A 106,396-nucleotide genomic window follows, 5' to 3' on the forward strand; every position below is an offset into this window, starting at 1 on the left:
TCCGATTATGAGATTATTAACGAACAATCAAAACGGGGGCGTTTTACCCTGGCCCGCGAGTACTTTTTTATAAAACGATTACAACATACGATCAATGAAAACTTGTACCACAATGACGCAAATGCATTCATTGGACTATTCACTGCCGTTGAAATAATACGAAAAAAACTCGGACGTGTTTATGAACTACGCCGGGAGATTTCTAGTAAGATCAAAAACATTAGAAGGATTATAGACGGAGCCTCCGATGACACACTGGGCGGGAAATTAGAAATTGCTTCGCAATTGCAATAATGGTAGGCGAATCACTTACTACTCGGCTAGCCAGAGAGCGGCTAGCAGCGCTTAAAAAGTTCATACCGTTACGAGACAGGGTCCGAGAACAACTTCAAACGCGGCAGCAACTACAAACCGATTTTACTGTTGGAAGCGAACAACTCTTTGCCCCGGTAACTAAAGCGACCAAAGATGTTACGGCGGCAACTGTGCCCGTCCTCGATGCGCTTGAAAAGATAGCGGCAGAGACAAAACAAACAAAAAGGTCTTTAGAAACACTCCCTGCAAAAATAGCGGCTGCTACAACACGGAGGCCACCACCACTCGCTATAACCGAACCACAAGAACCCTATGTTACAATGGCCGATGAAGAAGAACTAGGTGCTACTGCGAAAGAACCAGAAGAAGAAATACCGGAAGAAATACCAGAAAAAGAAACACCGGAAGAAAAAAAGAAAGAGGGGAATATACCCCGTAATGTTCTTAAAAAGTCCGCAATAGATCAAATTAGAGACATCGACGACGATGAAGAATTAGTTAATTTTGTTGCTACAACATCAACTAAAAGCATTCGAGATGAGTATATCAATGAAGGTTACAAGAAAAAAATAACCTCGACGGAGAACTGGGCAAGAATAGTGTATTTAGCGAGTAAACATAAAGATGCATTACCACATCGTGGTGATCCCGATTACGATAAATTCCTCGAGAAAGTTAAGAGTAGAACACCAAAAAAAGGAAAAGGATACTCTGTTGGTAAAGAATCCTACGGCGTTACCTGTCCTGGTAGTGTTCTCAGCGATATATCACGGCTAGAGGTACTAATCGGAGGAAAACGAGCCGGAAATAACTCTCCGGAAATAATCAATGAGGCCGCTGATATTTGCAAGCGGTTATTTGCAGGCGGTATCATGGACATTAATGCATATCGAACGCTCATAGACGAGTTAGTGGATGATTAAAAAAATTATAAAATTATAAAATTATAAAATTATCGTTTTTGTTAATTTTTGACCGTTTTTTGACTGTTTTTGGCCATTTTTTGACTGTTTTTGGCCATTTTTTGACTGTTTTTGGCCATTTTTTGAGGGCAAAAACCCAAGGAAATCATTTAGAGAAAATCGATGTTTTTCTGAAAAATCGAGAAAAAAACGACTATAGGCAACAAAAAACGACCAAAAATGACTAAAAATCAAGAAAAAACCAGAAAAAAACCAGATTTTTATCGAGGGCAAAAACCCAAGGAAATTTTGATAAAATTTATTCCGGTTTTCCACACGGCGGTGGGGGGGGGGGGGTAATCAATCACTGGTGATCACAATCACTGGTGATCACAATCACTGGTGATCACAATCACTAATTGGAAAACTGGTGTTTTTATAATAAGGATGATCATACACTACAACCACGATAAACCAGTACTCGTCTACGTGGTAAACTCGCGATTGCCTGTTTACCGCGCGTACTATGGAGATGGTCTCGGTAGCACCATTGTGGGGTTATTTACAAGAATGGCTCCAAAAGTAGCGCCGTTAGCCAAACAATTAGGAATGAAGGCTATTGATGTTATTCGTGATAAGGGTATTAGTGCCATTGGAGATGTTGCCGGAAAGGCGCTTTCAGCCGCGCGGGACAAACTAATGTCGTTGGTGAAATCTAGGGGATTTTCAAGAAAAAAACAGATGCCATCAACGACAGTGATGCCTGCGAATGTCAGTAAAGTAATAAATAACGCCGTGGAAGAAAAACTAGGGTCGTTGGCGACTTCGCCATCAGCCGATGCGGCAACCAACGCGCTCATGAACGCGATAGCGGGGAGTGGTCTACGACGAAAACGACGTTGATGGATTTCAATTGAAAACACCGACATGAATAATAATAAAATGTTTGCGCGAACCGCTGACCCCGCGTTTGATATGGACGCCCCAGTGCGCAGGGATGATTCTGTCCGTGATTATCAATATTATTCTTATTATGCAGCGCAACCTGACCTACGATCGCGAATTGAACTTCAAGTCCAAGATACCAGTAAATATTTTTTGCCGTGTGAAGCGTTTATCGAAATTGAGGGAGAACTCGTGACAAATGCCGCCGATAATGCACCATACGCAGATGACCATCGTGTTCGAGTTGGCTTCGTCAACAACGGTATCATGGCGTTATTTGAGAGCGCTAGATATCTTATTGACGGGCGAGAAATTGAATCAATAGAACGCGAGGTTGATGTTGCAACGACGATAATTGGGTTGGCGAGATACTCGGATGATTATACAAGATCGGCGGGCCCATCTATGATGTTTGCGAAGGACACCACCAATAACGCTGACCATATTCAGTACATCAACGTGCTGGCGGAAAGAGATACCGCAGTTGACCCACAGGCTGAAGCAGCCAATCCAGACCGCAGAGCAAGACCAGGCGCTAATTTCAATATTATAAAAAGCACCAACAATGATTACAATCTAGGATTCGCAGCACGAGTAGGAATGTTGCAAGGACCACGCCGACAGTTTTCATGCGCGATTCCACTCCATCACATATTTGGATTCTGCAGAAATGTCAGAAAAGTTGTCTATGGGGCTAAGCATACAATCGCGCTGACGCGAAGGGGCGATGATAACAATGCAATATGGCGTGCTGCTGGCGTCGCTGCCGGTAAAGTCATTTTAACTAAAATGGCATTGTGGATGCCGGTGCTGACTCCATCAGTTACCACGGAAGCACGATTGTTAGCATTTATGGAACAGGGAGGGAAATCGCTGTTGAGTTGGCTAGCGGTAACAACTGATGCTAAAGAGGATAACGTCGCCGATACGTTTACATGGCACCTGGCATCAAAACAGGGTGTTTCAGCCCCGCGTCATATATTCATAGCGCTACAGAATAGGGAACGATTGGGTAGTCAAGAACGCAGCCATATGATATTTGATCAATTAGGAGTCAGGGATGTTTCGCTGAGAATAAACGGACAACAGGAACCATCCGAGGATATACAGCTTAATTACGGCGACAACCATATCGCACGTGTGTACCATCGATTGCTGTCGTATATGGGTCGTGATCAAAACGTCGACACTGGTTTGCAAATATCACAACTTGATTTTAAAAACCTGTATCCGATTTATTATTTTTCGCTGGAACATCTTGATTTAACGAGACAATCCGTCGTTGATATACACTTCCGAGCTCATATAGCCCCGGGTAGTGTTAATTATAGAGCGGTTGCTGTCATTCTCAGCGATAAATCAATGCTGCTAGAAGGTGTTGGTGGACGAATGAGAATCGTTGATGCGCCAGTGGAAAACATGTAATTGAAAACACAAACGCGTTTACAATAAAATGTCGTATAGTGTCGTCAGTGTAGAGTTGACTGATGGTCAAGTCAAGAAATTACGATCAAAGTCGGCTAAACAATGCGGGACCACAATAACGCTGAAGCCGTCGCAGATGGCGGGTGGTAATCATAAGATATCGTTGACGGCGCGTCAAATAAAACATTTCAATGATGCGATGAAGAATAAAAAGGGTGTTCAAATAGATTTCTCGGCCGCAGCAATTAAAAACATGGAAAAGACCGGTGGGATATTTCCGCTGTTAGCTGCGATTCCGGCATTGATTGCCGCGGCCGCACCAGCAGTGGCTAAGGCGGCGGCGTTAGGAGCCGTTGGTACCGCGGCGGGAATGGCATTGAAGAAGGCAACCGGGAAAGGCTACAAAAAAAAACGACCCGTGGCCGGAAAGGGTCTAAGACTACCGGGAACCCCGTATTCATGGTACTCGGGGAAGGGTCTAAGACTACCGGGAACCGTTTAATGACTCCAATGTCTAATTTTGATTTAATAGACGCCGCAAACGCGCTAGGGATAAAAAACTTCAGAGGTGTTTTTATGAGGAACCAATTACCGGCGGCACCAAGGAATATTGAAACCGGTATAATTAACCTCGATGGATCCTCCGGAGCGGGAACTCATTGGGTTGCGTACGCGATTGATCCGCGTGCGATCGTCTATTTTGATTCATACGGGTTAGCCCCGCCGAAAGAGTTCATGCGGTATGTCCGGGCGTGTTCAGCCCGGGTTTTTTATTCCACGCTGCCAACACAACGATTAAGTGACCCACCGATATGTGGCCGCGAGGTATTAAACGTACTTGCGGCGATTTCATCATCGCGAAAACCACCTCATGTGGTTGTAAACGAATACACTAGTGGGGTCGTAGAAGCTCAACGGATTTTAGAGAATAACATTTACAATAATAATGATTGATATCTGGGGACGACCGGTTTCGGCGCTGAAAAAGCCCACGGAAACGCCCGCCACCGATGACATAAAAAACTAATTGAGGATGAAATCGCTGATACGTTGAACTTAACCAGTGTTGACCCAGATGAAATAGTTGTATTTCAAGACCGCCAGGGTAAATTGAAATCCAGTAATGTGTCGCTGGATGACGTTTTAATACGACAGCGTGATACCGCCGAGGACACTATCGCGCTGTATACCAGCGACGGACGACTCAAACCGGGTGAATCCATCTTGACGATAAATGGAAAAATAAGTACACTTGGCGACAATTATATAACCATGTCAAATTCGTTAAAGGGTTTACGTAGTGAAATTAAATTATATGAAGAACGGATCGTGTTGACGCTAACGCATTTCGACGATGTGCGACACATTGTCGATAGTTTTTTTCGGGGACCCCCGACGGCAGACGAACCAAATCTTGTAATAATAAAAAATGCTATTTCGGAACTTACGGCGATGTCGGCCAATTTACCCCCGTTGCGAAAAAATGTTAACAGGATCGATGACAACTTTGATAAATTCTTTGGTAAAAAAAATACCAAGCCGGATGAGATTACAATAACTATGAATGATATCACTGCGTATGGACAGGAAATAAAAACAATCAAAACTGATGTTGCAACAAACAAAAGGAGTGTAGACGCGCATGAACGGGAAATAGAAATAATCGGCGCTAATGTTGCAACGATCATAAATAATGTAGACTCGCATGGACGGAAAATAGAAACAATCAAAACTGATGTTACGACGATCATAAATAATATGGACGCGCATACACAGGAAATAGGAATAATCAAAACTGATATTGAAGCGAACAAAAAGAGTGCGGACGCGCATACACAGGAAATAGGAACAATCAAAACTGATATTGAAGCGAACAAAAAAAATGTAGACGCGTATTGGCGGGGAATAGGATTAATTAAAACTGATGTTGCAGCGAACAAAAAAGGCATAGACGTGCATACATATGAAATAGAAACAATCAAACTTGATGTTGCAGCGAACAAAAAAAGTATAACCGAGAATACACGGGAAATAGAAACAATCAAAACTAATGTTGCAGCGAACAAGAATAATATAGACGCGCATTGGCGGGAAGTAGGAATAATCAGAACTGATGTTGAAGCGATTAAAGACGGGCTACCGAGAGTAGCAGAGCAACTCGAAAAAATAAAAACCCCTCATGAGAACATCATCAACACAGTATACACAATTCGGCATGGATCATTCGATTGGACTCCTACACAGAATACAGTAAATATCACCGCAACTGTTAAGGGTATTTATCGACTGACACTGGTTTCAATGATGCAGTTTAATATATTATCGTCGAGTTCATCCGGGTTTAACAATACAATATCAACAATTATAGACAAGAACGCAACTGAACTGTTTACAATTTATGCCGTTGATAGAAATCTAGCCGGGGCAAACATCACATGGTATGTGGAATTTGTAGCGAATCTAAGTAATTAAAAACACTAGCTCTTTTAAAATAAAAATGACCACCAAGGAAATTGAATCAGAGGTATCACCGACGTCACATCAATATCGATTCGATACCGCAAAAGAATTTTCCGCGAACTTGAAAACGCTTTCCGAACAATACCGTGCAAAAATAAAAAAATACCGCAGAAAAATAACCGCCATCGACGCGGTCGTGTACTCGGTGTCGGGTATAGTGGCCGGTACCGGCGTCGTTTTATCCACGGTGACCACGATAGCCCCGATCGCTGTTCCAATCGCCGTCTCCTCGATGACAACAATTGCTGGAGTCGCCAACGCAATCACTAGGAAGATATCATCGTGTTTTCAGAAAAAACTCAACGAGTATACAGTAAAACATCAAATAGTATCCGACGCGTACTCGAAATTATCCGGGTTGATCTCGTTGTCAATTGATAATTTGTTCGTATCCGATGTTGAATTCTCCACGATGGTCCAGTTGTATAGCTCCGCGATGTCAAAAATCGAGGATTTTCAACTGGAAGCCGGAACCACCTGGTTGTTGAAATTAGACACTAAAGACAACAAATAATAATAATGTCGCTGAACCCCGAAGGGTTTCAATTACTTCAGCGGATCGCGGAGAACACCACTCCGGTACAAACAAATATGATATCAATAACGTCAACGAAACCCGAATTCAGTGTGAACTTCCCATCGCCGGTTCCAGTAAAGGAAATAGCACTGGCAAAATTGCGAGTATATCACAGTTGGCCTAATATCCGAGCGAACGCATTTAACGGACAACAACCTAATAACTCGCTGGTTTTTGCATGGACAAATAAACCCGATGGGACCCCAGACTGGAATGAGGTTACAATACCAACTGGGTCATACCAAATAGAACAAATCAATAAAGAATTTCAACGCAGGATAAAATCGATCACAGGAAAAGAATCAAAAATCGCTATTACGGTTCATGAACCGACGTTATCGTCGACGATTGAAATAAGCACACCGGGGTATATGGTTGATATTTATAACAGTTCAATAAGAACCATACTAGGATGGCCTAAGGAAAACCCCGCGGACTTGCACACGAATGAGAAATCGTATCATGAAATTATTACCAGTTATCGAGATAAATTATTTATTATAAAAAGCACGTTATTACCCAGTTGGTTTATATTTCAAGAAGGAAATGCCATGAAGTGGGAGTTTCATCATGACAAAACCCCTGAATCGGTCGTCACATTAACAGTTAATTTAAATGATATCACTGATATTTTTAGCGAGATTAATCGTATTTACCAATCACAACTAGAACAGCTACGGGAGACAAAAGCACGAAAACACGTTGAGGTGTTAAATCAACTTATATCAGACATGGAATATATCAATGAACGATTAGTTAAAATGATATCCGATAGAAGCGATAATGATAAACAAAAATTCCTAACCGAGTATAATATCACAGAAGCCGATTTACCCGATTTCAAGTTTCCAGGATACAACGCGCCAGAACTAAGAAAGTCTCTTAATGATTTTCTCGGTCCATCAACTTATATCCTCAAACACGATAACGGAGATGGTGGTAGGCATATTGCTCCATACAACGTAAATATTGCATTGGTGATAGCGATTAATCTAGTGTGTGATGCTATCGAAGGGAGTTACCAGGTGGATACCAAGCAATCAAATCAAGCTCAACAGGGGTATATCCTTTATTCATTTTCACCAACAGCCCCTCCGGGATTTTTAATCGTTGAGAGTCCGATTAATCCGGTCTATATGCGATGCCATGATCGGTTTTTAACGAGAATTAATTTTAGACTTACCGATCAGTCAAATAACCTAATTGATCTACAAGAGGAGGAGTTAGTGATCACTCTGTTTGTAAGATCATTGTAAATAACCACTTAGCAGCAGAGGGGGCGACGACATCGACGCGGTCGTCGATGTGCTTACCGGACGCTGACGACGCTGGGGATCGACGCGCAGAAGGTGTTAATTAAACCAAATGACGATTGGACGATCCCCCAACGACGTCGTCGTTTTTTTTTTACCAGGCGCTGACGACACTAGATCGTTGAGTTGCAGAAAGTATTAATTAAGCCAAATAACGATTGGACAAAATGTCCGATTCGCCCCCTCTGCTGCTTGGGCAACTCTAGCGACAATGGAAATTTAACATGGAGAAAAATCGTGGGCAAATCTAGCGACAAGGGGAATTTAACATAGAGTTTGGGTGTGTCTAGGGACAAGGGAAATTAACATGGGGAATTGAGTTTGGGCTTGTCTAGGGACAAGGGGAATTGAACATGGGATTTTTTTTTTTTTTTTTAAAGTTTTTTTTAAATTTAAATTTAAATTTAAATTTAAAAAAAGGGGTAGGGAATTGAAAGGCTATCTCTTTTCGAGAAATATGGCTGGCCCTGAAAAGGGCCTTTGGGTTTATATTAATGTATTCATTAACATAAAGGGCACCGCATTGGTCTTCTTCTTGTTCTTAGGCTGCGTCTCACTGTTGGTCCGTAAATCAGCACTCTTTTCAGGCATCCTTGTCTTTCAACGTAGATCCTACGTATCCACAGACTTGTGTTTGTCCTGTGGACAACGGTCCACTTGGATCGGACATACATGAGCAAGTCTGTCCGAAACATCATGGAAGACACACGGGTGGATGACTCAACTGTGGTCCACATCTTGAAGCGACGAGAACAGGTGAATCAATGAAGTGAACTGCGCTTATTTATAGGCAGAGGTAGGATTGAAACGGATTGAGTTCATTCACCAATCCGAACACGCGTTACAAAATTCAGTCAGCTCGCATCCAATCGGAAGAGAGCAGTTTGTGACGTCACGTAGTCTATATAGATTCGCTAGCGCTTGTGTGCAGTCAATCTATGCGATAGTGATTCAACATGACGGAAACTCAGAAAACGATCCATTGCGGTACACCAGCAGGGGAGACTGCCCAAGGGAACCCGGACTTACTTTCAGAAGAGGTACATTGGGATTTTGTGGATTTTCTTACCTCGCAAGAATTTGTTCCGGAACCTTCGTTACCTTCTTCATTACCGCAAGTGGAGAATTTTAGACAGAGACAGAAAGAAGAATTGGAGAAATTTATACAACGACAAAAGGAAGCGGAACAAGCTTTTCTCCTACAGCAGCAGCAGCAGCAAGAAGAAGAAGAGGTAAGAAAAAAACAACAGCAACAACAGCAAGAAGAAGTAGCAGCAAAGAAACAAGAGGGTGAAAATCAAACGGTCACGGTACTGTTGGACATTTTAGCGGAGTTAAGAAGTCTGAAACAAATGTATCAGACTTCTTTATCACGACCGAAGAGAATACGACCTTCCCGAGCTAAACACGTCAACCCTGTGACTAAGCCTGCCGTACCACCCTTAGTGATTTCAACCCAATCATCATCATCATCAACATTACGCAGTTCAGAAGTAGGCCTTGGCCGTGGCAAAGGCTTAAGGCAGTTAAAGTTGATTGCTTAAACTCACCCCTACACCAAAAAAAGGCCCTTTTCAGGGCCACCCACATTTCTCGAAAAGAAATACAATTTCAATTGCCAATAACTCAAAAATGAACCCCACCCATTTTACCCTTATAGTACGTGTCTGTGTATGAGTGCGTGAGTGTAGCTTCTTATTTTAAAATCAAAACTCAAAGACACTTACCTTATATCATTAATTTATTCTTTTCTCCATTTTTTTACAATCCAATTCACAATTCACAACACAACACTTTAATAAAAAGTTCATTGACTTCTTCTTTCTCCTTGTTTAGTCTCTCTGTTTTTTGAATTTCTTCACCGTTTTTTCCTCATTTTCTTCCCTTCTTCTTTTCTTCTCCTGTTTCTTTGCCTCTTGTTAATAGAATTGTCTTCTTTCTTCCTCTTCTTCCTCTGAAGAATCCCTCTCTTCTTCCTCTGAAGAATCCCTCTCTTCTTCTGAAGAATCCTTCTTTTCTTCTGACTCCTCTTGTTTCTTTTTTGGGCAATCTGGAGACCAATGTCCTTTTTCTTTACAATAATAACAGGTATCTTGACTTTTGTCTTTTTTAGCCCCTGTTTTTTTTCTTTTTGACGGTCTGGACACTCTGAAGACCAATGCCCTTTCTTCTGACAGATATAGCAAGTATCCTGACTTTTATCTCGAAAGGAAGGAGAATAGTCCGTCGGCTGGACTGAAGAGAATTTTCTAATGACCCCTCGCAAAGCTCTTACGAAACGTTCGATTTGGTTAGTCTCTTCCATCGTTGTGCTCGGCTTGAGAGTGAAATGAATAGTGAAAGGACAAGACACACACCCTTTTATATACGCTGGTCTGCCATGACTATAAATTAGTTTATGGTGTTTACACTTGAGTCATTTGACGTTTTGCACTCAAGATGAAACGATCCAGTTCATTCGAGAAGAGAGAAGAAGAAAGTAAGAGGCAGAAACGTGATCTATCGCCTCGTACCAGAGCTGAAATCTTGGCACAAATTCATGCCAGTGATTTTGAAGAGGACATGAGTGAACCAGAATTTGAAACCTCTAAACCAAGTTCGTCACCCTTAGTCAACCCTGAAAAATACTATTCCATTCGAGAGACGGAAAAGCGCTCCTCTAGAAAATTTAGAACCACGGCTTACACCTACAAGGTGAAGTTTAAAGATTTCAAGGCCGACGTACCCTTGGAGAAAGCAGAAGGGTTTATCACCGAGATGTGGGATTCTTTGCTCACCGCACTCAAGCGGCAATGTCAACCCAAAGAAGACGATCGCTTGACACTATCCATAGACCACGACGGTTTGAAATCCCCTGTTTGGATCGAGTTTAGCAGACCCGCAGAACTAACCCCTTCCAAAATCATGGACAAGATTCAACACGTACAACAATCTAATGACCAGTTTGACATCACCGATGGTAAAGCCACACTGAAAATGGCCCACGTCTCTCCTCCTCAAGGGACTGGACGCAAAAAGATGTTATTGGTGGACGACCTTCGCAACACCAAAACAAGTCTCGTCCGAATTAACAACCCTCAAGACCAGATGTGTTTAGCCCGTGCCATCGTGGTGGGACGAACCTATGCCAACAAGAACGACACGGTAGAATGGAAAAGAACCTGGAAAACTATTCAACGATCCGATCGAGCCAAACAACGAAATGAAGCAGAACTCCTGTTACAACAAGCCGGACTGTCCAAAGACACACCCTGTGGCATTCCTGAGATGCAAAAATTGCAAGATGCCCTAGCTCCACGCTACACCTTGAAAGTGCACCCTCAAGAAATGCGCGGGCCTCTGTTGTTTCGAGGCCAACATTTTAAGGACGGAAAATACATTCATGTCTATTATCACGATGAACATTTCGATACCATTACCAGTATCACCGGATTCCTGGGATACAGTTATCATTGTGAGAAATGTGACTATGGTTATAATAATCGAGAGCAACACAAACATTGTGGATGGAAATGCTCAGGATGTTTGGCCTCTCAACCCTGTCTGAGCGAAGAACCAGTGCCTTGTTCAACTTGTCTGCGCACGTTTGTCAGCCCTACCTGTTACCAACAACATTTGAAGACGCAAGGTTCACAGAAGAAATGCGCTTGTCAACTGCTGAGATTGTGCCCCGCGTGTGGACAAGGCATACGTACCAATAGTGTCAAGGCACACGTATGTTCAGGAAAGAAAAAATGTCACATTTGTCACCACATCGTGGACTTGGAACACCAATGTTACGTGCAAAAATACCAACCCCCACCAGAGAAAGAGGACGGTCACAAGAAGAAAGGCAATTTCATCTTTTTCGATTTCGAATGCATGCAAGAGACTGGCATTCACATTCCTAATTTCTGCGTGGCTCATCGAGCGTGCGAGAAGTGTATTCAAGAACCTATCTTCAGTTATTGCCCTCACTGCAGCAAAATTCCTGGAGGGTGTGAAAAAATCTTTCGAGGACCAAAGACGCTAGACGATTTTGCCAAATGGGTCTTAGACCCCATCGACAAGACGTGGAGCAAAGAGGACATCGAACGTTACCGAGATTGTCATCGCCATGCCACAGTGATGGCTCACAATTTCTCCGGATACGATGGACAGTTTCTTTTGAGGTACTATACGGAACATGGCACCGAACGTCCTAAAGTGACTTTGAACGGAGCCAAAATCATTTTCATGCAAGTGGGACAAGTGCAGTTTAAAGATTCGATGAGTTACTTGGCCATGCCTTTGAGTCGAATGCCTAAAACGTTTGGAATGACAGAAATGGCTAAAGGGTACTTTCCACACTTTTTCAATACGGAAGCCAATCAACATGCCGTTCTACCCCATTTGCCTGAGGCTCACTATTACGACCCCGACAACATGCGTACCGAACAACGAGAAGATTTCTACGCTTGGTACCAGGCTCATGCCTCTGACCCCTTCGACTTTCAGGAAGAAATGTTAAAGTAGTGTCGTTCCGACGTGGACATTTTACGACGTTGCTGTGGAAAATTTCGAGAACTGTTCATGGAACACGGAGGGGTCGATCCTTTGAAAGAAGCTTGCACCATTGCCAAAGCGTGTTCCTTAGTGTACCGCCAACGATTCATGCCTCAAAAGACCGTGGCTGCCATCAGTCCTCAAACGACCAACTATGTCAAGCGTCAATACTCGGTCAAAGCCCTACGCTGGTTACATTACTTGTGCAACAAGGAAGGCAAATGGATTCAGCATGCCTGCAACGGAGGAGGCGAAAGGACCATCGGAACGTATTCGGTCGATGGCTGGGACTTAAAAAACCCCAAGATCGTGTATGAGTTTAACGGTTGCTTATTTCACGGATGTCCCGTCTGCTACCCTGACCGTGACACTAAAAATCAGTTTTTACAACGGACCATGGAAGACCTGTACCAAGACACTTGTCAGCGACGCTTGAAGTTAGAACAGCAAGGATACCAAGTGGTGGAAATGTGGGAACACGAATACGATCACCGTTTGAAAATCGATCCCGAGTTTAAACGTGTCGTGGAAAGTTACAAGCTGATGGAGCCCCTGAACCCGAGGGATAGTTTGTACGGAGGAAGGACCAATGCCACCTGTTTGCTGTACCAAGCCGACGAAGGGAAAGGAGAAGAAATCAAATACTTGGATGTGTGTTCGCTGTATCCCTATGTGTGCAAATATTGTCACTTTCCTACAGGGCACCTGCGATTGCTGACGGAACACATCGACCTGGTCAACATTCGACAATACGAAGGCTTGATCAAGTGCAAAGTTTTGCCTCCCACGAACCTATACCATCCCGTCTTACCTCACCATTGTCAAGGCAAACTGATGTTTCCCTTGTGCCGTACTTGTGCCGAAACGTGCAACCAAGATCAGCCTTGTCAGCACACCCAGGAAGAACGGGACTTGACGGGAACCTGGGTCAGCGTAGAATTGTTCAAAGCTATGGACATTGGATACCAACTGTTAGAAGTGTACGAAATTTGCCACTTTCCCAAGACACAACAATACCACAAGGGTAACCCTACTCAGAAAGGCATTTTCGCAGACTACGTGGATGCCTTTTTTAAACTGAAGCAAGAAGCCAGCGGCTATCCTTCCTGGTGTCACACTCCCGAAGACCAAATAAAAATCAAAGAGAAATACCGGGAACAAGAAGGCATCACTTTAGACCACATCGAGAAAAACGAAGGCAGGCGATCGTTTGCCAAAGTGATCTTAAATTGCTTGTGGGGTAAAATGGCACAACGACCGTGTTTACCCAAGACGGAATATTTGACAGAACCTTCCCGCTACTTCCAGATGATTCACGACAAAACCAAATACATGAAACACGTGGACGTCGTTCGAGAGAATTTAATCTTGGTCAATTACGAAGAAGATCTGGACTTTGTACAAGACGACCCTTTTGGAAACGTCATCATTGCGGCTTACGTGACAGCTCATGCTCGCTTAAAATTGTACGAAGCTTTAGAACTGTTAGGGGATCGCGTCCTGTACTTTGACACGGACAGTTGCATCTACATCGATCGACCGGGTCAGCAACACCCTAACATCGAAGGAGACCGTTTAGGAGCCTGGACAGACGAACATCCTGACGACAAGATTCTAAGTTTCGCGAGTGGCGGTCCTAAAAATTACGGCTACGAATACCGGGACCCACAAGGAGAAGTGCACACAGAGTGTAAAGTGAAAGGATTGACTCTGAATTATCGTACCAGTCGTGTGGTCAACTTTGGCGTATTGAAAGAAGCATTGCAGTCTGGAGAGGATGCAAACTTTAAAGTGACCACCTACCAGCCGAACAAGATTGTACGTTTACCCACTCACCACATCGTCAGTCGACCCTTGGAAAAAGTCTATCAAATCGTGTACCAGAAGCGAGTGCGACTTCCCAACCACTTTACTTTGCCGTACGGTCACATCAATATTGGTCAGCATATAAAAAAGGACAACGTCCAAGACCAACAGTTCATTGTCACTACTAAGACCAATTGAGAAAAAATGAATCCCTTCAAACAGCAAGTATAGAGCGTAAGACTCAAGTCCAACGAGAAACTCGGGTGTGATTCTTTGCCTCACTATCACATCACCAATGCAGTAACACATCTTAGTTATGTATGTACTAACGCCATGACAAACTACGTGCAGCTAGTGAAACTTCCAGACCACAAAACTTTACCTTATGGACATACTGATATCACCCAGTATAAAAAGGGACGACTTCCAAGAACGACATTTCATTGCGAGGACAAGCAACGAGAAAGATGAATCACTCTACGCAGATGAAAAAAGAGAAGGAACAAACATCACTGACCTCTTTCACTACCATACCGTCACAGCAAAGTGCGTCCAAGAAGGGAAAGGATTCAGTAGACCTACAGGAGTATTTTAGCATCCAAATGACTCAGACAGCGACCTCAAGAAAATTTAGAACGACAACTTACACCTACACGGTGAAATTTAGAGACTTCGCGTCTGACATTTCAGCCGAGGAAGTAGCAGGTTTCATTACGGACCTACTTGACTCACTGTTAGAGGAACTCAAATGTCATTGCCAAGTCAAAGATCGAGGTCGTTTGAGCCTATCTATATATCGCGACAGTTTGAACTCACCTGTATGTCTTGGATTTAGCACACCTGCAGAAATAACTTCGTCCAAACTTTTTAGGGCTATTGAAGACGTGCAGTCGATGAGAGGAAAATTTGACATCAACGAAGGAAAAGTAACCATTCATATGGTATACATTGTACCTCCATGGGAAGAAGACGATGACTGCACTTGATCTGCTTACTGATAAGTGTACCTAGCACGATGGATATAACAGCCGATTTATAAATGAAACGGATTAAGTGATGGGAAATATCTACGCTGGGACACAAGTGCTAGCTGACCAGATTTTTAACAACGTGTGAGACGAATAGAGAGAGAGAAACATGAACTTTGTCCTATTTGATTGCATGTTACTTGTTTTGTGTTAGCTTTGTCTTATAAATGAACATTAAATGTAAACAGGTTTACTAGAGCCAAGAACTAAATAACTAGTAAATAGGTTTGTTTGATGTAGAAATGTTTATGTATTAAATGGATAGTGCTTAGACCAAAGCACAGGCCAGAGAGCCCATGTTTATACTTGAATAAATGTTTTGAACCCATACAATAGACTTTTCTTTTTTGAGCCATTATTCTCTCTGTGAGGTTTGTTTTAGAACATTTCTGTCGTCTTTTCTGTGTGTTTAAATGTGTATTTGTATGTTTGTCTCTATCTACCCTTTGTTCTTATAAATACATTAAAATCCCTATAAAATGTTTTGACCATATAAACCTCATGACGTCACCCAAAGTTCAATTCCCATTGACATCCAGGTGACATTCCCATGTTCAATTTCCATTTACGACAAAGTGCAAACCCCATATTTTAACGTTAAAGTCCCATTGACGTTAAAGTACCGGTCCTGTTCAATTTCCATGTTCAATTCCCCTTGACGCTCTACAGTTCCATCCATGTTAAAATTTCCCATGTTAAATTCCCCTTGACGCCAGAGTGAATCGACTGTTTTTGCATGGTAAGTCCACTTCACGCTAGGGTGACCCCATATACTACTTGTATCTTTCATCTAATAACGTCATATCTAAATGATGATATTCAGATTAAATAATATCAAAGAAAGTAGAAATTGAACAATTTGTTACATTGTTTCGATGAGATAATATATCACATTAATCAGTCGAGTAATATTGCCTTTCAACACCAATTACTACATAGTCGTTGAAACACCTATATTCTTCAATGAGTGTTCCCAAAACTTAACAGAAATTTCAACAATCTGGAACACACAAAAACAATTGGATGCAGATCTTTCTGTTTCTCTTATGGCGCTAAATAAGTTGTAGTAGATTTTGTTGTTATCGAATAACGGTTTTCAGACATCGTAGCGATATGCCTGAAAAATTCATAACATTGAAGTAATGTATCATTGACCAGTATCCACCATAACTAAATATCACTTCGCATTAAATTGCAAAGACTATTTGTTGCTGTAAGCCGAAGGATGGAAACAAAATACAAAGAATGCGTGACATAATTCTGCTCATCGTGAAATATAGTATACATGTAATGCATTGAATATGTAAAGATTTATCATTTGATTTATATATTCTGTTTATCAATGTTTCAAAAGTCTGTTTCAGTATTTTGATGCAATTTAATCTTTAAGTACTATTACAAAATGTCCTTTATCATACATCTGATCGTCACTGATAAGTTCAGTTTTAGCACATTTCACAAGCGTTATCTTGTCAGTCGTCATTACCCAACGTCATTTATGGATTTTGCAACGCTGTATCATAAAACATGAAAGTAACTTGGTGCAGGTATACATCAATGATAAAAAGATGGAGATATGCTGCATTATACTATACAACTTACATCATTAAATTTCACATACTCTTTTTCGACACGGCTCGTTGGTCTAGGGGTATGATTCTCGCTTAGGATGCGAGAGGTCCCGGGTTCAAATCCCGGACGAGCCCAACGTTTTTAATCATGTTTCTACTTCGTCCACTTTGTCTCGATGTTTGCAAATATTCTTCAAGAGACATTAAACAATATATATGAGATTGATGGATATTTCAATCGTATTTGACTTTACATATGACATGAATGTGACCAACATAAAGAGTACACAATGTGATAACTGATAGAGCATTACAAAACGAGAACGAGTTCATATCTAATGTATCCACGATGCATGATTTTATCCATTGTATGATGCTATAAACAAGAGAATATAACAAGGGATGATCAGTCCTAATATACACTTAACGAATATATATATATATATATATATATATATATATATATATATATATATATATATATATATATATATATATATATATATATATATATATATATATATATAATTGTGAGTGTGATTTGAATTTTTAACGTACCTTTAACAATCTTTCAGTCATATCGCTACGATGTCCGGGGCATCATGACACAGACATGTAGCATGATGTCCCACCCAGTCACATTATCCTGAAACAAGGCCAACCAGTCCTATATCTAACCTCTTAATGCTGAGAGACTAGCGAGGTATGCCGATAAATCAGTCTTTCACCCGTGATTATGCTGATTTTCTGATGAGGGGCTGTTACCACAACATCATCCATCAGTATCAACACAGATTTGTGGTATTGATTTATCGGACTATTTGCGAGGCAGCTGTTAATACCATTTTTATGTTGTTTGTACGACTCGCCCGTGAATTGAAACTCCCATCTCCCGCATCCGAGGCGGACGCTCAAACCACTAGCCCACCGGAGCGGTCCAACACGATAAAGAAACTTATTGCAATAACAAAATGTGTACTGCTTTTAGGGATTCTATTATGACCTGTCGAAATCAAAACATTAAAGAAACTTCGATTAAAACCTTCAACTTAATTGATCTCTTATTCGATGTTTTTTTATAATTTGTAGACTGTTAAACAAAATTAAAAGAACTACATTTTGAAAACAAATAATTCAAGGTATTAGTATACGGCTTGATTGTGTTCACTTTCGAAAGAACACAATATTGAAGCAAGTAAAACTGAACAGTACACTTTATAGTCAAATTTCTTTTCACATTAGATTGCGAAGACAATGTGTAGCTGTAAGCCGGTGGATAGAAAGTTACGTCATAGTATAGATGCGTGAAAATTCTACAGACTTTAAAGTACAATATACAGGTAAGGCATTGAAACAATACGCAATAACCATTTGACTTGTTTATTCTCTTTATCAATTCTTTTACAATTATTTTTGTCCAGCGATTGCGCGCGCATTTTAATTTTACCTTAATTGCAAGAAATAATCTTAAATCTCTGAACGTCACTAAGTTTATTTTGGGCACTTTTCATAAGTGAGTTGTCATTTATAATCAGTCAATGTTATGTATAGATTTGGCCAGGAAGTATCATAAATCATGAATGTAACCAAGTAAACACATACATCATTGATAAATCAATCGAGTTATGCTGCATTAAAATGTCCACCTTACAAAATTAAACTTGATACGCATGTTATTATCGGAAAAATCTTATTTTCAACACGGCTTGTTGATATAGGGGTGTTATTCTTGCATAGGGAGCGAGAAGTCCCGAACGAGCGCAACAGTTTATCATGTGTTATGCTGCCCAATTTGTGGTGATCGATACAATAATGTTGAATTTTTCTTCACTTTAAATTTCTAAACTCACTATCTGTTTAATTGCTTCAAGGAGCACAAACGTCTAACAGCTAGGCTAGTCTCTGCATGAATTAAATATATGTAATGAAATCTACATTTACACACTAAGCTCGATCAACACCTGTGTACAATGACAGATTGATGATAAATGTATAATCATTACATACATGTCCTTTCCTAATTGACTATGAAACGGCATCGTAAATTATGTGACAACGTATGCGATTTTGCTTCACACTTTTAAGTACAAAGAATCATGTGACTGAGTTGGTGTTATTCCACTTATTTATAAGAACAAGGTTGACAACATACGCTTGAAAACTTAGCTTCCTCAGTGTAGATACAGAAGATAGCTTAAACAATCCTACAAGCAAAAAGATCTTTAAAACTATATTCACTTTATAGATGAAATGACCATGGTCAACATCAAAAGTACATAGACAAGATGATAACTGATTTAATGTATACAAAACGAGTTCATTCCTAATCTAAATACGATGAACAATTTTATGTCATGCATGATAATGTAAACAACTTTAAAAAGGGACAATGAATGCTAATAGATAATTAAATAGATAATCTCTTCTTTTCCAAATGAAACCAAACCTCTAGGACGTTGTATCGACAGGAAGTAATGAACATGCTTCAGTCACCTAAATTACAGTTTAATAAGTAATCTTTTTGCAACTACTGGAAGGATAATTCTAGCCAAAATATTTTTTATCTACTCTGCCCGAGAGAGTGACTCACGTTTCCATAAAGGTTACATTCGTTTGCTTTCATTACAAGATGAGCTGAGCTTTTCTTGCGAGTCATCTATCGAAATTCCATGCGGTAATCCAAACAAAATAGCATTGTATTTCAAAGTCCAAGAGGAAACACATCGAGTCTTTTCAATTAGCTTCTTTATTTTCAGAGAGATCGTAGCAAAATACAAACGCTGGCAATCTTGTCTTTGAAAAGTGCGTTCCGATTTCCCACCGTTCTGAGTCCAAACTAATGGCCCGACACGCCCATTCTGTCTAGAATCCATCAAAAACCTCCTTAGACACTGCAGAGCCGTTGGTCTTGAAGTTTTGGTCCTTTACCACGGGAGACTATATTGATCGGAGGCATGTTCACCACTGACAGCGGCACACAGGTTATACAAAATCGCACATTGAATCCCAGATTATGCATCCCAGATATCAACTTCAGTCAAAATCAGAGCTCAAAATCCAGGCCCATTGTGAAACCTCCAAATTCACACTTCCAGAATCAGACCTTCAGATTCAGACCACTCTACGGCTTAAGATAACTCCTGCAAAGTGGAATGCTCCAAAATAAAATGTGTTGCTTAATGATATTACTGTGTGACTTGACTTTAAAAATACCCTGATCATGGTGCAATCCACGGCTAGAGAATTCAAGGTAATTTATCTTCCCACTTGAAGCACTTTGCTCGTGCAGCATTGGGTGAACCGAACAGCGTATTTGGATATACCTTAAAACGTCAATAAACGACTCTCGGGGGTAACGCTGTACGGGGAAAAGAAATTTGAGGACATTTTACTTAAGGTATAATGCGTAATCATTAATTACACATACAAATTACTTGACAGTCGACTTTAAGAAAACAAATGAATCAAAGGACCTAATATGAACTAACCAAAGGCTATATATGATGAAAACAATATGGTCATTATGATTTACATATAGGAGATCCATGATATAGTTATATCAGAAAGCCTATAAACAATATAACATTAAACAGATTCATTTCATTGGAGTGAGAAACAGGCGAGCATTCCATAAACACGTGGTGAGGTCTGCAAAGACACATTAGCATGCAAAATGTTTTGTTATATAAGATAAAAGCTATGCAACATTCAACGGAAAGTTCTCTCTTCTGTTGGAACTTACACCATGTCTCTGGGAATATCACTTGACAGAAAGCAATACAAAAGCTTCAACCACCTCAATTCTAGTTGTAAAGGTAATGTTTTTGCAACTACAAGATGGTAATTCCAGCTGAAATAATGTTATACTCACTCTGAATACCTGATTGAATGACTCAATGTTTCACGCTTCCATGAAGGTAACACTCTTTTGCTTTCATTGCTAGACGAGCGGGTTTTTCCATTCGAGTCATCAATCGAAATTTCATGCGCTAAACACAACGAAATGTTATTGTATTTATAAGTCCAAAAGTAACTACACCAAATCTTTTCTATTAGTATCTTTAGTTTACGTGAGATTACAAAGTATACACGATGACAACATTGCCTTTTACAAGCGCGATTCAGTGTTTAATGGACTAATTATATGATACTGTCCATTTATATGTACATTTCCTAGTTCTGTGGAATTCCAACTTTAAAACACAAATACAGCTACTTTAATAATAACTAAAACATGACAAAAACAGAGGCTTCCGGTTATGACATCAGAAGGAAAACACGTTTGATGATCACTCCGTGAATTTTCAAGTTTTTTTTCCTTTAATAGACATTTTTGCTGTTTTAATTTGTTACAGGTACGTTGATAAGATTTGTTTGATCGCATTCATATATAAGTGAGATATATTTTGAGTGTGTGGATAACTTTATCCACCACACAAAATATTATTTTCTGTGACAATGAATACAAAGCCTGGTCGTGCTGCACGTGCAGCACAAGGAGCTGACTCACACTCTAATGACACCAGTGGAATAGCTAACAATAAGAATGGCATGTCGAGTAACATCGATAGACAGACAGGAGCTTCTCGTCGTTTTGGGAAAGAATGTACCGTGGTGATTGATGTAAAGGATGTGAAGAAAATAAAGGCAAGTGATATTGTTAGAAGTGTAGAAGAATTAACCGGAGATATGTCGGTCTATGCAGTTGTGCCCAAAGGTGCAAATTTGTATGAGGTCACACTACCGAGTAAGGAAGTAGCATATAATACCTTGTGTGGAATTGATATTGGAAGTGAACACTTTGATTGTACTCTTTTATATTCAGACACTATTATTGTGTCAATTCTTCATTTACCAGCATACATCACAGATGATGATATAAGTATGAAGCTCGGTGAATACGGAGTAGAACTTCTTTCTCCCATTCAACGCAGATATTATCCTGGAACTAGTGTAGCTGATGGGACTCGTTATGTCAAATGTAAATTTCCACAGCAGGTAAAATCTTTGCCTTACAGTCTGAAATTTCAGACTGTCAATGGTCAACAATACTTTAGAGTATTACACAATAATCAAGTTAAGGTATGTTCTAGATGTCTTGATCCGGGACATGTTATAAAAGACTGCCCTGATTTTGTATGCTACAAGTGTGGGGAGCAAGGCCATGTAGCAAAAAATTGCACAAGGCAAAGATGTGAAAGTTGTGGAAGTTTTCCTCTTATGTGTACATGCAGGATATGCGACAAATGCCACAAAGAGGCGCAAACATGTATGTGTTACAGAGAGGCCATTGCAGGCATTCATTCGCAAGTTGATGATGATATGAGGGAAGACATATTGGAGTTACAGAGTGACGAAGATGATAAAGAAGAAATTGAGAATGCAAAAAAAGATAATGAGAGTGGAGAAAGTGGGGAAGAAAAAGAAAGAATTGGAGTTGATGTGACCAATGTAGAAATAGAATCTGAGGAAGTAAACAACAATCATACAATTGGAGATGGATCGGGGACAGATTCAGATGATGACAGGAAGATGGCTGCAGACGTTGTTGAAAGATCAAACGAATCACGTACATGTCAAGAAAACGGTACTAATATCGAAAATTTCAAAGTAGTACAAAGGAGAAGGAGAAGGTTTAATCCAGTACCTAATATGAAGATGAATAGCATGCGACGAACACCTATGAAGAAATGATCAAACACTCAACATTTTTTAATACTTTCAATACACTCATCATAATCATGGCTTTAAATATTGTATCTCTAAATGTAAATGGCTTGCGTAATTTGAATAAACTAAAGTCTGTTTTAGAAATATTTAAAGAGAAAAGAGGCCATATTTTATTATTGCAAGAAACCTTTTGGGATGATGAGTTTGTTGAAAGTATTAGAGAAAATGAGATTTGGAATGGTGACATATTTTATAGTAATGCTGACAATAGGAGGGCAGGTGTTGCTGTTTTAGTAGTGAGAGAATTGAGAAATCAGGTGACACAAGAAATGATTGAAAAGGGTAGGATTTTACATCTTAAAATAGCTATTGATGATAAAGTGATTGATTTAATCAATATTTATGCTCCAAATGTTGTGAAGGAAAGGTTTAACTTTTTCATGAAGCTAAATACATATTTACATAACAGTACTAGTGATAGCACTATCCTGGCTGGTGATTTTAATACAACTTTAGCAGGTATTGATCGACATAACAAAGCCTTACATATTGATGATGTAGCAGTGCGTGAACTTTATAAAATTATTCATGATAGGAATATTACCGATTTATGGAGATCACGAAATCCTAGTACTCGTAGTTTCTCCAGAAAACAAGTTGTAATAGGCGAAATGAAGCAGAGTAGAATAGATTATTTTTTGATTTCCTCAAAATTGCACTCCAATGTGCAAAATATTTATTATGCAGATACATCCTTTAGTGATCATTCTTTTGTATACCTTAAACTAAATACCTGCAAAGTGGAAACAGGGCCCGGATTATGGATATTAAATAACAATGTTCTTTTTGAGGAAAAATATGTACAAAGAGTGAAATCAGTTCTTACCGAGGGAAAAACTGACGAAATGTATTTCAGTGAACCACTCATTTGGTGGGATAATGTAAAATACAAAATTAAAAAATTTTCCCAAGTATACTGTACAAGAAGAAATAAGGAAAGATTACACGAATACTTTACATTGCAAAATAAATTAAAATCATTTTCAGAAAAAGTCGCAAATAAAGAACCATATGACATTAACAAATATGAAGAACTAAAACATCAGCTAAGCGACTATGAAACTGATTTTTGTCGGGGTGCTATATTGAGATCTAAGGCCAAATGGGCAATTGAAAGCGATAGAAATACTAAATATTTTCTAAATCTTGAGAAATATCGACACAACAAAAATGTAATCAATGAATTGATTGATGATGATGGTGTAATTATTTCAAATACAAGCGGAATCTTAGATGAAATACATCAGTTTTATAGTCATTTATATTCTTCGGTAACTGTTGATGATAATTGTACTGATTCACTTTTAAATTTTGTAAACTGTTCTGTATCTGATGAGGATAAAGATATGTGTGATGCCATAATAACAGTTGATGAAATACATACAGCTATAAAAGGGATGGCTAAAAATAAAAGCCCCGGCCCGGACGGATTGACAGTAGAGTGGTATTGTAAATTTTATGATTGTATATATGATATTCTGTTGCACATCTTTCAGAGTGTTAAGAATGACAATATTATGTCGAGATCAATGAGATTTGGGGTTATATCACTTATTTATAAAAATAAGGGGGATAATAGAAGATTGCAAAATTGGCGTCCTATCAGTTTACTTAATGTAGATTATAAAATTTTGGCAAGGATTTTGTCTACACGTTTAAAAATGGTATTACCCAAAATTATTTCTCAAACTCAGACATGTTGTATAGTTGGGAGAGATATTGCTGATACTATAGTCACTGTAAGAGATATTATAGATATGGTTGAGAGAGACAATCTTGAGGGATATATCTTAAAAATTGATCAAGAAAAAGCGTTTGACAGAGTTTGCCACTCATATTTGATTTCTGTTTTACGAAAGTTCGGTTTTGGTGACAATTTTATTCAGTGGATAAAGATATTTTATAATGAAATTAAAAGTAGTGTTAAATGCAATGGTCATCTAACGAAACCCTTTTTAATTAAAAATTCAGTCAGACAAGGTTGTCCTATATCAGCAATGTTATATGTATTAGCAGCAGAACCCTTAGGACTCGCTATCAAAGCAAATCCCACTATCAAAGGTATTCCACTCCCACTGTCTAGTAATACAAGTAAAGTCTTTCAACATGCAGATGATACAACCTTGACATTAGCGGACACACAATCCATTAATCAATCTTTTAATGTACTTGACTTGTATTGTAAAGGATCTGGTGCAAAGGTGAACAAGGAAAAGACAGAACTTCTGTGTATTGGATCTGGTAAACTTACTGATGATTATTGCAAACAATTACAAATTCAAATGTGTGATCAAGTCATCTTAATTTTGGGAGCTTATGTTGGAAAATGTGCAAAGTTATGTGAGCAACTGAACTGGAATGATAGATTGTCTAAAATTAAAAACTTATTGCAACTGTGGTCACAGAGATATTTGACAATACAAGGAAAAGTAACAGTTGTTAATAACTTATTAGTTTCTAGAGTGTTGTACATAGTGTCAGTTCAGCCTCTTCCTGATATGATTGCTGATGAATTGAAGCAATTATTTCTCAGATTTATCTGGTCAGGAAAGTCCCATTTGGTTCACTATTATACAATAATTGGTGATAAGCGAAATGGCGGACTACAGTTAACTGATATAAAGATGAAAATGTATGCATTCAGACTTAAATTTTTAAAAAGATACTTTGATGTGAATTGCCATGCTATGTGGAAAAATACCTTTGATCACTTTTTATCTACTGTTCTGAACATGAGGTTGACCAAAGAGTTGTTTCTCATGTCTTTAAATAAGCAACAATTGAATACGCTACCTATATTTTACAGAGAAATGTTTCATGCATGGGAAAAACTTAGAAATAATATCGATACAAATATTGATGTGAGGAATGTTTTTGAACAACCTCTCTTTTTAAATCCTAATATTACATGTGCTGGTAAAACGTTGTTTTTCGCAGAATTTATAGAAGCAGGAATTGTTCGTGTTCAGGATATTACATATGAATTTGTACCTGGAATACTACCTTATAGAGCTATTCAAGAAATGATATACAAATCAAATTCTGAGATCAAAACAGATAAGATAAAAAAAGACTATAATTGCATAATAGAAAGTATACCATTAGGCTGGAGAAATATTGTTGCAACAGAGTCAAAACCCACTGTAACCAATGGGAGAAATAATATGTTTCTCAGAGTTGATACAAAATTATATGACCTCTGTTTATGTACAACACAACTATTTTACAAGCTTTTATGTACGTTGATTTTTCAAGAACCAGCTTCTGTTTCCTTTTGGAGTAAGATATTTAGTTTGGAAAAGCATAAATACTGGAAATTGATACACCTACCTTTCAAGACCCCAGATTGTATAGATTTGGATTACAGAATAATGCACAATCGAATATTTACAAAAGAGAGACTAAAATACTATGGCAAAATTGATAATGACTTATGTCCAGTGTGCCAGTTGGAAACAGAGGATTTATTTCACATGTTTTTGAAATGTCCTGAATTAAGCTCTTTTAAGAATTATATTGTATATATATTTGAGATTCTTTTTAAAAATTGTAGAGTTGGTGTTCTCAATAGCACTTCTTTTGAACAAATGCTCATGATAGGATATAACAAAGAAACAAAATCAGTAAATAGTTATTTTTTGAACTACATTCTGAGCATTGCTCGATTGTGCATTTACAAAATAAGAAACATTATGTCTTTATTAGGGAAACAAATAGACATCGAAAGATTGTTCCAATATTTGACTAGAAAATATATATTATATGCGTATCAACATTACAAAGACAAAAATCAGACTTTGATTACGAAGTATTTTGTAAAAGATAATCCTTTAATGAGAATAGAAGAGGATAAAGTGTTTATTACATTGTAGAATCATTGTTTTGTACTATAGCATAACAAAAAATTTTTAGAATCATTGTTCTGTAATATAGCTTAACAAAATACTATTGTAGAATCATTGTTTTGTAATATAGCATTACAAACTACTATGTACATACTGACTGTATATTTTTAACTTATATACTGTACAAAGCTTTTTTTAAATAAAGAAAAAAAAAAAAAAAAAAAAAAAAAAGATTCTCGCTTAGGGTGCGAGAGGTCCCGGGTTCAAATCCCGGACGAGCCCAACATTTTATCATGTTTTAATTTGCCCACTTTGTCGCCATCGATAATATCCTACTTTACTAAAACTTATTAAGCCCACATTTTGTTTTAATTCCTTTAAAGAGCAAAAGCGTCTAACAGCCAAGCCAGATAAGCAATGAAATATACATTTCTTCACTAAGCTCTGAATAACACCTGTACACAATGACAATCTGATATTGATAACAAAGACTTGTCAATGTGGTGTCATCGTAAATTATCTGACTACATATATGGTATATTATTGCACATTTTTCAGTGGAAAGTAATTATGTGAATACGAGTTGTTGGTATGCCAATTTTGTTTTATATAAAATCAAGGGTGCCAAAATACGCTTGAGAAATCAGCGTCCTCAATGTAGCTATAGCGGTTCTTATAATCATGTCTGCAAGCTAATATTCGTCAAAAGACATTTACAATTTCATACAGGAGATATATAGACATTTCAATTTATCATGCTTTACAAATGGTATGACCATGGCCAACAACAAGAGTAAACAGATACATTTCTAATCTATCTACGGTGCACAATTGTATCCCATGTATAACGATATAAGCATGGAAATGTAAAAAAGGATTATCAGTGCTAATACTAAACGAATTAAATATATGAAGACCTATCCGAGATGATGCTACACGTCTCTTCTTCCAAATATCTACAGCAATCATAGCCAAAATCACGCCTACAAATCTAGACCAAGAGTGTTTAATAAAAGTCGTTAGGCACGTGGTAAAGATTATTTACACACATTGTCATGCGAAACCTTTTGGTGCATATAACAGCAGTGCACCATTCAAAGCATCGATTATCTCTTCTGTTCCATTTGATACCATGCCTCTGGGACGTTGAATCGACAGCAATGAAAATGCGTCAGCCGCCATAATTCTAGTTGGAGAGTTCATTCTTTGACACTACTCGAAGGTTAATTCCAGCTTAGATATTTTTTTATACTCCAAATACCGGAAGGAATGACTCAAGGTTTTACATTTCCATGAAGGCAACACTCAGTTTCACTGATTGCAAGAGAAGCTGGCTTTTTCTTCCGAGTTATCTATAGGAATTCCATGCGCTAAACAACAGTGATGTGATGCGATTTTGATTTTGAACGTAGCTTTAACAGTTTTTCAGTCATATCGCTTCGATACCTGCAATGTGCCACTTTATAGTGATGTCTAGCACTGGGGCATCATGCCGCAGACATGTATTATGATATCCCACCCAGTCACATTATCCTAACACCAGGCCGACCAGTCCTAACACTAACCTCTTAATGCTGAGCGCCAAAAGAGGCATCTGGTAGTACCATTTGTGTAAGTACTCCATGTACTATTTGAATACAGTAGTTAAAGAACCCCAAAGCTGAATTAGAAGTATTAACATATATTGTTATGCATCTCTTTATTGAATTGGGATAAAGGGATGGTATTATTATTGTGTTGAAAAAATATGCTAAAGATAATAATTCATTTCTTAATTGTTATGACGAAAATATATTTATTTGTTCAAGTGTATAGTTGGTCCTAATAATTTATATGAATCGGTAATGATGAAAGCATTTCCTGTTTGTCGAATTAAACGGATATATTCATACGTCTTAAAATGGCTATATTTTGGTAGCTGACCCTGATGAAACAGAAAATCTACACAATGCTCACAATGGTTACTGACTAGTTCCTGAACGTTAACTGCTAAGAAGGAATGTCTAAGCAACTTTTAAAAAGAACAGTAAACGAACTAGTGTTTTAACAGTATAAAGCTGGGATGGTGTTGTATTTAGCGAAGACACATTTTGTGGACTTTACGTAAGTGGTTTTTTGACACTTATCATATGTCAATGTCATTTATATATTCTGCCACGCTGTATCATAAAACTTGACCGTAAGCTAGCAAAACCATACAGTAATGACAAAATCCACTGAGGTATGCTGCATTAAATGTTTAGCCAACACTATTAAACTTGTCATACAGGCAATTATCGGAACAGATATAATTTTTAACTGCGGCTCGTTGGTCTAGGGGTATGATTCTCGCTTCGGGTGCGAGAGGTCCCGGGTTCAAATCCCGGACGAGCCCAAAATTTTATTATGTTTCACGTCGCCCACTTTGTCTCTATCGTTACTATAATGCCGAATCTTTCTTCACTTTTTTCTAAACTATTCATTTTAATTGTTTCAAATAGCACAAAACATCTCACCGCTAAACCTGGTCACATGCACTAATAAATATATGTAACTAAAAGTATATATCTACACAAAGGTCTGATTAACATTTGTGTACAATGACATATTGACAAAAATATTAGTGCAAGACAAATGTGTGCCTAAAGAGTGACAGGTGTATTCGACAGCATAAATCGTTGGTCAAAGGAACTAGTTATATCTTTGGGTATCATAACTCTCGTTCAGCATGTAATTCAGTAACAGGAAGGTCTAAACATTAGACACCTGGCCTGCACTAATGACAACGAAATAGCATCGTAAATATTGTGACTGAATGTGTGATATTTGGTCACACATTTTCAATACAAAGAATTATGTGAATGTGACTTGGTGCTATATCAGTTATTTATAAAAGAAAACGAGGCGATATTCGCATGAAAAATTAGCGTCCTCTTTGTATTTCTATACGATAGTACAACCAAACCTGTAAACAAATATTCTACAAAAATGACACTAAGAACTATATACACAAGGTATATTGAAAATTAAATCTCATCGAACTTTGCTGATGACATGATCAAGGCCATCATCAAGAGCACACATAGAAATGATGATTGGTATAACAGCTATAAAACGAGAAGGTACTCATTTCTTATCTCTGTGCGACGCACGATTTTATCCCATGTATGATGGTTTTAGTTCTAAAGATGTCCATTTTCTATAGCTGTCAGAATTGTAATATAGATAAGCAGATTAGCTTGCGCATGTCACGTGTAAGTCTAGACAAGTGAAAACAGCAATGACCAATTCGATAATCAATAGTATGTATCTTTCATCTAATAACGTCATATCTACATGATGATATTCAGATTAAATAATATCAAAGAAAGTAGAAATTGAACAATTTGTTACATTGTTTCGATGAGATAATACATCACATTAATCAGTCGAGTAATATTGCCTTTCAACACCAATTACTACATAGTCGTTGAAACACCTATATTCTTCAATGAGTGTTCCCAAAACTTAACAGAAATTTCAACAATCTGGAACACACAAAAACAATTGGATGCAGATCTTTCTGTTTCTCTTATGGCGCTAAATAAGTTGTAGTAGATTTTGTTGTTATCGAATAATGGTTTTCAGACATCGTAGCGATATGCCTGAAAAATTCATAACATTGAAGTAATGTATTATTGACCAGTATCCACCATAACTAAATATCACTTCGCATTAAATTGCAAAGACTATTCGTTGCTGTAAGCCGAAGGATGGAAACAAAATGCAAAGAATGCGTGACATAATTCTGCTCATCGTGAAATATAGTATACATGTAATGCATTGAACATGTAAAGCTTTATCATTTGATTTATATATTCTGTTTATCAATGTTTCAAAAGTCTGTTTCAGTATTTTGATGCAATTTAATCTTTAAATACTATTACAAAATGTCCTTTATCATACATCTGATCGTCACTGATAAGTTCAGTTTTAGCACATTTCACAAGCGTTATCTTGTCAGTCGTCATTACCCAACGTCATCTATGGATTTTGCAACGCTGTATCATAAAACATGAAAGTAACTTGGTGCAGGTATACATCAATGATAAAAAGATGGAGATATGCTGCATTATACTATACAACTTCCATCATTAATCTTCACATTCTCTTTTTCGACACGGCTCGTTGGTCTAGGGGTATGATTCTCGCTTAGGATGCGAGAGGTCCCGGGTTCAAATCCCGGACGAGCCCAACGTTTTTAATCATGTTTCTACTTCGTCCACTTTGTCTCGATGTTTGCAAATATTCTTCAAGAGACATTAAACAATATATATGAGATTGATGGATATTTCAATCGTATTTGACTTTACATATGACATGAATGTGACCAACATAAAGAGTACACAATGTGATAACTGATAGAGCATTACAAAACGAGAACGAGTTCATATCTAATGTATCCACGATGCATGATTTTATCCATTGTATGATGCTATAAACAAGAAAATATAACAAGGGATCATCAGTCCTAATATATACTTAAGGAATTATATATATATATATATATATATATATATATATATATATATAGATATAGATATAGATATAGATAAAGATATAGATATATAATTGTTTGTGTGAGTGTGATTTGAATTTTTAACGTAGCTTTAACAATCTTTTGAGTCATATCGCTACGATGTCCGCAGTGATGTCTTGCACCGGGGCATCATGACACAGACATGTAGCATGATGTCCCACTCAGTCACATTATCCTGAAACAAGGTCAACCAGTCCTATATCTAACCTCTTAATGCTGAGCGACTAGCGATTTATGCCGATAAATCAGTCTTTCACCCGTGATGATGCTGATTCTCTGATGAGGGGCTGATACCACAACATCGTCCATCAGTATCAACACAGATTTGTGGTGTTGATTTATCGGACTATTTGCGAGGCAGCTGTTAATACCATTTTTATGTCCTTTGTACGACTCGCCCGTGAATTGAAACTCCAACCTCCCGCATCCGAGGCGGACGCTCAAACCACTAGCCCACCGGAGCGGTCCAACACGGTAAAGAAACTTATTGCAATAGCAAAATGTGTACTGCTTTTAGGGATTCTATTATAAGCCGTCGAAATCAAAACATTAAAGAAACTTCGATTAAAGCCTTCAACTTAATTGATCTCTTATTCGTTGTTTTTTGATAATTTGTAGACTGTTAAACAAAATTAAAAGAACTACATTTTGAAAACAAATAATTCAAGGTATTAGTATACGGCTTGATTGTGTTCACTTTCGAAAGAACACAATATTGAAGCAAGTAAAACTGAACAGTACACTTTATAGTCAAATTTCTTTTCACATTAGATTGCGAAGACAATGTGTAGCTGTAAGCCGGTGGATAGGAAATTACGTCATAGTATAGATGCGTGAAAATTGTGCAGACTTTAAAGTACAATATACAGGTAAGGCATTGAAACAATACGCAATAACCATTTGACTTGTTTATTCTCTTTATCAATTCTTTTACAATTATTTTTGTCCAGCCATTGCGCGCGCATTTTAATTTTACCTTAATTGTAAGAAATATTCTTAAATCTCTGAATGTCACTAAGTTTATTTTGGGCACTTTTCATAAGTGAGTTGTTGTCATTTATAATCAGTCAATGTTATGTATAGATTTGGCCACGAAGTATCATAAATCATGAATGTAACCAAGTAAACACATACATCATTGATAAATCAATCGAGTTATGCTGCATTAAAATGTACACCTTACAAAATTAAACTTGATACGCATGTTATTATCGGAAAAATCTTATTTTCAACACGGCTTGTTGATATAGGGGTGTTATTCTTGCATAGGGAGCGAGAAGTCCCGAACGAGCGCAACAGTTTAGCATGTGTTATGCTGCCCAATTTGTGGTGATCGATACAATAATGTTGAATTTTTCTTCACTTTAAATTTCTAAACTCACTATCTGTTTAATTGCTTCAAGGAGCACAAACGTCTAACAGCTAGGCTAGTCTCTGCATGAATTAAATATATGTAATGAAATATATATTTATACACTAAGTTCGATCAACACCTGTGTACAATGGCAGATTGATGATAAATGTATAATCATTACATACATGTCCTTCCCTAATTGACTATGAAACGGCATCGTAAATTATGTGACAACGTATGCGATTTTGCTTCACACTTTTAAGTACAAAGAATCATGTGACTGAGTTGGTGTTATTCCACTTATTTATAAGAACAAGGTTGACAACATACGCTTGAAAACTTAGCGTCCTCAGTGTAGATACAGAAGATAGCTTAAACAATCCTACAAGCAAAAAGATCTTTAAAACTATATTCACTTTACAGATGAAATGACCATGGTCAACATCAAAAGTACACAGACAAGATGATAACTGATTTAATGTATACAAAACGAGTTCATTCCTAATCTAAATACGATGAACAATTTTATGTCATGCATGATAATATAAACAACTTTAAAAAGGGACTATGAATGCTAATAGATAATTAAATAGATAATCTCTTCTTTTCCAAATGAAACCAAACCTCTAGGACGTTGTATCGACAGGAAGTAATGAACATGCTTCAGTCACCTAAATTACAGTTTAATAAGTAATCTTTTTGCAACTACTGGAAGGATAATTCTAGCCAAAATATTTTTTATCTACTCTGTCCGAGAGAGTGACTCACGTTTCCATAAAGGTTACATTCTTTTGCTTTCATTACAAGATGAGCTGAGCTTTTCTTGCGAGTCATCTATCGAAATTCCATGCGGTAATCCAAACAAAATAGCATTGTATTTCAAAGTCCAAGAGGAAACACATCGAGTCTTTTCAATTAGCTTCTTTATTTTCAGAGAGATCGTAGCAAAATACAAACGCTGGCAATCTTGTCTTTGAAAAGTGCGTTCCGATTTCCCACCGTTCTGAGTCCAAACTAATGGCCCGACACGCCCATTCTGTCTAGAATCCATCAAAAACCTCCTTAGACACTGCAGAGCCGTTGGTCTTGAAGTTTTGGTCCTTTACCACGGGAGACTATATTGATCGGAGGCATGTTCACCACTGACAGCGGCACACAGGTTATACAAAATCGCACATTGAATCCCAGATTATGCATCCCAGATATCAACTTCAGTCAAAATCAGAGCTCAAAATCCAGGCCCATTGTGAAACCTCCAAATTCACACTTCCAGAATCAGACCTTCAGATTCAGACCACTCTACAGCTTAAGATAACTCCTGCAAAGTGGAATGCTCCAAAATAAAATGTGTTGCTTAATGATATTACTGTGTGACTTGACTTTAAAAATACCCTGATCATGGTGCAATCCACGGCTAGAGAATTCAAGGTAATTTATCTTCCCACTTGAAGCACTTTGCTCGTGCAGCATTGGGTGAACCGAACAGCGTATTTGGATATACCTTAAAACGTCAATAAACGACACTCGGGGGTAACGCTGTACGGGGAAAAGAAATTTGAGGACATTTTACTTAAGGTATAATGCGTAATCATTAATTACACATACCAATTACTTGACAGTCGACTTTAAGAAAACAAATGAATCAAAGGACCTAATATGAACTAACCAAAGGCTATATATGATGAAAACAATATGGTCATTATGATTTACATATAGGAGATCCATGATATATTTATATCAGAAAGCCTATAAATAATATAACATTAAACTGATTCATTTCATTAGAGTGAGAAACAGGCGAGCATTCCACAAACACGTGGTGAGGTCTGCAGAGACACATTAGCATGCAAAATGTTTTGTTATATAAGATAAAAGCTATGCAACATTCAACGGAAAGTTCTCTCTTCTGTTGGAACTTACACCATGTCTCTGGGAATATCACTTGACAGAAAGCAATACAAAAGCTTCAACCACCTCAATTCTGGTTGTTAAGGTAATGTTTTTGCAACTACAAGATGGTAATTCCAGCTGAAATAATGTTATACTCACTCTGAATACCTGATTGAATGACTCAATGTTTCAGGCTTCCATGAAGGTAACACTCTTTTGCCTTCATTGCTAGACGAGCGGGTTTTTCCATTCGAGTCATCAATCGAAATTTCATGCGCTAAACACAACGAAATGTTATTGTATTTATAAGTCCAAAAGTAACTACACCAAATCTTTTCTATTAGTATCTTTAGTTTACGTGAGATTACAAAGTATACACGATGACAACATTGCCTTTTACAAGCGCGATTCAGTGTTTAATGGACTAATTATATGATACTGTCCATTTATATGTACATTTCCTAGTTCTGTGGAATTCCAACTTTAAAACACAAATACAGCTACTTTGATAATAACTAAAACATGACAAAAACAAAAATACCAAAGAAACCTGGAAACAAATTTTGTTGCAATAACAACAAATGGCTATTGCTATCAGGGAATTCTATTTTAGAAGCGGTTACAATGAAAACATTAAAGAAAATCTAATATGGGCATGTACCATTCAAATGTAACTTCGATGATCACCGATAAATTCAGTTTGAGCTCTTTTATAAACGTTATCTTGTCAATCGTCATTTACTCAATGTCATTCATAGATTTTGCGACGCTGGATCATACACATGAACGTAACCTGGTGAAGGCATACAGCAATAATAAATAAAGCGAGGTATGCATCATTACAACGTACAACATCCATCTTTAAACTTGACATTCATACAATTATCGGAACAGACATTTCATCATCACGGCTCGTTGGTCTAGGGGTATGATTCTCGCTTAGGGTGCGAGAGGTCCCGGGTTCAAATCCCGGACGAGCCCAACATTTTATCATGTTTTAATTTGCCCACTTTGTCGCCATCGATAATATCCTACTTTACTAAAACTTATTAAGCCCACATTTTGTTTAAATTCCTTTAAAGAGCAAAAGCGTCTAACAGCCAAGCCAGATAAGCAATGAAATATACATTTCTTCACTAAGCTCTGAGTAACACCTGTACACAATGACAATCTGATATTGATAACAAAGACTTGTCAATGTAGTGTCATCGTAAATTATCTGACTACATATATGGTATATTATTGCACATTTTTCAGTGGAAAGTAATTATGTGAATACGAGTTGTTGGTATACCAATTTTGTTTTATATAAAATCAAGGGTGCCAAAATACGCTTGAAAAATCAGCGTCCTCAATGTAGCTATAGCGGTTCTTACAATCATGTCTGCAAGCTAATATTCGTCAAAAGACATTGAAAATTTCATACAGGAGATATATAGACATTTCAATTTATCATGCTTTACAAATGGTATGACCATGGCCAACAACAAGAGTAAACAGATACATTTCTAATCTATCTACGGTGCACAATTGTATCCCATGTATAACGATATAAGCATGGAAATGTAAAAAAGGATTATCAGTGCTAATACTAAACGAATTAAATATATGAAGACCTATCCGAGATGATGCTACACGTCTCTTCTTCCAAATATCTACAGCAATCATAGCCAAAATCACGCCTACAAATCTAGACCAAGAGTGTTTAATAAAAGTCGTTAGGCACGTGGTAAAGATTATTTACACACATTGTCATGCGAAACCTTTTGGTGCATATAACAGCAGTGCACCATTCAAAGCATCGATTATCTCTTCTGTTCCATTTGATACCATGCCTCTGGGACGTTGAATCGACAGCAATGAAAATGCGTCAGCCGCCATAATTTCTAGTTGGAGAGTTCATTCTTTGACACTACTCGAAGGTTAATTCCAGCTTAGATATTTTTTTATACTCCAAATACCGGAAGGAATGACTCAAGGTTTTACATTTCCATGAAGGCAACACTCAGTTTCATTGATTGCAAGAGAAGCTGGCTTTTTCTTCCGAGTTATCTATAGGAATTCCATGCGCTAAACAACAGTGATGTGATGCGATTTTGATTTTGAACGTAGCTTTAACAGTTTTTCAGTCATATCGCTTCGATGCCTGCAATGTGCCACTTTATAGTGATGTCTAGCAGTGGGGCATCATGCCGCAGACATGTATTATGATATCCCACCCAGTCACATTATCCTAACACCAGGCCGACCATTCCAAACACTAACCTCTTAATGCTGAGCGCCAAAAGAGGCATCTGGTAGTACCATTTGTGTAAGTACTCCATGTATTATTTGAATACAGTAGTTAAAGAACCCCAAAGCTGAATTAGAAGTATTAACATATATTGTTATGCATCTCTTTATTGAATTGGGATAAAGGGATGGTATTATTATTGTGTTGAAAAAATATGCTAAAGATAATAATTCATTTCTTAATTGTTATGACGAAAATATATTTATTTGTTCAAGTGTATAGTTGGTCCTAATAATTTATATGAATCGGCTATGATGAAAGCATTTCCTGTTGGTCGAATTAAACGGATATATTCATACGTCTTAAAATGGCTATATTTTGGTAGCTGACCCTGATGAAACAGAAAATCTACACAATACTCACAATGGTTACTGACTAGTTCCTGAACGTTAACTGCTAAGAAGGAATGTCTAAGCAACTTTTAAAAAAGAACAGTAAACGAACTAGTGTTTTAACAGTATGAAGCTGGGATGGTGTTGTATTTAGCGAAGACACATTTTGTGGACTTTTCGTAAGTGGTTTTTTGACACTTATCATATGTCAATGTCATTTATATATTCTGCCACGCTGTATCATAAAACTTGACCGTAAGCTAGCAAAACCATACAGTAATGACAAAATCCACTGAGGTATGCTGCATTAAATGTTTAGCCAACACTATTAAACTTGTCATACAGGCAATTATCGGAATAGATATAATTTTTAACTACGGCTCGTTGGTCTAGGGGTATGATTCTCGCTTCGAGTGCGAGAGGTCCCGGGTTCGAATCCCGGACGAGCCCAATATTTTATTATGTTTCACGTCGCCCACTTTGTCTCTATCGTTACTATAATGCCGAATCTTTCTTCACTTTTTTCTTAACTATTCATTTTAATTGTTTCAAATAGCACAAAACATCTCACCGCTAAACCTGGTCACATGCACTAATAAATATATGTAACTAAAAGTATATATCTACACAAAGGTCTGATTAACATTTGTGTACAATGACATATTGACAAAAACATCAGTGCAAGACAAATGTGTGCCTAAAGAGTGACAGGTGTATTCGACAGCATAAATCGTTGGTCAAAGGAACTAGTTATATCTTTGGGTATCATAACTCTCGTTCAGCATGTAATTCAGTAACAGGAAGGTCTAAACATTAGACACCTGGCCTGCACTAATGACAACGAAATAGAATCGTAAATATTGTGACTGAATGTGTGATATTTGGTCACACATTTTCAATACAAAGAATTATGTGAATGTGACTTGGTGCTATATCAGTTATTTATAAAAGAAAACGAGACGATATTCGCATGAAAAATTAGCGTCCTCTTTGTATTTATATACGATAGTACAACCAAACCTGTAAACAAATATTCTACAAAAATGACATTAAGAACTATATACACAAGGTATATTGAAAATTAAATCTCATCGAACTTTGCTGATGACATGATCAAGGCCATCATCAAGAGCACACATAGAAATGATGATTGGTATAACAGCTATAAAACGAGAAGGTACTCATTTCTTATCTCTGTGCGACGCACGATTTTATCCCATGTATGATGGTTTTAGTTCTAAAGATGTCCATTTTCTATAGCTGTCAGAATTGTAATATAGATAAGCAGATTAGCTTGCGCATGTCACGTGTAAGTCTAGACAAGTGAAAACAGCAATGACCAATTCGATAATCAATAGTATGTATCTTTCATCTAATAACGTCATATCTACATGATGATATTCAGATTAAATAATATCAAAGAAAGTAGAAATTGAACAATTTGTTACATTGTTTCGATGAGATAATACATCACATTAATCAGTCGAGTAATATTGCCTTTCAACACCAATTACTACATAGTCGTTGAAACACCTATATTCTTCAATGAGTGTTCCCAAAACTTAACAGAAAGTTCAACAATCTGGAACACACAAAAACAATTGGATGCAGATCTTTCTGTTTCTCTTATGGCGCTAAATAAGTTGTAGTAGATTTTGTTGTTATCGAATAATGGTTTTCAGACATCGTAGCGATATGCCTGAAAAATTCATAACATTGAAGTAATGTATTATTGACCAGTATCCACCATAACTAAATATCACTTCGCATTAAATTGCAAAGACTATTCGTTGCTGTAAGCCGAAGGATGGAAACAAAATACAAAGAATGCGTGACATAATTCTGCTCATCGTGAAATATAGTATACATGTAATGCATTGAACATGTAAAGCTTTATCATTTGATTTATATATTCTGTTTATCAATGTTTCAAAAGTCTGTTTCAGTATTTTGATGCAATTTAATCTTTAAATACTATTACAAAATGTCCTTTATCATACATCTGATCGTCACTGATAAGTTCAGTTTTAGCACATTTCACAAGCGTTATCTTGTCAGTCGTCATTACCCAACGTCATCTATGGATTTTGCAACGCTGTATCATAAAACATGAAAGTAACTTGGTGCAGGTATACATCAATGATAAAAAGATGGAGATATGCTGCATTATACTATACAACTTCCATCATTAATCTTCACATTCTCTTTTTCGACACGGCTCGTTGGTCTAGGGGTATGATTCTCGCTTAGGATGCGAGAGGTCCCGGGTTCAAATCCCGGACGAGCCCAACGTTTTTAATCATGTTTCTACTTCGTCCACTTTGTCTCGATGTTTGCAAATATTCTTCAAGAGACATTAAACAATATATATGAGATTGATGGATATTTCAATCGTATTTGACTTTACATATGACATGAATGTGACCAACATAAAGAGTACACAATGTGATAACTGATAGAGCATTACAAAACGAGAACGAGTTCATATCTAATGTATCCACGATGCATGATTTTATCCATTGTATGATGCTATAAACAAGAGAATATAACAAGGGATCATCAGTCCTAATCTATACTTAATTAATTATATATATATATATATATAGATATATATATATATATATATATATATATATATATATATATATATATATATATAGATATATAGATATATATATATATATATATATATATATATATATATATATATATATATATATATATATAGATATATATATAGATATATATATAGATATATATATATAATTGTGAGTGTGATTTGAATTTTTAACGTAGCTTTAACAATCTTTTGAGTCATATCGCTACGATGTCCGCAGTGATGTCTAGCACCGGGGCATCATGACACAGACATGTAGCATGATGTCCCACTCAGTCACATTATCCTGAAACAAGGTCAACCAGTCCTATATCTAACCTCTTAATGCTGAGCGACTAGCGATTTATGCCGATAAATCAGTCTTTCACCCGTGATGATGCTGATTCTCTGATGAGGGGCTGATACCACAACATCGTCCATCAGTATCAACACAGATTTGTGGTGTTGATTTATCGGACTATTTGCGAGGCAGCTGTTAATACCATTTTTATGTCCTTTGTACGACTCGCCCGTGAATTGAAACTCCAACCTCCCGCATCCGAGGCGGACGCTCAAACCACTAGCCCACCGGAGCGGTCCAACACGGTAAAGAAACTTATTGCAATAGCAAAATGTGTACTGCTTTTAGGGATTCTATTATAAGCCGTCGAAATCAAAACATTAAAGAAACTTCGATTAAAGCCTTCAACTTAATTGATCTCTTATTCGTTGTTTTTTGATAATTTGTAGACTGTTAAACAAAATTAAAAGAACTACATTTTGAAAACAAATAATTCAAGGTATTAGTATACGGCTTGATTGTGTTCACTTTCGAAAGAACACAATATTGAAGCAAGTAAAACTGAACAGTACACTTTATAGTCAAATTTCTTTTCACATTAGATTGCGAAGACAATGTGTAGCTGTAAGCCGGTGGATAGGAAATTACGTCATAGTATAGATGCGTGAAAATTCTGCAGACTTTAAAGTACAATATACAGGTAAGGCATTGAAACAATACGCAATAACCATTTGACTTATTTATTCTCTTTATCAATTCTTTTACAATTATTTTTGTCCAGCCATTGCGCGCGCATTTTAATTTTACCTTAATTGTAAGTAACAGTCTTAAATCTCTGAACGTCACTAAGTTTATTTTGGGCACTTTTCATAAGTGAGTTGTTGTCATTTATAATCAGTCAATGTTATGTATAGATTTGGCCACGAAGTATCATAAATCATGAATGTAACCAAGTAAACACATACATCATTGATAAATCAATCGAGTTATGCTGCATTAAAATGTACACCTTACAAAATTAAACTTGATACGCATGTTATTATCGGAAAAATCTTATTTTCAACACGGCTTGTTGATATAGGGGTGTTATTCTTGCATAGGGAGCGAGAAGTCCCGAACGAGCGCAACAGTTTAGCATGTGTTATGCTGCCCAATTTGTGGTGATCGATACAATAATGTTGAATTTTTCTTCACTTTAAATTTCTAAACTCACTATCTGTTTAATTGCTTCAAGGAGCACAAACGTCTAACAGCTAGGCTAGTCTCTGCATGAATTAAATATATGTAATGAAATATATATTTATACACTAAGCTCGATCAACACCTGTGTACAATGACAGATTGATGATAAATGTATAATCATTACATACATGTCCTTCCCTAATTGACTATGAAACGGCATCGTAAATTATGTGACAACGTATGCGATTTTGCTTCACACTTTTAAGTACAAAGAATCATGTGACTGAGTTGGTGTTATTCCACTTATTTATAAGAACAAGGTTGACAACATACGCTTGAAAACTTAGCGTCCTCAGTGTAGATACAGAAGATAGCTTAAACAATCCTACAAGCAAAAGGATCTTTAAAACTATATTCACTTTACAGATGAAATGACCATGGTCAACATCAAAAGTACATAGACAAGATGATAACTGATTTAATGTATACAAAACGAGTTCATTCCTAATCTAAATACGATGAACAATTTTATGTCATGCATGATAATATAAACAACTTTAAAAAGGGACTATGAATGCTAATAGATAATTAAATAGATAATCTCTTCTTTTCCAAATGAAACCAAACCTCTAGGACGTTGTATCGACAGGAAGTAATGAACATGCTTCAGTCACCTAAATTACAGTTTAATAAGTAATCTTTTTGCAACTACTGGAAGGATAATTCTAGCCAAAATATTTTTTATCTACTCTGTCCGAGAGAGTGACTCACGTTTTCATAAAGGTTACATTCTTTTGCTTTCATTACAAGATGAGCTGAGCTTTTCTTGCGAGTCATCTATCGAAATTCCATGCGGTAATCCAAACAAAATAGCATTGTATTTCAAAGTCCAAGAGGAAACACATCGAGTCTTTTCAATTAGCTTCTTTATTTTCAGAGAGATCGTAGCAAAATACAAACGCTGGCAATCTTGTCTTTGAAAAGTGCGTTCCGATTTCCCACCGTTCTGAGTCCAAACTAATGGCCCGACACGCCCATTCTGTCTAGAATCCATCAAAAACCTCCTTAGACACTGCAGAGCCGTTGGTCTTGAAGTTTTGGTCCTTTACCACGGGAGACTATATTGATCGGAGGCATGTTCACCACTGACAGCGGCACACAGGTTATACAAAATCGCACATTGAATCCCAGATTATGCATCCCAGATATCAACTTCAGTCAAAATCAGAGCTCAAAATCCAGGCCCATTGTGAAACCTCCAAATTCACACTTCCAGAATCAGACCTTCAGATTCAGACCACTCTACAACTTAAGATAACTCCTGCAAAGTGGAATGCTCCAAAATAAAATGTGTTGCTTAATGATATTACTGTGTGACTTGACTTTAAAAATACCCTGATCATGGTGCAATCCACGGCTAGAGAATTCAAGGTAATTTATCTTCCCACTTGAAGCACTTTGCTCGTGCAGCATTGGGTGAACCGAACAGCGTATTTTGGATATACCTTAAAACGTCAATAAACGACTCTCGGGGGTAACGCTGTACGGGGAAAAGAAATTTGAGGACATTTTACTTAAGGTATAATGCGTAATCATTAATTACACATACCAATTACTTGACAGTCGACTTTAAGAAAACAAATGAATCAAAGGACCTAATATGAACTAACCAAAGGCTATATATGATGAAAACAATATGGTCATTATGATTTACATATAGGAGATCCATGATATATTTATATCAGAAAGCCTATAAATAATATAACATTAAACTGATTCATTTCATTAGAGTGAGAAACAGGCGAGCATTCCACAAACACGTGGTGAGGTCTGCAGAGACACATTAGCATGCAAAATGTTTTGTTATATAAGATAAAAGCTATGCAACATTCAACGGAAAGTTCTCTCTTCTGTTGGAACTTACACCATGTCTCTGGGAATATCACTTGACAGAAAGCAATACAAAAGCTTCAACCACCTCAATTCTGGTTGTAAAGGTAATGTTTTTGCAACTACAAGATGGTAATTCCAGCTGAAATAATGTTATACTCACTCTGAATACCTGATTGAATGACTCAATGTTTCACGCTTCCATGAAGGTAACACTCTTTTGCCTTCATTGCTAGACGAGCGGGTTTTTCCATTCGAGTCATCAATCGAAATTTCATGCGCTAAACACAACGAAATGTTATTGTATTTATAAGTCCAAAAGTAACTACACCAAATCTTTTCTATTAGTATCTTTAGTTTACGTGAGATTACAAAGTATACACGATGACAACATTGCCTTTTACAAGCGCGATTCAGTGTTTAATGGACTAATTATATGATACTGTCCATTTATATGTACATTTCCTAGTTCTGTGGAATTCCAACTTTAAAACACAAATACAGCTACTTTGATAATAACTAAAACATGACAAAAACAAAAATACCAAAGAAACCTGGAAACAAATTTTGTTGCAATAACAACAAATGGCTATTGCTATCAGGGAATTCTATTTTAGAAGCGGTTACAATGAAAACATTAAAGAAAATCTAATATGGGCATGTACCATTCAAATGTAACTTCGATGATCACCGATAAATTCAGTTTGAGCTCTTTTATAAACGTTATCTTGTCAATCGTCATTTACTCAATGTCATTCATAGATTTTGCGACGCTGGATCATACACATGAACGTAACCTGGTGAAGGCATACAGCAATAATAAATAAAGCGAGGTATGCATCATTACAACGTACAACATCCATCTTTAAACTTGACATTCATACAATTATCGGAACAGACATTTCATCATCACGGCTCGTTGGTCTAGGGGTATGATTCTCGCTTAGGGTGCGAGAGGTCCCGGGTTCAAATCCCGGACGAGCCCAACATTTTATCATGTTTTAATTTGCCCACTTTGTCGCCATCGATAATATCCTACTTTACTAAAACTTATTAAGCCCACATTTTGTTTAAATTCCTTTAAAGAGCAAAAGCGTCTAACAGCCAAGCCAGATAAGCAATGAAATATACATTTCTTCACTAAGCTCTGAGTAACACCTGTACACAATGACAATCTGATATTGATAACAAAGACTTGTCAATGTAGTGTCATCGTAAATTATCTGACTACATATATGGTATATTATTGCACATTTTTCAGTGGAAAGTAATTATGTGAATACGAGTTGTTGGTATACCAATTTTGTTTTATATAAAATCAAGGGTGCCAAAATACGCTTGAAAAATCAGCGTCCTCAATGTAGCTATAGCGGTTCTTACAATCATGTCTGCAAGCTAATATTCGTCAAAAGACATTGAAAATTTCATACAGGAGATATATAGACATTTCAATTTATCATGCTTTACAAATGGTATGACCATGGCCAACAACAAGAGTAAACAGATACATTTCTAATCTATCTACGGTGCACAATTGTATCCCATGTATAACGATATAAGCATGGAAATGTAAAAAAGGATTATCAGTGCTAATACTAAACGAATTAAATATATGAAGACCTATCCGAGATGATGCTACACGTCTCTTCTTCCAAATATCTACAGCAATCATAGCCAAAATCACGCCTACAAATCTAGACCAAGAGTGTTTAATAAAAGTCGTTAGGCACGTGGTAAAGATTATTTACACACATTGTCATGCGAAACCTTTTGGTGCATATAACAGCAGTGCACCATTCAAAGCATCGATTATCTCTTCTGTTCCATTTGATACCATGCCTCTGGGACGTTGAATCGACAGCAATGAAAATGCGTCAGCCGCCATAATTTCTAGTTGGAGAGTTCATTCTTTGACACTACTCGAAGGTTAATTCCAGCTTAGATATTTTTTTATACTCCAAATACCGGAAGGAATGACTCAAGGTTTTACATTTCCATGAAGGCAACACTCAGTTTCATTGATTGCAAGAGAAGCTGGCTTTTTCTTCCGAGTTATCTATAGGAATTCCATGCGCTAAACAACAGTGATGTGATGCGATTTTGATTTTGAACGTAGCTTTAACAGTTTTTCAGTCATATCGCTTCGATGCCTGCAATGTGCCACTTTATAGTGATGTCTAGCAGTGGGGCATCATGCCGCAGACATGTATTATGATATCCCACCCAGTCACATTATCCTAACACCAGGCCGACCATTCCAAACACTAACCTCTTAATGCTGAGCGCCAAAAGAGGCATCTGGTAGTACCATTTGTGTAAGTACTCCATGTATTATTTGAATACAGTAGTTAAAGAACCCCAAAGCTGAATTAGAAGTATTAACATATATTGTTATGCATCTCTTTATTGAATTGGGATAAAGGGATGGTATTATTATTGTGTTGAAAAAATATGCTAAAGATAATAATTCATTTCTTAATTGTTATGACGAAAATATATTTATTTGTTCAAGTGTATAGTTGGTCCTAATAATTTATATGAATCGGCTATGATGAAAGCATTTCCTGTTGGTCGAATTAAACGGATATATTCATACGTCTTAAAATGGCTATATTTTGGTAGCTGACCCTGATGAAACAGAAAATCTACACAATACTCACAATGGTTACTGACTAGTTCCTGAACGTTAACTGCTAAGAAGGAATGTCTAAGCAACTTTTAAAAAAGAACAGTAAACGAACTAGTGTTTTAACAGTATGAAGATGGGATGGTGTTGTATTTAGCGAAGACACATTTTGTGGACTTTTCGTAAGTGGTTTTTTGACACTTATCATATGTCAATGTCATTTATATATTCTGCCACGCTGTATCATAAAACTTGACCGTAAGCTAGCAAAACCATACAGTAATGACAAAATCCACTGAGGTATGCTGCATTAAATGTTTAGCCAACACTATTAAACTTGTCATACAGGCAATTATCGGAATAGATATAATTTTTAACTACGGCTCGTTGGTCTAGGGGTATGATTCTCGCTTCGAGTGCGAGAGGTCCCGGGTTCGAATCCCGGACGAGCCCAATATTTTATTATGTTTCACGTCGCCCACTTTGTCTCTATCGTTACTATAATGCCGAATCTTTCTTCACTTTTTTCTTAACTATTCATTTTAATTGTTTCAAATAGCACAAAACATCTCACCGCTAAACCTGGTCACATGCACTAATAAATATATGTAACTAAAAGTATATATCTACACAAAGGTCTGATTAACATTTGTGTACAATGACATATTGACAAAAACATCAGTGCAAGACAAATGTGTGCCTAAAGAGTGACAGGTGTATTCGACAGCATAAATCGTTGGTCAAAGGAACTAGTTATATCTTTGGGTATCATAACTCTCGTTCAGCATGTAATTCAGTAACAGGAAGGTCTAAACATTAGACACCTGGCCTGCACTAATGACAACGAAATAGAATCGTAAATATTGTGACTGAATGTGTGATATTTGGTCACACATTTTCAATACAAAGAATTATGTGAATGTGACTTGGTGCTATATCAGTTATTTATAAAAGAAAACGAGACGATATTCGCATGAAAAATTAGCGTCCTCTTTGTATTTATATACGATAGTACAACCAAACCTGTAAACAAATATTCTACAAAAATGACATTAAGAACTATATACACAAGGTATATTGAAAATTAAATCTCATCGAACTTTGCTGATGACATGATCAAGGCCATCATCAAGAGCACACATAGAAATGATGATTGGTATAACAGCTATAAAACGAGAAGGTACTCATTTCTTATCTCTGTGCGACGCACGATTTTATCCCATGTATGATGGTTTTAGTTCTAAAGATGTCCATTTTCTATAGCTGTCAGAATTGTAATATAGATAAGCAGATTAGCTTGCGCATGTCACGTGTAAGTCTAGACAAGTGAAAACAGCAATGACCAATTCGATAATCAATAGTATGTATCTTTCATCTAATAACGTCATATCTACATGATGATATTCAGATTAAATAATATCAAAGAAAGTAGAAATTGAACAATTTGTTACATTGTTTCGATGAGATAATACATCACATTAATCAGTCGAGTAATATTGCCTTTCAACACCAATTACTACATAGTCGTTGAAACACCTATATTCTTCAATGAGTGTTCCCAAAACTTAACAGAAAGTTCAACAATCTGGAACACACAAAAACAATTGGATGCAGATCTTTCTGTTTCTCTTATGGCGCTAAATAAGTTGTAGTAGATTTTGTTGTTATCGAATAATGGTTTTCAGACATCGTAGCGATATGCCTGAAAAATTCATAACATTGAAGTAATGTATTATTGACCAGTATCCACCATAACTAAATATCACTTCGCATTAAATTGCAAAGACTATTCGTTGCTGTAAGCCGAAGGATGGAAACAAAATACAAAGAATGCGTGACATAATTCTGCTCATCGTGAAATATAGTATACATGTAATGCATTGAACATGTAAAGCTTTATCATTTGATTTATATATTCTGTTTATCAATGTTTCAAAAGTCTGTTTCAGTATTTTGATGCAATTTAATCTTTAAATACTATTACAAAATGTCCTTTATCATACATCTGATCGTCACTGATAAGTTCAGTTTTAGCACATTTCACAAGCGTTATCTTGTCAGTCGTCATTACCCAACGTCATCTATGGATTTTGCAACGCTGTATCATAAAACATGAAAGTAACTTGGTGCAGGTATACATCAATGATAAAAAGATGGAGATATGCTGCATTATACTATACAACTTCCATCATTAATCTTCACATTCTCTTTTTCGACACGGCTCGTTGGTCTAGGGGTATGATTCTCGCTTAGGATGCGAGAGGTCCCGGGTTCAAATCCCGGACGAGCCCAACGTTTTTAATCATGTTTCTACTTCGTCCACTTTGTCTCGATGTTTGCAAATATTCTTCAAGAGACATTAAACAATATATATGAGATTGATGGATATTTCAATCGTATTTGACTTTACATATGACATGAATGTGACCAACATAAAGAGTACACAATGTGATAACTGATAGAGCATTACAAAACGAGAACGAGTTCATATCTAATGTATCCACGATGCATGATTTTATCCATTGTATGATGCTATAAACAAGAGAATATAACAAGGGATCATCAGTCCTAATCTATACTTAATTAATTATATATATATATATATAGATATATATATATATATATATATATATATATATATATATATATATATATATATATATATATATATATAGATATAGATATAGATATAGATATATATATATATATATATATATATATATATATATATATAGATATAGATATAGATATAGATATAGATATATATATAGATATATATATATAATTGTGAGTGTGATTTGAATTTTTAACGTAGCTTTAACAATCTTTTGAGTCATATCGCTACGATGTCCGCAGTGATGTCTAGCACCGGGGCATCATGACACAGACATGTAGCATGATGTCCCACTCAGTCACATTATCCTGAAACAAGGTCAACCAGTCCTATATCTAACCTCTTAATGCTGAGCGACTAGCGATTTATGCCGATAAATCAGTCTTTCACCCGTGATGATGCTGATTCTCTGATGAGGGGCTGATACCACAACATCGTCCATCAGTATCAACACAGATTTGTGGTGTTGATTTATCGGACTATTTGCGAGGCAGCTGTTAATACCATTTTTATGTCCTTTGTACGACTCGCCCGTGAATTGAAACTCCAACCTCCCGCATCCGAGGCGGACGCTCAAACCACTAGCCCACCGGAGCGGTCCAACACGGTAAAGAAACTTATTGCAATAGCAAAATGTGTACTGCTTTTAGGGATTCTATTATAAGCCGTCGAAATCAAAACATTAAAGAAACTTCGATTAAAGCCTTCAACTTAATTGATCTCTTATTCGTTGTTTTTTGATAATTTGTAGACTGTTAAACAAAATTAAAAGAACTACATTTTGAAAACAAATAATTCAAGGTATTAGTATACGGCTTGATTGTGTTCACTTTCGAAAGAACACAATATTGAAGCAAGTAAAACTGAACAGTACACTTTATAGTCAAATTTCTTTTCACATTAGATTGCGAAGACAATGTGTAGCTGTAAGCCGGTGGATAGGAAATTACGTCATAGTATAGATGCGTGAAAATTCTGCAGACTTTAAAGTACAATATAGAGGTAAGGCATTGAAACAATACGCAATAACCATTTGACTTATTTATTCTCTTTATCAATTCTTTTACAATTATTTTTGTCCAGCCATTGCGCGCGCATTTTAATTTTACCTTAATTGTAAGTAACAGTCTTAAATCTCTGAACGTCACTAAGTTTATTTTGGGCACTTTTCATAAGTGAGTTGTTGTCATTTATAATCAGTCAATGTTATGTATAGATTTGGCCACGAAGTATCATAAATCATGAATGTAACCAAGTAAACACATACATCATTGATAAATCAATCGAGTTATGCTGCATTAAAATGTACACCTTACAAAATTAAACTTGATACGCATGTTATTATCGGAAAAATCTTATTTTCAACACGGCTTGTTGATATAGGGGTGTTATTCTTGCATAGGGAGCGAGAAGTCCCGAACGAGCGCAACAGTTTAGCATGTGTTATGCTGCCCAATTTGTGGTGATCGATACAATAATGTTGAATTTTTCTTCACTTTAAATTTCTAAACTCACTATCTGTTTAATTGCTTCAAGGAGCACAAACGTCTAACAGCTAGGCTAGTCTCTGCATGAATTAAATATATGTAATGAAATATATATTTATACACTAAGCTCGATCAACACCTGTGTACAATGACAGATTGATGATAAATGTATAATCATTACATACATGTCCTTCCCTAATTGACTATGAAACGGCATCGTAAATTATGTGACAACGTATGCGATTTTGCTTCACACTTTTAAGTACAAAGAATCATGTGACTGAGTTGGTGTTATTCCACTTATTTATAAGAACAAGGTTGACAACATACGCTTGAAAACTTAGCGTCCTCAGTGTAGATACAGAAGATAGCTTAAACAATCCTACAAGCAAAAGGATCTTTAAAACTATATTCACTTTACAGATGAAATGACCATGGTCAACATCAAAAGTACATAGACAAGATGATAACTGATTTAATGTATACAAAACGAGTTCATTCCTAATCTAAATACGATGAACAATTTTATGTCATGCATGATAATATAAACAACTTTAAAAAGGGACTATGAATGCTAATAGATAATTAAATAGATAATCTCTTCTTTTCCAAATGAAACCAAACCTCTAGGACGTTGTATCGACAGGAAGTAATGAACATGCTTCAGTCACCTAAATTACAGTTTAATAAGTAATCTTTTTGCAACTACTGGAAGGATAATTCTAGCCAAAATATTTTTTATCTACTCTGTCCGAGAGAGTGACTCACGTTTTCATAAAGGTTACATTCTTTTGCTTTCATTACAAGATGAGCTGAGCTTTTCTTGCGAGTCATCTATCGAAATTCCATGCGGTAATCCAAACAAAATAGCATTGTATTTCAAAGTCCAAGAGGAAACACATCGAGTCTTTTCAATTAGCTTCTTTATTTTCAGAGAGATCGTAGCAAAATACAAACGCTGGCAATCTTGTCTTTGAAAAGTGCGTTCCGATTTCCCACCGTTCTGAGTCCAAACTAATGGCCCGACACGCCCATTCTGTCTAGAATCCATCAAAAACCTCCTTAGACACTGCAGAGCCGTTGGTCTTGAAGTTTTGGTCCTTTACCACGGGAGACTATATTGATCGGAGGCATGTTCACCACTGACAGCGGCACACAGGTTATACAAAATCGCACATTGAATCCCAGATTATGCATCCCAGATATCAACTTCAGTCAAAATCAGAGCTCAAAATCCAGGCCCATTGTGAAACCTCCAAATTCACACTTCCAGAATCAGACCTTCAGATTCAGACCACTCTACAACTTAAGATAACTCCTGCAAAGTGGAATGCTCCAAAATAAAATGTGTTGCTTAATGATATTACTGTGTGACTTGACTTTAAAAATACCCTGATCATGGTGCAATCCACGGCTAGAGAATTCAAGGTAATTTATCTTCCCACTTGAAGCACTTTGCTCGTGCAGCATTGGGTGAACCGAACAGCGTATTTTGGATATACCTTAAAACGTCAATAAACGACTCTCGGGGGTAACGCTGTACGGGGAAAAGAAATTTGAGGACATTTTACTTAAGGTATAATGCGTAATCATTAATTACACATACCAATTACTTGACAGTCGACTTTAAGAAAACAAATGAATCAAAGGACCTAATATGAACTAACCAAAGGCTATATATGATGAAAACAATATGGTCATTATGATTTACATATAGGAGATCCATGATATATTTATATCAGAAAGCCTATATATAATATAACATTAAACAGATTCATTTCATTAGAGTGAGAAACAGGCGAACATTCCATAAACACGTGGTGAGGTCTGCAGAGACACATTAGCATGCAAAATGTTTTGTTATATAAGATGAAAGCTATGCAACATTCAACGGAAAGTTCTCTGTTCTGTTTGAACTTACACAATTTCTCTGGGAATATCACTTGACAGAAAGCAATACAAAAGCTTCAACCACCTCAATTCTAGTTGTAAAGGTAATGTTTTTGCAACTACAAGATGGTAATTCCAGCTGAAATAATGTTATACTCACTCTGAATACCTGATTGAATGACTCAATGTTTCACGCTTCCATGAAGGTAACACTCTTTTGCCTTCATTGCTAGACGAGCGGGTTTTTCCATTCGAGTCATCAATCGAAATTTCATGCGCTAAACACAACGAAATGTTATTGTATTTATAAGTCCAAAAGTAACTACACCAAATCTTTTCTATTAGTATCTTTAGTTTACGTGAGATTACAAAGTATACACGATGACAACATTGCCTTTTACAAGCGCGATTCAGTGTTTAATGGACTAATTATATGATACTGTCCATTTATATGTACATTTCCTAGTTCTGTGGAATTCCAACTTTAAAACACAAATACAGCTACTTTGATAATAACTAAAACATGACAAAAACAAAAATACCAAAGAAACCTGGAAACAAATTTTGTTGCAATAACAACAAATGGCTATTGCTATCAGGGAATTTTAGAAGCGGTTACAATGAAAACATTAAAGAAAATCTAATATGGGCATGTACCATTCAAATGTAACTTCGATGATCACCGATAAATTCAGTTTGAGCTCTTTTATAAACGTTATCTTGTCAATCGTCATTTACTCAATGTCATTCATAGATTTTGCGACGCTGGATCATACACATGAACGTAACCTGGTGAAGGCATACAGCAATAATAAATAAAGCGAGGTATGCATCATTACAACGTACAACATCCATCTTTAAACTTGACATTCATACAATTATCGGAACAGACATTTCATCATCACGGCTCGTTGGTCTAGGGGTATGATTCTCGCTTAGGGTGCGAGAGGTCCCGGGTTCAAATCCCGGACGAGCCCAACATTTTATCATGTTTTAATTTGCCCACTTTGTCGCCATCGATAATATCCTACTTTACTAAAACTTATTAAGCCCACATTTTGTTTAAATTCCTTTAAAGAGCAAAAGCGTCTAACAGCCAAGCCAGATAAGCAATGAAATATACATTTCTTCACTAAGCTCTGAGTAACACCTGTACACAATGACAATCTGATATTGATAACAAAGACTTGTCAATGTAGTGTCATCGTAAATTATCTGACTACATATATGGTATATTATTGCACATTTTTCAGTGGAAAGTAATTATGTGAATACGAGTTGTTGGTATACCAATTTTGTTTTATATAAAATCAAGGGTGCCAAAATACGCTTGAAAAATCAGCGTCCTCAATGTAGCTATAGCGGTTCTTATAATCATGTCTGCAAGCTAATATTCGTCAAAAGACATTGAAAATTTCATACAGGAGATATATAGACATTTCAATTTATCATGCTTTACAAATGGTATGACCATGGCCAACAACAAGAGTAAACAGATACATTTCTAATCTATCTACGGTGCACAATTGTATCCCATGTATAACGATATAAGCATGGAAATGTAAAAAAGGATTATCAGTGCTAATACTTAACGAATTAAATATATGAAGACCTATCCGAGATGATGCTACACGTCTCTTTTTCCAAATATCTACAGCAATCATAGCCAAAATCACGCCTACAAATCTAGACCAAGAGTGTTTAATAAAAGTCGTTAGGCACGTGGTAAAGATTATTTACACACATTGTCATGCGAAACCTTTTGGTGCATATAACAGCAGTGCACCATTCAAAGCATCGATTATCTCTTCTGTTCCATTTGATACCATGCCTCTGGGACGTTGAATCGACAGCAATGAAAATGCGTCAGCCGCCATAATTTCTAGTTGGAGAGTTCATTCTTTGACACTACTCGAAGGTTAATTCCAGCTTAGATATTTTTTTATACTCCAAATACCGGAAGGAATGACTCAAGGTTTTACATTTCCATGAAGGCAACACTCAGTTTCATTGATTGCAAGAGAAGCTGGCTTTTTCTTCCGAGTTATCTATAGGAATTCCATGCGCTAAACAACAGTGACGTGATTCGATTTTGATTTTGAACGTAGCTTTAACAGTTTTTCAGTCATATCGCTTCGATGCCTGCAATGTGCCACTTTATAGTGATGTCTAGCAGTGGGGCATCATGCCGCAGACATGTATTATGATATCCCACCCAGTCACATTATCCTAACACCAGGCCGACCAGTCCTAACACTAACCTCTTAATGCTGAGCGCCAAAAGAGGCATCTGGTAGTACCATTTGTGTAAGTACTCCATGTACTATTTGAATACAGTAGTTAAAGAACCCCAAAGCTGAATTAGAAGTATTAACATATATTGTTATGCATCTCTTTATTGAATTGGGATAAAGGGATGGTATTATTATTGTGTTGAAAAAATATGCTAAAGATAATAATTCATTTCTTAATTGTTATGACGAAAATATATTTATTTGTTCAAGTGTATAGTTGGTCCTAATAATTTATATGATCGGCTATGATGAAAGCATTTCCTGTTGGTCGAATTAAACGGATATATTCATACGTCTTAAAATGGCTATATTTTGGTAGCTGACCCTGATGAAACAGAAAATCTACACAATGCTCACAATGGTTACTGACTAGTTCCTGAACGTTAACTGCTAAGAAGGAATGTCTAAGCAACTTTTAAAAAAGAACAGTAAACGAACTAGTGTTTTAACAGTATGAAGCTGGGATGGTGTTGTATTTAGCGAAGACACATTTTGTGGACTTTTCGTAAGTGGTTTTTTGACACTTATCATATGTCAATGTCATTTATATATTCTGCCACGCTGTATCATAAAACTTGACCGTAAGCTAGCAAAACCATACAGTAATGACAAAATCCACTGAGGTATGCTGCATTAAATGTTTAGCCAACACTATTAAACTTGTCATACAGGCAATTATCGGAATAGATATAATTTTTAACTACGGCTCGTTGGTCTAGGGGTATGATTCTCGCTTCGAGTGCGAGAGGTCCCGGGTTCGAATCCCGGACGAGCCCAATATTTTATTATGTTTCACGTCGCCCACTTTGTCTCTATCGTTACTATAATGCCGAATCTTTCTTCACTTTTTTCTTAACTATTCATTTTAATTGTTTCAAATAGCACAAAACATCTCACCGCTAAACCTGGTCACATGCACTAATAAATATATGTAACTAAAAGTATATATCTACACAAAGGTCTGATTAACATTTGTGTACAATGACATATTGACAAAAACATCAGTGCAAGACAAATGTGTGCCTAAAGAGTGACAGGTGTATTCGACAGCATAAATCGTTGGTCAAAGGAACTAGTTATATCTTTGGGTATCATAACTCTCGTTCAGCATGTAATTCAGTAACAGGAAGGTCTAAACATTAGACACCTGGCCTGCACTAATGACAACGAAATAGAATCGTAAATATTGTGACTGAATGTGTGATATTTGGTCACACATTTTCAATACAAAGAATTATGTGAATGTGACTTGGTGCTATATCAGTTATTTATAAAAGAAAACGAGACGATATTCGCATGAAAAATTAGCGTCCTCTTTGTATTTATATACGATAGTACAACCAAACCTGTAAACAAATATTCTACAAAAATGACATTAAGAACTATATACACAAGGTATATTGAAAATTAAATCTCATCGAACTTTGCTGATGACATGATCAAGGCCATCATCAAGAGCACACATAGAAATGATGATTGGTATAACAGCTATAAAACGAGAAGGTACTCATTTCTTATCTCTGTGCGACGCACGATTTTATCCCATGTATGATGGTTTTAGTTCTAAAGATGTCCATTTTCTATAGCTGTCAGAATTGTAATATAGATAAGCAGATTAGCTTGCGCATGTCACGTGTAAGTCTAGACAAGTGAAAACAGCAATGACCAATTCGATAATCAATAGTATGTATCTTTCATCTAATAACGTCATATCTACATGATGATATTCAGATTAAATAATATCAAAGAAAGTAGAAATTGAACAATTTGTTACATTGTTTCGATGAGATAATACATCACATTAATCAGTCGAGTAATATTGCCTTTCAACACCAATTACTACATAGTCGTTGAAACACCTATATTCTTCAATGAGTGTTCCCAAAACTTAACAGAAAGTTCAACAATCTGGAACACACAAAAACAATTGGATGCAGATCTTTCTGTTTCTCTTATGGCGCTAAATAAGTTGTAGTAGATTTTGTTGTTATCGAATAATGGTTTTCAGACATCGTAGCGATATGCCTGAAAAATTCATAACATTGAAGTAATGTATTATTGACCAGTATCCACCATAACTAAATATCACTTCGCATTAAATTGCAAAGACTATTCGTTGCTGTAAGCCGAAGGATGGAAACAAAATACAAAGAATGCGTGACATAATTCTGCTCATCGTGAAATATAGTATACATGTAATGCATTGAACATGTAAAGCTTTATCATTTGATTTATATATTCTGTTTATCAATGTTTCAAAAGTCTGTTTCAGTATTTTGATGCAATTTAATCTTTAAATACTATTACAAAATGTCCTTTATCATACATCTGATCGTCACTGATAAGTTCAGTTTTAGCACATTTCACAAGCGTTATCTTGTCAGTCGTCATTACCCAACGTCATCTATGGATTTTGCAACGCTGTATCATAAAACATGAAAGTAACTTGGTGCAGGTATACATCAATGATAAAAAGATGGAGATATGCTGCATTATACTATACAACTTCCATCATTAATCTTCACATTCTCTTTTTCGACACGGCTCGTTGGTCTAGGGGTATGATTCTCGCTTAGGATGCGAGAGGTCCCGGGTTCAAATCCCGGACGAGCCCAACGTTTTTAATCATGTTTCTACTTCGTCCACTTTGTCTCGATGTTTGCAAATATTCTTCAAGAGACATTAAACAATATATATGAGATTGATGGATATTTCAATCGTATTTGACTTTACATATGACATGAATGTGACCAACATAAAGAGTACACAATGTGATAACTGATAGAGCATTACAAAACGAGAACGAGTTCATATCTAATGTATCCACGATGCATGATTTTATCCATTGTATGATGCTATAAACAAGAGAATATAACAAGGGATCATCAGTCCTAATCTATACTTAATTAATTATATATATATATATATAGATATATATATATATATATATATATATATATATATATATATATATATATATATATATAGATATAGATATATATATATAGATATATATATATAATTGTGAGTGTGATTTGAATTTTTAACGTAGCTTTAACAATCTTTTGAGTCATATCGCTACGATGTCCGCAGTGATGTCTAGCACCGGGGCATCATGACACAGACATGTAGCATGATGTCCCACTCAGTCACATTATCCTGAAACAAGGTCAACCAGTCCTATATCTAACCTCTTAATGCTGAGCGACTAGCGATTTATGCCGATAAATCAGTCTTTCACCCGTGATGATGCTGATTCTCTGATGAGGGGCTGATACCACAACATCGTCCATCAGTATCAACACAGATTTGTGGTGTTGATTTATCGGACTATTTGCGAGGCAGCTGTTAATACCATTTTTATGTCCTTTGTACGACTCGCCCGTGAATTGAAACTCCAACCTCCCGCATCCGAGGCGGACGCTCAAACCACTAGCCCACCGGAGCGGTCCAACACGGTAAAGAAACTTATTGCAATAGCAAAATGTGTACTGCTTTTAGGGATTCTATTATAAGCCGTCGAAATCAAAACATTAAAGAAACTTCGATTAAAGCCTTCAACTTAATTGATCTCTTATTCGTTGTTTTTTGATAATTTGTAGACTGTTAAACAAAATTAAAAGAACTACATTTTGAAAACAAATAATTCAAGGTATTAGTATACGGCTTGATTGTGTTCACTTTCGAAAGAACACAATATTGAAGCAAGTAAAACTGAACAGTACACTTTATAGTCAAATTTCTTTTCACATTAGATTGCGAAGACAATGTGTAGCTGTAAGCCGGTGGATAGGAAATTACGTCATAGTATAGATGCGTGAAAATTCTGCAGACTTTAAAGTACAATATACAGGTAAGGCATTGAAACAATACGCAATAACCATTTGACTTATTTATTCTCTTTATCAATTCTTTTACAATTATTTTTGTCCAGCCATTGCGCGCGCATTTTAATTTTACCTTAATTGTAAGTAACAGTCTTAAATCTCTGAACGTCACTAAGTTTATTTTGGGCACTTTTCATAAGTGAGTTGTTGTCATTTATAATCAGTCAATGTTATGTATAGATTTGGCCACGAAGTATCATAAATCATGAATGTAACCAAGTAAACACATACATCATTGATAAATCAATCGAGTTATGCTGCATTAAAATGTACACCTTACAAAATTAAACTTGATACGCATGTTATTATCGGAAAAATCTTATTTTCAACACGGCTTGTTGATATAGGGGTGTTATTCTTGCATAGGGAGCGAGAAGTCCCGAACGAGCGCAACAGTTTAGCATGTGTTATGCTGCCCAATTTGTGGTGATCGATACAATAATGTTGAATTTTTCTTCACTTTAAATTTCTAAACTCACTATCTGTTTAATTGCTTCAAGGAGCACAAACGTCTAACAGCTAGGCTAGTCTCTGCATGAATTAAATATATGTAATGAAATATATATTTATACACTAAGCTCGATCAACACCTGTGTACAATGACAGATTGATGATAAATGTATAATCATTACATACATGTCCTTCCCTAATTGACTATGAAACGGCATCGTAAATTATGTGACAACGTATGCGATTTTGCTTCACACTTTTAAGTACAAAGAATCATGTGACTGAGTTGGTGTTATTCCACTTATTTATAAGAACAAGGTTGACAACATACGCTTGAAAACTTAGCGTCCTCAGTGTAGATACAGAAGATAGCTTAAACAATCCTACAAGCAAAAGGATCTTTAAAACTATATTCACTTTACAGATGAAATGACCATGGTCAACATCAAAAGTACATAGACAAGATGATAACTGATTTAATGTATACAAAACGAGTTCATTCCTAATCTAAATACGATGAACAATTTTATGTCATGCATGATAATATAAACAACTTTAAAAAGGGACTATGAATGCTAATAGATAATTAAATAGATAATCTCTTCTTTTCCAAATGAAACCAAACCTCTAGGACGTTGTATCGACAGGAAGTAATGAACATGCTTCAGTCACCTAAATTACAGTTTAATAAGTAATCTTTTTGCAACTACTGGAAGGATAATTCTAGCCAAAATATTTTTTATCTACTCTGTCCGAGAGAGTGACTCACGTTTTCATAAAGGTTACATTCTTTTGCTTTCATTACAAGATGAGCTGAGCTTTTCTTTCGAGTCATCTATCGAAATTCCATGCGGTAATCCAAACAAAATAGCATTGTATTTCAAAGTCCAAGAGGAAACACATCGAGTCTTTTCAATTAGCTTCTTTATTTTCAGAGAGATCGTAGCAAAATACAAACGCTGGCAATCTTGTCTTTGAAAAGTGCGTTCCGATTTCCCACCGTTCTGAGTCCAAACTAATGGCCCGACACGCCCATTCTGTCTAGAATCCATCAAAAACCTCCTTAGACACTGCAGAGCCGTTGGTCTTGAAGTTTTGGTCCTTTACCACGGGAGACTATATTGATCGGAGGCATGTTCACCACTGACAGCGGCACACAGGTTATACAAAATCGCACATTGAATCCCAGATTATGCATCCCAGATATCAACTTCAGTCAAAATCAGAGCTCAAAATCCAGGCCCATTGTGAAACCTCCAAATTCACACTTCCAGAATCAGACCTTCAGATTCAGACCACTCTACAACTTAAGATAACTCCTGCAAAGTGGAATGCTCCAAAATAAAATGTGTTGCTTAATGATATTACTGTGTGACTTGACTTTAAAAATACCCTGATCATGGTGCAATCCACGGCTAGAGAATTCAAGGTAATTTATCTTCCCACTTGAAGCACTTTGCTCGTGCAGCATTGGGTGAACCGAACAGCGTATTTTGGATATACCTTAAAACGTCAATAAACGACTCTCGGGGGTAACGCTGTACGGGGAAAAGAAATTTGAGGACATTTTACTTAAGGTATAATGCGTAATCATTAATTACACATACCAATTACTTGACAGTCGACTTTAAGAAAACAAATGAATCAAAGGACCTAATATGAACTAACCAAAGGCTATATATGATGAAAACAATATGGTCATTATGATTTACATATAGGAGATCCATGATATATTTATATCAGAAAGCCTATATATAATATAACATTAAACAGATTCATTTCATTAGAGTGAGAAACAGGCGAACATTCCATAAACACGTGGTGAGGTCTGCAGAGACACATTAGCATGCAAAATGTTTTGTTATATAAGATGAAAGCTATGCAACATTCAACGGAAAGTTCTCTGTTCTGTTTGAACTTACACAATTTCTCTGGGAATATCACTTGACAGAAAGCAATACAAAAGCTTCAACCACCTCAATTCTAGTTGTAAAGGTAATGTTTTTGCAACTACAAGATGGTAATTCCAGCTGAAATAATGTTATACTCACTCTGAATACCTGATTGAATGACTCAATGTTTCACGCTTCCATGAAGGTAACACTCTTTTGCCTTCATTGCTAGACGAGCGGGTTTTTCCATTCGAGTCATCAATCGAAATTTCATGCGCTAAACACAACGAAATGTTATTGTATTTATAAGTCCAAAAGTAACTACACCAAATCTTTTCTATTAGTATCTTTAGTTTACGTGAGATTACAAAGTATACACGATGACAACATTGCCTTTTACAAGCGCGATTCAGTGTTTAATGGACTAATTATATGATACTGTCCATTTATATGTACATTTCCTAGTTCTGTGGAATTCCAACTTTAAAACACAAATACAGCTACTTTGATAATAACTAAAACATGACAAAAACAAAAATACCAAAGAAACCTGGAAACAAATTTTGTTGCAATAACAACAAATGGCTATTGCTATCAGGGAATTCTATTTTAGAAGCGGTTACAATGAAAACATTAAAGAAAATCTAATATGGGCATGTACCATTCAAATGTAACTTCGATGATCACCGATAAATTCAGTTTGAGCTCTTTTATAAACGTTATCTTGTCAATCGTCATTTACTCAATGTCATTCATAGATTTTGCGACGCTGGATCATACACATGAACGTAACCTGGTGAAGGCATACAGCAATAATAAATAAAGCGAGGTATGCATCATTACAACGTACAACATCCATCTTTAAACTTGACATTCATACAATTATCGGAACAGACATTTCATCATCACGGCTCGTTGGTCTAGGGGTATGATTCTCGCTTAGGGTGCGAGAGGTCCCGGGTTCAAATCCCGGACGAGCCCAACATTTTATCATGTTTTAATTTGCCCACTTTGTCGCCATCGATAATATCCTACTTTACTAAAACTTATTAAGCCCACATTTTGTTTAAATTCCTTTAAAGAGCAAAAGCGTCTAACAGCCAAGCCAGATAAGCAATGAAATATACATTTCTTCACTAAGCTCTGAGTAACACCTGTACACAATGACAATCTGATATTGATAACAAAGACTTGTCAATGTAGTGTCATCGTAAATTATCTGACTACATATATGGTATATTATTGCACATTTTTCAGTGGAAAGTAATTATGTGAATACGAGTTGTTGGTATACCAATTTTGTTTTATATAAAATCAAGGGTGCCAAAATACGCTTGAAAAATCAGCGTCCTCAATGTAGCTATAGCGGTTCTTATAATCATGTCTGCAAGCTAATATTCGTCAAAAGACATTGAAAATTTCATACAGGAGATATATAGACATTTCAATTTATCATGCTTTACAAATGGTATGACCATGGCCAACAACAAGAGTAAACAGATACATTTCTAATCTATCTACGGTGCACAATTGTATCCCATGTATAACGATATAAGCATGGAAATGTAAAAAAGGATTATCAGTGCTAATACTTAACGAATTAAATATATGAAGACCTATCCGAGATGATGCTACACGTCTCTTTTTCCAAATATCTACAGCAATCATAGCCAAAATCACGCCTACAAATCTAGACCAAGAGTGTTTAATAAAAGTCGTTAGGCACGTGGTAAAGATTATTTACACACATTGTCATGCGAAACCTTTTGGTGCATATAACAGCAGTGCACCATTCAAAGCATCGATTATCTCTTCTGTTCCATTTGATACCATGCCTCTGGGACGTTGAATCGACAGCAATGAAAATGCGTCAGCCGCCATAATTTCTAGTTGGAGAGTTCATTCTTTGACACTACTCGAAGGTTAATTCCAGCTTAGATATTTTTTTATACTCCAAATACCGGAAGGAATGACTCAAGGTTTTACATTTCCATGAAGGCAACACTCAGTTTCATTGATTGCAAGAGAAGCTGGCTTTTTCTTCCGAGTTATCTATAGGAATTCCATGCGCTAAACAACAGTGACGTGATTCGATTTTGATTTTGAACGTAGCTTTAACAGTTTTTCAGTCATATCGCTTCGATGCCTGCAATGTGCCACTTTATAGTGATGTCTAGCAGTGGGGCATCATGCCGCAGACATGTATTATGATATCCCACCCAGTCACATTATCCTAACACCAGGCCGACCAGTCCTAACACTAACCTCTTAATGCTGAGCGCCAAAAGAGGCATCTGGTAGTACCATTTGTGTAAGTACTCCATGTACTATTTGAATACAGTAGTTAAAGAACCCCAAAGCTGAATTAGAAGTATTAACATATATTGTTATGCATCTCTTTATTGAATTGGGATAAAGGGATGGTATTATTATTGTGTTGAAAAAATATGCTAAAGATAATAATTCATTTCTTAATTGTTATGACGAAAATATATTTATTTGTTCAAGTGTATAGTTGGTCCTAATAATTTATATGATCGGCTATGATGAAAGCATTTCCTGTTGGTCGAATTAAACGGATATATTCATACGTCTTAAAATGGCTATATTTTGGTAGCTGACCCTGATGAAACAGAAAATCTACACAATGCTCACAATGGTTACTGACTAGTTCCTGAACGTTAACTGCTAAGAAGGAATGTCTAAGCAACTTTTAAAAAAGAACAGTAAACGAACTAGTGTTTTAACAGTATGAAGCTGGGATGGTGTTGTATTTAGCGAAGACACATTTTGTGGACTTTTCGTAAGTGGTTTTTTGACACTTATCATATGTCAATGTCATTTATATATTCTGCCACGCTGTATCATAAAACTTGACCGTAAGCTAGCAAAACCATACAGTAATGACAAAATCCACTGAGGTATGCTGCATTAAATGTTTAGCCAACACTATTAAACTTGTCATACAGGCAATTATCGGAACAGATATAATTTTTAACTACGGCTCGTTGGTCTAGGGGTATGATTCTCGCTTCGGGTGCGAGAGGTCCCGGGTTCGAATCCCGGACGAGCCCAATATTTTATTATGTTTCACGTCGCCCACTTTGTCTCTATCGTTACTATAATGCCGAATCTTTCTTCACTTTTTTCTAAACTATTCATTTTAATTGTTTCAAATAGCACAAAACATCTCACCGCTAAACCTGGTCACATGCACTAATAAATATATGTAACTAAAAGTATATATCTACACAAAGGTCTGATTAACATTTGTGTACAATGACATATTGACAAAAACATCAGTGCAAGACAAATGTGTGCCTAAAGAGTGACAGGTGTATTCGACAGCATAAATCGTTGGTCAAAGGAACTAGTTATATCTTTGGGTATCATAACTCTCGTTCAGCATGTAATTCAGTAACAGGAAGGTCTAAACATTAGACACCTGGCCTGCACTAATGACAACGAAATAGAATCGTAAATATTGTGACTGAATGTGTGATATTTGGTCACACATTTTCAATACAAAGAATTATGTGAATGTGACTTGGTACTATATCAGTTATTTATAAAAGAAAACGAGACGATATTCGCATGAAAAATTAGCGTCCTCTTTGTATTTATATACGATAGTACAACCAAACCTGTAAACAAATATTCTACAAAAATGACATTAAGAACTATATACACAAGGTATATTGAAAATTAAATCTCATCGAACTTTGCTGATGACATGATCAAGGCCATCATCAAGAGCACACATAGAAATGATGATTGGTATAACAGCTATAAAACGAGAAGGTACTCATTTCTTATCTCTGTGCGACGCACGATTTTATCCCATGTATGATGGTTTTAGTTCTAAAGATGTCCATTTTCTATAGCTGTCAGAATTGTAATATAGATAAGCAGATTAGCTTGCGCATGTCACGTGTAAGTCTAGACAAGTGAAAACAGCAATGACCAATTCGATAATCAATAGTATGTATCTTTCATCTAATAACGTCTTATCTACATGATGATATTCAGATTAAATAATATCAAAGAAAGTAGAAATTGAACAATTTGTTACATTGTTTCGATGAGATAATACATCACATTAATCAGTCGAGTAATATTGCCTTTCAACACCAATTACTACATAGTCGTTGAAACACCTATATTCTTCAATGAGTGTTCCCAAAACTTAACAGAAAGTTCAACAATCTGGAACACACAAAAACAATTGGATGCAGATCTTTCTGTTTCTCTTATGGCGCTAAATAAGTTGTAGTAGATTTTGTTGTTATCGAATAATGGTTTTCAGACATCGTAGCGATATGCCTGAAAAATTCATAACATTGAAGTAATGTATCATTGACCAGTATCCACCATAACTAAATATCACTTCGCATTAAATTGCAAAGACTATTCGTTGCTGTAAGCCGAAGGATGGAAACAAAATACAAAGAATGCGTGACATAATTCTGCTCATCGTGAAATATAGTATACATGTAATGCATTGAACATGTAAAGCTTTATCATTTGATTTATATATTCTGTTTATCAATGTTTCAAAAGTCTGTTTCAGTATTTTGATGCAATTTAATCTTTAAATACTATTACAAAATGTCCTTTATCATACATCTGATCGTCACTGATAAGTTCAGTTTTAGCACATTTCACAAGCGTTATCTTGTCAGTCGTCATTACCCAACGTCATCTATGGATTTTGCAACGCTGTATCATAAAGCATGAAAGTAACTTGGTGCAGGTATACATCAATGATAAAAAGATGGAGATATGCTGCATTATACTATACAACTTCCATCATTAATCTTCACATTCTCTTTTTCGACACGGCTCGTTGGTCTAGGGGTATGATTCTCGCTTAGGATGCGAGAGGTCCCGGGTTCAAATCCCGGACGAGCCCAACGTTTTTAATCATGTTTCTACTTCGTCCACTTTGTCTCGATGTTTGCAAATATTCTTCAAGAGACATTAAACAATATATATGAGATTGATGGATATTTCAATCGTATTTGACTTTACATATGACATGAATGTGACCAACATAAAGAGTACACAATGTGATAACTGATAGAGCATTACAAAACGAGAACGAGTTCATATCTAATGTATCCACGATGCATGATTTTATCCATTGTATGATGCTATAAACAAGAGAATATAACAAGGGATCATCAGTCCTAATATATACTTAATTATATATATATATATATATATATATATATATATATATATATATATATATATATATATATATATATATAATTGTGTGTGTGAGTGTGATTTGAATTTTTAACGTAGCTTTAACAATTTTTTGAGTCATATCGCTACGATGTCCGCAGTGATGTCTAGCACCGGGGCATCATGACACAGACATGTAGCATGATGTCCCACTCAGTCACATTATCCTGAAACAAGGTCAACCAGTCCTATATCTAACCTCTTAATGCTGAGCGACTAGCGAGGTATGCCGATTAATCAGTCTTTCCCCCGTGATGATGCTGATTCTCTGATGAGGGGCTGATACCACAACATCGTCCATCAGTATCAACACAGATTTGTGGTGTTGATTTATCGGACTATTTGTGAGGCAGCTGTTAATACCATTTTTATGTCCTTTGTACGACTCGCCCGTGAATTGAAACTCCAACCTCCCGCATCCGAGGCGGACGCTCAAACCACTAGCCCACCGGAGCGGTCCAACACGGTAAAGAAACTTATTGCAATAGCAAAATGTGTACTGCTTTTAGGGATTCTATTATAAGCCGTCGAAATCAAAACATTAAAGAAACTTCGATTAAAGCCTTCAACTTAATTGATCTCTTATTCGTTGTTTTTTGATAATTTGTAGACTGTTAAACAAAATTAAAAGAACTACATTTTGAAAACAAATAATTCAAGGTATTAGTATACGGCTTGATTGTGTTCACTTTCGAAAGAACACAATATTGAAGCAAGTAAAACTGAACAGTACACTTTATAGTCAAATTTCTTTTCACATTAGATTGCGAAGACAATGTGTAGCTGTAAGCCGGTGGATAGGAAATTACGTCATAGTATAGATGCGTGAAAATTCTGCAGACTTTAAAGTAGAATATACAGGTAAGGCATTGAAACAATACGCAATAACCATTTGACTTGTTTATTCTCTTTATCAATTCTTTTACAATTATTTTTGTCCAGCCATTGCGCGCGCATTTTAATTTTACCTTAATTGTAAGAAATATTCTTAAATCTCTGAACGTCACTAAGTTTATTTTGGGCACTTTTCATAAGTGAGTTGTTGTCATTTATAATCAGTCAATGTTATGTATAGATTTGGCCACGAAGTATCATAAATCATGAATGTAACCAAGTAAACACATACATCATTGATAAATCAATCGAATTATGCTGCATTGAAATGTACACCTTACAAAATTAAACTTGATACGCATGTTATTATCGGAAAAATCTTATTTTCAACACGGCTTGTTGATATAGGGGTGTTATTCTTGCATAGGGAGCGAGAAGTCCCGAACGAGCGCAACAGTTTAGCATGTGTTATGCTGCCCAATTTGTGGTGATCGATACAATAATGTTGAATTTTTCTTCACTTTAAATTTCTAAACTCACTATCTGTTTAATTGCTTCAAGGAGCACAAACGTCTAACAGCTAGGCTAGTCTCTGCATGAATTAAATATATGTAATGAAATATATATTTATACACTAAGCTCGATCAACACCTGTGTACAATGGCAGATTGATGATAAATGTATAATCATTACATACATGTCCTTCCCTAATTGACTATGAAACGGCATCGTAAATTATGTGACAACGTATGCGATTTTGCTTCACACTTTTAAGTACAAAGAATCATGTGACTGAGTTGGTGTTATTCCACTTATTTATAAGAACAAGGTTGACAACATACGCTTGAAAACTTAGCGTCCTCAGTGTAGATACAGAAGATAGCTTAAACAATCCTACAAGCAAAAAGATCTTTAAAACTATGTTCACTTTACAGATGAAATGACCATGGTCAACATCAAAAGTACACAGACAAGATGATAACTAATTTAATGTATACAAAACGAGTTCATTCCTAATCTAAATACGATGAACAATTTTATGTCATGCATGATAATATAAACAACTTTAAAAAGGGACTATGAATGCTAATAGATAATTAAATAGATAATCTCTTCTTTTCCAAATGAAACCAAACCTCTAGGACGTTGTATCGACAGGAAGTAATGAACATGCTTCAGTCACCTAAATTACAGTTTAATAAGTAATCTTTTTGCAACTACTGGAAGGATAATTCTAGCCAAAATATTTTTTATCTACTCTGTCCGAGAGAGTGACTCACGTTTTCATAAAGGTTACATTCTTTTGCTTTCATTACAAGATGAGCTGAGCTTTTCTTGCGAGTCATCTATCGAAATTCCATGAGGTAATCCAAACAAAATAGCATTGTATTTCAAAGTCCAAGAGGAAACACATCGAGTCTTTTCAATTAGCTTCTTTATTTTCAGAGAGATCGTAGCAAAATACAAACGCTGGCAATCTTGTCTTTGAAAAGTGCGTTCCGATTTCCCACCGTTCTGAGTCCAAACTAATGGCCCGACACGCCCATTCTGTCTAGAATCCATCAAAAACCTCCTTAGACACTGCAGAGCCGTTGGTCTTGAAGTTTTGGTCCTTTACCACGGGAGACTATATTGATCGGAGGCATGTTCACCACTGACAGCGGCACACAGGTTATACAAAATCGCACATTGAATCCCAGATTATGCATCCCAGATATCAACTTCAGTCAAAATCAGAGCTCAAAATCCAGGCCCATTGTGAAACCTCCAAATTCACACTTCCAGAATCAGACCTTCAGATTCAGACCACTCTACAACTTAAGATAACTCCTGCAAAGTGGAATGCTCCAAAATAAAATGTGTTGCTTAATGATATTACTGTGTGACTTGACTTTAAAAATACCCTGATCATGGTGCAATCCACGGCTAGAGAATTCAAGGTAATTTATCTTCCCACTTGAAGCACTTTGCTCGTGCAGCATTGGGTGAACCGAACAGCGTATTTGGATATACCTTAAAACGTCAATAAACGACTCTCGGGGTAACGCTGTACGGGGAAAAGAAATTTGAGGACATTTTACTTAAGGTATAATGCGTAATCATTAATTACACGTACCAATTACTTGACAGTCGACTTTAAGAAAACAAATGAATCAAAGGACCTAATATGAACTAACCAAAGGCTATATATGATGAAAACAATATGGTCATTATGATTTACATATAGGAGATCCATGATATATTTATATCAGAAAGCCTATAAACAATAAAACATTAAACAGATTCATTTCATTAGAGTGAGAAACAGGCGAGCATTCCATAAACACGTGGTGAGGTCTGCAAAGACACATTAGCATGCAAAATGTTTTGTTATATAAGATAAAAGCTATGCAACATTCAACGGAAAGTTCTCTCTTCTGTTGGAACTTACACCATGTCTCTGGGAATATCACTTGACAGAAAGCAATACAAAAGCTTCAACCACCTCAATTCTAGTTGTAAAGGTAATGTTTTTGCAACTACAAGATGGTAATTCCAGCTGAAATAATGTTATACTCACTCTGAATACCTGATTGAATGACTCAATGTTTCACGCTTCCATGAAGGTAACACTCTTTTGCCTTCATTGCTAGACGAGCGGGTTTTTCCATTCGAGTCATCAATCGAAATTTCATGCGCTAAACACAACGAAATGTTATTGTATTTATAAGTCCAAAAGTAACTACACCAAATCTTTTCTATTAGTATCTTTAGTTTACGTGAGATTACAAAGTATACACGATGACAACATTGCCTTTTGCAAGCGCGATTCAGTGTTTAATGGACTAATTATATGATACTGTCCATTTATATGTACATTTCCTAGTTCTGTGGAATTCCAACTTTAAAACACAAATACAGCTACTTTAATAATAACTAAAACATGACAAAAACAAAAATACCAAAGAAAACTGGAAACAAAATTTGTTGCAATAACAACAAATGGCTATTGCTATCAGGGAATTCTATTTTAGAAGCGGTTACAATGAAAACATTAAAGAAAATCTAATATGGGCATGTACCATTCAAATGTAACTTCGATGATCACCGATAAATTCAGTTTGAGCTCTTTTTATAAACGTTATCTTGTCAATCGTCATTTACTCAATGTCATTCATAGATTTTGCGACGCTGGATCATACACATGAACGTAACCTGGTGAAGGCATACAGCAATAATAAATAAAGCGAGGTATGCATCATTACAACGTACAACATCCATCTTTAAACTTGACATTCATACAATTATCGGAACAGACATTTCATCATCACGGCTCGTTGGTCTAGGGGTATGATTCTCGCTTAGGGTGCGAGAGGTCCCGGGTTCAAATCCCGGACGAGCCCAACATTTTATCATGTTTTAATTTGCCCACTTTGTCGCCATCGATAATATCCTACTTTACTAAAACTTATTAAGCCCACATTTTGTTTAAATTCCTTTAAAGAGCAAAAGCGTCTAACAGCCAAGCCAGATAAGCAATGAAATATACATTTCTTCACTAAGCTCTGAGTAACACCTGTACACAATGACAATCTGATATTGATAACAAAGACTTGTCAATGTAGTGTCATCGTAAATTATCTGACTACATATATGGTATATTATTGCACATTTTTCAGTGGAAAGTAATTATGTGAATACGAGTTGTTGGTATACCAATTTTGTTTTATATAAAATCAAGGGTGCCAAAATACGCTTGAAAAATCAGCGTCCTCAATGTAGCTATAGCGGTTCTTATAATCATGTCTGCAAGCTAATATTCGTCAAAAGACATTGAAAATTTCATACAGGAGATATATAGACATTTCAATTTATCATGCTTTACAAATGGTATGACCATGGCCAACAACAAGAGTAAACAGATACATTTCTAATCTATCTACGGTGCACAATTGTATCCCATGTATAACGATATAAGCATGGAAATGTAAAAAAGGATTATCAGTGCTAATACTTAACGAATTAAATATATGAAGACCTATCCGAGATGATGTTACACGTCTCTTTTTCCAAATATCTACAGCAATCATAGCCAAAATCACGCCTACAAATCTAGACCAAGAGTGTTTAATAAAAGTCGTTAGGCACGTGGTAAAGATTATTTACACACATTGTCATGCGAAACCTTTTGGTGCATATAACAGCAGTGCACCATTCAAAGCATCGATTATCTCTTCTGTTCCATTTGATACCATGCCTCTGGGACGTTGAATCGACAGCAATGAAAATGCGTCAGCCGCCATAATTCTAGTTGGAGAGTTCATTCTTTGACACTACTCGAAGGTTAATTCCAGCTTAGATATTTTTTTATACTCCAAATACCGGAAGGAATGACTCAAGGTTTTACATTTCCATGAAGGCAACACTCAGTTTCATTGATTGCAAGAGAAGCTGGCTTTTTCTTCCGAGTTATCTATAGGAATTCCATGCGCTAAACAACAGTGACGTGATTCGATTTTGATTTTGAACGTAGCTTTAACAGTTTTTCAGTCATATCGCTTCGATGCCTGCAATGTGCCACTTTATAGTGATGTCTAGCAGTGGGGCATCATGCCGCAGACATGTATTATGATATCCCACCCAGTCACATTATCCTAACACCAGGCCGACCAGTCCTAACACTAACCTCTTAATGCTGAGCGCCAAAAGAGGCATCTGGTAGTACCATTTGTGTAAGTACTCCATGTACTATTTGAATACAGTAGTTAAAGAACCCCAAAGCTGAATTAGAAGTATTAACATATATTGTTATGCATCTCTTTATTGAATTGGGATAAAGGGATGGTATTATTATTGTGTTGAAAAAATATGCTAAAGATAATAATTCATTTCTTAATTGTTATGACGAAAATATATTTATTTGTTCAAGTGTATAGTTGGTCCTAATAATTTATATGATCGGCTATGATGAAAGCATTTCCTGTTGGTCGAATTAAACGGATATATTCATACGTCTTAAAATGGCTATATTTTGGTAGCTGACCCTGATGAAACAGAAAATCTACACAATGCTCACAATGGTTACTGACTAGTTCCTGAACGTTAACTGCTAAGAAGGAATGTCTAAGCAACTTTTAAAAAAGAACAGTAAACGAACTAGTGTTTTAACAGTATGAAGCTGGGATGGTGTTGTATTTAGCGAAGACACATTTTGTGGACTTTTCGTAAGTGGTTTTTTGACACTTATCATATGTCAATGTCATTTATATATTCTGCCACGCTGTATCATAAAACTTGACCGTAAGCTAGCAAAACCATACAGTAATGACAAAATCCACTGAGGTATGCTGCATTAAATGTTTAGCCAACACTATTAAACTTGTCATACAGGCAATTATCGGAACAGATATAATTTTTAACTACGGCTCGTTGGTCTAGGGGTATGATTCTCGCTTCGGGTGCGAGAGGTCCCGGGTTCGAATCCCGGACGAGCCCAATATTTTATTATGTTTCACGTCGCCCACTTTGTCTCTATCGTTACTATAATGCCGAATCTTTCTTCACTTTTTTCTAAACTATTCATTTTAATTGTTTCAAATAGCACAAAACATCTCACCGCTAAACCTGGTCACATGCACTAATAAATATATGTAACTAAAAGTATATATCTACACAAAGGTCTGATTAACATTTGTGTACAATGACATATTGACAAAAACATCAGTGCAAGACAAATGTGTGCCTAAAGAGTGACAGGTGTATTCGACAGCATAAATCGTTGGTCAAAGGAACTAGTTATATCTTTGGGTATCATAACTCTCGTTCAGCATGTAATTCAGTAACAGGAAGGTCTAAACATTAGACACCTGGCCTGCACTAATGACAACGAAATAGAATCGTAAATATTGTGACTGAATGTGTGATATTTGGTCACACATTTTCAATACAAAGAATTATGTGAATGTGACTTGGTACTATATCAGTTATTTATAAAAGAAAACGAGACGATATTCGCATGAAAAATTAGCGTCCTCTTTGTATTTATATACGATAGTACAACCAAACCTGTAAACAAATATTCTACAAAAATGACATTAAGAACTATATACACAAGGTATATTGAAAATTAAATCTCATCGAACTTTGCTGATGACATGATCAAGGCCATCATCAAGAGCACACATAGAAATGATGATTGGTATAACAGCTATAAAACGAGAAGGTACTCATTTCTTATCTCTGTGCGACGCACGATTTTATCCCATGTATGATGGTTTTAGTTCTAAAGATGTCCATTTTCTATAGCTGTCAGAATTGTAATATAGATAAGCAGATTAGCTTGCGCATGTCACGTGTAAGTCTAGACAAGTGAAAACAGCAATGACCAATTCGATAATCAATAGTATGTATCTTTCATCTAATAACGTCTTATCTACATGATGATATTCAGATTAAATAATATCAAAGAAAGTAGAAATTGAACAATTTGTTACATTGTTTCGATGAGATAATACATCACATTAATCAGTCGAGTAATATTGCCTTTCAACACCAATTACTACATAGTCGTTGAAACACCTATATTCTTCAATGAGTGTTCCCAAAACTTAACAGAAAGTTCAACAATCTGGAACACACAAAAACAATTGGATGCAGATCTTTCTGTTTCTCTTATGGCGCTAAATAAGTTGTAGTAGATTTTGTTGTTATCGAATAATGGTTTTCAGACATCGTAGCGATATGCCTGAAAAATTCATAACATTGAAGTAATGTATCATTGACCAGTATCCACCATAACTAAATATCACTTCGCATTAAATTGCAAAGACTATTCGTTGCTGTAAGCCGAAGGATGGAAACAAAATACAAAGAATGCGTGACATAATTCTGCTCATCGTGAAATATAGTATACATGTAATGCATTGAACATGTAAAGCTTTATCATTTGATTTATATATTCTGTTTATCAATGTTTCAAAAGTCTGTTTCAGTATTTTGATGCAATTTAATCTTTAAATACTATTACAAAATGTCCTTTATCATACATCTGATCGTCACTGATAAGTTCAGTTTTAGCACATTTCACAAGCGTTATCTTGTCAGTCGTCATTACCCAACGTCATCTATGGATTTTGCAACGCTGTATCATAAAGCATGAAAGTAACTTGGTGCAGGTATACATCAATGATAAAAAGATGGAGATATGCTGCATTATACTATACAACTTCCATCATTAATCTTCACATTAACTTTTTCGACACGGCTCGTTGGTCTAGGGGTATGATTCTCGCTTAGGATGTGAGAGGTCCCGGGTTCAAATCCCGGACGAGCCCAACGTTTTTAATCATGTTTCTACTTCGTCCACTTTGTCTCGATGTTTGCAAATATTCTTCAAGAGACATTAAACAATATATATGAGATTGATGGATATTTCAATCGTATTTGACTTTACATATGACATGAATGTGACCAACATAAAGAGTACACAATGTGATAACTGATAGAGCATTACAAAACGAGAACGAGTTCATATCTAATGTATCCACGATGCATGATTTTATCCATTGTATGATGCTATAAACAAGAGAATATAACAAGGGATCATCAGTCCTAATATATACTTAATTATATATATATATATATATATATATATATATATATATATATATATATATATATATATATATATATATATAATTGTGTGTGTGAGTGTGATTTGAATTTTTAACGTAGCTTTAACAATTTTTTGAGTCATACCGCTACGATGTCCGCAGTGATGTCTAGCACCGGGGCATCATGACACAGACATGTAGCATGATGTCCCACTCAGTCACATTATCCTGAAACAAGGTCAACCAGTCCTATATCTAACCTCTTAATGCTGAGCGACTAGCGATTTATGCCGATAAATCAGTCTTTCACCCGTGATGATGCTGATTCTCTGATGAGGGGCTGATACCACAACATCGTCCATCAGTATCAACACAGATTTGTGGTGTTGATTTATCGGACTATTTGTGAGCCAGCTGTTAATACCATTTTTATGTCGTTTGTACGACTCGCCCGTGAATTGAAACTCCAACCTCCCGCATCCGAGGCGGACGCTCAAACCACTAGCCCACCGGAGCGGTCCAACACGGTAAAGAAACTTATTGCAATAGCAAAATGTGTACTGCTTTTAGGGATTCTATTATAAGCCGTCGAAATCAAAACATTAAAGAAACTTCGATTAAAGCCTTCAACTTAATTGATCTCTTATTCGTTGTTTTTTGATAATTTGTAGACTGTTAAACAAAATTAAAAGAACTACATTTTGAAAACAAATAATTCAAGGTATTAGTATACGGCTTGATTGTGTTCACTTTCGAAAGAACACAATATTGAAGCAATTAAACCTGAACAGTACACTTTATAGTCAAATTTCTTTTCACATTAGATTGCGAAGACAATGTGTAGCTGTAAGCCGGTGGATAGGAAATTACGTCATAGTATAGATGCGTGAAAATTCTGCAGACTTTAAAGTACAATATACAGGTAAGGCATTGAAACAATACGCAATAACCATTTGACTTGTTTATTCTCTTTATCAATTCTTTTACAATTATTTTTGTCCAGCCATTGCGCGCGCATTTTAATTTTACCTTAATTGTAAGAAATATTCTTAAATCTCTGAACGTCACTAAGTTTATTTTGGGCACTTTTCATAAGTGAGTTGTTGTCATTTATAATCAGTCAATGTTATGTATAGATTTGGCCACGAAGTATCATAAATCATGAATGTAACCAAGTAAACACATACATCATTGATAAATCAATCGAGTTATGCTGCATTGAAATGTACACCTTACAAAATTAAACTTGATACGCATGTTATTATCGGAAAAATCTTATTTTCAACACGGCTTGTTGATATAGGGGTGTTATTCTTGCATAGGGAGCGAGAAGTCCCGAACGAGCGCAACAGTTTAGCATGTGTTATGCTGCCCAATTTGTGGTGATCGATACAATAATGTTGAATTTTTCTTCACTTTAAATTTCTAAACTCACTATCTGTTTAATTGCTTCAAGGAGCACAAACGTCTAACAGCTAGGCTAGTCTCTGCATGAATTAAATATATGTAATGAAATATATATTTATACACTAAGCTCGATCAACACCTGTGTACAATGGCAGATTGATGATAAATGTATAATCATTACATACATGTCCTTCCCTAATTGACTATGAAACGGCATCGTAAATTATGTGACAACGTATGCGATTTTGCTTCACACTTTTAAGTACAAAGAATCATGTGACTGAGTTGGTGTTATTCCACTTATTTATAAGAACAAGGTTGACAACATACGCTTGAAAACTTAGCGTCCTCAGTGTAGATACAGAAGATAGCTTAAACAATCCTACAAGCAAAAAGATCTTTAAAACTATGTTCACTTTACAGATGAAATGACCATGGTCAACATCAAAAGTACACAGACAAGATGATAACTGATTTAATGTATACAAAACGAGTTCATTCCTAATCTAAATACGATGAACAATTTTATGTCATGCATGATAATATAAACAACTTTAAAAAGGGACTATGAATGCTAATAGATAATTAAATAGATAATCTCTTCTTTTCCAAATGAAACCAAACCTCTAGGACGTTGTATCGACAGGAAGTAATGAACATGCTTCAGTCACCTAAATTACAGTTTAATAAGTAATCTTTTTGCAACTACTGGAAGGATAATTCTAGCCAAAATATTTTTTATCTACTCTGTCCGAGAGAGTGACTCACGTTTTCATAAAGGTTACATTCTTTTGCTTTCATTACAAGATGAGCTGAGCTTTTCTTGCGAGTCATCTATCGAAATTCCATGAGGTAATCCAAACAAAATAGCATTGTATTTCAAAGTCCAAGAGGAAACACATCGAGTCTTTTCAATTAGCTTCTTTATTTTCAGAGAGATCGTAGCAAAATACAAACGCTGGCAATCTTGTCTTTGAAAAGTGCGTTCCGATTTCCCACCGTTCTGAGTCCAAACTAATGGCCCGACACGCCCATTCTGTCTAGAATCCATCAAAAACCTCCTTAGACACTGCAGAGCCGTTGGTCTTGAAGTTTTGGTCCTTTACCACGGGAGACTATATTGATCGGAGGCATGTTCACCACTGACAGCGGCACACAGGTTATACAAAATCGCACATTGAATCCCAGATTATGCATCCCAGATATCAACTTCAGTCAAAATCAGAGCTCAAAATCCAGGCCCATTGTGAAACCTCCAAATTCACACTTCCAGAATCAGACCTTCAGATTCAGACCACTCTACAACTTAAGATAACTCCTGCAAAGTGGAATGCTCCAAAATAAAATGTGTTGCTTAATGATATTACTGTGTGACTTGACTTTAAAAATACCCTGATCATGGTGCAATCCACGGCTAGAGAATTCAAGGTAATTTATCTTCCCACTTGAAGCACTTTGCTCGTGCAGCATTGGGTGAACCGAACAGCGTATTTGGATATACCTTAAAACGTCAATAAACGACTCTCGGGGTAACGCTGTACGGGGAAAAGAAATTTGAGGACATTTTACTTAAGGTATAATGCGTAATCATTAATTACACGTACCAATTACTTGACAGTCGACTTTAAGAAAACAAATGAATCAAAGGACCTAATATGAACTAACCAAAGGCTATATATGATGAAAACAATATGGTCATTATGATTTACATATAGGAGATCCATGATATATTTATATCAGAAAGCCTATAAACAATCAAACATTAAACAGATTCATTTCATTAGAGTGAGAAACAGGCGAGCATTCCATAAACACGTGGTGAGGTCTGCAAAGACACATTAGCATGCAAAATGTTTTGTTATATAAGATAAAAGCTATGCAACATTCAACGGAAAGTTCTCTCTTCTGTTGGAACTTACACCATGTCTCTGGGAATATCACTTGACAGAAAGCAATACAAAAGCTTCAACCACCTCAATTCTAGTTGTAAAGGTAATGTTTTTGCAACTACAAGATGGTAATTCCAGCTGAAATAATGTTATACTCACTCTGAATACCTGATTGAATGACTCAATGTTTCACGCTTCCATGAAGGTAACACTCTTTTGCCTTCATTGCTAGACGAGCGGGTTTTTCCATTCGAGTCATCAATCGAAATTTCATGCGCTAAACACAACGAAATGTTATTGTATTTATAAGTCCAAAAGTAACTACACCAAATCTTTTCTATTAGTATCTTTAGTTTACGTGAGATTACAAAGTATACACGATGACAACATTGCCTTTTACGAGCGCGATTCAGTGTTTAATGGACTAATTATATGATACTGTCCATTTATATGTACATTTCCTAGTTCTGTGGAATTCCAACTTTAAAACACAAATACAGCTACTTTAATAATAACTAAAACATGACAAAAACAAAAATACCAAAGAAAACTGGAAACAAAATTTGTTGCAATAACAACAAATGGCTATTGCTATCAGGGAATTCTATTTTAGAAGCGGTTACAATGAAAACATTAAAGAAAATCTAATATGGGCATGTACCATTCAAATGTAACTTCGATGATCACCGATAAATTCAGTTTGAGCTCTTTTTATAAACGTTATCTTGTCAATCGTCATTTACTCAATGTCATTCATAGATTTTGCGACGCTGGATCATACACATGAACGTAACCTGGTGAAGGCATACAGCAATAATAAATAAAGCGAGGTATGCATCATTACAACGTACAACATCCATCTTTAAACTTGACATTCATACAATTATCGGAACAGACATTTCATCATCACGGCTCGTTGGTCTAGGGGTATGATTCTCGCTTAGGGTGCGAGAGGTCCCGGGTTCAAATCCCGGACGAGCCCAACATTTTATCATGTTTTAATTTGCCCACTTTGTCGCCATCGATAATATCCTACTTTACTAAAACTTATTAAGCCCACATTTTGTTTTAATTCCTTTAAAGAGCAAAAGCGTCTAACAGCCAAGCCAGATAAGCAATGAAATATACATTTCTTCACTAAGCTCTGAGTAACACCTGTACACAATGACAATCTGATATTGATAACAAAGACTTGTCAATGTAGTGTCATCGTAAATTATCTGACTACATATATGGTATATTATTGCACATTTTTCAGTGGAAAGTAATTATGTGAATACGAGTTGTTGGTATACCAATTTTGTTTTATATAAAATCAAGGGTGCCAAAATACGCTTGAAAAATCAGCGTCCTCAATGTAGCTATAGCGGTTCTTATAATCATGTCTGCAAGCTAATATTCGTCAAAAGACATTGAAAATTTCATACAGGAGATATATAGACATTTCAATTTATCATGCTTTACAAATGGTATGACCATGGCCAACAACAAGAGTAAACAGATACATTTCTAATCTATCTACGGTGCACAATTGTATCCCATGTATAACGATATAAGCATGGAAATGTAAAAAAGGATTATCAGTGCTAATACTTAACGAATTAAATATATGAAGACCTATCCGAGATGATGCTACACGTCTCTTTTTCCAAATATCTACAGCAATCATAGCCAAAATCACGCCTACAAATCTAGACCAAGAGTGTTTAATAAAAGTCGTTAGGCACGTGGTAAAGATTATTTACACACATTGTCATGCGAAACCTTTTGGTGCATATAACAGCAGTGCACCATTCAAAGCATCGATTATCTCTTCTGTTCCATTTGATACCATGCCTCTGGGACGTTGAATCGACAGCAATGAAAATGCGTCAGCCGCCATAATTCTAGTTGGAGAGTTCATTCTTTGACACTACTCGAAGGTTAATTCCAGCTTAGATATTTTTTTATACTCCAAATACCGGAAGGAATGACTCAAGGTTTTACATTTCCATGAAGGCAACACTCAGTTTCATTGATTGCAAGAGAAGCTGGCTTTTTCTTCCGAGTTATCTATAGGAATTCCATGCGCTAAACAACAGTGACGTGATTCGATTTTGATTTTGAACGTAGCTTTAACAGTTTTTCAGTCATATCGCTTCGATGCCTGCAATGTGCCACTTTATAGTGATGTCTAGCAGTGGGGCATCATGCCGCAGACATGTATTATGATATCCCACCCAGTCACATTATCCTAACACCAGGCCGACCAGTCCTAACACTAACCTCTTAATGCTGAGCGCCAAAAGAGGCATCTGGTAGTACCATTTGTGTAAGTACTCCATGTACTATTTGAATACAGTAGTTAAAGAACCCCAAAGCTGAATTAGAAGTATTAACATATATTGTTATGCATCTCTTTATTGAATTGGGATAAAGGGATGGTATTATTATTGTGTTGAAAAAATATGCTAAAGATAATAATTCATTTCTTAATTGTTATGACGAAAATATATTTATTTGTTCAAGTGTATAGTTGGTCCTAATAATTTATATGATCGGCTATGATGAAAGCATTTCCTGTTGGTCGAATTAAACGGATATATTCATACGTCTTAAAATGGCTATATTTTGGTAGCTGACCCTGATGAAACAGAAAATCTACACAATGCTCACAATGGTTACTGACTAGTTCCTGAACGTTAACTGCTAAGAAGGAATGTCTAAGCAACTTTTAAAAAAGAACAGTAAACGAACTAGTGTTTTAACAGTATGAAGCTGGGATGGTGTTGTATTTAGCGAAGACACATTTTGTGGACTTTTCGTAAGTGGTTTTTTGACACTTATCATATGTCAATGTCATTTATATATTCTGCCACGCTGTATCATAAAACTTGACCGTAAGCTAGCAAAACCATACAGTAATGACAAAATCCACTGAGGTATGCTGCATTAAATGTTTAGCCAACACTATTAAACTTGTCATACAGGCAATTATCGGAACAGATATAATTTTTAACTACGGCTCGTTGGTCTAGGGGTATGATTCTCGCTTCGGGTGCGAGAGGTCCCGGGTTCGAATCCCGGACGAGCCCAATATTTTATTATGTTTCACGTCGCCCACTTTGTCTCTATCGTTACTATAATGCCGAATCTTTCCTCACTTTTTTCTAAACTATTCATTTTAATTGTTTCAAATAGCACAAAACATCTCACCGCTAAACCTGGTCACATGCACTAATAAATATATGTAACTAAAAGTATATATCTACACAAAGGTCTGATTAACATTTGTGTACAATGACATATTGACAAAAACATCAGTGCAAGACAAATGTGTGCCTAAAGAGTGACAGGTGTATTCGACAGCATAAATCGTTGGTCAAAGGAACTAGTTATATCTTTGGGTATCATAACTCTCGTTCAGCATGTAATTCAGTAACAGGAAGGTCTAAACATTAGACACCTGGCCTGCACTAATGACAACGAAATAGAATCGTAAATATTGTGACTGAATGTGTGATATTTGGTCACACATTTTCAATACAAAGAATTATGTGATTGTGACTTGGTACTATATCAGTTATTTATAAAAGAAAACGAGACGATATTCGCATGAAAAATTAGCGTCCTCTTTGTATTTATATACGATAGTACAACCAAACCTGTAAACAAATATTCTACAAAAATGACATTAAGAACTATATACACAAGGTATATTGAAAATTAAATCTCATCGAACTTTGCTGATGACATGATCAAGGCCATCATCAAGAGCACACATAGAAATGATGATTGGTATAACAGCTATAAAACGAGAAGGTACTCATTTCTTATCTCTGTGCGACGCACGATTTTATCCCATGTATGATGGTTTTAGTTCTAAAGATGTCCATTTTCTATAGCTGTCAGAATTGTAATATAGATAAGCAGATTAGCTTGCGCATGTCACGTGTAAGTCTAGACAAGTGAAAACAGCAATGACCAATTCGATAATCAATAGTATGTATCTTTCATCTAATAACGTCTTATCTACATGATGATATTCAGATTAAATAATATCAAAGAAAGTAGAAATTGAACAATTTGTTACATTGTTTCGATGAGATAATACATCACATTAATCAGTCGAGTAATATTGCCTTTCAACACCAATTACTACATAGTCGTTGAAACACCTATATTCTTCAATGAGTGTTCCCAAAACTTAACAGAAAGTTCAACAATCTGGAACACACAAAAACAATTGGATGCAGATCTTTCTGTTTCTCTTATGGCGCTAAATAAGTTGTAGTAGATTTTGTTGTTATCGAATAATGGTTTTCAGACATCGTAGCGATATGCCTGAAAAATTCATAACATTGAAGTAATGTATCATTGACCAGTATCCACCATAACTAAATATCACTTCGCATTAAATTGCAAAGACTATTCGTTGCTGTAAGCCGAAGGATGGAAACAAAATACAAAGAATGCGTGACATAATTCTGCTCATCGTGAAATATAGTATACATGTAATGCATTGAACATGTAAAGCTTTATCATTTGATTTATATATTCTGTTTATCAATGTTTCAAAAGTCTGTTTCAGTATTTTGATGCAATTTAATCTTTAAATACTATTACAAAATGTCCTTTATCATACATCTGATCGTCACTGATAAGTTCAGTTTTAGCACATTTCACAAGCGTTATCTTGTCAGTCGTCATTACCCAACGTCATCTATGGATTTTGCAACGCTGTATCATAAAGCATGAAAGTAACTTGGTGCAGGTATACATCAATGATAAAAAGATGGAGATATGCTGCATTATACTATACAACTTCCATCATTAATCTTCACATTCTCTTTTTCGACACGGCTCGTTGGTCTAGGGGTATGATTCTCGCTTAGGATGTGAGAGGTCCCGGGTTCAAATCCCGGACGAGCCCAACGTTTTTAATCATGTTTCTACTTCGTCCACTTTGTCTCGATGTTTGCAAATATTCTTCAAGAGACATTAAACAATATATATGAGATTGATGGATATTTCAATCGTATTTGACTTTACATATGACATGAATGTGACCAACATAAAGAGTACACAATGTGATAACTGATAGAGCATTACAAAACGAGAACGAGTTCATATCTAATGTATCCACGATGCATGATTTTATCCATTGTATGATGCTATAAACAAGAGAATATAACAAGGGATCATCAGTCCTAATATATACTTAATTATATATATATATATATATATATATATATATATATATATATATATATATATATATATATATATATATATATATATATATATATATATACATATATATATATATATATATATATATATATATATAATTGTGTGTGTGAGTGTGATTTGAATTTTTAACGTAGCTTTAACAATTTTTTGAGTCATATCGCTACGATGTCCGCAGTGATGTCTAGCACCGGGGCATCATGACACAGACATGTAGCATGATGTCCCACTCAGTCACATTATCCTGAAACAAGGTCAACCAGTCCTATATCTAACCTCTTAATGCTGAGCGACTAGCGAGGTATGCCGATTAATCAGTCTTTCACCCGTGATGATGCTGATTCTCTGATGAGGGGCTGATACCACAACATCGTCCATCAGTATCAACACAGATTTGTGGTGTTGATTTATCGGACTATTTGTGAGCCAGCTGTTAATACCATTTTTATGTCGTTTGTACGACTCGCCCGTGAATTGAAACTCCAACCTCCCGCATCCGAGGCGGACGCTCAAACCACTAGCCCACCGGAGCGGTCCAACACGGTAAAGAAACTTATTGCAATAGCAAAATGTGTACTGCTTTTAGGGATTCTATTATAAGCCGTCGAAATCAAAACATTAAAGAAACTTCGATTAAAGCCTTCAACTTAATTGATCTCTTATTCGTTGTTTTTTGATAATTTGTAGACTGTTAAACAAAATTAAAAGAACTACATTTTGAAAACAAATAATTCAAGGTATTAGTATACGGCTTGATTGTGTTCACTTTCGAAAGAACACAATATTGAAGCAATTAAACCTGAACAGTACACTTTATAGTCAAATTTCTTTTCACATTAGATTGCGAAGACAATGTGTAGCTGTAAGCCGGTGGATAGGAAATTACGTCATAGTATAGATGCGTGAAAATTGTGCAGACTTTAAAGTACAATATACAGGTAAGGCATTGAAACAATACGCAATAACCATTTGACTTGTTTATTCTCTTTATCAATTCTTTTACAATTATTTTTGTCCAGCCATTGCGCGCGCATTTTAATTTTACCTTAATTGTAAGAAATATTCTTAAATCTCTGAACGTCACTAAGTTTATTTTGGGCACTTTTCATAAGTGAGTTGTTGTCATTTATAATCAGTCAATGTTATGTATAGATTTGGCCACGAAGTATCATAAATCATGAATGTAACCAAGTAAACACATACATCATTGATAAATCAATCGAGTTATGCTGCATTAAAATGTCCACCTTACAAAATTAAACTTGATACGCATGTTATTATCGGAAAAATCTTATTTTCAACACGGCTTGTTGATATAGGGGTGTTATTCTTGCATAGGGAGCGAGAAGTCCCGAACGAGCGCAACAGTTTAGCATGTGTTATGCTGCCCAATTTGTGGTGATCGATACAATAATGTTGAATTTTTCTTCACTTTAAATTTCTAAACTCACTATCTGTTTAATTGCTTCAAGGAGCACAAACGTCTAACAGCTAGGCTAGTCTCTGCATGAATTAAATATATGTAATGAAATATATATTTATACACTAAGCTCGATCAACACCTGTGTACAATGGCAGATTGATGATAAATGTATAATCATTACATACATGTCCTTCCCTAATTGACTATGAAACGGCATCGTAAATTATGTGACAACGTATGCGATTTTGCTTCACACTTTTAAGTACAAAGAATCATGTGACTGAGTTGGTGTTATTCCACTTATTTATAAGAACAAGGTTGACAACATACGCTTGAAAACTTAGCGTCCTCAGTGTAGATACAGAAGATAGCTTAAACAATCCTACAAGCAAAAAGATCTTTAAAACTATATTCACTTTACAGATGAAATGACCATGGTCAACATCAAAAGTACACAGACAAGATGATAACTGATTTAATGTATACAAAACGAGTTCATTCCTAATCTAAATACGATGAACAATTTTATGTCATGCATGATAATATAAACAACTTTAAAAAGGGACTATGAATGCTAATAGATAATTAAATAGATAATCTCTTCTTTTCCAAATGAAACCAAACCTCTAGGACGTTGTATCGACAGGAAGTAATGAACATGCTTCAGTCACCTAAATTACAGTTTAATAAGTAATCTTTTTGCAACTACTGGAAGGATAATTCTAGCCAAAATATTTTTTATCTACTCTGTCCGAGAGAGTGACTCACGTTTTCATAAAGGTTACATTCTTTTGCTTTCATTACAAGATGAGCTGAGCTTTTCTTGCGAGTCATCTATCGAAATTCCATGAGGTAATCCAAACAAAATAGCATTGTATTTCAAAGTCCAAGAGGAAACACATCGAGTCTTTTCAATTAGCTTCTTTATTTTCAGAGAGATCGTAGCAAAATACAAACGCTGGCAATCTTGTCTTTGAAAAGTGCGTTCCGATTTCCCACCGTTCTGAGTCCAAACTAATGGCCCGACACGCCCATTCTGTCTAGAATCCATCAAAAACCTCCTTAGACACTGCAGAGCCGTTGGTCTTGAAGTTTTGGTCCTTTACCACGGGAGACTATATTGATCGGAGGCATGTTCACCACTGACAGCGGCACACAGGTTATACAAAATCGCACATTGAATCCCAGATTATGCATCCCAGATATCAACTTCAGTCAAAATCAGAGCTCAAAATCCAGGCCCATTGTGAAACCTCCAAATTCACACTTCCAGAATCAGACCTTCAGATTCAGACCACTCTACAACTTAAGATAACTCCTGCAAAGTGGAATGCTCCAAAATAAAATGTGTTGCTTAATGATATTACTGTGTGACTTGACTTTAAAAATACCCTGATCATGGTGCAATCCACGGCTAGAGAATTCAAGGTAATTTATCTTCCCACTTGAAGCACTTTGCTCGTGCAGCATTGGGTGAACCGAACAGCGTATTTGGATATACCTTAAAACGTCAATAAACGACTCTCGGGGTAACGCTGTACGGGGAAAAGAAATTTGAGGACATTTTACTTAAGGTATAATGCGTAATCATTAATTACACGTACCAATTACTTGACAGTCGACTTTAAGAAAACAAATGAATCAAAGGACCTAATATGAACTAACCAAAGGCTATATATGATGAAAACAATATGGTCATTATGATTTACATATAGGAGATCCATGATATATTTATATCAGAAAGCCTATAAACAATAAAACATTAAACAGATTCATTTCATTGGAGTGAGAAACAGGCGAGCATTCCATAAACACGTGGTGAGGTCTGCAAAGACACATTAGCATGCAAAATGTTTTGTTATATAAGATAAAAGCTATGCAACATTCAACGGAAAGTTCTCTCTTCTGTTGGAACTTACACCATGTCTCTGGGAATATCACTTGACAGAAAGCAATACAAAAGCTTCAACCACCTCAATTCTAGTTGTAAAGGTAATGTTTTTGCAACTACAAGATGGTAATTCCAGCTGAAATAATGTTATACTCACTCTGAATACCTGATTGAATGACTCAATGTTTCACGCTTCCATGAAGGTAACACTCTTTTGCCTTCATTGCTAGACGAGCGGGTTTTTCCATTCGAGTCATCAATCGAAATTTCATGCGCTAAACACAACGAAATGTTATTGTATTTATAAGTCCAAAAGTAACTACACCAAATCTTTTCTATTAGTATCTTTAGTTTACGTGAGATTACAAAGTATACACGATGACAACATTGCCTTTTGCAAGCGCGATTCAGTGTTTAATGGACTAATTATATGATACTGTCCATTTATATGTACATTTCCTAGTTCTGTGGAATTCCAACTTTAAAACACAAATACAGCTACTTTAATAATAACTAAAACATGACAAAAACAAAAATACCAAAGAAAACTGGAAACAAAATTTGTTGCAATAACAACAAATGGCTATTGCTATCAGGGAATTCTATTTTAGAAGCGGTTACAATGAAAACATTAAAGAAAATCTAATATGGGCATGTACCATTCAAATGTAACTTCGATGATCACCGATAAATTCAGTTTGAGCTCTTTTTATAAACGTTATCTTGTCAATCGTCATTTACTCAATGTCATTCATAGATTTTGCGACGCTGGATCATACACATGAACGTAACCTGGTGAAGGCATACAGCAATAATAAATAAAGCGAGGTATGCATCATTACAACGTACAACATCCATCTTTAAACTTGACATTCATACAATTATCGGAACAGACATTTCATCATCACGGCTCGTTGGTCTAGGGGTATGATTCTCGCTTAGGGTGCGAGAGGTCCCGGGTTCAAATCCCGGACGAGCCCAACATTTTATCATGTTTTAATTTGCCCACTTTGTCGCCATCGATAATATCCTACTTTACTAAAACTTATTAAGCCCACATTTTGTTTAAATTCCTTTAAAGAGCAAAAGCGTCTAACAGCCAAGCCAGATAAGCAATGAAATATACATTTCTTCACTAAGCTCTGAGTAACACCTGTACACAATGACAATCTGATATTGATAACAAAGACTTGTCAATGTAGTGTCATCGTAAATTATCTGACTACATATATGGTATATTATTGCACATTTTTCAGTGGAAAGTAATTATGTGAATACGAGTTGTTGGTATACCAATTTTGTTTTATATAAAATCAAGGGTGCCAAAATACGCTTGAAAAATCAGCGTCCTCAATGTAGCTATAGCGGTTCTTATAATCATGTCTGCAAGCTAATATTCGTCAAAAGACATTGAAAATTTCATACAGGAGATATATAGACATTTCAATTTATCATGCTTTACAAATGGTATGACCATGGCCAACAACAAGAGTAAACAGATACATTTCTAATCTATCTACGGTGCACAATTGTATCCCATGTATAACGATATAAGCATGGAAATGTAAAAAAGGATTATCAGTGGTAATACTTAACGAATTAAATATATGAAGACCTATCCGAGATGATGCTACACGTCTCTTTTTCCAAATATCTACAGCAATCATAGCCAAAATCACGCCTACAAATCTAGACCAAGAGTGTTTAATAAAAGTCGTTAGGCACGTGGTAAAGATTATTTACACACATTGTCATGCGAAACCTTTTGGTGCATATAACAGCAGTGCACCATTCAAAGCATCGATTATCTCTTCTGTTCCATTTGATACCATGCCTCTGGGACGTTGAATCGACAGCAATGAAAATGCGTCAGCCGCCATAATTCTAGTTGGAGAGTTCATTCTTTGACACTACTCGAAGGTTAATTCCAGCTTAGATATTTTTTTATACTCCAAATACCGGAAGGAATGACTCAAGGTTTTACATTTCCATGAAGGCAACACTCAGTTTCATTGATTGCAAGAGAAGCTGGCTTTTTCTTCCGAGTTATCTATAGGAATTCCATGCGCTAAACAACAGTGACGTGATTCGATTTTGATTTTGAACGTAGCTTTAACAGTTTTTCAGTCATATCGCTTCGATGCCTGCAATGTGCCACTTTATAGTGATGTCTAGCAGTGGGGCATCATGCCGCAGACATGTATTATGATATCCCACCCAGTCACATTATCCTAACACCAGGCCGACCAGTCCTAACACTAACCTCTTAATGCTGAGCGCCAAAAGAGGCATCTGGTAGTACCATTTGTGTAAGTACTCCATGTACTATTTGAATACAGTAGTTAAAGAACCCCAAAGCTGAATTAGAAGTATTAACATATATTGTTATGCATCTCTTTATTGAATTGGGATAAAGGGATGGTATTATTATTGTGTTGAAAAAATATGCTAAAGATAATAATTCATTTCTTAATTGTTATGACGAAAATATATTTATTTGTTCAAGTGTATAGTTGGTCCTAATAATTTATATGATCGGCTATGATGAAAGCATTTCCTGTTGGTCGAATTAAACGGATATATTCATACGTCTTAAAATGGCTATATTTTGGTAGCTGACCCTGATGAAACAGAAAATCTACACAATGCTCACAATGGTTACTGACTAGTTCCTGAACGTTAACTGCTAAGAAGGAATGTCTAAGCAACTTTTAAAAAAGAACAGTAAACGAACTAGTGTTTTAACAGTATGAAGCTGGGATGGTGTTGTATTTAGCGAAGACACATTTTGTGGACTTTTCGTAAGTGGTTTTTTGACACTTATCATATGTCAATGTCATTTATATATTCTGCCACGCTGTATCATAAAACTTGACCGTAAGCTAGCAAAACCATACAGTAATGACAAAATCCACTGAGGTATGCTGCATTAAATGTTTAGCCAACACTATTAAACTTGTCATACAGGCAATTATCGGAACAGATATAATTTTTAACTACGGCTCGTTGGTCTAGGGGTATGATTCTCGCTTCGGGTGCGAGAGGTCCCGGGTTCGAATCCCGGACGAGCCCAATATTTTATTATGTTTCACGTCGCCCACTTTGTCTCTATCGTTACTATAATGCCGAATCTTTCTTCACTTTTTTCTAAACTATTCATTTTAATTGTTTCAAATAGCACAAAACATCTCACCGCTAAACCTGGTCACATGCACTAATAAATATATGTAACTAAAAGTATATATCTACACAAAGGTCTGATTAACATTTGTGTACAATGACATATTGACAAAAACATCAGTGCAAGACAAATGTGTGCCTAAAGAGTGACAGGTGTATTCGACAGCATAAATCGTTGGTCAAAGGAACTAGTTATATCTTTGGGTATCATAACTCTCGTTCAGCATGTAATTCAGTAACAGGAAGGTCTAAACATTAGACACCTGGCCTGCACTAATGACAACGAAATAGAATCGTAAATATTGTGACTGAATGTGTGATATTTGGTCACACATTTTCAATACAAAGAATTATGTGAATGTGACTTGGTACTATATCAGTTATTTATAAAAGAAAACGAGACGATATTCGCATGAAAAATTAGCGTCCTCTTTGTATTTATATACGATAGTACAACCAAACCTGTAAACAAATATTCTACAAAAATGACATTAAGAACTATATACACAAGGTATATTGAAAATTAAATCTCATCGAACTTTGCTGATGACATGATCAAGGCCATCATCAAGAGCACACATAGAAATGATGATTGGTATAACAGCTATAAAACGAGAAGGTACTCATTTCTTATCTCTGTGCGACGCACGATTTTATCCCATGTATGATGGTTTTAGTTCTAAAGATGTCCATTTTCTATAGCTGTCAGAATTGTAATATAGATAAGCAGATTAGCTTGCGCATGTCACGTGTAAGTCTAGACAAGTGAAAACAGCAATGACCAATTCGATAATCAATAGTATGTATCTTTCATCTAATAACGTCTTATCTACATGATGATATTCAGATTAAATAATATCAAAGAAAGTAGAAATTGAACAATTTGTTACATTGTTTCGATGAGATAATACATCACATTAATCAGTCGAGTAATATTGCCTTTCAACACCAATTACTACATAGTCGTTGAAACACCTATATTCTTCAATGAGTGTTCCCAAAACTTAACAGAAAGTTCAACAATCTGGAACACACAAAAACAATTGGATGCAGATCTTTCTGTTTCTCTTATGGCGCTAAATAAGTTGTAGTAGATTTTGTTGTTATCGAATAATGGTTTTCAGACATCGTAGCGATATGCCTGAAAAATTCATAACATTGAAGTAATGTATCATTGACCAGTATCCACCATAACTAAATATCACTTCGCATTAAATTGCAAAGACTATTCGTTGCTGTAAGCCGAAGGATGGAAACAAAATACAAAGAATGCGTGACATAATTCTGCTCATCGTGAAATATAGTATACATGTAATGCATTGAACATGTAAAGCTTTATCATTTGATTTATATATTCTGTTTATCAATGTTTCAAAAGTCTGTTTCAGTATTTTGATGCAATTTAATCTTTAAATACTATTACAAAATGTCCTTTATCATACATCTGATCGTCACTGATAAGTTCAGTTTTAGCACATTTCACAAGCGTTATCTTGTCAGTCGTCATTACCCAACGTCATCTATGGATTTTGCAACGCTGTATCATAAAGCATGAAAGTAACTTGGTGCAGGTATACATCAATGATAAAAAGATGGAGATATGCTGCATTATACTATACAACTTCCATCATTAATCTTCACATTCTCTTTTTCGACACGGCTCGTTGGTCTAGGGGTATGATTCTCGCTTAGGATGCGAGAGGTCCCGGGTTCAAATCCCGGACGAGCCCAACGTTTTTAATCAAGTTTCTACTTCGTCCACTTTGTCTCGATGTTTGCAAATATTCTTCAAGAGACATTAAACAATATATATGAGATTGATGGATATTTCAATCGTATTTGACTTTACATATGACATGAATGTGACCAACATAAAGAGTACACAATGTGATAACTGATAGAGCATTACAAAACGAGAACGAGTTCATATCTAATGTATCCACGATGCATGATTTTATCCATTGTATGATGCTATAAACAAGAGAATATAACAAGGGATCATCAGTCCTAATATATACTTAATTATATATATATATATATATATATATATATATATATATATATATATATATATATATATATATATATATATATATATATATATATATATATATATATATATATATATATATATATATATATATATATATAATTGTGTGTGTGAGTGTGATTTGAATTTTTAACGTAGCTTTAACAATTTTTTGAGTCATATCGCTACGATGTCCGCAGTGATGTCTAGCACCGGGGCATCATGACACAGACATGTAGCATGATGTCCCACTCAGTCACATTATCCTGAAACAAGGTCAACCAGTCCTATATCTAACCTCTTAATGCTGAGCGACTAGCGAGGTATGCCGATAAATCAGTCTTTCACCCGTGATGATGCTGATTCTCTGATGAGGGGCTGATACCACAACATCGTCCATCAGTATCAACACAGATTTGTGGTGTTGATTTATCGGACTATTTGTGAGGCAGCTGTTAATACCATTTTTATGTCCTTTGTACGACTCGCCCGTGAATTGAAACTCCAACCTCCCGCATCCGAGGCGGACGCTCAAACCACTAGCCCACCGGAGCGGTCCAACACGGTAAAGAAACTTATTGCAATAGCAAAATGTGTACTGCTTTTAGGGATTCTATTATAAGCCGTCGAAATCAAAATATTAAAGAAACTTCGATTAAAGCCTTCAACTTAATTGATCTCTTATTCGTTGTTTTTTGATAATTTGTAGACTGTTAAACAAAATTAAAAGAACTACATTTTGAAAACAAATAATTCAAGATATTAGTATACGGCTTGATTGTGTTCACTTTCGAAAGAACACAATATTGAAGCAAGTAAAACTGAACAGTACACTTTATAGTCAAATTTCTTTTCACATTAGATTGCGAAGACAATGTGTAGCTGTAAACCGGTGGATAGGAAATTACGTCATAGTATAGATGCGTGAAAATTGTGCAGACTTTAAAGTACAATATACAGGTAAGGCATTGAAACAATACGCAATAACCATTTGACTTGTTTATTCTCTTTATCAATTCTTTTACAATTATTTTTGTCCAGCCATTGCGCGCGCATTTTAATTTTACCTTAATTGTAAGAAATATTCTTAAATCTCTGAACGTCACTAAGTTTATTTTGGGCACTTTTCATAAGTGAGTTGTTGTCATTTATAATCAGTCAATGTTATGTATAGATTTGGCCACGAAGTATCATAAATCATGAATGTAACCAAGTAAACACATACATCATTGATAAATCAATCGAGTTATGCTGCATTAAAATGTCCACCTTACAAAATTAAACTTGATACGCATGTTATTATCGGAAAAATCTTATTTTCAACACGGCTTGTTGATATAGGGGTGTTATTCTTGCATAGGGAGCGAGAAGTCCCGAACGAGCGCAACAGTTTAGCATGTGTTATGCTGCCCAGTTTGTGGTGATCGATACAATAATGTTGAATTTTTCTTCACTTTAAATTTCTAAACTCACTATCTGTTTAATTGCTTCAAGGAGCACAAACGTCTAACAGCTAGGCTAGTCTCTGCATGAATTAAATATATGTAATGAAATATATATTTATACACTAAGCTCGATCAACACCTGTGTACAATGGCAGATTGATGATAAATGTATAATCATTACATACATGTCCTTCCCTAATTGACTATGAAACGGCATCGTAAATTATGTGACAACGTATGCGATTTTGCTTCACACTTTTAAGTACAAAGAATCATGTGACTGAGTTGGTGTTATTCCACTTATTTATAAGAACAAGGTTGACAACATACGCTTGAAAACTTAGCGTCCTCAGTGTAGATACAGAAGATAGCTTAAACAATCCTACAAGCAAAAAGATCTTTAAAACTATATTCACTTTACAGATGAAATGACCATGGTCAACATCAAAAGTACACAGACAAGATGATAACTGATTTAATGTATACAAAACGAGTTCATTCCTAATCTAAATACGATGAACAATTTTATGTCATGCATGATAATATAAACAACTTTAAAAAGGGACTATGAATGCTAATAGATAATTAAATAGATAATCTCTTCTTTTCCAAATGAAACCAAACCTCTAGGACGTTGTATCGACAGGAAGTAATGAACATGCTTCAGTCACCTAAATTACAGTTTAATAAGTAATGTTTTTGCAACTACTGGAAGGATAATTCTAGCCAAAATATTTTTTATCTACTCTGTCCGAGAGAGTGACTCACGTTTCCATAAAGGTTACATTCTTTTGCTTTCATTACAAGATGAGCTGAGCTTTTCTTGCGAGTCATCTATCGAAATTCCATGCGGTAATCCAAACAAAATAGCATTGTATTTCAAAGTCCAAGAGGAAACACATCGAGTCTTTTCAATTAGCTTCTTTATTTTCAGAGAGATCGTAGCAAAATACAAACGCTGGCAATCTTGTCTTTGAAAAGTGCGTTCCGATTTCCCACCGTTCTGAGTCCAAACTAATGGCCCGACACGCCCATTCTGTCTAGAATCCATCAAAAACCTCCTTAGACACTGCAGAGCCGTTGGTCTTGAAGTTTTGGTCCTTTACCACGGGAGACTATATTGATCGGAGGCATGTTCACCACTGACAGCGGCACACAGGTTATACAAAATCGCACATTGAATCCCAGATTATGCATCCCAGATATCAACTTCAGTCAAAATCAGAGCTCAAAATCCAGGCCCATTGTGAAACCTCCAAATTCACACTTCCAGAATCAGACCTTCAGATTCAGACCACTCTACGGCTTAAGATAACTCCTGCAAAGTGGAATGCTCCAAAATAAAATGTGTTGCTTAATGATATTACTGTGTGACTTGACTTTAAAAATACCCTGATCATGGTGCAATCCACGGCTAGAGAATTCAAGGTAATTTATCTTCCCACTTGAAGCACTTTGCTCGTGCAGCATTGGGTGAACCGAACAGCGTATTTGGATATACCTTAAAACGTCAATAAACGACTCTCGGGGGTAACGCTGTACGGGGAAAAGAAATTTGAGGACATTTTACTTAAGGTATAATGCGTAATCATTAATTACACATACAAATTACTTGACAGTCGACTTTAAGAAAACAAATGAATCAAAGGACCTAATATGAACTAACCAAAGGCTATATATGATGAAAACAATATGGTCATTATGATTTACATATAGGAGATCCATGATATAGTTATATCAGAAAGCCTATAAACAATATAACATTAAACAGATTCATTTCATTGGAGTGAGAAACAGGCGAGCATTCCATAAACACGTGGTGAGGTCTGCAAAGACACATTAGCATGCAAAATGTTTTGTTATATAAGATAAAAGCTATGCAACATTCAACGGAAAGTTCTCTCTTCTGTTGGAACTTACACCATGTCTCTGGGAATATCACTTGACAGAAAGCAATACAAAAGCTTCAACCACCTCAATTCTAGTTGTAAAGGTAATGTTTTTGCAACTACAAGATGGTAATTCCAGCTGAAATAATGTTATACTCACTCTGAATACCTGATTGAATGACTCAATGTTTCACGCTTCCATGAAGGTAACACTCTTTTGCTTTCATTGCTAGACGAGCTGGTTTTTCCATTCGAGTCATCAATCGAAATTTCATGCGCTAAACACAACGAAATGTTATTGTATTTATAAGTCCAAAAGTAACTACACCAAATCTTTTCTATTAGTATCTTTAGTTTACGTGAGATTACAAAGTATACACGATGACAACATTGCCTTTTTCAAGCGCGATCCAGTGTTTAATGGACTAATTATATGATACTGTCCATTTATATGTACATTTCCTAGTTCTGTGGAATTCCAACTTTAAAACACAAATACAGCTACTTTGATAATAACTAAAACATGACAAAAACAAAAATACCAAAGAAAACTGGAAACAAATTTTGATGCAATAACAACAAATGGCTATTGCTATCAGGGAATTCTATTTTAGAAGCGGTTACAATGAAAACATTAAAGAAAATCTAATATGGGCATGTACCATTCAAATGTAACTTCGATGATCACCGATAAATTCAGTTTGAGCTCTTTTTATAAACGTTATCTTGTCAATCGTCATTTACTCAATGTCATTCATAGATTTTGCGACGCTGGATCATACACATGAACGTAACCTGGTGAAGGCATACAGCAATAATAAATAAAGCGAGGTATGCATCATTACAACGTACAACATCCATCTTTAAACTTGACATTCATACAATTATCGGAACAGACATTTCATCATCACGGCTCGTTGGTCTAGGGGTATGATTCTCGCTTAGGGTGCGAGAGGTCCCGGGTTCAAATCCCGGACGAGCCCAACATTTTATCATGTTTTAATTTGCCCACTTTGTCGCCATCGATAATATCCTACTTTACTAAAACTTATTAAGCCCACATTTTGTTTTAATTCCTTTAAAGAGCAAAAGCGTCTAACAGCCAAGCCAGATAAGCAATGAAATATACATTTCTTCACTAAGCTCTGAGTAACACCTGTACACAATGACAATCTGATATTGATAACAAAGAATTGTCAATGTAGTGTCATCGTAAATTATCTGACTACATATATGGTATATTATTGCACATTTTTCAGTGGAAAGTAATTATGTGAATACGAGTTGTTGGTATACCAATTTTGTTTTATATAAAATCAAGGGTGCCAAAATACGCTTGAAAAATCAGCGTCCTCAATGTAGCTATAGCGGTTCTTATAATCATGTCTGCAAGCTAATATTCGTCAAAAGACATTTAAAAGTTCATACAGGAGATATATAGACATTTCAATTTATCATGCTTTACAAATGGTATGACCATGGCCAACAACAAGAGTAAACAGATACATTTCTAATCTATCTACGGTGCACAATTGTATCCCATGTATAACGATATAAGCATGGAAATGTAAAAAAGGATTATCAGTGCTAATACTTAACGAATTAAATATATGAAGACCTATCCGAGATGATGCTACACGTCTCTTCTTCCAAATATCTACAGCAATCATAGCCAAAATCACGCCTACAAATCTAGACCAAGAGTGTTTAATAAAAGTCGTTAGGCACGTGGTAAAGATTATTTACACACATTGTCATGCGAAACCTTTTGGTGCATATAACAGCAGTGCACCATTCAAAGCATCGATTATCTCTTCTGTTCCATTTGATACCATGCCTCTGGGACGTTGAATCGACAGCAATGAAAATGCGTCAGCCGCCATAATTCTAGTTGGAGAGTTCATTCTTTGACACTACTCGAAGGTTAATTCCAGCTTAGATATTTTTTTATACTCCAAATACCGGAAGGAATGACTCAAGGTTTTACATTTCCATGAAGGCAACACTCAGTTTCATTGATTACAAGAGAAGCTTGCTTTTTCTTCCGAGTTATCTATAGGAATTCCATGCGCTAAACAACAGTGATGTGAAGCGATTTTGATTTTGAACGTAGCTTTAACAGTTTTTCAGTCATATCACTTCGATACCTGCAATGTGCCACTTTATAGTGATGTCTAGCAGTGGGGCATCATGCCGCAGACATGTATTATGATATCCCACCCAGTCACATTATCCTAACACCAGGCCGACCAGTCCTAACACTAACCTCTTAATGCTGAGCGCCAAAAGAGGCATCTGGTAGTACCATTTGTGTAAGTACTCCATGTAATATTTGAATACAGTAGTTAAAGAACCCCAAAGCTGAATTAGAAGTATTAACATATATTGTTATGCATCTCTTTATTGAATTGGGATAAAGGGATGGTATTATTATTGTGTTGAAAAAATATGCTAAAGATAATAATTCATTTCTTAATTGTTATGACGAAAATATATTTATTTGTTCAAGTGTATAGTTGGTCCTAATAATTTATATGATCGGCTATGATGAAAGCATTTCCTGTTGGTCGAATTAAACGGATATATTCATACGTCTTAAAATGGCTATATTTTGGTAGCTGACCCTGATGAAACTGAAAATCTACACAATGCTCACAATGGTTACTGACTAGTTCCTGAACGTTAACTGCTAAGAAGGAATGTCTAAGCAACTTTTAAAAAAGAACAGTAAACGAACTAGTGTTTTAACAGTATGAAGCTGGGATGGTGTTGTATTTAGCGAAGACACATTTTGTGGACTTTTCGTAAGTGGTTTTTTGACACTTATCATATGTCAATGTCATTTATATATTCTGCCACGCTGTATCATAAAACTTGACCGTAAGCTAGCAAAACCATACAGTAATGACAAAATCCACTGAGGTATGCTGCATTAAATGTTTAGCCAACACTATTAAACTTGTCATACAGGCAATTATCGGAACAGATATAATTTTTAACTACGGCTCGTTGGTCTAGGGGTATGATTCTCGCTTCGGGTGCGAGAGGTCCCGGGTTCGAATCCCGGACGAGCCCAATATTTTATTATGTTTCACGTCGCCCACTTTGTCTCTATCGTTACTATAATGCCGAATCTTTCTTCACTTTTTTCTAAACTCTTCATTTTAATTGTTTCAAATAGCACACAACATCTCACCGCTAAACCTGGTCACATGCACTAATACATATATGTAACTAAAAGTATATATCTACACAAAGGTCTGATTAACATTTGTGTACAATGACATATTGACAAAAACATCAGTGCAAGACAAATGTGTGCCTAAAGAGTGACAGGTGTATTCGACAGCATAAATCGTTGGTCAAAGGAACTAGTTATATCTTTGGGTATCATAACTCTCGTACAGCATGTAATTCAGTAACAGGAAGGTCTAAACATTAGACACCTGGCCTGCACTAATGACAACGAAATAGAATCGTAAATATTGTGACTGAATGTGTGATATTTGGTCACACATTTTCAATACAAAGAATTATGTGAATGTGACTTGGTGCTATATCAGTTATTTATAAAAGAAAACGAGACGATATTCGCATGAAAAATTAGCGTCCTCTTTGTATTTATATACGATAGTACAACCAAACCTGTAAACAAATATTCTACAAAAAAGACATTAAGAACTATATACACCAGGTATATTGAAAATTAAATCTCATCGAACTTTGCTGATGACATGATCAAGGCCATCATCAAGAGCACACATAGAAATGATGATTGGTATAACAGCTATAAAACGAGAAGGTACTCATTTCTTATCTCTGTGCGACGCACGATTTTATCCCATGTATGATGGTTTTAGTTCTAAAGATGTCCATTTTCTATAGCTGTCAGAATTGTAATATAGATAAGCAGATTAGCTTGCGCATGTCACGTATAAGTCTAGACAAGTGAAAACAGCAATGACAATTCGATAATCAATAGTATGTATCTTTCATCTAATAACGTCATATCTACATGACGATATTCAGATTAAATAATATCAAAGAAAGTAGAAATTGAACAATTTGTTACATTGTTTCGATGAGATAATACATCACATTAATCAGTCGAGTAATATTGCCTTTCAACACCAATTACTACATAGTCGTTGAAACACCTATATTCTTCAATGAGTGTTCCCAAAACTTAACAGAAATTTCAACAATCTGGAACACACAAAAACAATTGGATGCAGATCTTTCTGTTTCTCTTATGGCGCTAAATAAGTTGTAGTAGATTTTGTTGTTATCGAATAATGGTTTTCAGACATCGTAGCGATATGTCTGAAAAATTCATAACATTGAAGTAATGTATCATTGACCAGTATCCACCATAACTAAATATCACTTCGCATTAAATTGCAAAGACTATTCGTTGCTGTAAGCCGAAGGATGGAAACAAAATACAAAGAATGCGTGACATAATTCTGCTCATCGTGAAATATAGTATACATGTAATGCATTGAACATGTAAAGCTTTATCATTTGATTTATATATTCTGTTTATCAATGTTTCAAAAGTCTGTTTCAGTATTTTGATGCAATTTAACCTTTAAATACTATTACAAAATGTCCTTTATCATACATCTGATCGTCACTGATAAGTTCAGTTTTAGCACATTTCACAAGCGTTATCTTGTCAGTCGTCATTACCCAACGTCATCTATGGATTTTGCAACGCTGTATCATAAAACATGAAAGTAACTTGGTGCAGGTATACATCAATGATAAAAAGATGGAGATATGCTGCATTATACTATACAACTTCCATCATTAATCTTCACATTCTCTTTTTCGACACGGCTCGTTGGTCTAGGGGTATGATTCTCGCTTAGGGTGCGAGAGGTCCCGGGTTCAAATCCCGGACGAGTTCAACGTTTTTAATCATGTTTCTACTTCGTCCACTTTGTCTCGATGTTTGCAAATATTCTTCAACAGACATTAAACAATATATATGAGATTGATGGATATTTCAATCGTATTTGACTTTACATATGACATGAATGTGACCAACATAAAGAGTACACAATGTGATAACTGATAGAGCATTACAAAACGAGAACGAGTTCATATCTAATGTATCCACGATGCATGATTTTATCCATTGTATGATGCTATAAACAAGAGAATATAACAAGGGATCATCAGTCCTAATATATACTTAAGGAATTATATATATATATATATATATATATATATATATATATATATATATATATATATAGATATAGATATAGATATAGATATAGATAAAGATATAGATATATAATTGTTTGTGTGAGTGTGATTTGAATTTTTAACGTAGCTTTAACAATCTTTTGAGTCATATCGCTACGATGTCCGCAGTGATGTCTAGCACCGGGGCATCATGACACAGACATGTAGCATGATGTCCCACTCAGTCACATTATCCTGAAACAAGGTCAACCAGTCCTATATCTAACCTCTTAATGCTGAGCGACTAGCGAGGTATGCCGATAAATCAGTCTTTCACCCGTGATGATGCTGATTCTCTGATGAGGGGCTGATACCACAACATCGTCCATCAGTATCAACACAGATTTGTGGTGTTGATTTATCGGACTATTTGCGAGGCAGCTGTTAATACCATTTTTATGTCCTTTGTACGACTCGCCCGTGAATTGAAACTCCAACCTCCCGCATCCGAGGCGGACGCTCAAACCACTAGCCCACCGGAGCGGTCCAACACGGTAAAGAAACTTATTGCAATAGCAAAATGTGTACTGCTTTTAGGGATTCTATTATAAGCCGTCGAGATCAAAACATTAAAGAAACTTCGATTAAAGCCTTCAACTTAATTGATCTCTTATTCGTTGTTTTTTGATAATTTGTAGACTGTTAAATAAAATTAAAAGAACTACATTTTGAAAACAAATAATTCAAGGTATTAGTATACGGCTTGATTGTGTTCACTTTCGAAAGAACACAATATTGAAGCAAGTAAAACTGAACAGTACACTTTATAGTCAAATTTCTTTTCACATTAGATTGCGAAGACAATGTGTAGCTGTAAACCGGTGGATAGGAAATTACGTCATAGTATAGATGCATGAAAATTCTGCAGACTTTAAAGTACAATATACAGGTAAGGCATTGAAACAATACGCAATAACCATTTGACTTGTTTATTCTCTTTATCAATTCTTTTACAATTATTTTTGTCCAGCCATTGCGCGCGCATTTTAATTTTACCTTAATTGTAAGAAATATTCTTAAATCTCTGAAACGTCACTAAGTTTATGTTGGGCACTTTTCATAAGCGAGTTGTTGTCATTTATAATCAGTCAATGTTATGTATAGATTTGGCCACGAAGTATCATAAATCATGAATGTAACCAAGTAAACACATACATCATTGATAAATCAATCGAGTTATGCTGCATTAAAATGTACACCTTACAAAATTAAACTTGATACGCATGTTATTATCGGAAAAATCTTATTTTCAACACGGCTTGTTGATATAGGGGTGTTATTCTTGCATAGGGAGCGAGAAGTCCCGAACGAGCGCAACAGTTTAGCATGTGTTATGCTGCCCAATTTGTGGTGATCGATACAATAATGTTGAATTTTTCTTCACTTTAAATTTCTAAACTCACTATCTGTTTAATTGCTTCAAGGAGCACAAACGTCTAACAGCTAGGCTAGTCTCTGCATGAATTAAATATATGTAATGAAATATATATTTATACACTAAGCTCGATCAACACCTGTGTACAATGGCAGATTGATGATAAATGTATAATCATTACATACATGTCCTTCCCTAATTGACTATGAAACGGCATCGTAAATTATGTGACAACGTATGCGATTTTGCTTCACACTTTTAGGTACAAAGAATCATGTGACTGAGTTGGTGTTATTCCACTTATTTATAAGAACAAGGTTGACAACATACGCTTGAAAACTTAGCGTCCTCAGTGTAGATACAGAAGATAGCTTAAACAATCCTACAAGCAAAAAGATCTTTAAAACTATATTCACTTTACAGATGAAATGACCATGGTCAACATCAAAAGTACACAGACAAGATGATAACTGATTTAATGTATACAAAACGAGTTCATTCCTAATCTAAATACGATGAACAATTTTATGTCATGCATGATAATATAAACAACTTTAAAAAGGGACTATGAATGCTAATAGATAATTAAATAGATAATCTCTTCTTTTCCAAATGAAACCAAACCTCTAGGACGTTGTATCGACAGGAAGTAATGAACATGCTTCAGTCACCTAAATTACAGTTTAATAAGTAATCTTTTTGCAACTACTGGAAGGATAATTCTAGCCAAAATATTTTTTATCTACTCTGTCCGAGAGAGTGACTCACGTTTCCATAAAGGTTACATTCTTTTGCTTTCATTACAAGATGAGCTGAGCTTTTCTTGCGAGTCATCTATCGAAATTCCATGCGGTAATCCAAACAAAATAGCATTGTATTTCAAAGTCCAAGAGGAAACACATCGAGTCTTTTCAGTTAGCTTCTTTATTTTCAGAGAGATCGTAGCAAAATACAAACGCTGGCAATCTTGTCTTTGAAAAGTGCGTTCCGATTTCCCACCGTTCTGAGTCCAAACTAATGGCCCGACACGCCCATTCTGTCTAGAATCCATCAAAAACCTCCTTAGACACTGCAGAGCCGTTGGTCTTGAAGTTTTGGTCCTTTACCACGGGAGACTATATTGATCGGAGGCATGTTCACCACTGACAGCGGCACACAGGTTATACAAAATCGCACATTGAATCCCAGATTATGCATCCCAGATATCAACTTCAGTCAAAATCAGAGCTCAAAATCCAGGCCCATTGTGAAACCTCCAAATTCACACTTCCAGAATCAGACCTTCAGATTCAGACCACTCTACGGCTTAAGATAACTCCTGCAAAGTGGAATGCTCCAAAATAAAATGTGTTGCTTAATGATATTACTGTGTGACTTGACTTTAAAAATACCCTGATCATGGTGCAATCCACGGCTAGAGAATTCAAGATAATTTATCTTCCCACTTGAAGCACTTTGCTCGTGCAGCATTGGGTGAACCGAACAGCGTATTTGGATATACCTTAAAACGTCAATAAACGACTCTCGGGGGTAACGCTGTACGGGGAAAAGAAATTTGAGGACATTTTACTTAAGGTATAATGCGTAATCATTAATTACACATACAAATTACTTGACAGTCGACTTTAAGAAAACAAATGAATCAAAGGACCTAATAAGAACTAACCAAAGGCTATATATGATGAAAACAATATGGTCATTATGATTTACATATAGGAGATCCATGATATAGTTATATCAGAAAGCCTATAAACAATATAACATTAAACAGATTCATTTCATTGGAGTGAGAAACAGGCGAGCATTCCATAAACACGTGGTGAGGTCTGCAAAGACACATTAGCATGCAAAATGTTTTGTTATATAAGATAAAAGCTATGCAACATTCAACGGAAAGTTCTCTCTTCTGTTGGAACTTACACCATGTCTCTGGGAATATCACTTGACAGAAAGCAATACAAAAGCTTCAACCACCTCAATTCTAGTTGTAAAGGTAATGTTTTTGCAACTGCAAGATGGTAATTCCAGCTGAAATAATGTTATACTCACTCTGAATACCTGATTGAATGACTCAATGTTTCACGCTTCCATGAAGGTAACACTCTTTTGCTTTCATTGCTAGACGAGCGGGTTTTTCCATTCGAGTCATCAATCGAAATTTCATGCGCTAAACACAACGAAATGTTATTGTATTTATAAGTCCAAAAGTAACTACACCAAATCTTTTCTATTAGTATCTTTAGTTTACGTGAGATTACAAAGTATACACGATGACAACATTGCCTTTTACAAGCGCGATCCAGTGTTTAATGGACTAATTATATGATACTGTCCATTTATATGTACATTTCCTAGTTCTGTGGAATTCCAACTTTAAAACACAAATACAGCTACTTTGATAATAACTAAAACATGACAAAAACAAAAATACCAAAGAAAACTGGAAACAAATTTTGATGCAATAACAACAAATGGCTATTGCTATCAGGGAATTCTATTTTAGAAGCGGTTACAATGAAAACATTAAAGAAAATCTAATATGGGCATGTACCATTCAAATGTAACTTCGATGATCACCGATAAATTCAGTTTGAGCTCTTTTTATAAACGTTATCTTGTCAATCGTCATTTACTCAATGTCATTCATAGATTTTGCGACGCTGGATCATACACATGAACGTAACCTGGTGAAGGCATACAGCAATAATAAATAAAGCGAGGTATGCATCATTACAACGTACAACATCCATCTTTAAACTTGACATTCATACAATTATCGGAACAGACATTTCATCATCACGGCTCGTTGGTCTAGGGGTATGATTCTCGCTTAGGGTGCGAGAGGTCCCGGGTTCAAATCCCGGACGAGCCCAACATTTTATCATGTTTTAATTTGCCCACTTTGTCGCAATCGATAATATCCTACTTTACTAAAACTTATTAAGCCCACATTTTGTTTTAATTCCTTTAAAGAGCAAAAGCGTCTAACAGCCAAGCCAGATAAGCAATGAAATATACATTTCTTCACTAAGCTCTGAGTAACACCTGTACACAATGACAATCTGATATTGATAACAAAGAATTGTCAATGTAGTGTCATCGTAAATTATCTGACTACATATATGGTATATTATTGCACATTTTTCAGTGGAAAGTAATTATGTGAATACGAGTTGTTGGTATACCAATTTTGTTTTATATAAAATCAAGGGTGCCAAAATACGCTTGAAAAATCAGCGTCCTCAATGTAGCTATAGCGGTTCTTATAATCATGTCTGCAAGCTAATATTCGTCAAAAGACATTTAAAAGTTCATACAGGAGATATATAGACATTTCAATTTATCATGCTTTACAAATGGTATGACCATGGCCAACAACAAGAGTAAACAGATACATTTCTAATCTATCTACGGTGCACAATTGTATCCCATGTATAACGATATAAGCATGGAAATGTAAAAAAGGATTATCAGTGCTAATACTTAACGAATTAAATATATGAAGACCTATCCGAGATGATGCTACACGTCTCTTCTTCCAAATATCTACAGCAATCATAGCCAAAATCACGCCTACAAATCTAGACCAAGAGTGTTTAATAAAAGTCGTTAGGCACGTGGTAAAGATTATTTACACACATTGTCATGCGAAACCTTTTGGTGCATATAACAGCAGTGCACCATTCAAAGCATCGATTATCTCTTCTGTTCCATTTGATACCATGCCTCTGGGACGTTGAATCGACAGCAATGAAAATGCGTCAGCCGCCATAATTCTAGTTGGAGAGTTCATTCTTTGACACTACTCGAAGGTTAATTCCAGCTTAGATATTTTTTTATACTCCAAATACCGGAAGGAATGACTCAAGGTTTTACATTTCCATGAAGGCAACACTCAGTTTCATTGATTACAAGAGAAGCTTGCTTTTTCTTCCGAGTTATCTATAGGAATTCCATGCGCTAAACAACAGTGATGTGAAGCGATTTTGATTTTGAACGTAGCTTTAACAGTTTTTCAGTCATATCGCTTCGATACCTGCAATGTGCCACTTTATAGTGATGTCTAGCAGTGGGGCATCATGCCGCAGACATGTATTATGATATCCCACCCAGTCACATTATCCTAACACCAGGCCGACCAGTCCTAACACTAACCTCTTAATGCTGAGCGCCAAAAGAGGCATCTGGTAGTACCATTTGTGTAAGTACTCCATGTAATATTTGAATACAGTAGTTAAAGAACCCCAAAGCTGAATTAGAAGTATTAACATATATTGTTATGCATCTCTTTATTGAATTGGGATAAAGGGATGGTATTATTATTGTGTTGAAAAAATATGCTAAAGATAATAATTCATTTCTTAATTGTTATGACGAAAATATATTTATTTGTTCAAGTGTATAGTTGGTCCTAATAATTTATATGATCGGCTATGATGAAAGCATTTCCTGTTGGTCGAATTAAACGGATATATTCATACGTCTTAAGATGGCTATATTTTGGTAGCTGACCCTGATGAAACTGAAAATCTACACAATGCTCACAATGGTTACTGACTAGTTCCTGAACGTTAACTGCTAAGAAGGAATGTCTAAGCAACTTTTAAAAAAGAACAGTAAACGAGCTAGTGTTTTAACAGTATGAAGCTGGGATGGTGTTGTATTTAGCGAAGACACATTTTGTGGACTTTTCGTAAGTGGTTTTTTGACACTTATCATATGTCAATGTCATTTATATATTCTGCCACGCTGTATCATAAAACTTGACCGTAAGCTAGCAAAACCATACAGTAATGACAAAATCCACTGAGGTATGCTGCATTAAATGTTTAGCCAACACTATTAAACTTGTCATACAGGCAATTATCGGAACAGATATAATTTTTAACTACGGCTCGTTGGTCTAGGGGTATGATTCTCGCTTCGGGTGCGAGAGGTCCCGGGTTCAAATCCCGGACGAGCCCAATATTTTATTATGTTTCACGTCGCCCACTTTGTCTCTATCGTTACTATAATGCCGAATCTTTCTTCACTTTTTTCTAAACTCTTCATTTTAATTGTTTCAAATAGCACAAAACATCTCACCGCTAAACCTGGTCACATGCACTAATACATATATGTAACTAAAAGTATATATCTACACAAAGGTCTGATTAACATTTGTGTACAATGACATATTGACAAAAACATCAGTGCAAGACAAATGTGTGCCTAAAGAGTGACAGGTGTATTCGACAGCATAAATCGTTGGTCAAAGGAACTAGTTATATCTTTGGGTATCATAACTCTCGTTCAGCATGTAATTCAGTAACAGGAAGGTCTAAACATTAGACACCTGGCCTGCACTAATGACAACGAAATAGAATCGTAAATATTGTGACTGAATGTGTGATATTTGGTCACACATTTTCAATACAAAGAATTATGTGAATGTGACTTGGTGCTATATCAGTTATTTATAAAAGAAAACGAGACGATATTCGCATGAAAAATTAGCGTCCTCTTTGTATTTATATACGATAGTACAACCAAACCTGTAAACAAATATTCTACAAAAAAGACATTAAGAACTATATACACCAGGTATATTGAAAATTAAATCTCATCGAACTTTGCTGATGACATGATCAAGGCCATCATCAAGAGCACACATAGAAATGATGATTGGTA

At 35.9% G+C, this 106,396-nt stretch overlaps 29 non-coding genes across 29 annotated transcripts; all 29 read left to right on the forward strand.

Moving 5' to 3' along the window:
• Window positions 1-16,989: 16,989 nt before the first annotated feature.
• Trnap-agg (transfer RNA proline (anticodon AGG)) lies at window positions 16,990-17,061 on the forward strand. The gene has a single exon. It is a non-coding gene; the product is annotated as a tRNA-Pro (tRNA).
• An 11,742-nt stretch (window positions 17,062-28,803) lies between these two features.
• Trnap-cgg (transfer RNA proline (anticodon CGG)) lies at window positions 28,804-28,875 on the forward strand. Its single transcript has one exon. It is a non-coding gene; the product is annotated as a tRNA-Pro (tRNA).
• A 1,766-nt stretch (window positions 28,876-30,641) lies between these two features.
• On the forward strand, window positions 30,642-30,713 carry Trnap-agg (transfer RNA proline (anticodon AGG)). Its single transcript has one exon. It is a non-coding gene; the product is annotated as a tRNA-Pro (tRNA).
• Window positions 30,714-35,212: 4,499 nt separating this feature from the next.
• Trnap-agg (transfer RNA proline (anticodon AGG)) lies at window positions 35,213-35,284 on the forward strand. The gene has a single exon. It is a non-coding gene; the product is annotated as a tRNA-Pro (tRNA).
• Window positions 35,285-37,306: 2,022 nt separating this feature from the next.
• Window positions 37,307-37,378, forward strand: Trnas-cga (transfer RNA serine (anticodon CGA)). The gene has a single exon. It is a non-coding gene; the product is annotated as a tRNA-Ser (tRNA).
• Window positions 37,379-39,144: 1,766 nt separating this feature from the next.
• Window positions 39,145-39,216, forward strand: Trnap-agg (transfer RNA proline (anticodon AGG)). The gene has a single exon. It is a non-coding gene; the product is annotated as a tRNA-Pro (tRNA).
• A 4,594-nt stretch (window positions 39,217-43,810) lies between these two features.
• On the forward strand, window positions 43,811-43,882 carry Trnap-agg (transfer RNA proline (anticodon AGG)). The gene has a single exon. It is a non-coding gene; the product is annotated as a tRNA-Pro (tRNA).
• A 2,022-nt stretch (window positions 43,883-45,904) lies between these two features.
• On the forward strand, window positions 45,905-45,976 carry Trnas-cga (transfer RNA serine (anticodon CGA)). Its single transcript has one exon. It is a non-coding gene; the product is annotated as a tRNA-Ser (tRNA).
• A 1,766-nt stretch (window positions 45,977-47,742) lies between these two features.
• Window positions 47,743-47,814, forward strand: Trnap-agg (transfer RNA proline (anticodon AGG)). Its single transcript has one exon. It is a non-coding gene; the product is annotated as a tRNA-Pro (tRNA).
• A 4,605-nt stretch (window positions 47,815-52,419) lies between these two features.
• Window positions 52,420-52,491, forward strand: Trnap-agg (transfer RNA proline (anticodon AGG)). The gene has a single exon. It is a non-coding gene; the product is annotated as a tRNA-Pro (tRNA).
• A 2,021-nt stretch (window positions 52,492-54,512) lies between these two features.
• On the forward strand, window positions 54,513-54,584 carry Trnas-cga (transfer RNA serine (anticodon CGA)). Its single transcript has one exon. It is a non-coding gene; the product is annotated as a tRNA-Ser (tRNA).
• A 1,766-nt stretch (window positions 54,585-56,350) lies between these two features.
• Trnap-agg (transfer RNA proline (anticodon AGG)) lies at window positions 56,351-56,422 on the forward strand. The gene has a single exon. It is a non-coding gene; the product is annotated as a tRNA-Pro (tRNA).
• Window positions 56,423-60,946: 4,524 nt separating this feature from the next.
• Window positions 60,947-61,018, forward strand: Trnap-agg (transfer RNA proline (anticodon AGG)). Its single transcript has one exon. It is a non-coding gene; the product is annotated as a tRNA-Pro (tRNA).
• Window positions 61,019-63,039: 2,021 nt separating this feature from the next.
• On the forward strand, window positions 63,040-63,111 carry Trnap-cgg (transfer RNA proline (anticodon CGG)). The gene has a single exon. It is a non-coding gene; the product is annotated as a tRNA-Pro (tRNA).
• Window positions 63,112-64,877: 1,766 nt separating this feature from the next.
• On the forward strand, window positions 64,878-64,949 carry Trnap-agg (transfer RNA proline (anticodon AGG)). The gene has a single exon. It is a non-coding gene; the product is annotated as a tRNA-Pro (tRNA).
• Window positions 64,950-69,432: 4,483 nt separating this feature from the next.
• On the forward strand, window positions 69,433-69,504 carry Trnap-agg (transfer RNA proline (anticodon AGG)). Its single transcript has one exon. It is a non-coding gene; the product is annotated as a tRNA-Pro (tRNA).
• A 2,020-nt stretch (window positions 69,505-71,524) lies between these two features.
• Trnap-cgg (transfer RNA proline (anticodon CGG)) lies at window positions 71,525-71,596 on the forward strand. Its single transcript has one exon. It is a non-coding gene; the product is annotated as a tRNA-Pro (tRNA).
• A 1,766-nt stretch (window positions 71,597-73,362) lies between these two features.
• Trnap-agg (transfer RNA proline (anticodon AGG)) lies at window positions 73,363-73,434 on the forward strand. Its single transcript has one exon. It is a non-coding gene; the product is annotated as a tRNA-Pro (tRNA).
• A 4,485-nt stretch (window positions 73,435-77,919) lies between these two features.
• Trnap-agg (transfer RNA proline (anticodon AGG)) lies at window positions 77,920-77,991 on the forward strand. The gene has a single exon. It is a non-coding gene; the product is annotated as a tRNA-Pro (tRNA).
• A 2,020-nt stretch (window positions 77,992-80,011) lies between these two features.
• On the forward strand, window positions 80,012-80,083 carry Trnap-cgg (transfer RNA proline (anticodon CGG)). Its single transcript has one exon. It is a non-coding gene; the product is annotated as a tRNA-Pro (tRNA).
• Window positions 80,084-81,849: 1,766 nt separating this feature from the next.
• Window positions 81,850-81,921, forward strand: Trnap-agg (transfer RNA proline (anticodon AGG)). The gene has a single exon. It is a non-coding gene; the product is annotated as a tRNA-Pro (tRNA).
• A 4,539-nt stretch (window positions 81,922-86,460) lies between these two features.
• On the forward strand, window positions 86,461-86,532 carry Trnap-agg (transfer RNA proline (anticodon AGG)). The gene has a single exon. It is a non-coding gene; the product is annotated as a tRNA-Pro (tRNA).
• A 2,020-nt stretch (window positions 86,533-88,552) lies between these two features.
• On the forward strand, window positions 88,553-88,624 carry Trnap-cgg (transfer RNA proline (anticodon CGG)). The gene has a single exon. It is a non-coding gene; the product is annotated as a tRNA-Pro (tRNA).
• A 1,766-nt stretch (window positions 88,625-90,390) lies between these two features.
• Window positions 90,391-90,462, forward strand: Trnap-agg (transfer RNA proline (anticodon AGG)). The gene has a single exon. It is a non-coding gene; the product is annotated as a tRNA-Pro (tRNA).
• Window positions 90,463-95,006: 4,544 nt separating this feature from the next.
• On the forward strand, window positions 95,007-95,078 carry Trnap-agg (transfer RNA proline (anticodon AGG)). The gene has a single exon. It is a non-coding gene; the product is annotated as a tRNA-Pro (tRNA).
• Window positions 95,079-97,098: 2,020 nt separating this feature from the next.
• Trnap-cgg (transfer RNA proline (anticodon CGG)) lies at window positions 97,099-97,170 on the forward strand. The gene has a single exon. It is a non-coding gene; the product is annotated as a tRNA-Pro (tRNA).
• Window positions 97,171-98,935: 1,765 nt separating this feature from the next.
• Window positions 98,936-99,008, forward strand: Trnap-agg (transfer RNA proline (anticodon AGG)). The gene has a single exon. It is a non-coding gene; the product is annotated as a tRNA-Pro (tRNA).
• A 4,518-nt stretch (window positions 99,009-103,526) lies between these two features.
• Window positions 103,527-103,598, forward strand: Trnap-agg (transfer RNA proline (anticodon AGG)). Its single transcript has one exon. It is a non-coding gene; the product is annotated as a tRNA-Pro (tRNA).
• A 2,020-nt stretch (window positions 103,599-105,618) lies between these two features.
• Window positions 105,619-105,690, forward strand: Trnap-cgg (transfer RNA proline (anticodon CGG)). The gene has a single exon. It is a non-coding gene; the product is annotated as a tRNA-Pro (tRNA).
• The last annotated feature ends 706 nt before the right edge of the window (window positions 105,691-106,396 follow it).

The sequence above is a fragment of the Sinohyriopsis cumingii genome, chromosome 18 (genome assembly GCF_028554795.1).
Source record: "Sinohyriopsis cumingii isolate HCF-2022 chromosome 18, ASM2855479v2, whole genome shotgun sequence".
NCBI classification, from domain to species: domain Eukaryota; kingdom Metazoa; phylum Mollusca; class Bivalvia; order Unionida; family Unionidae; genus Sinohyriopsis; species Sinohyriopsis cumingii.